The sequence below is a fragment of the Carcharhinus amblyrhynchos genome, chromosome 5 (assembly GCF_965287045.1).
Source record: "Carcharhinus amblyrhynchos chromosome 5, sCarAmb.v2.hapA, whole genome shotgun sequence".
Lineage (NCBI taxonomy): Eukaryota > Metazoa > Chordata > Chondrichthyes > Carcharhiniformes > Carcharhinidae > Carcharhinus > Carcharhinus amblyrhynchos.
In genome coordinates, this window is record NC_137328.1 from 96059654 (window position 1) to 96184944 (window position 125291).

Consider the following 125291-nt stretch of genomic DNA (forward strand, 5'->3'; position numbering starts at 1 on the left):
TTAAGGTGATGGGAAGCAAGTACAGAGGTGATGTTAGGGGTAAGTTTTTCACTCACAGGGTGGTGAGTGAATGGAATCGGCTGCCGTCAGTGGTGGTGGAGGTGAACTCGCTGGGGTCTTTTAAAAGACTTCTGGATGAGTATATGGGATCTAATGGGATTGGGGGTTATAGATAGGTCTATGGCTTAGTAGGTATAGAAGTGATCGGCGCAACTAGTGGGCCGAAGGGCCTGTTTGTGCTGTAGTGTTCTATGTGCTATGAATCAACCTAGTGAACCTTCTGTGAACTGCCTCCAGTAAAAAAGGAGTCCAAAGTTGTACACAGTAATCCAGATGTGGTCTCTTTAATGCCCAGTACAGTTCTTGCCTTCCTTCATTAATCTGTGTCAATGAGAGCCGGAAAACCCAGGCAGCCAATATTAAAGCTGGAAGAGAAATAAAATCTGAGGCTGCCATCGGTAGTGGTGGAGGCGAACTCGCTGGGGTCTTTTAAGAGATTTCTGGATGAGTATATGGGATCTAGAGATTTAAAGATCAACATGAATGTCCAGTCTCCTGTGATTGAGTTTAAACACACCTGATTCCCACCCTGTTCAGCCTCTGCCAAAACTAGAAGTGGATCATTTTGAGGAGAGTTTTGTTCAGATCTGAGAATTTTTATATTGAGACACCCCTCTGCTAATTCACCCACCCCCTGCAACCACTCCAACCCCCTGCCAAACTCTCCACCTCCCTGCCAACCACCGCACCCCCTGCCAAACTCTCCGTCTCCCTGCCAACCTCCACCTGCCTGCCAACACCCACCCGACCAACCCCTCCACCCCTTGCCAACACCCCCAACCCCCTGCCAACCCCCACCCCCTGCCAATTCCACACTCCCCTGCAAACCCCTCCAGTTCCCTGCCAATCCCCTCACCCCCGTCAATCCCTCCACGCCCTGTCAACCCCTCCGCCTTCCTGCAAACCCCTCACCACCCTGCCAACACCACTAATGCCCTGCCAACCATCCTCACCTACTGCCAACTGCCCCACCCTCTTCTAACCCCCCCCACTCTCCCTGCCAATCCTCCCTTACCCCCCTGCCAACCCACTAACCTGCCTGCCAACTCCCCTCACCCCTGCCAAATCCCCCATCCCACACCAACCCCCCACCCCCTCTAACCCCTCCTCACTGCCTGCTAACTTCCCAATGCCCCTCATTCCCTGCCAACCCCACAAGCCCTCTGCCAACCAGTTGGATGTTGCTTTGCATTTGACTTATTTGAAGTAAAATTGGGCAGAATATGGAACGTGCAGTCTGCCCACTGTCACCAGGTTACTGCCAGCCAGCGGTGAAGATGACAGATGTATGCCTTTGTGTTGATTCCTGATTTCACATGGTGGGGAAATGTCCCCCCAGTCCCTACCAACCCTACCACCCCTTGCCAACCTGCAAGTTGGAAGGTGGACTTCCCTATAAAGCAGCAACTGTAAAGCAATGAACATGGCAACACAAAGTGACGATAGATAACTAGATCATTTATTTTTGTGGGCAAAATCAGTACTTCCCCTTTAAACAAAGCACAGTTCCCTTTTAATTCCAGTATCCCACAAAAAGCAACTCCACCACTGCTCCACCATAGCCCTTCATTTTAAATGAGCAAACACAGCGTGCTGTTAATGTAATTAATAATTAGTTTTAGCGCTGATTTTAAGTGCACAGAAGAATGCAAGATGGAGCGCAAACAATTTGACACAGCCAGCTCGCCAATTCTGCCCAAGCTGCACCAACTACCTCTCATCTCGCTCCTTCCTCTGCTCCCCTCAGCGTAAGAACTGATTGTTTGACCTTTCTCAATTCAGGCCTTGCAGAATAGAAACAGGTTTAGAAGAAAAGAAGACATGTATTTCCACAGCAACTTGCAGAATCTCGGTGCATCTTAAAGGCTTCACATTCGAAGAAGCTCTTCTGAAATAGAAGCAAAGCTCTGAAGAAGAATTATATGGATTAGAAATGTTTCCTCTGGCAGGGATTCTCTGACCTCATCCACAGCTGGCATTCTCCATTCCCGCTGCTGTGAACGGGCATTTGGATGAGATCCAGATTCTCCGTCCTCCCTGGCAGTGGTGACAAGGCGTACGAGACTGGAGCATTCTGGTCTCAGTTTCTCTCTCCACAGATGCTGCCAGACCTGCCAGGTTTATCCTGCATTTTCCCTTTTTATTGAAGCACTTTTCAAAAGTGGGCTGGGATTTAATGTGGATGATGGATGGCACATCTAACCTACTGGTGGCAGAACTGGTTGGAACCTTGAGTCGCTTCCCTGATGGAGGCCTAATGTAATTGAATGCCTGTTGCCCATTAGGGATGGGCAATAAATGCTGGCCAGCCAGAGGCACCCATGTCCCACGATTGAATAAAAAAGCGGCATTTAGCTGGCCAGCATCGGGCCTCTGCTGGTATTCAAGACAGGGGGGGGGGGGGGGGGGGGGATGGTGGCAGGGTGGGGGGAGAGAGAAAGGGAACATTATTTAGTTTGATAGAGTGGGAAATGGAGGGAAGATTTCTATTTGTGAGGGGAACTCAAAACAAAAGGAAAACATGAATTTAAGGCAGGCACTGATAACTCCAATAGGGAATCTGGAGGGAGAGTGGTTAGAATGTGGAACTTGCTACTACAAAGAAAAGTTGAGATGATAACAAGTATGCATTTAAGGTTAAATTAGATAAGTACATGAGGAAAAAAGGAATAGAAAGGTATGCTGGTAGCTTGTGGATACCATTTGGTAGATCTTAATGAAGTCTTTGCAATCCTAGGCAGATTAGTGTGTGTATTTATTAACTAGAAGAAATAGATACATCAATACAGTAAAAACTTCAACCTAAGAGCTGCCTCCATGCTTGCTTGTGCACACAGTTCAGTCTAACACTAGAACAACCCCTATGTGAGGCTCATATATTCATATATATTAGCAGACAATAATATACTCAGTCCCACATTAACGCTATATGTGCCGGACATTTGTACTACAATAGGGTTAGTTGGAGAATGGAGAGAGGTGACTCATGCAGAGCATTAATGGGGCTATATTTCTAGATGTTGTGCTGTAGATTCAGTGTAACTCAGTGTATGAGATGCCAGGTTGGATTTTTCTCCAGAGTCGTCTCACAATTGGTGGAAAATCATGGCAACACTACTGCCTGAAGGACCCAATTGGATCCTGACTAATTTAGGAAAAACAGGTTGGATTAGTATTCTTATTTCCCAGTTTTACTGGTGTTCCGTTTTAAGGTATACATGACCAGGCCAGACCAGTATTCTCATTTCCCTTGTCTTGACTGTTTTTCCCAATGCTTTGAAGCTAATTATTCACACTTTGTGGGATCCCAGCGGTATATGACATTCTATGTAGGAACCCCCTCCCCCTTCCCGACCCCTCTCTACTAACAATGGATGTGATACCAATGCTGCAGCAGGGATGGGGGTGGGGGTGGGGCACTCTGAAGATGAAAGATCCAGTATTAAGTAGGCAAGTGTGCCCTAAAGACTTTACTTGACTTTAAATAAGGACAGCACTCAGGGCCTCCAACAACAGGCAAAAGGCAAGAAGAGAGGGAGGGGTGCCCAACATTTGGTACTTGGTATTCTCACTCCAACAGTGGCAATAGTTCACTTTCCAGTGCTACACCAGAATATCCCGCCAGCCTTTATTTAGTGGCCGCTGGAGTTGGTGAATAGTCGAGGTCAAAAGGCAATCGATTGTTCTATATTCCCATATTCCTGATCAAATACCAATCTTTAAATAGGGTGAGGCCACCTATCCTGACTCCATCCCCTGGCCCAGTCTCACTTTCCGCCCGGACACCACCCTCTGCCCACACCCCCAACATCAGTCCTGACCCCTCCCCCTGCCCTGATCCCACCCCCTGCTGACGCCCCCAACATCTACCCTTACCCCTCTCCCTGCCCAGACCCCACCCCCTGCTCACACCCCCAACATCTACCCTTACCCCTCTCCCTGCCCTGGCCCCACCCCCTGCTGACACCCCCAGCATCTACCCTTACCCCTCTCCCTGCCCAGACGCCACCCCCTGCTCACATCCCCAACATCTACCCTTACCCCTCTCCCTGCCCTGGCCCCACCCCCTGCTCACATCCCCAACATCTACCCTTACCCCTCCCCCTGCCCTGACCCCACCCCCTGCTGACAGCCCCAACATCTACCCTTACCCCTCCCCCTGCCCTGACCCCACCACCTGCTGATGCCCCCAACATCTACCCTTACCCCTCTCCTGCCCAGACTCCACCCCCTGCTGACAGCCCCAACATCTACCCTTACCCCTCTCCCTGCCCAGACGCCACCCCCTGCTGACACCCCCAACATCCACCCTTACCCCTCTCCCTGCCCTGACCCCACCCCCTGCTGACAGCCCCAACATCCACCCTTACCCCTCTCCCTGCCCTGACCCCACCCCCTGCTGACAGCCCCAACATCTACCCTTACCCCTCCCCCTGCCCTGACCCCACCACCTGCTGATGCCCCCAACATCTACCCTTACCCCTCTCCTGCCCAGACTCCACCCCCTGCTGACAGCCCCAACATCTACCCTTACCCCTCCCCCTGCCCTGACCCCACCCCCTGCTGACACCCCCAACATCTACCCTTACCCCTCTCCTGCCCAGACGCCACCCCCTGCTCACATCCCCAACATCTACCCTTACCCGTCTCCCTGCCCAGACTCCACCCCCTGCTGACACCCCCAACATCTGTCCTGACCCCTCCCCCTGCCCTGATCCCACCCCCTGCTGACACCCCCAACATCTGCCCTTACCCCTCTCTGTGCCCAGACCCCACCCCCTGCCGACATCCCGTAGGGATTAGGAGTATCTGGCTGGATTTGGTGCAGATTATGCAATAAATTTCTGCCAACTGTCCAGAAACTTCTCATCTGCAGCTGCATCTTTATTAATAATAAATGAGGAACTTTAGTGTTTGACAGTGTGCGCTTGTTACAATCCAAAGTGCTGAGATGGATGTTGTACAGTATTAATTTTAACTTCCTGAGCTCAGAATACTGAGGCCAGTTGTGGTGGCCCCACTGCCAATCAGGCTGGGTTCACTTCATCAGAGACTGGAAATTGAATCAAACTCCTTTTCTTTCCTCTTGCCCCGGAAATAATTGTGACGGGCAATCGGCTAAATTCCTAGATGCACAAGTTTTCCTTTTATTTGTTCATGGAATGAGGGCATCGCTGGCTGGGCCAAGATTTGTTGCCCAACCCTAATTGCCCTTGGACGGGCAGTTACGAGTCAATCACATTGCTGTGGCTCTGGAGTCACATGTAGGCCTGATGTAGGTAAGGATGGTTCTATAAAATCTAAAGGATTCAATGTTTTAGAGTAGGCTGATAACATTTATGAAGTATTATAAATAGGGCGTAGTCACATTGTGTTGGAACATATAGGTATAAAAATCTATTGTCCATTTTCTTCTGAAATAGCTTGTAAACAAAATTAGGTTATTAAGTATGCCAAATGGACAAAGATGGTTAGAAAGTAGTATAGCAACAAAGTTTAGAAGCTAGAAAATGGTTAAAGATCATGCAGAGTGTTTCAGCAGGCCAGGCTGAGCGAAGGCCAGTGTATGATTGAAATAGCAGATAGATACTTTTGTTAGAGCTGTCCTCCAAAGTTCACCTGATTGGTTGCCATTGGGCATAAGATCAGCAGAAACCATGCTTATAAAGGGGAGTCAGTGGTGTAGTGGTATTGTCACTGGACTAGTAATGCTCTGCAGGCCTGGGTTCAGATCCCACCATGGCAAATGGTGAATTTGAATTCAGTAAAAATCTGGATTTAAAAAGCCTAATGAAGGCCATGAAACCATTGTTGTAACAACCCATCTAGTTCACTAGCACCCTTTTGGGTAGGGAATCTGCCATCCTTACCTGGTCTGGCCTAAATGTGACTCCAGAGCCACAGCAATGTGATTGACATGTAACTGCCCCTTCAAGAGTAATTAGAGAGAGGCACCAAATGTTGACCCAGCCAGCAATGCCTCATCCCATGAACTGATAAAAGGAAAACTGATGCATCTAGAAACTTAGCCAATTTCCTCCCCCCCCCCAAGTTATTTCCAGGGCAAGAGGCAAGAAAGGGAGTTTGATGCAATTCCTAGCCTCTGATGAAGTGAACCCAGCCTGACTGGCAGTGGGAACACCATAATTGGCCTTGGTACTCTGAGCTCAGGAAGTTAAAATCGACCAGAATTCCCAATCTGATTACTATCCAGCAACACTTACTGAAAGTGCAGCTTGACATCAAAGGCAAGAGCTAATTCATTCCCCTGAGATGTCTCTGTGCTCAAATAGATGGCTGTTATCAAATGTCAAGGCCCAACTCTCAAACTTCACACTTGAATAATGGTTACTTGGATGAGATCCTGAAAGTTCCCCAGCATAGAGGAGAAAATAGGATTCTGCTGAACTGTCTAGTTTAAAATTGATTGAACTGTAAAAACTAAAGCATAAATGGAATTACCAGTAGGCTCAGAATGCGATTTATTCTACACAATAAATATGACACTTTGCTTTATGAGACTAAAGCTGGTCTTGGTCTTATTTCAGTTTGTCAATTGTCAGTTCACTGTGCATATTATAGCTAACCATATTTTTGGGGGTGATTTAAACTCTACTCTGGAAACTGGAGGTTGGCAATTAAAGCCACTTATTAATGACTTACCAATGAAATTACCTCACAACTAGTAGGCTTGACAGGAGCCCATCTTCATTGCGTTCTAGAAGTTTATCCAGATAGTGTTGGCACCAGCTAACTCTGGTGTAATCTGAGAGCTGTATTGTGCAGTTTGTTTTAACCTTTTCATTTAGTAGTCAGAGTGATATTTGAGGAAAGCCCCATAAGCTTAAATCCAAAGTAGTGGAAAGAGGATGGGTTTCTGTAGAAAATATTATCTCATGCACTGGAATGGCAACTAGATATGTTTCACATTGTCTTGTGAACAGTTGTATTTTGTGTTGGTAATGTCAGAAATGGGAGCTCAGCTGGCTGGAAAGATAGTATGTGAATCAGAATAATACCAAAATTGTGGATTTAATTCCTGCTCCAGGTGAGATGGACCTGGGGCCTGTCCCCAGTCTCTGGGAGTGCAGACAATCACAAACCACCACTGAAAAAAAACAGCTCTGGATGAAGCTGGTGGTGCGCAGAAGACTTGCCTTTTGACAGAACACCTATGAATGTCAGAATTAAGCCTGACCTTTGGAACAGGAGTAGGCCATTCAGCCCCTCAAGCAATTCCTGCTGTGGAATGAGATCAGTGTTGATATGTGTTCTAAATCCATCCATCAACCTTAGCTCTCTATCCCTTAGTATCCATTAATAAAAATCTGTCAACCTCAGGTTAAAAGTTATTAGCTGAGCTAGCACCTACTGCTTTTAATGCAAGAGGATTCCACACTTTTAGAACCCTGTGTTTGAATCATAGCATCATAGAATCCCTATGGTGCAGAAGGAGGCCATTCAGCCCATCGAGCTTGCACCGACAACAATCCAACCAGGCCCTATCCCCCTAACCCCACATATTTACCCTGATGCCAAGGGGCAATTCTACAGGACAAATCAACCTAACCCACACATCTTTGGACTGTGTTTCTAATTTCTCTCTCGAATGACCTGATTCAGATTTGAAGCTATATCCCCTTATCTTAAGACACCCGCATCAACAAAAAAAGTTATCAATCCTTCTAAAGACTTAAAAGCCTCCATCAACTAATCTTCTATATTCCAGTAAATGTCCTTTCTCTCCTCATAATTTAATCTTTGGAATCATGTTGTGAATGAACTCCAGGTATTAGCTTGACTGACCTGGCTGTACCTTTGCCTCTGAGTGTGGATTTAAGTACAATTTTGAAGACTTGAGCGCATTAAACAGATAGGCATCATGTACAACAGTGAGAAAGTGTTGCATATTGGGGTTCTGTTCTTTGAATGAGGTGTTAAACAGTCCGCTTATGTATGTGGAAATCTAGGCAGCCCAGTCTCAATCTCCCTCTCTGGCCATCATCTGAAGCTGAACCAGACTACTTATAATTTACCTATTTTACCCAAGTTGAGAGGTCACACAGCATCAGGTTGTAGTCCAACAGGTTTATTTGAAATCACAAGCTTTCAGACCGCTGCTCCTTCGTAAAGAAAAGCTGTGATTCAAATAAACCTGTTGGACTATGACCTGGTGTTGTGTGATCTCTCGTCTTGTCCACCCCAGGCGGCATCTCCACATCATGGCCTATTTCACCCAAACCTGAGCTCCTTAACCCAAACCTTCTCCATGTCACAGATTGCCTCCCTCCACCTCTATAATATCAGCCCTATGCATGATGAAGTTATTCAATGTGGTAGATATAGAGAAATTATTTCCCTGGGTGGGGGGTGGGGGGGATTCTGGATCAAGGAGGAGCTTCCCCATTTAGGAATGAAATCAGGAGGCCCTTTTCCACACAACATAGGAACAATATTTAACCCTTTCCCCAAAAGGCCTTGGGGAGTTAAATTCTTGTGATTGAGATTGACAGAATTTTGTTCTGTAAGATATCAAGGAATATAGAGCAAAGGCAGGTACATGGAATCAAGGTACAAGTCGACCATGATCTAACTGAATGCTGGGACATCCTCTGCCTGTTCAACAATGACATGCAACCTGTGATGCTGACCAATGAATTGACCACAGACCAATTCACATTGAGACAAGAGGTCAGACAAGGCTGTGTCATCGCCCCATTGCTCTTCGCGATCTCCCCTGCTAAAATGCTCCATCTCACACTCCCCACTGGAGTGGAGCTAAATTACAGAACAAACGGGAATCTGTTAAACGTCTGCCACCTGCAAGGTTGTCCTATTCTTTGTCATTGGTCTACAGATGATGCTTGCATTGTGCACACTTGGAGGCCAAGCTCCAAGCCAGTGTCAATATCCTCATTAAGGCACATGAGAGCTTTTGTCTTACATTAAATATCTGTAAGACAAATGTCCTCTACTAACCTTCCCCAGCACAGCACTGTGCCCTGGTTATCAGCCTTGGACAATGTGAACTATTTGCCATACCGTGAGCTTACTGTCAACAAGGACAGACATTGACAACAAGGTTCAGTACTGTCTTCAGTGTACCAGTGCAGCCACTAGTCACCTGAGGAAGAGAATGTTTGAAAACCACGACCAAGACCATGGTCCACAGAGCAATGATGATACCCACACTCTTATATTGCTCAGAGAAGTGGGCCATGTATAGCAGTACCTCAAAACCCCGGAGAATTACAACCAGTGTTGCCTCCACAAGGTCCTGCAAATCCATTCGCAGGATAGATGCACCATCATCAGTGTTCTTGCTCAGGCCAACATCTCCAGGATCGAAGCATTGACCACACTTGGTCAGTTCCAATGGGTGGGCCACTTCATCTGGGTGCCTGACACGACGCTCCCAAAACAAACACTCTATGCAGAGCCTCAACATGGCAAGTGAGTACTAAAAGGGCAGAGGAAATGTTTCAAGGACACCCTCAAAATTACAACAGCCCTTCCAACATCTGGAAATCCCTGGCCCAAGACAGCTGAAATGGAGCGAAAGCATCTTGGGAAGGAGCTGAACATTTCAAGTTTCGTCTCCGAGAGCAAGCTGAAACCAGGCTTCGACAGAGAAATGAGCGCGTGGCAATCTGGGCACATCACCCACCCACTCCTCCAACCTATGACAGAGATTGCAGGCCATGCATTGGACTCCTCAGTCACCTGACAACTCATTTTCTGTGTGGGAGCAAATCACCATCTACTCTGAGGGACTGCCTAAGAAGAAGAAACTAAATGGCCCACTCATATTCCTGTTTTCCTCTGTCCTAGAAAAAACATTTGAACTGGAAAAAATTGACTTTACTGAATTAAATCTGCACAATTGCTGCTCCTTTATTTTTCAGCATAGCACAGCACATTACTTTCTGCTTCGCAAGATATTCAGGAAAACATGATGCACCTTGTATACTTTTATTTGATGATCTATTATGTAACAGAATACATGTAACAATTAGGAATGTCGATCATAATTATTTTATTAATTATCTTGAAAACGTGCTGTTAGTCTTGCCAAAACTGAAAAAATGAGTGCAGAAAAAAGGGAGGGTACATTTTTGTGGCATTGAAATGCACATCAATTGTTGATGAAGACTTAATACAAGCAGTTGGTCAACACTACATGTATTCCATTTGGTCCTTTACTATATGCACTTTAAACTTTAGAATAACACTGGATAACAATGAGTTCCAATACATATAACCAGTATTTTTTTAAAGAATTTTATAAATAAGTGCATGATTAAATGACAGAGTATTGTACCCATATTTCATGAGCAAATGCTTCATATTTACATTTCTATCTAATCTTCCACACCCTTTTCTACCATTTCATTCATGGTTGCCTGCTTTTAATCATCTTTTTTATGTCAACAAATGTCAGCCTGATCTCTTACCCCAATGGACTCAATCAACAGATGTACTTTCATTCACGGAGACGTGCACACATTTTCCCCACCCCCTCCCTCATAAAATGGATCTCTTCAACATTATGAGGCCTGGCTAAAAAGCAACTAATTTTATTTCCTGTTGAAATGGCAGATTTCAAGCACAAGCCAGCACCGGAACTCAAATATTCAGCTATAACATGAGGCTGTCATTCCTAAGCATCTAAGTCAATCTTTACTCCAGGATGACTTGAATTATGTAGGAGTTTGAACAAGTAGTTCTCAAGTCTTCACAAGGACTAAATAAAAAGGCAAACCGCAAGACATTTGTGTATCTCAAGAAAGAGCATTCTTTTGTTCCTTTATCTTACATCAGATCAGACACAGATGACAAGCATATGAGATTTTCTATTCCATTGAAAACCCACGATTATTTTATTGTTACATATTTTCTCCATTTGTATTTGGTTTGTAATAGTTCCGGAATTGCCTCCTACTTCAGCAAGTGTATTTTATTACTTAAAAAAAACATTGCATGCATTGGATAAATACCAAAGAAGGTTTTCACTGGAGGACATAATTTAAAGTTAAACCTCAAATCTAAAAAATATACTTGAGAGTTACACCAAAATGTGACTGGCTAATATCTGATTAGTAATTACAATGACAAGTATATTTAAAAATAAGTACTTGAAATTATATCTGGAGAAATAGCAATAATAATCTGCACATTGAACAATGGACATACTTGCAGTGACTCTTATTGACAAGGCAAACAAAGTGCTCTCTTCATATCCCGCTCGTGACACAGACTAGATACAATCTGTCCAGAAATGTGCAGGGAATAGTCAGTTGTTGCATCAAGGTGCTGCTGTTAAACAGGTAAGAAGTGAGAATGGCATATTCTTCCTTGCGCTCAACAAGCGGACAGTTTGACTATTGATGATACACCAACATTTGCAGCTTTGTGTAGTTGCGAGGGCCTTATATAAACTGTCAGTTTCATTGGTTGCAATTTAACAGAAGGACAAGTTGTAGAGATGAGGCCCAATCAGGGAAGGTCCAAGCCAATAGGCTACATAATCTAAATAAATATTAACATTGTAAGCTAAAGCTACTGTGCAGCTCATTCTTATGATGTCGACTCAGTAATCCATATTCTGTTTACAGTACTCTCATTTCTTTCAGATTTTTAAATCAATATAGTGGTTACGTTTCACCATCCCCGAGTTGTTCACACTGGGCTAAATCTTCTGTCAAGGCAAAAGTCCTTGTAGCTTTCATTCATGTCAAAGAGATAGTGCATAGCAGCGGTGCTATGTTTGTCAGTTACAGTTCCATTCTGCAGAAATTTTCCAGGGGCCATCAAATCATCATCTTCTTCATTTATTACTCCCTCTTTGTCCTGCTCTTCATTGTCCAACTCTCTGAAGTCTTGAATCAGTCTTCCTGGTTTCTGGGATAGATCTTCTGGCATGTAGATTTTGTCTGCTCTGCAGTACACATCAGGGCTGTATTGTTCTATGGTATAGTAATTGTCTTCATCTTCTTCTTGACAAGAGCTCCCCTTGGCACTCTCCCCATCAGACTGGGATGACATTTTTATTCTGCTTTTTTGGGAAAGGTCAAAAGGCTCTTCCTGCTCAAAATTGCCCATGAGATCATTCTGTACAATTCCAATTCGCCCTCTCCGTCTGAAGCCTAAAGTTAGGTACATCAACATGATCATCATTCAAGACATCTCACAAGATGTTTTACATGGCTCTATTACATATGGTAGATAATAATTATATTCAAGTATTGCATTGCATGTTTGTCTTTCAGGTGTTTAAAATTAACGTTTCAGATTTTCATTTTAAAGTTTATTTATTAGTGTCACAAGTAGGCATACATTAACACTACAATGAAGTTACTGTAAAAATCTCCCAGTTGCCATACTCCGGCACCTGTTTGGGTACACTGAGGGAGAATTTAGCATGGCCAATGCACCTAACCTGCACGTCTTTCAGACTGTGGGAGGAAACCAGAGCACAGACACAGAGAGAATGTGGAGACACAACAGTGACCCAAGCTGGGAATCAAACCCGGATCCCTGACGCTGTGAGACAGCAGTGCTAACCACTGTGCCTCTGTGCCACCCATTTGGTAAAGTTTTAAAACACAAAAAATAATTACTGGACATAATGCACAATAATGAATTATTAGGACAATCTTCATTAGCTGAATTTTCTAAAACTCTTTATTTTAATTTCCCTCTTTGAAACTCTGAGATCATTGTTTTTGGGACAGGGCAGAGGGTGACATGATGGGGGGGAGGTATTGTAGAGATAGGGAGGCAGCCCACAGCGAGGAGACACAAGGCTGTCTTTTGAGGTCTCAGAGCACTTTTCTCCTCCTGGCCCATAGGACACCAGAGGTTAAAAAATAAAATGATTATGAGTTGATAAACCATGAACATAAAAACCTGAATTAAAAACACAACATTGTAATGTTAGATACCACCTCCTGACACATTGTAGAAATTAATCTGGTTTAGGTTTCTGTTTTCTGCTCATCATTCACCAAGTTGGGAAATGAAGCAGAGCGGTATGTCAAAAACAAATAGCAATACATTTAGCAGATTTTAATTGAACTTTAAAGGGTTTTTTATTTACACCCATTGTTTCAACATGTTTTTGCCCTTGTGACCTATTCTTTGATACAGGATTTGATTGTTTTATTTACCTATCTCAGGGTCACAGTAAGTACAAGTGTATTCATTCATAACTGGAACAAAAGGGAATAAAGGGCTATAAATAATGGAGCACATGAGCTCCAGTGTTTGATGTTAATCTCTTTTTGCCGTGACACTACAGGCCGGCTGGAAATAGTTTAACCTGTCAAATTATTTCATCTCCTCTGGACTATATTCTGATTAGAATGCAGGTTTGATTTATTTATTACTCTGACTTATTTATTTGGCCCAGATAGTTGTATTTTATAATGTTTTATTACAGAAAATGCCAACAGATTATTGATAGAAAAAGCAGCCAACTTAGTTCTGCTCAGGGTCAGTACATAGTTTATGCTGCCAGGGTCAATAATAGTTGTCATCACTTTCCAATGCACAGCATACGCAGTCAGTAGTCAGGAGGGTTAGAGAATAAGGAAGAAAAAGGAGGACTAGTCATAATATTTTATGTGTAAACATTAATTAATTAATTAACTAACTGACCAACTACACCTCAGGGACTGCATCAGTCCATGGTGGCACAGTGGTTAGCACTGCTGCTTCATAGCGCTAGGAACCTGGGTTCAATTTCCGGCTTGAGCCACTGCCTGTGCAGAGTCTGCAAGTTCGCTCTGTGTCTGCATTGGTTTCCTCTGTGTGCTCCGGTTTCATCCCATGGTCCAAAAGATATGCTGGTTAGGTGCATTGGCCGTGCTAAATTCTCCCTCTGTATTTGAATAGGTGTCTGAGTATGGCGACCAGGGGATTTTCACAGTAACTCCGTTGCAGTGTTAATCTAAGCCTACATGTGACACTACTAAAAAAAACTAAACTAAACAGCTCAAGCAGGCAGCTCACCACCTCCTTCTGAAGGGTAACAAGGGATGGGCAATAATGCTGGCCTAGCCAATGACGCCTGTAAAAAAACAACTGTTGATCAATATTAAACATTCACAGTTTAATTGTAAGGAGCAAATCTTATGAAGTTACTTACACAACATTTTTGTGGTGGATAAGTAACGGCAACCAATGTGTGTCACTGTTCTATATCTCCACGACCTGGCACCTTTCCTTTCTCTGTCTTCCCCTTTTTATGTAGTGCTTCATTCCTTCTTTTTGTTAAAACCTTAATAATGTGAACACGAAATCTGCTCTATGCTTTATTCTCTTCTGCAGGGTGGTTATATACCAACAGAACCGAATATTCAACCTCATACAATGGTCCGCTGTAACAGGGAAGGCAGGATGATGTAATCCACACAAGGAAGTAGGCCAGGATGAAGTGGCAAAGATGTGAGGATAGGTTTTCCAAGATAACCTTTGAGCATTTCCACATAAACTTCCTCGGGAGATAAATGGGTGGAATATAGTGCATCATAAGATAGGTTGTGTATGTGTTATCTAGCTTTCGCTGATCCCTTTTTCCATTCAGGTTCTTGCTTTGCTCCATCAGCCTTCAATCTGTTGTCAACTAACTGTGCTTTGTGTCATTTTCTAAAAATACCTTCTTTTGTGGGCATGGGTGTCAATGGAGAGGCCAGCATTTGTTGCCCATCACTAATTGCCCTTGATTTGAGGGGCTTGCTGGGCCATTTCAGAGGGCAGTTAAGAGTCAACTGCATTGCTGTAAATCTGGAACCACTTGTAGGCCAAACTGGGTAAGGATGACAGAATCTCCTCCCTAAAGGAAATTAATGAACTGGATGGGTTTTTATGACAATTGACAACAGTTTTTTTGATCCAGTGTGTAGACGAGCATAGTTCAGTCGGCGAAGTTTATGTGGATTTCAGCAAAGCCTTTGACAAGTCCCACATGGGAGATTTGTAAAGAAGGTAAATTCATGTGGGAGACAGGGTAATTTGATAAAGTGGATTCAAAGTTGACTCAGTTGTAGGAGACAGAGGGTGATGACTGAAGGGTGCTTTAGTGACTGGAAGCCAGTGTCCAATGGTGTACCACAGAGATCTGTGTTGGGCTTCCTGTAATTCGTAATTTATATAAATGACATTGATGATTATGTGGAGGGTATGTTTAATAAGTTTGTGGATGACACGATTGACTGGGTGGTTAACAGTGAGGCGAGTATCTTGGGCTACAAGAAGATATAGTCAAATGGGCAGATGAATAGCAGATGGAATTTAACCCTGAAAAGTGTGAGGTGATGCACTTTGGAAGGACTATTTTGACAAGAAAGTACTTAATGAATGGTAGGGCACTAGCAAGTTCTGTAGAACAAAAGGAACTGACGTATTTGTACACAAATCTCCGAAAGGGCATGTTAGTAGGGTGGTGAAAAAGGCATAGACTATAAAAGCAGGGAAGTCATGTTGGAGTTGTATAGGATTTTAGTGAGACCACAGAGAGTACTGTGTGCAGTTCTGGTCGAAACATTATTGGAAGGATGTGATTGCACTGGAGGGAGTGCAGAGGAGATTCACTAGGATGCTACCGGGGTTGGGACATTTACGTTATGAAAAGAGGTTGGATAGGCTTGGGTGGTTTACGTTGGAGCAGAGAAGTCTGAGGGGTGACCTGATCGAGGTGTACAAGATTATGAGAGACATGGACAGAGTGGATAAGGGGCAGCTGTTCCCCTCAGTTGAAGGACCAGTCACGAGGGGTTCAAGGTGAAGTGCAGGAGGTTTAGGGGGAAATATGAGGAAAAACCTTATTTATTCAGAGCATGATGACAGTCTGGAATGCGTTGCCTGGCAGGGTGGTGGAGGTGGGTTGCTTCACATCCTTTAAAATGTACCTGGATGAGAACTTGGCACATCATCACATTCAGGGCTATGGGCCAAGTGCTGGCAGATGGTATTAGGTGGGAGTTCAGGTGTTTCAAATGTGTCGGTGTGGACTCGATGGGCTGAAGGCCTCTTCCACTGTATGGTTCTATGAGTTTCATGGGGCGGAATTTTCCATTACCAGCCTAAGTCCCATGTTTGGGGAGAGACTCGAGTGCTCAGTGCCCAGGGCCTCCAGCAGAAGCTTAGCCTTCAATGCAGGAAATGATGCATGACCTCATCTGCTTCACCAGGGTAAGTGAACTTCTCACACCTAACTCACTGAATTGTAGAGGGGACATGGGTCTCTGTGGCAAGAGCACCAGCCATGCGATCCATGCTTAAAAGAGCTACTCAACGTGATAAAGTATGCCTCATAGACCCACTGCAGTCCATCTAGTCTGCAGCTGGAGAGGCCACTGTAGGTCCCAGGTCACAGTGCAGACACATGTCTGCAGCAGGAGGCAGGATCAGCCAAGCTCACTGACTGCAGGGGAAGAAGTATCTACAATATCCAATTTGGATGCAAGGCTCTTGGACGTGCCATCCATGCGAGGCAGCTGCAAGAGGCGGAGGAGGAAGATCAGGCAGGGGAGGGAAGGCCCGCAACAAAGTGGCATCTGAGGTGGAGGGGGAGGAGGAGCAGCAGCTCAAAGAGCAGGAGCAACATTAAACAATGTTGTGTTTAATTCGCAGAGAGAAACGCATCCTTGAACATTTCATTTCATAGAATCCTGACAGTGCAGGAGACGCCATTCAGCCCAGTGAGTCCGCACCAGCCACAGTCCCACCTAGGCCCTCTTCCCCTAACCCCTGCTATTTACCCTGTTAATCCCCCTGACACTAGGGGTTAATTTAGCCTGGCCATTCAACCTAATCTGCACATCTTTGGGCTGTGAGAGGAAACTGGAGCACCCGGAGGAAATCCACGCCAACACAGGGAGAACGTGCAGATTCTGCACACACAGTGGCCCAAGGACTGAATTGAACCCGGGTCCCTGGCACTGTGAGGCAGCACTGCTAACCACTGTGTAACCCCGATTTCAATCATCCCTTCCATCCCCAACAGATCACAAATCCATATTCCTCACTAATCCTGTTATCCTTGAAATCACTATCCTATTGCTCCCCTTTAGCTCAATCTTATGGAGCTCAGCTTCACTTAACAAATGAAAGCATCAACATTGATTTCAGAGAGAAAGCAAATACATCCCTATGTTTCAATTTCCGCTGTGTGGTTAATGGAAATTCTATGCTTTAGTGCATGTTTCTCATATTCATTTACCTAACCCAATGCTCCTCAAACCCATGCAACCTCAGATTCTGCATTTCTTCTGCAACCCAGTTATAGTGAGTTAAATAAAATCCCATTGTCAGTGGCATATAGAAAAATGATTTTTAAAAAATCCTTTTCAACTGCTTCTTTGGTGGAAGATCTTATTAGGTAGCATTGCCATTCTATTCACTGTGGAAGCTTCAGAGAGAAGAAGGGAAAAGTTGACGAGACAAAAAAAAAGAAACAGAGAGTGTGGTAAAGAGAGAGAGGGACGAGAGATAAAGCAGGAGAAAGAGGAAAGAGAGGGAAGGGAAAAGAGGGAAACAATGTGGACCAAGAAAGGAGAGAAAAGACAAAAGGGACGATACAATAACAGGAAAGATGGAGGAGACGGAGAACTTTCAAAGTATTCAATGCACTGTATCATTCCGGTCAAAACATTTTTCTATTATATGAGTTTACCACATTCTGAAAAGAAGTCTCTACATTTCATTAAAACCTGCATTCTTACTTTGTGAATCAGGCCCTCCATCCATGACTCCATGTTTAACCTTCATATGGCGGGTAAGATTTCCCTTCAGGGTGAATTTGCTGGGACAATACAAACATTTGAATGGTTTGCTGTCAGAGTGCAGGTGCATGTGTCCCATCAAGTTGTGCATCCGGTTAAACTCCTTTCCACACAGCTGGCAATAAAGATGAAAAATAATTTTCATTAGTAATGATCATTAATATCAAAGAAAACACTATTGAGATGTTAAACAAGACAAGGATAGTTCTAGGACTGGAGAAGGCCAAAAAGAAGTGTTGCTAAGGCTTAAGTCATAGAGGTTTACAGCATGGAAACAGGCCCTTTGGCTCAATTTGTCCACGCCGCCTTTTTTTTAAACCCCTAAGCTAGTCCCAGTTGCCTGCATTTGGCCCATATCCCCATCTTACTCATGTAACTATCTAAACGCTTTTTAAAACACAAAATTGTACCCGCCTCTACTACTACCTCTGGCAACTTGTTCCAGACACTCACCACCCTTTGTGCGAAAGAATTGCCCCTCTGTACCCTTTTGTATCTCTTCTCTCTCACCCTAAATCTACGCCCTCTAGTTTTAGACTCCCCTACCTTTGGGAAAAGATATTGACTATCTATCTGATCTATGCTCCTCATTATTTTGTAAACCTCTATAAGATCACCCCTCAGTCTCCTACGCTCCAGAGAAAAAAGTCCCAGTCTATTCAGCCTGTCTTTATAACCCAAACCATCAAGCCCCGATAGCATCCTAGTAAATCTTTTCTGCACTCTTTCTAGTTTAATAATATCCTTTCTACAATAAGGTGGCCAGAATTGCACACAGTATTCCAAGTGTGGCCTTACCAATGTCTTGTACAACTTCAACAAAGTGTCCCAATCCCTGTATTCAGTGTTCTGACCGATGAAACCAAGCATGTTGAATGCCTTCTTCGCCACTCTGTCCACCTCTGACTCCATTTTCAAGGAGCTATGAACATGTACCCCTAGATCTCTTTGTTGTGTAACTCTCCCCAGTGCCCTACCATTTACTGAGCAAGTCCTACCCTGGTTCAATCGACCAAAATGCATCACCTCGCATTTATCTAGATTAAACTCCATCTGCCATTCGTCAGCCCACTGGCCCAATTGATCAAGATTCTATTGCAATTGGAGATAACGTTCTTCACTGTATACTATGCCACCAATCCTGGTGTCATCTGCGAAGTTACTATCTATGCCTTCAATATTCTCATCTAAATCATTAATATAAATGACAAATAACAGTGGACCCAGCACCGATCCCTAAGGGACACCACTGATCACAGGTCACCAGTTTGAAAAACAACCCTCTACAACCACTCCCTGGCTTCTGTCAGCAAGTCAATTTTGCATTCAAGTTTAAGGCCTACAACAAAACTTCTGAGTTTTGTTGTCAGCAACAGGGCAACTGTTGATGGATGGGATTTCTGCCCCTGGTTTCCTTGACCCTGGGGAAGGTCTGTTGCTGTCCAGTTAAGTGCCTGGATGGCACATGATGCAGTGGGTCACCTCACAATGATGTGATATGGGGCTCTTGTTGGCTTTCCAACCAGTGTGAAACCCCTGTCACCTCCAGGAAATTTATCCCAATGTGACTCAGATCTGAAAAATGGTATAGAAACAGTATTTTCTGACCGTTCTTTAACACATGTTAAAACTCGTAGACATATCTACCTATTTATCAACATATCCAACAGGTTATCTATTTATATATCCTTATAATACCTAGCAATACATCTATTTTTTCTTGATACCTATCTCTCTCAATTATACTGAATTGCATCAGAAATGAAGAGAAATGTGGTGAGGAAATTTGCTGCCAAAAATCTTCACCCCTTCCTCCTTTCAGGAAGGGACTTGATCGTCCACTTGGCCATCCCTTGGATTTCAAAGACATTGATGGTGAGGCAGTGTTGGGGAGAGGGGGGGGAAATGGGGGGCATTGACCATTGGCAAAGTGGGTGGGCAGATCAGAAAATTATCCAATTTCCTTGCCTCTTGCCCCAAGTGCCTTCAATCTAAGGGGAAGAATCAATTGGTATCCTGGGATGGCAGCAGAAAGCCTGCTAACGGCACGTTCAGTGGGGAATGGGCCTAGCAGCACAGATTTATGCCTCTCTTCTACCCAACTGCTCTTTTGTTAAATTAAACTATAGTGGACACCTTCAGTAACCTTCTTCACCCCCTTAATTACCATTTGGGTGGCACAGTAGCACAGTGGTTAGCACTGCTGCTTCACAGCTCCAGGAACTTGGGTTCAATTCCCGGCTTGGGCAACTGTCTGTATGGAGTTTGCACATTCTCCTCATGTCTGCGTGGGTTTCCTCTGGGTGCTCTGGTTTCCTCCCACAGTCCAAAGATATATGGGTTAGGTTGACTGGCCATACTAAAATTGTCCCTTAGTGTCCTAAGATGCTTAGGTTAGAGGGATTAGCGGGTAATAATATGTAGGGATATGGGGGTAGGGCCTGTGTGGGATTGTGGTTGCTGCAGACTCGATGGGCCGAAGGGCTTCTTTCTGCACTGTAGGATTCCATGATTTGGGTTTTTCTTCTCCCCTTTATTGGGGAGTTGTGATTTCCATGACTGTCAATGGCAGCTTCTCTCTCTTCTTGCTAGAGATTGTATTGAGCTATTTGGTAAGCTGTGATCAAGGAGAATGGGCATAGCAAGCTGGGCTAAGAAATGGGGATTCTGACTACCCAGCCTCCAGCAGCAAACTTGCCCCGTAACGATGTTCAACCACATCTGAACCTGTGTGACCATACGACCATAAGATACAGGAACAGAATTAGGCCATCTAGTCTGCTCTGCCATTTGATCATAGCCGATATGTTTCTCAACCCATTCTCATTCTCCCGCCCTTCCCCTGTAACCTTTGAACCCCTTACCAATCAAGAGGATAGTAGATTGGGAAACTTGGGAAAATTAGCCGGAGGACCTCAAGTGAGATGGAAGTGACTCGCACGTGGTCTTGGGCTATGTTGTGAGTTTCATTGTCTCAGTTATTGTGTAATATGACAAAACCAAAGTTTTAGTCCCTGTTGTTTGAAACACAAGCTTGTTGACTGAAATATTACTAACTACCATGGTTGTTTTTATTTGCTGTTTCAACTTAGTACTTTACAATGACTGTAACTCAATGTCAATTTGCCAATCTTCAGAGAGAGACACTGGGTAGAAATCAGGAACTTTTTTCACAGGCCACAGATGAGTCACCCAATACTGCACTTAGAACATAGAACACTACAGCACAAACAGACCCTTCGGCCCACATTGCGCTGATCATATCCCTACTTACCAGGCCTATCTATAACCCTCAATCCCATTAAATCCCATTTACTCATCCAGAAGTCTCTTAAAAGATCCCAATGAGTTCGCCTCTACCACCACCGATGGCAGCCGATTCCACTCACTCACCACCCTCTGAGTGAAAAACTTACCCCTGACATCTCCTCTGTACCTGCTCCCCAGCAGCTTAAACCTGTGTCCTCTCGTAGTGACCATTTCAGCCCTGGGAAATAGCCTCCGAGAATCCACCCTATCTATACCTCTCAGCATCTTATAAACCTCTATCAGGTCACCTCTCAACCTTCGTCTCTCCAGGGAGAAAAGACCGAGCTCCATCAACCTATCCTCATGAGGCATGCCACCCAATCCAGGCAACATCCTTGTAAATCTCCTCTGCACCCTTTCAATAGCTTCCACATCCTTCTTGTAGTGAGGCGACCAGAACTGCACACAGTACGCCAAGTGGGGTCTGACAAGAGTCTTATAAAGTTGCAGCATTATCTCCTGACTCCTAAACTCAATCCCTCGATTAATGAAGCCTAGTACACCATACGCCTCTTGACCACATCCTCCACCTGCGAGGCCGATTTAAGAGTCCCATAGAACTGGACCCCAAGGTCCTTCTGATCCTCTACACTCTTAAGAGACCTACCCTTGATATTATACTCCTTCATCCCATTGGACCTGCCAAAATGGACCACTACACATTTATCCACGTTGAAGTCCATCTGCCACTTCTCCACCCAGTCTTGCATCCTATCTATGTCACGCTGCAACTTCTGACATCCCGCCAGACTATCCACAACACTACCAACCTTCGTGTCGATGGCAAACTTACCAACCCATCCCTCCACTTCCTCATCCAGGTTGTTTATGAAAATGACAAACAGCAAGGGTCCCAGAACAATTCCCTGGGGCACTCCACTTGACCAGCTTCTAGTGAATTACTTGCATTGACAAGGAGTTGCCCAGAAACTGCTACATCATGAGGTAAAGACTTCATACAAAGGAAGAAAGTATGATATATTACTGAGGAACTTCAACTTGAGGACCAGAAATCTCCGGCATTAGTAAGCCCTTGAACATTGCTTTGAAAATACCTCCTGAAACGGTGCAATTATCTGAATAAATGTATTAACAATAGTTTAAGTAGCAATTCCAATATCTGCAGTCAGTGATCCAATTTCAATTTATGTAATTTTTACAACCCACGTTAGGAGGCAATCATCAAACTTCTAAATTTAGTCCTAAATCTCAAAGTTTCAAACCTCTGGGAGTAGGAGGTTATGAAACAATGCTGCTTTCCACACCATGAATTCTTTTGGCGAGATTTCCGTGTTCTCAGAGAGAGAGGGAGCAAGTCTGTGCACTATCCAAAAGGACCGTGAGAAAACAGGAAGTTTTAAGGAGTACAAGAGAAAGCGAGATGAAATCTATTTGCAGAAAGTTCCCCGGGGACATGAAACTATTGTTAAGCAGGCAGTCAGTGCAGCGATATCCTTCCTTCTGCTGAAGAGGAGCTTCATGCCAAAAGGCATCTATCTGGTCACTGTTTTAACCCCTACCAGGGTCAGACACAAGCCTTAGCCTATCTTCATTCATTCTTTAATCAGCTGATAACATGTTTTAAAATCAAGTCCAAATTGATGTTCATTGTCAAACAGTTAGATATACATTAAGAATCCTCAGAATGTTGTTAACCATTCGCTTTTTTCTAACTTACAAAACACATTTTTTCTTGTACAGCACAATTTTTGTACTGATTTTCTAATGTTGAATAATTAATTGCAGCAATGGCAGATGAAATATGTGTTAACTGCAGTACCGATGTAAATAGCATCTCAATTTCTGTCAATATAAGGATTTTAAAGTATGGTATGTACTTGTTAGTCACCATTAGGTTAGCTAAAAAACAGTTCTTTTAATCTCTATGCAAGTCACAGATAAGCATTACCCTTATTTCCAGTCTTCTTTTCAAAGAAGAAAGGTACTTATATATACCCTCAAAACGGTTGAAAAGAATGCGACTCGGTCACAGCAACAAGTAAGGTTTTGGATCTTGTTCCCAATAAGTGACTTTCTCTTGCGGGGGGTTTGATAATCTTTACATGATCTGGCCTAAGGTGTTCTTTTAAATCCAGCGCTTTCTATGCTTGGAGCATAATAACACACATAACAGCTTGTCAAGACTGGAGTGAAATCGTTCTGTTGTATATTTGCATACTAATTTGGATTAACATGTTAAGATGATAATATTTGGCAGTGTGATTTCACCGCATTGGTTGGGTACTGGTCAGTTCTCTGCTTCTGGAAGTTATTGCTTTGCGTAATTGATAATTCGCTGATCATTAATAAGTTCCCAGTTTGTCTGTCTGTTTCTCCATTTTGTATCACAGTCTTTTATAATAGCCTGCAGACATTTATTGTTATTTTGCATAGATATTATCCTCTATTGTAAATGTTCATAATTAAATGAAGCTGTTCTTTTGTCAATAACATCTTTTTCACAAGGTGAGATTGTGATAACGATTTGTTTAGTTCATATATATTAAAAGGCAATTTCAGTTTCGTGTGCCATGTGATCCATTTGCATGCGAGAGGCAAAGACTTAGAATTATATCCAGGCTGGTTCGGAACTTTTTAAAGTATATGAAAAGCAGCTGTATGAAAGATTTGAGCAGAAGTTCAAAAAGCTATCAGTAGAAAATAGTAATTTTCTCAGTATGTAGTGAGTCCTCAGAAACTTGGCAAATACAAGTCCATACAACTTTTGATTTCAATCTTCATTTTAAAAGCTTCATGTCATCAGTATGTCCGGGTCACCAGATAATCTTTGCAGAATTCCCCCGTACAGAAAATAAATCTACTTTTAGAAAGAGTATTTAGAATCAGTTATGCATTTAGTTACTGAACGATACGTCGACACTTATTTGTGTCACTGTGCTTGGCTGAGTTTCAGTAAGGTTAATGTTGATAGCCTCAGGCACTATTCATTTTACCCTCATCACCTACCCATCGATAATTCTTATCAATCACAACTCATACTTAACATTCATAGAGTTGCCTTACTCTCACATTCTTAGTGCTACTGGGAATCTCACACTCATATCTCACAGCTTACAACCATACCAGCTATTCAACTATGACAGCTACATTACCCAAGCAGATTACATGGCACTCACTAACACTTCCCTCTCTTTTGCAGGAAATGCAAGCACACAACTGGAGAAAGCTGGAGCTAATCGGATATGGAGACGTGTGTTGTAAACTCCCATGGAGGAGATAGGAACATGGCAAATAGGAGTCCTTCAAGCCTGTGCCGCCATTCATTATGATAATGGCTGATCTTCCAACTCAATATCTTATCCCACGTTCCCCCCACCTTAATCCCACCCTCCACCAATGGCATTGGATGATGGTGCTGTCAGTTTTGGAAGCCTATTATCGAGGCTATGGCCAGTAGCAGGACTGAAAATATTGAAGATGGGAGTATTTTAATAATCCTCACTTATCCCTCATGAAAATGTACTGCAGCTGTACCTGGACCATCTCCTTTTATAGGTAGCCCATTGTTCAGAAAAGGCTTTTGCGGACAATCATTCGATTCCAATTTGCCAGGGTCAAGTCTGTTTTAACCCCATTGATGTTGGCCTTCCCATAATTAATGATTTTTACTCTGGATTCATCCTTGTCCTTTTCCATAGCTAACATAAATATTATGAATGCTATGGACACTGTTAACTAATTGGTATCCTATTGACTTACTTGACCCATCTTAGAACATCCTGGTTCCAACAATTCTGCCAAGTTAGTTGAAACCTTCCCAAAGAATGCAACAAATCACCTACAAAAACATTAGAACCAGCTCCACAGATCCTTAAAAGTGGTAGTAGAGGTGGAAAAGGTGAAGAAAGCATATAGCATGCTTGCCTACATCAGCTGAGGCATCGAGTATAAAAGTTGGCAAATTATGTTACAGTTATATAAGATGTTGGTTAGGCCACATTTGGAATACTGTGTCCAATTCTGGTCACCATACTACCAGAAGGACATGGTAGTTTTGGACAGAGGACAGGAAAGGTTTAGTAGGATGTTGCCTGGTATGGAGGGTATTAGCAATGAGGAGAGATTGAATAAACTGGGATTGTTCTCCCTGGAAAGACGAAGGCTGAGGGATGACCTGATAGAAATTTATAAAATCATGAGGGACATAAATAAGGTGAACAGTTGGAATTTTTTCCCAGAGCAGAAATGACAATTACAAAGGGTCACAAGTTCAAGTAAGGGGAGAGAGATTGAGTTGGAGGTGTGCGGGGCAAGTTTTTTACACAGAAGATGGTGGGGTCTTGGAATGCATAGCCAACTGAAGTGGTTGAGGCAGACACGTGACTAACATTTAAAATTCACCTGGATAGACACACAAACAGATGCGGAATAGAGAATAACAGGCGGTTGGCCTAGATTGGACAACGTGATTGGTGCAAGTTTGGTGGGCCGGAGGGCTTCTTCCTGTGCTGTACTGCTCTTTGTCCTTGTCCTTTGTCCAGCTCTTCCAGTGCAACCTGTCCAACCTGTACCATAGAATTCCTACAGTCCAAAAGGAGGTTATTTGCACCTTCTCTCTCTTCTACCCAGGCCCACCTCTACTATCTCTGTAGCCCTGCACATTTCCATTGGCATAATCCACCTAACTTACACTTCTTTGGAAACTAAGGGGCAGTTTAGCATGGCCAATCCATCTAATCTGCATCTTTGCACAGGGGAAGGAAACTGGAGCACCCAGAGGAAACCCTCTCAGCAGATACTGAGAGGACATACAAACTCTACACAGGCAGTCACCCAAGGCCAGAATTGAAGCCAGGTCCCTAGTGCTGTGAGGCAGCAGTGCCAACCACTGTGCCACTGTATCACCCAAATGTACAGGTTACTCTTCCTCCAGAATTGGTCCCAATGTCCCAGGAATCAAAAGTTCTTCTTCCTCCAGCGAATCTGGCAGCCATTTATTCAACTGCTTATCCTTCTATTCCTGTATTCACTTGTACATGGTGCGCAGATTAACCCAGAGATTACTACCTTTGAGGTACTGCTTGCCAGTTCTATTTTAGTTCTTAAACTTTACCCACAGGACCTCCTCCCTCCTCTAACAGCCTATTGCTGCATTCATATCTGGCAACAACTAGTTTGTGTCAAGTTTTGAAGTCAGTAAAAAGTATTTCAGGATCTGCCAACCCACTCCCTGGGGATGCCACCAGCTTGAATGAATGATGAAAAGTACTAACCAGATGTAAAATTGTATCAACAGCAGAAAATATAACAACCAACAACTAACGTGTAGATAGTTCATGATTCCTTTAAATAGTTCTGATGAGTGTGTGGGGCAGATGTGGGCCAGATGTGGGGGAAAGGATTTCTTCCAGTGTTTAATGTGTGTAAACATCTGAGATTAAGAGAGGGCTTTGGCTGGTGTGTTGCATTTCAAAATGGCAATGTCGGCATGCAGATTGAGGTTGTGATCTGCCTGCTTTGCTTACTTCCGGAAGACTAGTGATCTTACCAAGACATCGCCCAATGCAACTCATGGCGACATGCATTGGATGCCATTTTGATCCATAAATGGCCCTTCTAACACTCAAACCACAGGGCCCAAATTTGTGCCCATGCCATCTAGTTCTGGCATATGTCTCTGATTATAATCCATCCATCCATCCTCACTGAACTCTGTAACTCCACAGAATGGGGAATCAAACTTGGACAGCAGCATGCTGGGATATTTCAGATTAATGCCCCCCAAAAAAGCTTCCACCAGTCATCTTATTGCTTTCTTTACAAATTTCCCTCATTTATGACATATCTAAGTTTAACTGTTTAATTTCATGACCCTTCCCAATGTAACAAGTCACTTTGTATCAGATTGTGTAAATTATATGTGATAATAACATTCCATTTCTTTGGCCACCTTTAGTCTGTTCACTAGTCCGACTAAAATCTAATTGACATTTCTGTGCTATTGGATCTAGTGTAAAATGTTTGACATGGTTATTGCTGGCAATCAAATCTAATCATCAGAGTTGTGTTTGCAACTGGAAAATTGGATTAATGCTGTCAAATTACTGCCATGCCATCATAATAGTCAATGCATCATTTAGAAGGAACAGTCTGTTAGTCCGCACAATGAATTCAAACTAACCTTGCATTTGAAAGGTTTGATGTCAGAGTGGACAATCATGTGTGCTTTCAATGTTTGCTTCTGCACAAAGCTTTTGAAGCAAAGGTGACACTGGTAGGCACGGATGTTGGTGTGAATCAAGACATGACGCTTCATGTTTGCCAGCAATGTAAACTCACGTCCACAGATTCCACATTTATGCTCCTTCACACCCTGAAACAAGAAACAAAAAGGGGAAACAGTTTAGTGCAGGAACTCCCCTGATGGATCTCATTCTGTGCTTCACAAATACATGGATACCATGTAATTTTCCAATCTTGTTGACTCTGAAAAATTGATTTGAAATCAAAACCACAAAGAAGAAGTGAAAGCTAGAAAATACTTCTGTTTAGTTCTTGTTTTCCCCACTCCTATTCTAAAGGCACTGACAGATGAAGAAGTGCATACTGCTCCCAATAATTATTCTTCATGTGTGAGTCCAGACCCAAGGGTTTGACGTTCTGTCCTGACAGGCACTGCATCTCCAATATTACAGCCGGTACTGGTTACTGTGGAGCCTAGATTTGAACAAAGAAAAGTACAGCCCAGGAACAGATCTTTCCATCTCCAAGTATGTGCCGATCATGATGCCTTAGCTAAACTAAGAAAAAACCTTCTGCCCTTACTCGGTCCGTATCTGTCTATTCCCTACTTATTCATGTACCCATCCAGATGCTTCTTAAATGTTGCTAATGTGCCTGCTTCCACCGCCTCCTCTGGCAATGTGTCCCAGGCACCCTTCACTCTCTGAATGAAAAACTTCCCCCACACATCTCAGATAAAAGACTAAAGACTGTGGACTGTAGACAAGTGATTGGGAAATTCCAGTGGAAAGGATGGGAGGTGAGGAGGACAGATCCTTCCCTTGGTCCTTTATGTTAAAGGGGGGATGTACTGATGAGATACTCAGCTGATGTAAAATTCAGCCCAGTCTACAAACTGAAAGGCCCAAAAGACCCTTAGCTGCTGAGAGCGGGTGTAGTTTCCATTATCCATGTACTCTTAACTTCACTGCCAGCCATGGTATCAATCTCACTTCAGTCAGAAAGTCATCAGTTCAAGTCTGACTCCAAAAGCACGAATACATAATGCTGCCTAGTTGGCCACTGCAGTGCTGCACTGTGAAAGGTGTTGTCTTTCAGATGAGATGTTAAACAGAAGCTGCTCTCTCAGATTCAATGTCAAGGTGCATTGAAGTACCGCCCTGGCACATCCCAGCACCGTTGGATAGGAAATTCTCCTCTCCTGATTGGCCATTCATTCTGCTGCTCCACATCTGGTTGTGATAGTGGTAGTGACAGGAAGACACGACCTGAGGTCTGTCTGAGAGGCAGCGGGCAGGCAGGACCTGGTGCTGGGAGGTTTGGAGATGGTGGAGCTTGTCCAGGAGAGTGGCCTGGACCCTAGGCTATACTGGTTACTGCTACTTAGCCAGCTGTGGCTGGGAGCCAGACTCTAACACCTGCCATCTGTACCAGCTCTGGCGTCTGGTGCTCAGGTCAAACTGGCTTGCTGGCCTACTCCCTTCTGCAGACCCTGCAGATCCTCAGTGTGTCCAAGAAAAATCTCAGCTACCTACCTGAACATGCAGAGCCCCCTGGAGAAGCTGAGCAGCCTGAATGAGAGCGCCAACGTCCTGAGTCAGCTCCCCCCACTGCCTCAGACGCTGCCGCTGCCTCAACAGCCTCAACATGTCTATGAACCACTGCAAGCTCTGCCCAGGGACATTGTCTAGCCTCCCTCCTGAGCCCCATCACTGCCTCCAGTAACCTGGTCAAGGAGCTGGAGTCAGTCACCTGAGGATGGGCATCAGCTCAAAATACATAGCTTTTAATCACACTTCCACAGTGATTGAAATTATCCTTATACAAAATTATATACAATATTTAATAACCTTTATATCACATGGCAACCAAAACCTATCCTCTCAATGTGGTCCACAATGCTTTCTTAACGTTTAATAACTTTAATAATCTTTACATAGTTCATCGTCATATAAAATATTTAATAACATTTCTATAACATGGTAACTAAAACCGAATTCTCTCAATGTGGTCTCGCAGTGCTTTGTTAGAGTTCTTCATTCTTTCTTGGGATGTGGGCATTGGTAGCCAGGCCAACATTTATTCCAAAGAAGAGCCATATTGCATTCGAAACTCTCTCCACAGTTAATGCCAGACCTGCTGCGATTTTCCTGCATTTTCTATTTTTATTCCAGCACTGCTTGTCCTAATTACCCTTGTAAAGGTGGTGGTGGGCTGCCCACTTGGCATCTGAGTGTTGGGGTTAGGGTGAATGTCTTGCTTGCTTGTTTTCAAGTTAGTTAGTTAAAGTTAATTTATTAGTGTCATAAGTAGGCTTGCATTAACACTGCAATGAAGTTACTGTGAAAATCCCCTAGCCTCCACGCTCCTGATCGGGTACACTGAGGGAGAATTTAGCATGCTCAATGCATCGAACCAGCACGTCTTTCAGACTGTGGGAGAAAACTGGAGCAGCTGGAGGAAACTTACGCAGACACTGGGAGAACATGCAGACTCCGCACAGACGGTGACCCAAGCCAAGAGTCGAACCTGGGCTGTGATGTGCTGACGATGTGAAACGCAGTATAGTGTTTGTATTCCCTGCTGATCCTTTACATAGAATTAACAGCACAGTAACAGGACATCTGGCCCATCTCATCTGTGTTGGTATAAATGTTTCACACAACACTCCTCCCACACTATCAGGGTAACCTTCAGCTTCTTCCTCACGTATTTATCAACTTCTTTGAATGTATCTATGTTAGAATCATATAATCATTACAGCACAGAAGGAGGCCATTCAGCACATTGTCTTTGTGTCAGTTCTCTGCAATGGCAACTCAGCTAGCCCCTCTCCTTCACCTTTTCCTCAAAAGATCCTTTCTCTTCAGATAATTGTCCAGTTCCCTTTTGTAAACTGAACTTGAATATGTCTCCATCATACACCCAGGCAGTGCAGATCCAAACCAATTGTTGCATTAAGACGCTTTTCCTCATGTCCCCTCTGGTCTTTTTGTTAATCACTTTATGATTCTCTACTTCAGCCGATGGGAATAGTTTCTCTCCATTTAGGCTATCCAGGCCCATCATGATTTTGAATGTATCTAACAAATCTCCTCTCAACCTTCTCTGCACCAAGGAGAATAATCCCTGCTTTGCCAATCTATCCACATACTCTCATTCTCAGAACCATTCTTGCAAATCTTTTCTGTATGTTTTCTTAAGCCTTCACATTCTTCCCATTGAGGCTGAACCAGTGTTTTGTGAAAGTTCATAACTTACTTGCTTTTGCACTCTGTGCCCCTATTTATAAGACCCAGTATTCAGTATAATTTGTTAACTGATTTCTCAATCTTTCCTGAGACTTTCAATGATCTATGCACCCAGCTCTCTCTGCTCCTCAATTTCCATTTGAATTGTACCCTTTAGTTTATGTCATCGCTACTCGTTCTCCTGAGTAAAATGCAACAGTCTACACAACTCTCCACTAAATTAAATCTGCCACATGTCTGCCCATTCCACCAGCCTGTCTATATCCACTTGAAGTCTATCACCATCCTCCTCACAGCTCACAACACTTCCAAGGTTCCATTTTCAAATGTTGATACCTGGACACCCAGGTCTAGATTATTAAATGAAGAATATCAATATTCCCTCTTATTGTCATCCCCCAGTCAGAATTAGCAAAGCTTTCCACAATGTTTTCAATTGACGTAACCGAAATAATTAGAGCCGTATTCTCTGACCTTGTCTGTGGCTGGAATTCTTCACTTCCACTGCTGTAAATGGAAATTTGGTTGAGCATCAAATTCCCCATTCTTCCTGCAGTGGCTGTGGGACATGAATAACCAGAAAATTCTGGCCTTAAAGTTTTGCATTAAACTTTTTGATTCAAAATACCTCATGGACCTGAGGTTTTTGCTCATGTCCCGGTGGGTTTAGTGGCTGAGGGGAGTGTGAAATTGAATGGACGGGATTCCCTCTGGGATCCAACCTGCCCCAACCTAGACCTGGCTTTACAATGGGGCAACTTGGTGACCATTTAAGGGTTTTTTTTTGTATCCAGCCTCATTTCCACTCTGCTCCCTCCACAGCCTATCCATTGATACACCAATTGCATCCCTCGCAACCGCTACCATCTCCTGCCCTGGATGCCAGCCACCTACCTGGCCTCCATGTTCCAACACCTGGCCCCAGCCACATTGCTGGAGTGGCTCTTCCAGCATCGACAGAGCCTGGAGAACTGTCAACTAATCAGATTGGGCAGTGGCTTTCCAAGGGGGGACTCGGATCCAAGTGAGGACAGATGTCCCACCTGCAGTCAATTGACACTCATTAGAGTGTGGAATGGCACTTTACCTCTTGGAGTCAGTGGAATCTGTTCCCCACCGACTCTCCAGATTTTGACCCTAAAAATTCAGACCAGGGCTCAAAATAAAATGCTGACACTAATAGTTTTCACTTGAAAAGCATAGTTTTCTGACGTGTGGAGACTCAAATAATTAATACATAGGAAAACAATATGATTGGCAGATTTTGAAATGATATGCTCCACACCACACCTTCTTCAAGCTCTTGCACCTCAAAACCTGCCACCTCGCCCCAGTTGTAAAGATGCCTCTGGCATGATGCAAAAAAGAACAGGAGTGTTCTCCTGATCTCTTGGTTCACAATTAACACCAGCAAAGCAGATCGGAGGGTTATCCCTACTGTTGCTTGTTCGTGTGCTCTTGCTGTGCACAAATTGGCTTCCACATTTCCTTAACATACAACAGTGACTGCGCCTCAAAAATACTTAATTATCTGTTAAACGTTACAGGGAGTAATAAAAGATGCTATATAAATGCACATTCTTTAAAATATTTAAAGGAATCTATTCCTTTGAAAGATGGTACAGTTGTTCCTGTGGATTAATATTAATGCGTCTCTGATTGAAAGTACAACTGATTTCACGCATTCCAAAATGAGAGGAAACATTATTTCGAACAGCATTTGTTGAACAATCTAAAAAGGGCTCGAATGACTCCTTATAGATACTGGTGGCTAAGCCTCAGATCAGTCAGAAACTTGGGGGCGATTCTCCCAAAGAAATTCTAAGTGTCGAATTCACGTAAAAACTGGAGTAAATCACGTTGGTTTCTTCAGCAGGACTTTCAAAATGAATCTCCCGCACTCTGCGCATTGCCCTAGCGTGAATTAGTCCAAAAAGCTGGGGCAGAGCCTATTCCCGCTGGAGAGTCTGGCAGCATAGCACTGAGTGGGCCACTGTACATGTGGTGATCTGTCAGTGCCAAGATATGTGCATCGCAGCAGCCCCACACTTCCGGTCTCCCAATTGCTGGCGAGCTTGATCGCTGACAAGCCCTGTGACTTCGGCATTGCCAGCTGTGTGGTGACCACCACCCCTCCCCCCCTCATCAGGCCCTGTCCCCAGTGAGCTCCACCCCCTTGGCAACAGATCGGCAATACCAAGAGGCCCCCTAGGCATTGGCACTTTGCCCACTGGACAGTGTCAGGGGCCCAGGCTGGCACTGCCAATGAGGCAATGCCTTAGGGACACCCCACCCAGTGCCCAACCTACTAGGGGGCCTCGATTACCCTCCCTTCACTGCAGCAGGGTCAGGACACCAGGGCCCCACAAGTCTACAGTAAATCCCACTGGAATGAAATACGTTTGGCAGGAAGGAAGAGGTTAGCAGTCCCGGAGTCTTCAGTCCGGGACCTGCAAATGATATTCAAATTAATATTAAAATGAGGGTCTGCATATATTATGCAGCTCCGCATGGATTTCTGGCAGGGAGCTGATGGTGCCAGAAATCCAGCTACTGAAGACACATGGAAGCCATGGCCCACAGCAGAGAGCCTGGGAAACAGCCTCCAATAGAGTCTCTTGGCCTACTGCCGCTACAAGAACAACACAGCAGGATGGGAGAATTGCCCCCCCAGTGACTACGTTACTTACACATTGACTAAAACCAATCAGATGGGGCTGATGCTGATGATAATTCTAAACAGATCAAATCTTGAAGAATTTGAACATCACTCCCTTGCCAAACTGCTCTGCTGTTTTGGAGGGAAATGGATCCCTCCTGATCCACTCCTGATCTCTATCAGAGTGAGTATCACTCTGCCCCAAACATCCTAATAATCTTGGCCCTGCAATTTAGAACAGGGTTGTCACCAAAAGAACAGGGAACTGGAGGATCTTCAGCCAGCAATGGAGCAGACCTCTCAGAATCTCAATGGACACTAGGCTACAACTGAGTCTGATTTAATCATCACCTAGTTTTCAGTCCCTGTCTCACTGGATAGCAATTTAGAGCAATGACCCAGAATCACTGAATTGTTACGGTACAAAAGGACAACATTCACTCTATGACATCTGCACTGGATCTCCATTGGAGTAATTTACCTAGTGCCTCTATGCTATCCTCTGCCCATAACTTCCCAGTACTCCTGCAGCACTGCAACAAATGTCAAACTTGATAATTGTGCTCAACCCTTGGAGTGAAGCTTGAACCTGGAAAATTGCGACTTGGAGGTGAGAATGCCAGCAACTGAGCCATGGCTGACACTGCATTAAATTTTCCACTTCTGAGTTCACTATAATAGCATTATCAGCTAAGACTGTCTATGTGGCGTCTGCACATTCTCCTCATGTCTGTGTGGGTTTCCTTTGGGTTCTCTGGCTTCTTCCCACAGTCCAAAAGATGTGCTGGTTTGGTTCATTGCCATGATAAATTCTCCCTCTATACCCAGACAGGTGCCTGAGTGTGGCAACTAGGGGATTTTCACAGTAACTTCATTGCAGTCTTAATGTAAGCCTACTCGTGACTAATAAATAAACTTTAAAAAAACTTTAACACAGCAATGACTGGTGATTGAATTCAGGGCTCTTCTTGTTTGCATGTTCTGTCCTATTTGGTGATACATTATAATGCATGTTTAAAAGTATATAAGGAAACTGGGTGCTATAATTATCCTAAAAGTTGTTTCTAATATTGCTTTGCACAAATTCTTCTCAACTCTTTAACAGACTAGGAAGGGAAATATAACTACTAACAATGGAGGTTAAGTATTATTCTTTTGTCAAGGCTAAGGCTATTCTATCATGTGAAAGTGCTTAAACAAAATCCAATTCAATTTCCATGTGTCCTTGACCCACTTAAAGAATTCAAATATGATATACAATACAGTGATTCTGTAGGCCAATACCCAACTGTGTTCCCAATCGCTTCAATATAAAAATATTTCACGTATGGATTCGATTTGATTTGATTTATTATTGTCACATGTATTAGTATACTGTGAAAAGTATTGCTTCTTGCACACTATACACACAAAGCATACCATTCATAGAGAAGGAAAGGGGAGAGTGCAGAATGTAGTGTTACAGTCATAGCTAGGAAATAGAGAAAGATTGACTTAATGCGAGGTAGGTCCATTCAAAAGTCTGACAGCAGCAGGGAAGAAGAGATTGAATTAGAGCATTGTTAGAGAGTTTAAAAAGAGAGTAAAGTTTTAAAAGTATAGAATGAGAGTAAGAGATAGAATTAGAAGGTATGTGTTGGGCATAGCTCACAAGAAGTCACCACACTTTGGCACTATCTCTGCATGTTGCTGAACACTGGTATCATTTTAGTGTCATATCCTTAAAAAAATGATGATTGTGCATTGCAACAGTAATAAAATTGGTGGTAATTCTTTTCCCCCACTATTCTCTCCATATCTACATCTGGGCACTTTAGAAAGTAATAGAGTAATAAGGAATGTCAATACTTTTCAGCAATCTTGTATGTTTTCTCTTTATTTCTCCTTCCTTCAGCAGGAAGTAGTGCACTTGCTCTGTATGTTCAGTGTTGATGCAAAGCAGTTTCAGCCTCTGACCAGTGTTAAACCTGTGAAGTATAAACCACTGGCAGGATTTTACCACAAGTTTCAGGACTCCATCATTGAGATGAAATGAGAGTACCGAGCCTACCCTGACTGACAGAGGAACCAGCTCAGCAATTTACTGAGGGAGGTGATGGCCAAGTGGTATTATCGCTAAACTATTAAATCCTGAAACTCAGCTAACTCAGCTAACCTGGGTTCAAATCCCATTGTGGCAAATGATAGAATTTGAATCCAATAAAAAAAATCTGGAATTAAGAATCTACTGATGACCAAGAAAATATTGTCGATTGTCAGAAAAATTCTATCTGGTTACTAGTGGCACATTGATTAGCACTGCTGCTTCACAGTGCCAGGGACCTAGGTTCGATTCCTGGCTTGGGTCACTATCTGTGTGGAGATTGCATGTTCTCCCTGTGTCTGTGTGGGTTTCCTCTAGGTGCTCCAGTTTCCTCCCACAGACTGAAAGACATGCTGGTTAATGTGCATTGGCCGTGATGAATTCGCCTGGAGTGTGGCGACTAGGAGGTTTTCACAGTAATTTCATTGTAGCGTTAATGTAAGTTTACTTGTCACATTAATAAATAAACTTTTTAAAAATCTTTTAAAACTTTAATGTCCTTTGGGGAAAGAAATCTGCCGTCTTTACTTGGTCTGACCAACATGTAACTCCAGACCATGGCAACGTGGTTGACTCACAACTGTCCCTTGAAATGGCTGAGCAAACCGCTCAGTTCAAGGGAGACTAGGGATGGGCAATAAATGCTGACCAGCCTGCGATGCCCGTGTCCCACAATTGAATGAAGAAAAAGGTGGCCTCCTAATCAGTCACAACAATTTAGGGCAGGGTCTCAATTCTGCTGACTTAATTACACATTGAGGGGGATCACAAGAATGCCTCAACATGGAGGCACTCTCGGACAGGTAACTACAAAATTCAAAGTTAAGAACGGCTATGCAGATTTCCACTGGGGTCATGGATGTAGTCTTCCCTGTTTGTGGCCCACTCTTTGGGAACCGGAGTCTCTGATGGCCCCCTGTATGGCTGCAGTGTGACCATCTCGGTGATGTGGGGAGTGGGTGGATGCTCTGCCATCCTTTAAGAGGATTTTTAATTCTTTAAGCTGGCTACCCACTTCCACTGGGCGTGTCACTGGACTCACTGGAAGCCGTCCTGAATCTGTTCCCACTATTTTCCCATGCAGCCCCATGCCCTCACGCCCTTCCCTCTCCTGTCCTCTCCCCCTCCCTCAGCTTGGCATGCCAAAATTGCCCAAAGGAGGGAGGGAGGGCAGAAGGAGCGAGGGAGGGAGGAAGGGAGGGATGGGGGGATGGAAGGAGGGAAGGAGGAAAGGAAGGAGAGAGGGAGGGGGGATGAGGGAAGGGAATGGACAGGGGAGGGAGGGAAGGAAGGAGGAGGGAGGGTGTGGGAGGGACAACTGGGGACAGATGGAAGTGGCATTTTCTACGGTGCAAAATCTTGCTCAATGATCTCTCCCAATCCCTCCACTGTGTCTCAATTACCAAGATGGATAAGAGCAACAAAGATATAAGAGCAACAATGTCCCTACATTTCCCTCTGAGGCACACAATACCCTGAGTTGAATATATAATATCACTCCTACATTGTCGCTGGGTTAAAATCGAGAGACTCTCTATCCAAAGGCACCGTGGCAGCACCTTGGTTCATTCAATGAGTTCTACAATCCAGTTCTTTCTGCATGGTCCTTTTTCAAGTATATAGTCAATTCCCTTTTGGAAGTTAAGAGAGGAGATTATATCTGCACATGGTATTTGTAGTGATTTAGTGTGGTGTTCCATATTTACAGCAGAATTATTGAGCGATGTTAATTTAACCGATTCCATTAATTCAGTCTGTGTGGAATTCCACCCGAAATTTAAAAAAAATGCAAATAATGATGGAAACTGAAGCCTCTAAAGAATTTGTAATGAACAGCTAAAAGCAAAACAATTTTAAGACATCTCAGCACCAGCTGCTTTCCTCTTCCTGCTGTGGATTTACCAGAGGTGCAATGTTGGTTCTATCTAGCAAGCTAGCAGGCATGTTTATATCCTGTCCTCTTTCAGTCAACTTCCTCAACTTTTCTTTTGTCAGTTGCTGGTAGCTCTAACCCTCTGGAGGGAAAGCAGCATCAATCTCGAGGGGTTAGCTACAAGGGGCGGGGTCCCTTCCTGTTGTGTTCTTGTATGTTTAGTAGTAGGCTGAGATCTCTTTGAGCTGCGCTGTTCTGCTTTTTAAAGCGAGGAGGAAATGATGAATATAGCAGGTTATCAGTCAGGGGAGGGTGCATAAGGAAAGAACATTCTTTTTTTTACATATTTATTTTTCAAGTTAAAAAAAAGTAAGAATCTTAATATTAAAGATAACATTGTGTGATTTAGATCCATGAACTTATCTCTCTCTCTCCAAATATAAATATGGCTTTTAATGGGAAAAGCTTTGCAGACTCAGTAGTTGTTGAGGATGATGATTAAACTCTGTAAGTGCTGTTGGCATCCTTCCATCTGTTAGAGATGTTGGACACACAAGCAGTTCATTTGGATGGGGGGGTGGATTTCATTTTGAGCATCTTTGCTGATGATCTTTAAAGGCCAGTCCTTGAGAAGCAGGTTGTTTCACATACAAAGCTGCCACAAGACATTGTGGGTTGTTGTTTTTGGTGTTACCACTGATTGCCAAGCTGCTGTAGCCTCTGCATATCACAGTGGGGCATACCAACTCACATGAGATGTCACCATTACTTTCCTTTGCCAGATAGTGACTCCCAGGTGGTGATAGTTGATGTTTAAACCCCGCATGTCACACTCACAAGTATCGTTGAAACCTTTGGCATCCTACTGGTCATCTGCACCCAGCTACCTCAGTATACAGAGGGTCATCTTCCGTCCTGCAGACATATCCTCATCCAATGTAGCTGTTTAATCAGCACCAATGCACTTGGGAGCTCTGCCTTTGAGAGGCATGCCGCATTTGGAATTTTGTCCTATCAGAGTATACCCATAATATACCACAGACAGTGAGGGTCAACATTATTGAGCTTGTGGTGGTAAGTCTCCTATGTTTCATAACCATACAGATGATGCCGAGAACACTGGCCTTATAAACCGCCAGCTAGGTCCTAAGTATTGGATTGTTCCTATAGCCGAGTATGTTTTGCAAGTCACTGAAAGGTAGTATATATTTTCCCTATGCATGTGTCAAGTTCTGCATCAAAGGACAGATTTATTACAAAGGAGACAGATAAATATTTGGTAAGGACTGGTAATTGTAGAGTAAAGTATGGACTGAGCTCATCAATACTCCACAGGACAATGTGGACAAAGGTTGGGGTTTCCTTCTGAACAGTAAAGATCAGAGTTTAAATAACAGAGATCATTGGGATTGGTAAATATTATGGAATTTCTGTTCCCCAACGTTTTGGGATCAGGAAGGATTTATGCAGGTTTTTTCTTCAGCAGAGTAAATTGGTGAGCAAGTGTTAATGTTAAGGCAGGTTGTACCAGGGCGGTGTTTGAATAAAATTCAACGGTTGAATGTTTATTTCTCATCTTATGCCATCATGCAATGCCTTAATGTTAATGATTCTTTCAACCAGAACAACTGGCCAGATTGTCATTGATGTCTCTTGTATCCTCACTTCCAATAAGCTTTCACTGTTGACCAAACAAAAGCATCACAAGTCATTGGCCATGTAGATGCTCCACCTCAACCTATTGGTCTGTAGACAGTAGAATAGGTGCCATGGTATCCGGGTCAAGGCAGGGACCGCTTGCATGAATCTGATCAGTATGAGTGTATCTCGAGCACATACCACAGCTAAGAGGGTAGGAAATAGTCACTGAGGGGACCAGTGACTGGCCCTCTCCTAAAATGCTAAATAAGACATCCATTCTGCATAGGGAAATTAAGAATTACTGAAATCTTTTCAGGCAGGAATCATGCTCTCGTTCCAGTCTCATGCTGTGGCCAGGATTTCCCCGCACACACCCCTTGGAATGTTTTCTGGCAAAGTCCAGCAGGATCTTCCAGTCTAGCTAATGTAAATGGCCACTTGCATTGCTTGCAGGTTGTGCCACTGGGGAACCCACCATGTGGTGGTGATGGGGGCGGCTGGCTTCCGATTCTGCCAGAATCCAGCCTGTGTTCACGCTGATGTTGTACTTGCTACATAGTAAGGAAGCTGGGGCAGAGTATCCCAGGTACGGAAAAGCCATCCCATCAGCCCCAGTTCTTCTAATGTCAGCATAGGGTGATCTACCTTCCCCTGGACTCATGTGCGATTGATTCCTGGTGGCTCTGTGGCAGGATCCGGCATTCCCAGAATTTTCCCATCCAGTAGGCCTCAGTGCCTGATTTTCAATAAGGATTTACCATTGGGCCTGAGAATTCGCAACGAAGCCAGAGGCGAGCATAACCTAAAAAATGCTCCAAACAAGGCCAGACACTTCCATTTCCCTCTGCATTACAATCATTCTCTGAGAATGAGTCTTTTTGATTGGTATGGTTCTTTTTATGTTATTGCTCACAAAAGCCATTAAAATAAGCATTCTAGAAAAGCACGAACAAGCCATTCCACTGCCAGAGATGATAAAACAACAGAAGGCAAGACCAGATGGCTCAGAAAAATGTCACTTTGACAATTAAAAGAAACATTAATACAAGTTACAGAAGCTATCTGTGGCCCATTCACCATGTCCCATTATAGAAAATACTAAAAAAGCATAGTGATGTGTATAAATGTGTAAATACAGGGTTCTTAGAATAGAATCCTTACAGTGCAGAAGGAGGTCATTCAGCCTAAGACTGTACTGGTTCTCTGACAGAGTATCTTACCCAGGCCCTCTCCCTGCCCTGTCTGCGTAATCCCCCACATTTACCATGGCTAATCCATCTAAAGTAGATATCCTTGGACTCTAAAGATAATTCGGCATGGCCAATCCATCTAACCTCCACATCTTTGGAATGTGGGAGGAAACTGGAGCACAAAGTCATGGGGAGAACAGACAGACAGTCACCCAAGGCCAGAATTGAACTCATGTCCCTGGTGCTGTGAAGTAGCGGTGCTAACTATTGTGGCCACTGTACCACCCCTTATATGGCTAGTGTTTTACTTTCAAAATAAGAAATAAGGCTGAAGAATGATGCACAGTCCAGCACTGAGATACAGCTTGAATCTGAATATCAGTTAAACTTTGGTATTTGATCTTCTTTTGGATGATGACTTTCACTCGTCATGCTGTGGGAACGGAAAACTGATTTATTTTACTTCTCAAGTACACAACAACGTCGACTAACTAAACATCTGAATTCTGGACAGGCATATTCTGAACTGAGAAGAATTGCATAGACATGACATGACCAATGCAGGAAGGGGAATTGGATTTCGGAAAAAAGTATAGCAAAAAGCAAAGGGCCTCTTTCTGCACTGTAGGGTTCTATGATCTACGAAAATGTTTGAAAAAGACCTACAACCTCAGTAAATGCAAACTATTACCAACAGCTATCAGAAGTCTCACAACACCAGGTTGTTGTGAGACTTCTTATTATGCCCAACCCAGTCCAACACCAGCATCGCTACATCATGACTAATAACTATCACAAAGCTTCCTATATTTGACATACTAATTCTTCTAAAACCTTTAAATTAAATACAGATTTCATAGAAATTGAAGTTTTGTTTGCTCAGAGAGAACAGATTTGAATTGACAATTTTGCTGAAATTCATAATAATATCACTGTTGTCCACACTAAACCATCAGTAAGTGATCTTGTATACCCTGTCACTGCTGTCAGCAAGAATGGAGAAAAACTCCATTCATTGCAGCGGGACTGGAGAATCCCAGCTGTAGGCGAGGCTGGAGAATTACAGCCAAAAAAGGGAATAACGGATTGCATTCCGAGAGAAAGGGCAAAAAAAGGAAGTAAAAGTATGACTTTTTATAACAAATTGAAGTTTTTATAATCTTCTAAAACAATTCATAACTTCAAACAAATGACACTCCATACACTTAATTATATACTTTCAAGGCAACAGAGGTTGATTGGAATTATTAACTTAATTGCCATTAAATGGTTATTGAGTTATTAGACTTAAAGGCTGGAATTGTATTGACCCCCCCCCCTCCAAGGCCTCCGCCATGGAAATCGGAGCGGGTGAGGGGAGGACCATGGAAAGGTCCATTGACCTTGGGGGGGGCGGGGTGGGGTGATTTTATTGTTTTGGGACGAGCAAGGTTATAAAATCCTGCCCAACATTTTGATCTGAGGTTAAAGAATAATTGAAGAATTTCAAAAAAGAATTGTAAGCTGAGGTGTTGTTTTTCCCGACGCCAGCGATGAAGTGAATCAACTTGTGATGATTCACCATTCACAGGCATCTTTTCCTCTCTGCAAATTGCTAACTGATTTCTGCATTAATAATGGGCAGGCAGCATTCGGATGCTGTTATTTTTCAGCTAAATCTGGTCTATTGTGTTCAAACTTAATATTGCAATTGGGTAGTGTGACTTGCAGCCATTAAAGCTTTTCTATTGTTATCTTTTATATGGGAATTTGGATTCAGTTGCTAGGAGAAAGAACAATGCAGTTCAAGTGAGACAATTCACATACTTTACGTAGCCGAAATCTAATTGTATTCAGTAAATACCAGGGTCATTCTTACTGTGTAAAGTTACATATTTATGGCCATGCCCTAGATATATTCATGGGTGCTTATGACTTCCCTAAGTGGTCTGAAAATCTTATGAGATGATTACAATAAATTTCTGATTCTAGTAACATTAATGGGCATGGGGGATGGTGGAGAAAAATGATGTAGTGGTAAGTGATCAGCCATGAACTGTTTGAATGGCAGAGCATGTTTGATGGGCCGAATGGCCTAGTTCTGTTCCTATGATAAAACTCATTGGGCAGGATTTTACGGCCTTGCTTATCTCGAAACTGTAAAATCCTGGCCGAGTTCAATGGACCTTGCCGTGGTCCGCTGCTCACCCACTCTGATTCTCGTGGTGGGTGGGATGGTAAAATTCCAGCCATCATTTCACAATGAGTGAGCATGCGAGGTGACGGTTATGCTTAGATTCATTTAGTTTAATCAGTCCACCTTGCCTTTGCATTATAATACAAAATAAAGGCCATAAATTTCCCATCTTGCCTTCCATGGGAATCATGGTGAGCGGGACAAAAATATTCGATAGACCATTGAAAGGTTCGTTGACCTCAGGCAGGAATTTCTGGTTTTGGGGCAGGCCTGGCCAGACAATCCCAACCAATAAATACTTCCCATATCTGCACTTCAGCAAAATTACTTCTAATGTTTCTACTCATGATAAACCTTTATCACGAAAGCTATCCTTCAAAGAGGCAATGACAAACCACTGCAGTACATTGCCAAATATAACCATGGACCAATGGAAGTCTATGGTCACCAAAACCCTCTTAGGGCATGGCACCTAAAGAAGGACGAGGATCCTTCAAAGAGTTTTGTCTAAAGTCTGATTGACTTTACAGGGTTTTCCAGGTTGGTCCTCACTGTCTATGGCTCAGGGCTGGATTTGACGGAGGGGACGGAGGTCTCGCCCACTGACTGGAGAGGCTGTGAGTACATCATGTTGCCTCTTTTAGAAAATGGCCAGGTGAACTGAGTTTTATTAATTGGACAGCAACGGGCCTTCCACAGGATCAAGCATCCTTCCCATGGTGAACTCTTGGCCAATTGGAGGCCAGCAGATCTATTAAACGGCAGTGCCACCGAGGAGGCTGCCCGCACAACACCCACTGAAAGTCTAGTATCGTCTCTAGATACTCGGCCACAGGTAAGTGATGGTGGAAAGGATCTATGGTACAGGGTTGGCAGCAAGAACAGACGAGTAGCTCCCAGTGGGCAGCCACTACCCTGATGCCAGTTCCTTGATCAGTCACTCAGTGCCAGGCAGCCCCTCCGCCAGGAGTCACAAGTAACCTGGACGTGTACCTCCCTAAGCAATTCCCTCACCCACCGCTGGGTTAATATGGACAACAACAGGATGAGGGATAATGCCCTTAAGACAGTCTCTCCAGTGCAGCGCTTTCTCCTGATTAAATGTCCACCACCAAACTTGCCACAGGTGAGAGCATTAAATTCTGTTCTCCCTTCTGTTCTTAGCTCAAAATCCATTAACTTCAAAACAAAACAAAATCAGGCCATGTGTGAAAGGGGCTGAGTATTATTGCTCAAGATCAATATCCTCTGAGCCCTCATTCCTTCAATATCCTTCTCCATTTGTCTATTTTTTTTTAAAAATCCATTCAATTGTAAATATGACCAAGATCATTAAAAGATATTTAGCGTAAGATAGTGTACCCTGCTGTAGATTTCTTTCTTCTTAGCTTTTCTGTCATAATCTTTGAGCGGTTTTAATGAAATATCCCCTTTTTGATTTCACACAAAATTCCTACCTTGTGAGTCAGGGAGTGCTGCTTGAGGTGGTGGGGCTGAATGAATTCCATCCCACATTCAGTGCAGATATATGGACGGATATCTTTGTGTTTCATCATGTGATTCTGCAGCTGACTGGGATATTGGAAAGTCTTGTCGCATTCATCACAATGATACAATGTTGGACCGCGATGAGATGTCAGATGTCTCTTTAACTGGGCTAGTGTGGGAAAGTCAAGTCCACACTCCACACAAATGTTGTCTCGGCCATTTTCGTGCTTGGTTTCATGTGCTTTGAGCTCACTTGGATAAGCAAAGCCCCTACCGCAAATTCCGCAGTTATATGGCTTCACATCGCTGTGTTGCATCATATGCCGTTTGAGGTGGCTGGTTTGGGTGAATGCTTTGTGGCAAACATGGCATTTGTGAGGCCTGGTTCCCTGGTGTGTGAGCATATGAGTGTGCAGGTGGCTCAGTTGCTTGAAGAGTTTTCCACACTGAGAACAAGCATGGGGTTTGATACCACTGTGCCCTAAAATATGCGTCACCAGGTTGTACTTGGAAGTGTAGGACTTCTCACACATTCGGCACTGCCAGCGTTTCTGGTTCCCGCCGACATCAACATAATAACTGTCATCAATTTGAATGTTGACATCGACTCGCTCAACTGTGTTTCTCTTTTCTTCTCTAATAGGCATACTGCTACTAAGATGTCCGAGAGGACCATTGTGATGGAAAGGATATCTAAAATGCAAATTTGGTGGTGCCATAACGAATGGGAACATAAAGTCTGGTGGGACATTGGCAAAATACGGTCGAGGAGGATGCATCATCAGAGGACTGGTAGGCCACATTAAATTCTGTTTAATGGCCTCATGTTTCAAGCCTCTGGTACCAAGGTGATCAAAGGTTCTGAATAACTGAAACCCTACATCACTTAAGTCTATCATTTGAGCCATGGGTTTTGGTGATGGTAATTCTACTTTGATGTCTTCAGCTTCATCCATATCATTTGACAAGCCTTCTGACTGAACAGCATGGATTACTTTAGTGGGAGTACTTTTCCTCTTTCGTGATCCTCCTTCGGAGTTCGCACTGAATTTTTCTATCGTTGCTGTAGATAGGTCATTCGCAGAATACGTAATTGCTGATTCATAATCTCCAAAGCTTGTAAATTTGTTTGGTTTAATAGTCAGTGGGAGAGGTTGCATTCTGAAGTGTGGAGAAGCCGGTATTGCTTTCAGATCCCGGGAAATGTGAATGTCGTCGCCATATGAACTAGGAGCCTTGTTCTCCATTGATATCGACTCAGCTTCTTTCCTTAAAGTAAAGAAAACAACATCAAAGATAAAATCTTGACGGTGAAATGGGTCTCGGGCGAGAGTGCAAAAGAGGCAATTGGAAATACAACAGCCCGTTTACAGATTTCTTTTTTCACAGGATTTCTTACCCTGAGTGGGTAATCTTCCTCCTCCAAAATACATCACATTTCAAGGCATTCCAAACAGGAAACCCATTGCTGACATAATGGAGCTGGAAGAAGAAAACAACAGTAGACTTATTACCAGAAAGACTTATGAAAGTCCAAGTAACAACAGCAAAGAAAAAAAGAGTCCAGGAAGAACTGTTCATTTAATTTTCTGATTGTGCCCCTTTATACAGATTTCTCCCTGTGGCTTATCCCAACCATGGATACTCATTATATGTGAATATGTGTACACCTGGCACCAAAAGAATGTAAAAGCTGGAAAAAGCTACCAAGAGCATCGTGAACCACCTCTATGTCTTTTGAATATTATTATAAAGTTCATTTCCGCAGAAGGAATGGGACATCATGTGTAACTGTGATGAAGACCAGACAGTGTTCATTATTACAATGCTCCTTGAGTTGGTACACACTGGGAATAATTAGGCACACAAAGTTCTACTGTACCAAACTTTGAAATGGTGCTTTGAGGATTAGAAATAGCTGAGGTATTAGCTTGCTGACCAGCTGTGAAGGATAAATTGTGAGCCCTAACTTTCAGAAACAAATGAAATTCATATCAGGAAACTTACAATGAAATGACCTGACTATTTATAGCTCAGGGTACATCAAAGGAGTGATCTGTATCCATTCCATACTTTAGGGTTAGTCAACGCAAGAGACATTTGCATGTAATCCATTAGCCTTTCTTTCAAAATTAGACTTGAACCATCTGAAATTCGAGGTGGCACAATTCCAAATTTAATGTTTGAATAATTACGAGTATTTAATACAGTAAGTAATTTTATTAAGTCCTCTATTATTATATTTATTGAGGAATATTTAATATTTTGTGACATTCTTCCTTTAAAACAGAGCTGGAGAGCATATTAGCATCATGAAAAGTTTAAAAGTAGAGAGGTGGAATAAATGTCAACTCAAGCAGGAGAAACAAAGTGTAGCCCACCAGCTCGACTGATGGCTTTTCCATTTCCATTTTGAGACCCCATTCTCGCGACGCTTTAAACTTTTCAATTTAAAAATACCCTCAGTAGCTGAGCCCCCATTAATCTACACATAGACTAGCAAAATCAGTTGGGCCAAGGTAGCCTGGATGAGGAATTCATAGTATGTTTTCAGGGTAGTTTCTTAGAACAGTGCCTTCTGGAGCCAAATGGGAATCTGGCTGCACTCAACCTGGTATTGAGCAACAAGATAGGATTAATTAATAACCCAGAGTGAAGGTTTGCAGAAGAGAAGAGTGGGTCAGGACTAATATTTTAAATGTAAATGGGGCAATTATATGGGCATGAAAGTGGAGCTATAGAAAGTGAACTGGCAATTTAGGTTAAGGGACAGATGAATAGCAATACATTGACAGACATTTAAGGAGATATTTAAGAATACACAGAATAGACACATTCCAGCAAAAAAAAATTCCCAGCATCAGTGGTTAACTGAAAAAGTTAAAGATGGAATCAAACTTTTAAAAGAAGCATATAATTGTGCAAAGAGTGGCAGATCAGCAGATTGGGCAAAGATCTAGCAAATGGGATATAAGAAAGCGTGAAATTGTCTGTTTTAGCAGGAGAAGTAAAAAAGAAGCATATTACCTGAATAATGAGGGACCACAGAGCTCTGAGATTTTGGGTATCATACTGCATGAATCATAAAACTTAGCTACAGCAGATAATTAACAAAAGTAATACAATGTCATTGTTTATGACAAGGGGAATTGAATCCAAGAGTAGAAAGGTTATGCTACAGTTATGAAGCATATTAACCTGGTGTTGTGAGATTTCTTACGGTTATGAAGGACATTAGCGAGGTCACATCTTGAGAATGTGTTCGATATTGTTTGCCTTATTTAAGAATGAATGTAAATGCGTTGGAAGCAGTTCAGAGGAGGTTTACTAGACTGATACCTGAAATGGATGGGTTCTCTTATGAGGAAAGATTGGACAGGTCAGTCTTGTTTCTGCTGGGGTTTAGAAGAGTAAGAGGCAACTTGATTGAAGCATATTGGAACTTGAGGGGACTTGACAGGGTGGATGTGGAAAGGATGTTTCCTCTTTTGGGGGAATCTAAAACTAGGGGTCATTGTTTAAAAATAAGGTGTTGCCCATTCAAGACAGAGATGAGGAAATTATTTTTCTCTCCAAGGGTTGTGAGTCTTTCGAGCTCTTCCTTAATAGGCAGTAGAGGCTGCGTCTTTGAATACTTTTAAGGCAGAGGTAGATAGGTTTTTGATAAGCAAGAGGGTGAAAGGTTATCAGAGGTAGGCAGGAATATGGAGTTGAGGCTAAAATCAGATCAGCCATGATCTTATTGATTTGCCGACAAGGCTTGAGGGGCTGAGTGGCCTAATCCTGCTCTATATTCTTGTATTCATATGACTTGGGAAATAATCATACTGAACCATTAAGGTTTCATTTGTGTATATTTATCAGTGTCTTAGTAAATTATTTCTCTTTGATACGTGAAATATTTTAAAATATGCTTATCAGTGCTTCTATATTTAAGAATATTGAAGACAGCACAATGAGAGAGCAATCCTAACCAGCATAATCAGTGCAATCTCATCTTTTTGAACTGGGGTCTGGCCAAATTTTGGGCATGGCTTGATTTAAGTGAATTGATTCTTAAAACAGCAGAAAAGATCATGGAAAACCCAGGCAAGTAGTGGTTTTGACCATAGTTTACTTTGGTTTAAAATCCCCAATCTTAAAAGTAAAGTTTATTTATTAGTCACAAGCAAGGCTTACATTAACACTGCAATGAAGTTACTGTGAAATTCCCCTAATCGCCACATTCTGGCACCTGTTCGCATCAATGCACCTAACCATTAACCTAATTTTGCCAGGATGGTGATGGCATACCATTTGCACACCAGAGTACTGTGTCATGTCTTTTATGAATAATTTTGGAGCCTACCTCTTGTTCCTGGAATGTGCTTGCCTAATCAGTGCCAGGAAATCAAGTCCTCTTTCTAAAACATGTCTATAGATTTTCTGGAGAGATATCCAGATGAAAAAGAAATGGATAAACACAGCTGTTGATTTACTCAGACTGGAGAACTTTGACAATGAAAATGAAGGAATAAACTTGCATTTATATAACATCTTATGTGACCTCAAAATGCCCGAAAGTGCTTTGCAGCCAATGATGTACTTTTGAAGTATGGTCACTGTTGTAATTGTAGTATTAGCATTTCATAGATATGGCATAGCAAAGGTTAGTGTGGGACTGGGGAACAGTACTGTCTTCAGCGTGATGTAAACAGACACATGAGCTGGAATTTTACTGCCTAACACACTACGGGAATTTGAGTGGGAGAGGGGCAGACAATGGGAAGGTCTGTTGACTTTGGGTGGGATTTTATGGTTTCGGGATGAGCAAGGCCATTAAATTTGCTCATAGTGACCGGAAACTAGGGTCAATTGTGGACTGGACAGAGACCTGTGTCAAAGCAAGCATGGAGTTATCTCATAGCTTGGACTGTATATACGTACATAGTTATGTGTCATCAATACACACTTATGTTCAACCATAACAGAATAGAAACTGCTCGTGAGACCTACTGAAATTACAGCAGTGATATTGCAGATAATCTATTCACAGCAAATTCCCCATCAGCAGTAATGAAATAAATGACAAAGTTATCTAGTTATGGTGATGATGCTAATAGATTAATACTGGCCAATTTGCCAGAAAATCTTCCCTGCTCTCCACAAGGAATCTTTTTTACACACACCTAAAAGGCAGATGGGGCCTCGGCCAGATGTTATACACCTCGCCACCACTGCCAGCGAGAATGTAGAATTTGGCATTCAGCCAAATCCCCATTCACCGCAGCGGGAAGGAGAATTCCAGCTGCTGATGAGGTCAGAGAATCCTGGCCCTCATCAGAAATATGGCACCACTGAAAGTGCAGACATCCCTCAGTACTGTAACAGAGTGCCATCTTAAGTCATGTGTTCATGTCTTTGGAGTGTGACTTGATAGCAAGATGTCAGCCTCAGCAGATCAAGCTCCACTCAACAACCAAGCTTGAATCTTGCGGCTTTACAAGCACAGCACAGAACTGGAAGGCCTTAGCATAAGGTGAAAACAACAGAATAGTCTACGCTTTGTTGTTGTTTCTCTTGCTGCACCTAGTGGTGCACGAGGTCGATTTTCACCTGTTCCCACAGTGAGGTGTTTGGGGAATAAATCGCTAGTCTGTCACTGGAGGCTTATAACTTGAGGTAGGCACTCCATTTCAAGCATGCCTGACCAGGAGTCTCTCCCACTCTCACTGCCTGTTATTGGCGAGTATTAGAGGGACTTTGTTGGTTGATTCAGAGATAGGGACAGAACCCACTGCAGCACAAGATCTCCAGCCTACTCCTTACTGATATTTAAAAATCTTCTATAAATAAGTACTAAAATGTGGATATTTAAGGTGGCATGGTGCACAGTAGTTAGCACTACTGCTTCATAGTGCCAGGGACTTGGGCTTGGGTGACTGTCTGTGTGGAGTTTGTACATTCTCCCCATGTCTATGTGGGTTTCTTCTGGGTGCTCTGGTTTCCTCCCACAGTTCAAAGATGTGCAGATTAGCTTGGTTGGCCAAGCTGAATTGCCCCTTTGAGTCCAGTGATGTGCAGGTTAAGTGGATTAGCTATTGTAAATGTATGGGGTTACTGGGAAAGGTTTGCGTGGGATGCTGTTTTGGAGAGTCGGTGCAGACTCGACGGGCTGAATAGCCTCTCCTGCACTGTAGGGATTCTATGGTTCTTTACATGTTTCTTAAACATGCTTGAATAGAAAATTGCTTTTCCCCACTTCAAGAGTTGGGTGTCATTCCAGCATCCACTGTTCCTGTAGAGTAGGCACCCTTGTTACACCACAACAGGTGAGAGTACCATCTCTGATTCTTTAAATAACCTTCTTGCTGGAACTTGGAGCAGGATCATCAACAAATGAATCTGCAGCTAGAATTTCAAGACTTCATCCATGGTGGAGGGTGATCCTGGATAAGATGCTTTCAGAGAGTAGGTGCAGGCCTGATGGACTGAAGGGCCTCCTCTGCACTATAGGGATTCTATGGATCTAAGAGTCTATTGACTTCTATCTTAAAAACATTTGAAGACTCTGCTTCCACTATCTCTTGGGGAAAAGAGTTCCAAAGGCTCACAATCCCCTGAGAGAATAGATTTTCTCCTCGCCTCCACCTTAAATGAGCGACTCCTTTCTTAAATAGTGACCCCTACTGAGTTCTAGATTGTCCCACAAAGGGAAACATCCTTTCTTCATCCACCCTGTCAAGACCCCTCAGGATCTTATATGTTACAATCAAGTTTCAATTATCAGCATTTTGGATGATATAAGTATTCAAGGTTATAAAAGGTAAGTTGAAAAGTAATCGGCTGTTTCCAATTTTTGATGAGTCAGCAACAAAAGGGCACAAAGCCAGAAACAATTTGAAGGGAAGAATTGGAAAAAAATGATCTTCACCCTGAAACAATGGGTCAGATTCTCCGACCTCGCCTGCAGCTGGGATTCTCCGGTCCCACTGCAGCGAATGGAGATTTGGTTGAGTGCCACATTCCCCATTCTCGCTGGCTGCAGTGTTGGGGTGTGACCACCCAGAGAATTCTGTTCTATGTAAAAACAGAATAAGACGTCAGTTATCGAACTGTAGGAAGAAAAGTAAGATTTCAGAGATCATACAAAGCAAATTCATCATATATTGCTTTGTATTAGTGACACATATGTGTCTGGTCATAATCCCAAAGGCATCTTTGTCCATTAGACAGACACATTTTGGTTACTCATATCTTGAGGCTACCATTCTGTAAACCTGGGGGCAAGGCCTCCATGAACTACCATAGCCAGCACAGAGATTGACCCTCTACTCTTCGCATCATTTTGCATCACACTTTAGCCATCTAGTTATCTTAGTTAACCAGCCCCTTTATGAGTGAGATACAAATATTGGAAAAGACTTGAAAATCTGGGGTAGAATTTTAAGGATGGTGAACATTGGGGATGGATTAGGGGTGGGGGGGGGAACATGGATCTCCAACATCCCAAGACAGGAGGGTACCCCAAATCTGAGGAGGCCTTCACAACAAGTGCCATACCCCCGTTGCTGCCCGAAATGGGGAAAGGTGGAAATGTCACTCCCACCAGCTGGGCAGGGTATGGCTCTTAAGTGGTCATTAAGTGTTGAATGGGTGGTTTCTCGCCTGAGGTCCTGCCCGCCCAAGCATGAAATTGCGTCTGGGATTGGGTGGGCAGATTCCAGAGGGAATCCTGTCCACTCAATTTTGCTTTGAGGGAAGCATAAAATTCTATCTGTGGTTTTTATTAGTAGGACACCAAAGTGTGGCCTAGGTTACAGCTCTGTTCCTAGAGATGAAAGGATAATGATCATTGCACCATGCCTTGTGATCCTCATACAATGCGAATGGGATGCTGGCCTTCATAGCGAGGGGGATTGAATATAAAAGTAGGGAGGTCTTGCTGCAGCTGTATAGGGCATTGGTGAGGCCGCAGCTGGAGTACTGTGTGCAGTTTTGGGCGCCGCACCTGCGCAAGGATATTTTGGCCCTGGAGGGAGTGCAGAGGAGGTTTACTAGGCTGATACCGGAGTTGAGGGGATTGAGCTATGAGGAGAGGCTGAATAAACTAGGCTTGTACTCGTTAGAGTTTAGAAGAATGAGGGGATATCTCATTGAGACGTATAAGATGATGAATGGGATGGATAGGATAGAGGTGGAGAGACTCTTCCCGCTCAAAAAAGACAGTAGGACTAGGGGGCACAGCCTCAAGATAAAGGGGAGGCGGTTTAGAACGGAGTTGAGGAGGAACTTCTTCACTCAAAGGGTGGTGAATCTCTGGAATTCTCTGCCCGTTGAAGTGGTGGAGGCTGCCTCGCTAAATATTTTTAAGAAGCGGGTTGATGGGTTTTTGATAAGAGAGGGGATTAAGGGTTATGGGGAGAGGGCGGGAAAGTGGAACTGAGCCACAACAGATCAGCCAGAATCTTATTGAATGGCGGGGCAGGCTCGAAGGGCTAGATGGCCTACTCCTGCTCCTATTTCTTATGTTCTTATGTTCTTATTTGAATTCTGAAGCAGGTAACAACAAAATCCAGGGAAGTTGAAAAGTAATTGGCTGTTTCCAATTTTGGATTTTTTTCATTCATTCATAGGACATGGACATCGCTGGCTGGCCAGCATTTATTGCCCATCCCTAGTTGCCCTTGTTCAGAGGGCAGTTGAGAGTCAACCACATGGCTGTGGCTCTGGAGTCACATGTAGGCCAGATCAGGTAAGGACAGCAGATTTCCTTCCCTAAAGAACATTGGTGAACCAGATGATTTTTTTCCCCCACAATCAACAAAGGTTTCATGGTCAACAGATTCTTAATTCCAGATATTTTTTATTGAATTCAAATTTCACCATCTGCTGCGGCAGGATTCGAACCTGGGTCCCCAGAACATTGCTGAGTTTCTGGATTAATAATCTAGCAATAATACCACTAAGCCATAGTTACCTGTTATGAAGCACATCTGGAATTCAACTAATGTGGAATGTGGAATGCATTGACTGTGAGATTCCTTGGGGTTTGCAACTTTTTCCAGCTGCAACTCTAATAACCATAGAGTCATAGACTCATATAGTGCAGAAGAAGCCCTTTTGATGGACTGGCCATGCTAAATTGTCCCTTAGTATCCCAAGATGTGTAGGTTAAATGGATGAGCCAAGGTAAATGTGTGGGGTTATAGGGATAAGGCAGAGCAGAGGGCCTGGGTAAGATACTCTGTCAGGGTCGGTGCAGATTTGATGGGCCAAATGGCCTCTTAGAAACTATAGGAAATTACAGCTCAGAAACAGGCCTTCAGGCCCTTCTTGTCTGTGCCGAACAATTTTTTACCTAGTCCCACTGACCTGCACTCGGACCATATCCCTCCACACTCCTCTCATCCATGAATCCATCCAAGTTTTTGTTAAATGTTAAAAGTGACCCCGCATTTACCACTTTATCCGGCAGTTCGTTCCACACTCCCACCACTCTCTGTGTAAAAAAGCCCCCCCCGCAATATTCCCTTTAAACTTTTCTCCTTTCACCCTTAACCCATGTCCTCTGATTTTTTTCTCCTCTAGCCTCAGTGGAAAAAGCCTGCTTGCATTCACTCTATCTATACCCATCAAAATCTTATACACCTCTATCAAATCTCCCCTCATTCTTCTACACTCCAGTGAATACAGTCCTAACCTATTCAATCTGTCTCTGCAACTCAGCTTCTCAAGTCCCGGCAACATCCTTGTGAAGCTTCTCTGCGCTCTTTCAACCTTATTTACATCCTTCCTGTAACTAGGTGACCAAAACTGTACACAATACTCTAAATTCGGCCTCACCAATGCCTTATACAACCTTACCATAACAGTCCAACTTTTATACTCGATACTCCGATTTATAAAGGCCAATGTACCAAAAGCACTTTTTACGACCCTATCCACCTGTGACGCCACTTTTAGGGAATTCTGTACCTGTATTCCCAGATCCCTCTGTTCAACTGCACTCTTCAGAGTCCTACCATTTACCCTGAACGTTCTACTTTGGTTTGTCCTTCCAAAGTGCAAGACCTTACGCTTGTCTGCATTAAATTCCATTTGTCATTTTTCAGCCCATTTTTCTAGTTGGTCCAAATCCCTCTGCAAGCTTTGAAAACCTTCCTCACTGTCCACTACACCTCCAATTTTTGTATCATCAGCAAATTTGCTGATCCAATTTACCACATTATCATCCAGATCATTGATATAGATGACAAACGACAATATAGATGACAAATTGATATAGACGGCAAATTGTGCAGAGGATGTGGAGAGTCTGCAGAAGGATCTAGATAGGCTGGGCGAATGGGCCAGGAAGTGGCAAATGGAATTTAATGTTGGCAAGTGTGAGGTGGTCCACTTTGGTAGGAAGAATGGTAGGAAGGACTATTACTTACGGGGCGAAAAACTGCAGCAGGCGACGGTGCAGAGGGACCTCGGGGTCCTTGTGCATGAGTCGCAAAAACCCAGCTTGCAGGTGCAGCAGGTGGTCAGGAAGGCGAATGGGATGCTGGCCTTCATAGCGAAGGGGATTGAATATAAAAGTAGGGAGGTCTTGCTGCAGCTGTATAGGGCATTGGTGAGGCCGCAGCTGGAGTACTGTGTGCAGTTTTGGGCGCCGCACCTGCGCAAGGATATTTTGGCCTTGGAGGGAGTGCAGAGGAGGTTTACTAGGCTGATACCGGAGTTGAGGGGGTTGAGCTATGAGGAGAGGCTGAATAAACTAGGCTTGTACTCGTTAGAGTTTAGAAGAATGAGGGGAGATCTCATTGAGACGTATAAGATGATGAATGGGATGGATAGGATAGAGGTGGAGAGACTCTTCCCGCTCAAAAAAGACAGTAGGACTAGGGAGCACAGCCTCAAGATAAAGGGGGGGCGTTTTAGAACGGAGTTGAGGAGGAACTTCTTCACTCAAAGGGTGGTGAATCTCTGGAATTCTCTACCCGTTGAAGTGGTGGAGGCTGCCTCGCTAAATATTTTCAAGAAGCGGGTTGATGGGTTTTTGATAAGAGAGGGGATTAAGGGTTATGGGGAGAAAGCGGGAAAGTGGAACTGAGCAGCGACAGATCAGCCATGATCTTATTGAATGGCGGGGCAGGCTCGAAGGGCTAGATGGCCTACTCCTGCTCCTATTTCTTATGTTCTTATGTTCTTATGTTCAAACAACAACGGACCCAACACCGATCCCTGCGGCATACCACTAGTCACAGAGAAGCAATCCTCCACAACCACTCTCTGGCTTCTTCCACTGAGCCAGTGTCTAATCCAATTTACTACCTCTCCATGCATACCTAGCGACTGAACCTTCCTAACTAACCTGCCATGAGGGACCTTGTCAAAGGCCTTGCTGAAATCCAGGTAGACAATATCCACCACCTTCCCTTCATCCACTTTCCTGGTAACCTCCCCGAAAAACTCTAATAGGTTGGTCAAACATGACCTACCACGCACAAAGCCATGTTGACTCTCCCTAATAAGTCCCTGTCTATCCAAATATTTGTAGATCCGATCCCTTATCACACCTTCCAATAACTTGCCCACCACCGACATCAAACTTACTGGCCTATAATTTCCCGGATTTCTTTTGGAACCTTTTTAAACAATGGAACAACATGAGCCACCCTCCAATCATCGCGCCTCCCCCGTGAATACTGACATTTTAAATATGTCTGCCAGGGCCCCTGCAAGTTCAGCACTAGCCTCCCTCAAGGTCCATGGGAATATCATGTCTGGTCCTGGGGATTTATCCACTCTGATTTGCCTCAAGACAGCCAGCACCTCCTCCCCTGTGATCTGTAAAGGTTCCATGACCTCCCTACCTCTGTGCCCTATTTCTGTAGACTCCATGCCCATTTCCTCAGTAAATATGGATGCAAAAAACCCATTTAATATCTCCCCTATTTCTTTTGGTTCCATATACAGTCTACCACTCTGATCTTCAAGAGGACCAATTTTATCCCTCAATATCCTTTTGCTCCTAACAAACCTATAGAGGCTCTTTGGATTTTCCTTCACTCTGTCTGCCAAAGCAACTTCATGTCTTCTTTTAGCCCTCCTGATTTCCCTCTTAAGTAGCTTCTTGCACTTTTTATATTCCTCGAGCATTTGATCTGTTCCTTGCTGCCTGTACATTTCATACAACTCTCTCTTCCTCTTAATCAGTGTTACAATCTCCCTCGAGAACCAAGGTTCCTTATTCCTATTTACTTTGCCTTTTATCCTGGCAGGAACATACAAACTCTGCACTCTCAAAATTTCTCCTTTGAAGGCCTCCCACTTTCCATTTATATCCTTACCAGAGAACAGCCTGTGCCAATTCACACTTCCCAGATTCCCTCTCATTTCATCAAATTTGGTCTTTTTCTAGTTCAGAACTTCAACTCGAGGGCCAGATCTATCCTTATCCAAGATCAGGTTGAAACTAATGGCATTACGATCACTGGATTCAAAGTGTTCTCTCACACTCACATCCATCACCTGCCCTAACTCATCTCCTAATAAGAGATCCAATATTGCATCCTTTCTAGTTGGCACCTCTATATACTGATGTAGAAAATTCTCCTGAACACATTTTACAAACTCTACCCTATCTAAACCTTTAACAGTATGCGAGACCCAATCTATATGTGGAAAATTAAAATCCCCTACTATCACAACTTTGTGTTTCTTGCAGTTGTCAGCTATCTCTCTGCTGATTTGCTCCTCCAATTATCACTGACTATTGGGTGATCTATAATACAACCCCATTAATGTGGTCATACCCTTCCTGTTCCTCTGCTCCACCCATAAGGCCTCTGTAAACAAGCTCCCTAATCTATCCTGCCTGAGTACTGCTGTAACATTTTCCCTGACCAACAATGCCACCCCCCACCACCTTTTATCCCTCTGTCTCTATCACGCCTGAAACATTGGGACCCTGGAACATTGAGCTGCCAGTCTTGCCCATCCTGTAGCCAAGTTTCACTATTGGCTATAATGTCATATTTCCATGTGTCAATCCACACTTTCAGCTCATCTGCTTTCCCCACAATACTCCTGGCATTGAAGTTGACACACCTCAAAAGATTATTTCCACCACACTCAATCTTTCCATTTGTGATTTTGCTTGAACTAACCTATCTTTTTACCCCTGCTCCACTATCTGCTCTGGCACTCTGGTTCCCATCCCCCTGCAAATCTTGTTTAAATGCTCCCCAATAACACTAGCAAATATTCTGCATTATAGATGTTCTATTTAATGATTTCAATTTTGTATAATATGATCATCGCAAAGGAAATAATTGCGTTCTCAGCCAGGGCCTACAAAAGCTAACATCAGCTAACTTGTCCTGCCTGCTTCTACCTGCCTGTTACAGATTGCACCACGTCACTGATCAGAAAATGATCATCTTCTGTCTTTGTGCTGCTGCTGGGGGGGGCCTCAGCATTGCTCTATCAGAAATTCCCGTTAGTGTAATACATGCTTTTCTGATCATTAATTTAAAGGATTTGAAATATTTACATTGTGCGCTTCCACTAGGCAAGTCTGCACAATGAGCACACATGTCAAAACATTACTTACAACTGTAGTTGTAGATAATCTAGCCCTTACATCTGAATGAGAATGTAGACGGTAAACAGGCTGGAGGAACATGACAGAGTAAAAAACCAAATACTTTGGGAAAGGGGTTTTCCATATGGTTGATATTAATAAATTAATAAATATTAATAAATTCCATAATAAAGGTTCTTTCCATCCTTGACTGTGATGAGTTTAACCCAATTCTTTTATGTTGAGCTAGATGAAAGAATTCACAAGATAGGGAAAATTGGATAGGGGGTCCAAAAGCTCTGACTGGATATTGCACATATCCTAGCTCCTCACTATGTTTGTCTGTTACTTTTAACCATTGACATGACATTAGCAGCATATTTGTAAAAAATAGTAAGGAAAAATGGCAAGCTTTAGTTCCCTAAGAAGAAATGTAACATAACTACTTGTTGTTTTGATTGACTGCACAATATTTATTGCTAAGAATTGACGGAAAGAACGCAATATTACAAGGCTTTTAACACCTGATTTACCCACTGATGTAAATTCAGAGTGATAATCTCAACCTAAACCAGCTTTATTGTCCTGCACTTTATCTCAGGTGGATAGTGTGATACAATGACAGTACTGTGCTGGCTCTGTATAACAACTGGAGCTGGCACCTTCACCCAGAATCAGTGCAACCCATGGTGTTTCAATGTTATGAACAACACTTAGTCAACCCTGTCTAATTACCCAACCATGTATGCACATTCTTCACCCCAGGCTGCTAGACTTGTTGTGGGAAATTGATCCAGATATGTGAATGAAAAAATTGTGTATAATAACTTGGCCAATTTAGTTTTGTAAGAAAATTGGAGCATCGTTTCAAAACTTGGAGCTCTATTGCTGAAAGCGAGAGAAATGCTGAGCACTGGAGAATATAATCCTGTCACTGCAGCCAACATCTTGTAAAATTCCAACCGTGTAAAAAGTGGCGGTAGGAATGCTGAAGGCTTACCTGGACACATGCCCACACCAAACGGTGTTCAACCCATGGACCTGATATTCTACCTACGTGCCTTTATTTAAGGCTCTCTCAAACCAATTGTCATCTCATTAATTTGTGCTCAATCTTCATTGTCTTGCGAAGTGTCAAAACTGTCATGCCTTGCAGCTAAGTCTGCAACAGCAATGTGCCTCTCACCTTCACTGGTGTTCATAGCCAACAAATTACTTTTGACACACTGTTGTAATATATGGAAATATGACAACTAATTTGCCCATGACATGGCAAGCTCTCACAAATATCAAGATCATTAAACCACTTTTTTTTAAGCGATATTGGCTCCAAGATAAAAGTTGGCCAGTACATCAGCTCTCTTTTGAATAGTACCACTGCAATCCTTCACATTCATCTGAGAGGTGCGACCTCACTTTAATTTTTCATCCAAAGGGCAGCACCATGATTGACATGGTTGATTCACTGCAATGGGTATTGAACCCACAACCTTCTGAGTGTTCTCGCTGAGCTAACACTGAAAATTAAATGGAGCCTGAAATACAAACAGAAATACTCAACTTATACATAAGAATACAATAAACTACGTGAAGAATTAGGTTATAAGACTCCATACCCAAAATATTAACCTATCTTTTCTCATTGTTGTGTACTTCATCCTTCATGACCTGCTAATTTGACCATTACAACACATTCATAACCAACTGTACTTGAGCTTATTCAAGTATCATCACCCTGATACTTGCTGACCCAAATTTGCTCCCAAATAGTGCCTCTATTTTAACATTCTTAGCCTTGTCCCTTCCTACCTCTGCAATGTCTCTTAACTGTCCGGCTACTTCACGAATGATCTTCCTTCCCTCCCATCATAAGGTCAGAAGTGGGAATGTTTGCTGATGTCTGCACAATGTTCATTATAATTCACAACTGTTCAGATACTGAAGCAATCCATATCCAAATGCAACAAGAACTGGAAAATATCCAGGTTTAGGCTGACAAGTGGCAAATAATGTTCACAGCATCCAAGCACCAGGCAATCTCCAACAAGAAAGAATCTAACCATCATCTCTCGATATTCAATAGCATTACCATCACTGAATTCCCCATTACACATTCTGGGAGTTACCGTTGATCAGAAATTGAACCGGACAATGCATATAAATATGGTGACTACAAGAGGAAATCCGAGGCCAGAAATCCTGCAGTGAGTAACTCATCTCCTGACTCCCCAAAGCCTGTCTCCCATCTACAAGGCACAAGTCAGGAGTGTGATGAAATATCCTCCACTTGTCTCGATAAGAGCAGCTCCAACAGCACTCAATAAGCTTGGAACCATCCAAGACAAAGCAACCCATTTTATTGCTAGCCCTCTCACAAATATTCAATCCTTCCACCACCAACAAACAGTGTCAGCTGTGTCTTCAATCTACAAGATACAGTGCAGGAACTCACCAAGGTTCCTTGGGCAATGTCTTCCAAACCATGACTACTACCATCTTGAAGGACAACAGTAGCAGACACTTGGGAACAAATCACCTGGAGATTCCCCTCCAATTCACCCACCATCCTGACTTGGAACTGTATCACCGTTCCTTTACTGTCGCTAAGTCAAAATCCTGGAACTCCATCTCTAACAGCACTGTGGATGTACCTAAACCATGGGTTCTACAGAGGTTCAAAACTGCAGCTCACCACTGCCTTCTCAAGGGGCAATTAGTGATAGGCAATAAATGCTGGTATAACCAGAAACACCCACATTGCATAAATTAATTTAAAAAAATATTCACTATAAACACATTCAACAGTTTCCCTCCCATAGAGAAACTAAACTTTCTCCCAGTCTGAGCTAACTTTGAATTCCAGTTCCAGAGCTAAAAGGGTAACCTGCTATTCCATTCGTCCCAACACAGTTCTTTTACAATATATAATTCTGTCATTATTTTATTTAAGTGCTATATTAGACTGATCTAATTGTGGCCTTAACTCCTCTTTTCAGTTATCACCAGCGCAAAAGTTACAAAGGAAAATAAAGAACTTGCGTTGATAGACCACCTGATCGTGTCTGAGAAAATCATCCAAAGTATGGAATGATTGTGGAGTTAGAGTTGTTTAAAGTAATACAATTGTGTAAATGTGTTCATTCAATTAGAAATCATTGTCCTTCTCAGAATGCTTTTCTATTCAGATTCTTGACTGAAGCTGAGTGACTGAACACTACCTACTTAGATTTATTGAGGAAAATCCTATTAACATTTGTATTTTGGCATCGAACACAGTCTCCTGTGGAAATGTATAGACTAATGCCTCAAAATGTTGGAATTATAGACAGTGGGTATGGCAGTGGAAATCTGTGAACAGTATAGATTGCTGAAATAGAGAAGTGAAAACAAGTTGGCTTCTTTGCTGGTTCAGACATGATACTCTTCACTGGCATAGGGGCAGGACTGTGTTTTTGTTGTTGCAATTTCTTTTCATTTCTCCCTGGGAATTTACCTTTTTGTGCTGATGGAGGGATTAACAGTTCCTGTTTTTTATACTTTTAGTTTCAGTTTGTCCTTCTGCATTTGAAGCATGATTATCCCACAGACTCTGTTGTGAGTCTTATGTGTGTGTATGTATGTGTATGTCTGTGTGTCTGTCTGTTTCTGTGTGTGTGTGTCTGTTTCTGTGAGTGTGTCTGTCTGCTGCTGTGTGTGTGTCTGTGTGTGTGTTTGTATATCTGTGTGTGACAACAATACCAGATTTGACTTTGTAGCCTGTTATATGACAGAAGTCGTCAAATTATTTTCTGATTATTTTTGAATTTTGATTTTAAAATTGCTAAACTATTAGAAGTAAAAAAAGACAGCCTTTTGAAAAGCGAGTTGTTAAAACTGTTCAAAAATGTGTTTTTCTCTCGAGCTTAACCATTGATGTATTATTATTATTTCTAGGTGTGATGTATTTGCACAGTATAATGCGCAAATTTCACTCTGATTTCATATTTGCCATTTATCATGTTGTATCAGTGTTGTGTGACTGTAATTGATGCCATTGACACTTGTGTAGCACAGTGTCAGTTGCAGGAGAATCAGGTGATTCCAAATCTTCTAGCAATATTTTTCAAGTTGAATATTATTCTATTAAAACTATAATGGAGCAAACACCTACAAGTATGTTTCCATAGACACTATTCTGATGACGCCGTTAAACTTTCAAATTAAGTAACACATCAGTAAATTCTGAACACATATCAGCATTTTGGGAGAATATGTTTTACATTTTGAGTCACCCACAGATTATTCGGGTGACTGAACATAACCACCGGCACTGTTTCATTTCTAAACGTTCTTCTTTTGAAGAACTAACTTAAAGCTCTGAGACTGAATGGGAAGGGACACTCTGCTGAAAGTTTGATCATTTGTACTTTTTGATCTCAAACTTTTTCAGAATAATAATAAACATATACAATTGGTTGAACATTAGAATATCTACCACTGGTCATCCAGCTCTTGTATTCATAACATTGATCTATTTCTTTATCTTTAAGAAAACTTGGTAATCTTATAACCATAGAATTACAAGTGATGAAACTAACAGTAAACAGCTTAGAGACTTTGTATGTATCCTATGAGATTTTAGATATCTAAAACTAATTGCACTCATGCAAATTTTGCATTATCTGAGATTAAAAATCATAAGGATATTATCTTTTAGTCAATTTACATGTCAAAAGCTCAAATCCACATTTTACAGTGCAACTTACCAGCGAGTTTCCTTAATGCCTACAGAGCATACAACTGTCTACCTGCTTCTCACAGCCGCCACGCATAGATTTGATTAAAAGAAGGAACTTATTTTGTCGGTGTTTGAAGCTACCCAAGAAGGAGAACAGGAACAGAATTACTTCGTTCTTTTTTTTGTTACAGATGAGTACCTTCGGAAAAAAAAAGGAAGGAAGGGAGGGGAGAGGAAGCCAACAGCCCTTTGACTTCCTGCAGAAAAATAAGGAAACTCCAGATAGTCATCTTTCTCTGAGAGAAAAAAAAAGATTCATATGGAAACAACAAAAAAGGAAATTAGATAGAAGTTTGAACCTTCATTCCCAGCCTAGATTGGGGCACTGCTTGCTTACAGGGGTGTATTATTTTAATAAAAAGATAAGTATTCAAGCACAACCTACCAGATATCAGTGAATAGAAAACATGTTGTATTGCTTTTCATACTCATGTCATTAATTGTACACATTCATCACAAACTCAATTTTATATCGGCAGCATAAATCTCTCATTCCAGATGAATAATATAGTTTGATTTGAATAATATGCAACAGGAATGTTGCTGCAAAATGGCAGAAATATATCCATGTAAAAGTAATGACAAATCTGTAAGAACATGAAAAAACGTAAGAAATAGCAGCAGGCAGAGGCCATTCAGCCACTTGGCTGTTCTAACTGGGGTCTGAACTCCACTTTCCTGCCTGTTCACCATAAACATTGTAGATCAAAAATCTGTCTAACTCAGCCTTGAATGTACCTAATGACTCAGCCTCCACTGCTGTCTGGGGAGAGAATTCCAAAGACACATGACTCTCTGAGAGAAGAAATCCCTCTTCATCCCCACTTAAATGGGATAATCCTCACCCTAAAACTGTGTCCCCCACCAGTTCTAGGCTCCCATATGAGGGGTACTATCTTCTCATTATCAACCCTATATTTTATATATCAGCCCAGAATTTTATATATTTCAATAAGTCACTTCTCATTCTTCCAAACTCCAATGAATATAGACCTCAAGACAACCCCTTCATTCCAAGAAAAAACCTAGTGAACATTCTCTGAGCTACTTCCTGTCTCCTCTTAAATAATGAGACCAAAGTGATATGCACTTTTGGATGTGATCTCACCAAAGACCTGCACAGTTATAGCAAGAACTTCCTCTTTTTATACCCCCTCACAGTAAAGGCCAACGTTAAATTTGTAGCAAAAATCTAGTTCACTGTTTGAAGATTTCAGGATATAACTTTTAGTTTTAGACATAACTTTTAGGTTGGAGGTTAAAGTATTAAATTTAAAATACGTGGACACATGGTTGGGAAACTGGTAAAAGCAACTCTGATGTAAGTGCACCTCAAACAAGCCTTGGTTTATTACACTTAAAAGGTAGCCTGCATTTATCTTGCAACATCAGAGTTGATGGTGAATACTTTAAGTTAAAAAAATCCTTATTAAAAGCTAAAATGGAACTAGGGAGTCTAGAGGGAAGGTCATAAAATGATATTAACAATAGAAATTATTGCTGAATCTAAGAGTTGTATTGAGGTAAACTTCTCTTGCAATTCTGTTTAAACTATTCCAAAGTGCTAGGAGTAGGCCATTCAGCCCCTCAAGCCAGCTCTGCATTTCAAAAAGATTATGGCTAATCTAATTGAGTCCCCAACTCAACTTTCCTGTCTGTCCTCCATAACCCTTCACTCCCTTGTCGATCAAAAATCTGACAGTTTTGAATCTATTTAATGACTCAGCCTCCACTGCTCTCTGCAGAGGAGCGTTCTATAGACTAACAACCCTTTGAGAGAAAAACTTTCTCATCTCAGCTTTAAATGGGAGATCCCTCATTTTTAAATAGTGTCTCACAAAAGGAAACATCCACTCATCACCCATCCTGTCACGTCTCCTCAGGAACACAAGAACACAAGAAATAGAAGCAGGAGTAGGTCATCTGGCCCTTCAGGACTGTCCTGCTATTCAGTATGATCACAGCTGATACATGCCGGCTTCAACTGCTTTCCTGCACCATTTCCCCACAGCCCTCTGTTCCTCAGCCTATCAAATATTTATCCATTTCCACTTTAAATACTCCTAATGATGCAGCCTCCACCATCCTTTGGGGCAGAGAATTCCAGAGATTCACCACTCCCTGTGAGAAGAAATTTATACGCGCTACAGTTTTAAATGACCGACCCTTTATTTTGTAGTTATGTCCCCTTATTCAAGACTCTCCCACTCTCCCAGCCTCTTGAGTAGCAACTTGTCAAATGTCTTTTGGAAATCTAAATCCACTATATCTACAGGTTCCCCTCTATCTACTCTCCCAGTTATATCCTCAAAAAACTCGAGCAAATTTTCAAACATGATTTACCTTTCATAATACCATGTTGACTAAGTACTATCATATTCAGTTTTCCTAATTGATTAGCTATTTCCTCTTTGATTATTTACTTTAGTGTCTTGCCAATAATAGATGTTAAACTAACTTATTTATAGTCCCCTGCCATCTGCCTTTCACTTTTTATGAACAAGGGCGTCACATTGGCTGTTTTCCAATCCTTAAACTTAGTGAGGTATGAAAAATTTCAACCAATAGATCCACTATCTCCACGGCCACTTCCAGTAAAACCCTAGTGTGCAGTTCTTCGGGTCCTGGTGACTTGCCTGCCTTTAGCCTCTTGAGTTTCTCTCATACTCCAACCCTTGTGATTGGGATTTTTGTAAGTTCTAGACATTACTTGAGATCAGCCCATCTGCTATCTTAGGAATATTTGCAATGTCTTCCATGGTAAAGACTGATGCATATCTGTCATTTCTTTGTTTGCTGTTATCAATTCACTTTCCTCATCCAGTAGAGGTCCCACATTTAATTTAGCGACCTGCTTCCTATTTATTTATTCATAGAAATGCTACTGTTTGTTTTTATGCTGCATGCAAGTTTTCTCTCAAAATTCATTTTTTCCCTTCTAATGAGCTTTTTACTGTTCTGTTGCTGGATCCTAAGAACTCCCCAGTCCTCTGGTCTACTGCTATCCCATGCCACTTTGTATATCCTGCTTTTCAATTTAACATTATCCTTGACCTCTTTTGTTAACTATGGCTTTTGCCTCTTTCTAGTAGAATTCCTCTTGTTGATTGGAATAAACTCCTGCTGAGCATTTTAGACCAGCTGTGTGAATATCTGCCACTGCTCATCAGTGGCTGTGTCAAGATCTGTATCTTGGCTTGTTTACCCAGTTCACCTGAGACAATTCTTCCCTCATACCATTATAATTGCCTTTATTTAAACTGAAGATACTAGTTATGGATCTATGGAGCTCACCCTCAAACTGTATCTGGAATTCTATCATATTATGATCGCTATCTCTTAGGGGATATTTAACCACAAGACCAAATCTAAAACAGTCCATTTCCGAGTGAGTTCCACAATGTACTGTGCTGAAAAGCAATCCCTGATGCAGTCCAGCATTCTTCTTCCATGTTCATAGAATCCTACAGTGTGGAAAGAGGCCCTTCAGCCCATCGAGTCTGCATCGAACACAATCCCACCCATGCCCTACCCCCATATCCCTACATATTATACCCACTAATCCCTCTAACCTATGCATTCCTGTACACTAAGGGGCAATTTCTTAGCATGGTCAATCAACCTAACCCGCACATCTTTGGACTGTGGGAGGAAACTGGAGTACCCGGAGGAAACCCACGCAGACATAAGGAGAATGTGCAAACTCCACACAGACAGTGACCCGAGCTGGGAATCGAACCCAGGGCCCTGGAGCTGTGAAGTAGCAGTGGTAACCACTGTGCTACCGTGTCCTGCAATGTTACCCTTGCCAGTTTGGTTTGTCCAATCAATGTGCAGATTAAAATCTCCCATGATAATTGTAGTTCCCTTTGAACATGCCTTTGATATTTCCTCATTAATGCTCTGAGGTCAAATTTTGAGAGCCTGTGGACTACTTCCACCCTTGTGTTCCCTCCTCTGCTATTCATGATTTCAACCCAACTGATTCTACATCACTATCCACTGCCTCTATATTATGAATCTGCACTGCTCTGAAACCTTCCTTCATTAACAGTGCTACCCCACCTACTTTCCCCTTTGGTCTGTCCTTTTGGAACATTGATACCCTGGAATGTTGAGCACCCAGTCCTGGTCACCTTGTAACCACTTTTCTGTAATAGTAAATACATCATACTCATTTGTTTCAATCTGTGCTATCAACTCACCTTGTTGCAAATGTTTCTTGCATTCAGATAAAGTACACTTTGATTTTTTACAGTTGTTTACAACTCTGGATTTGCTCTGTGTTGCATATTTTTGTTTACATTTCCTTAATCTTATATGTTTCAATAAGGTTACCTCCCATTCTTCTAAACTTGAATGGGTTTAAACCCAACCCATTCATCCTTCCCTCATAAGCTGATCCCTTTACCTGAGGAATCAGCTGAGTGAACTGCTTTTAATGCAATTATATCCATTCTTAAATCAGGAGACCAAATTGTACAGAATACTCTAGAATATGCAATCTCCCTAAGCCGCTGTACAGCTGTAACAATATTTCCTTGTTTTTATATTCCATTCCCCTTGCAATAAATGCCAGCATTCCATTTGCCTTCCTACTCACGTGTTATACCTGCATACTAGCTTTTTTGTAAATCACGTACCTGGACACCCAGATCCCTCTGTACCACAGACTAGACTCTCTTCATTTGAATAACATGCTGCATTTCTATTCCACTTGCTTAAAGGACATTTTCACATTTTTCCACATTATACTCTGTTGGTCTAAGTTTTGCCCATTCACTTAATCCATCTGGATCATTTTTAGACTCTTTGGCTGGGATTTGGCATCTGTGTTTGCCACAGGTGCAAATGGCAATGTGGGCAAAATGGCAAAATCCATGAAAGCACATAAACGAGATTTTTGCCAGCGAGATCTCACGCCGGTGGTCCCCTCCCCCCGCCATTGACATAATCAGGTTCATGCTGAAGAAGGCCGGGAATCTCATTTAAATACACTTCAATCTCATCAGTGGGATGCTCCGGTGCAGTGTCGCCGCCACCCGCTTCCACCCTCCCCCCCCCCCGCCCCAGTTGGGATTTCCCCTTCACTGATGTGACATCATGTCGGTGAGGGTTACAACTGGTGTGGAGCAATGTGAACCAGGCAAATAGAAGCCGCCAGGAGCATGCAGGTAAGTACACAGGGAAGAGGGATATGTCCTGGCAGTACCCTGGCACTGCCCCCTGGCACTGCCCCCTGGCACTGCCCTCTGGCACTGCCCCTGGCACTGCCCCCTGGCACTGCTACCATACATAAATGTTATCCCTTCATCCAAATCATTGATATAGATTATAAACAATTGAGGTCTCAGCACTGATCCCTGTGCCACTCCACTAGTTACAGGTTCCCAGCCAAAAATGATTCATTTATTCCCATTTTCTGTTTCTTTTATCCATGTTCATATGTTATACCCTAGATAGAGATAGTCTCTGATAGCCTCTTGAAGCAAGGAGGATGTAAGAGGGCACCATAGAGTACATTGGGAGAGCACTATGGTTAGCACTGCTGCCTCAGAGCACTAGGGTCCTGGGTTCAATTCCCGGCTTGGGCCACTGTCTGTGTTTGCACGTTCTCCTGTGGCTGCCTGGGTTTCCTCCCACAGTCCGAAAGACATGCTGGTTAGGTGGATTGACCATGCTTAAAAAAAAATCTCTCTCAGTGTATCCAAACAGGTGTTGGAATGTGGTGACTAGAGGCTTTCCACACTAACTTCATTGTGTTAATGTAAGCCTACTTGTGACATTAATAAATAAACTTTAAAACATCCCATGGCAAGAACCTAAATGTGGAGTCATTTAATGTGGGGAGACTGTTATGCTGCAGGTACCACATGGTTCAGGCTGACCAAGAGACTATCTCACTCTTTCTTACATATCCCTTCAAATATCCCTTCAGCATATTTGTATCATCCCCCACATTGGGATTTCAATGTGCCATCACATTGGCGAGGTCTACAACAGATCTGGAGCAACATGAACCAGACAGGAGCTGCCAGAGACAGTGATCGAAGGACCTTGATAAGAGGTTCTATGGTTTCATTGATCTATCTATGTTTGTTGATAGAAGCAGAAAATTCGCTTCATGAAAGAAAAGCAACTGTAAGATAGTGGTCCTCACAGAGCCTCATGTCAGAAAGCAGTCAGCAGAGTGACTTTGGAAAGCTGTGGGAAGACAGATTGATTTGATTTGATGGATTTGATTGGATTGGATTGGGGTGGCATGGTGGCACAGTGGTTAGCACTGATGTCTCACAGTGCAGGGACCCGAGTTCAATTCCAGCTTTGGGTAACTGTCTGTGTGGAGTTTGCACATTCTCCCCATGTCTGTGTGGGTTCCCTCCTGGTGCTTCTGTTTCCTCCCACACTCCAAACATATGTGGACATGTTGATTGGCCAGGCTAAATTGCTCCTTAGTGTCAGGGAAATACGTAGGGTATCGAGGATAGGGCCTGGGTGGGATTGTTGTCGATGGAGACTCAATGGGCTGAATCACTTTGTTCTGCTTTGTAGGGATTCTATGATTTAATCTGATTTGATTTATTATTATCACATGTATTGGGATACAGTGAAAAGTATTGTTTCTCGCATGCTATACAGACTAAACATACCGTTCATAGAGTGCAGAGGGGAGAAGGAAAGGAGAGGGCGCAGTTGATTTGATTTGATTGGATTGTTTGATTTGATTGGGCGCAGTGTTGCAGTTACAGTTATAAGGTGTAAAGAAAGATCAGCTTAATATATGGTAGGTCCATTCAAAAGTCTGATGGCAGCAGGGAAGAAACTGTTCTTAAGTCGGTTGGTATGTGATCTGAGATTTTTGTATCTTTTTCCCTATGGAAGAAGGTGGAAGAGGTAATGCCTGGAGTGCTTGGGGTCCTTAATTATGCTGGCTGCATTTCTGAGGACAGAGTCAATGGATGGCATGTGTATCTGCCAACAAGCCAAACAAATAGTTGAGGCATGTACAACGGGGTGGTCTGTTAAGAAAAGGTGGAGGGTTAAGTAGGTGAAAAGCCAATGGAAGGCATTAATTGTTCATTTCAGGTTCAATTAATGGCATCATTAAAGTTATCATAGGATAGAATCCCAACAATGCAGAAGATGCCATTCGGCCCATTGAGTCTGTATTGACTCTCTGACAGAGTATCTTACCCAGAATACAGAATCCTTAATGGGAAAGGCTGCCCCAAAATCAGCCAATTAATTGGCTGTTGTTGATGAGATCCACCCCTGGGTCTTTCAGATTGCCCAACTGGGATCACCACCCCTTTTTGAACCTGTCAAATGGATCCAATTCTTGACAGAATAACAAAATCCAGCTCAGTGCCAAGTATGTGTATACTGATGTTATGAATGTGAGGGATGCGCATCTTCTGGTTCAATTTACAGCACAAAGAACTGACATTTTTTACTGATCCACCTATCTTTTGTAAGAATCAACAAAATAAGAGCAGAGATAGGCCACTTGGCCACTCAAGCCTGCTCTGCCACTCAGTTAGTTCATCACTGGTCTTCTATCCTCAATGCTGTGCTATCCCCCTATCCCCTGACATATTTAATATCTACCGGTCTCTATCTTGAACAAGCTCAATGATTGAGTTTCCACAGCACTCTGGGGCAAAGAATTCCAGAGCTTCACTACCCTCCGAGTGAAGAAGCTCCTCCTCAGCTCATTCTAAAACTGCCTACCTGTTATTCTGAGACTGTGGGGGAAATTTTCCCATCCAGCCCATCATGGGGAATCAGCAGAGTGCGGGAGGTATGGGATGGACCATCCAAAGATCCATTGACCTTGAGTGGGATTTTCCGGTTTTGAGGCGAGCGTGGCTGGAAAATCCCAGCCAGGAGAAACAAATGTGGAAAATCAACAAAGAGATGACTTTAGTAATCCTAAATTTCTTATTTTTTGTATATATATATATATTACTTGTCTGTGCGCAGAATAGAGGGAAAATTTCAAGTAGAAATTGCTGTTAATGATCATGGGCTATAGTGGGTCAGATATTACTTGCCAAATAATTCCCGCTTGTACTAATAATATGACTTCATTCAGTTCCGATGATCCACAGGCAACTGATTGAATGTTGAAGTGATTGTCTTTGATGTTGGACAGCCAGGAAGTACTTTCCCAGTTAGTGGGAGTGACTATCAAAGGCAATTTGAACTCGATTGGTCTATCCTGGATTTAAAAACAGCCTCTGTTTTATTTTCTTCCTCTCTTAAATGTTGTGAGATTCGACAAGCCAAGGAAACTCACATTGTGTTTTTTTTGTGAAGTAGGGTGGTGATTTTGAAGACCGTTGTATTGCACGCCTCCCCAAGGGTAAAATACTGAGTGGCTGTTAGTTCTATACAGGGCAAGCCACCCCCTAGCAGCAGTGGGGAAAGGCAGATTTCGCATCAATACAACTCTGCACTGAGGAGAATTCACGAGGAGGCTGATATTGAAACACCTGGCTGGTACATTTGATTTGTTTATATTTGTCTTCACTGTGGAACCAAGGGGTACAGTCGTGCTGCTCCCACCTCCATATTAAATCCATGGGTCCCTGTTAGTCAAAGCTCGTCCTCATCTAGATTGCCTCCAACCCATCCCTGGATTCACCTAGTGATCAAGGCTGGTCCCTAAGATATTTGATGCTGCTCCCTTGTCCCACCAGAATTGGTGAGCTGCCTTTGGGACCCACTCCACTTTCAGGAGAGAATGTTTGCACCCACCCCCTTAAGACATTTCTACATTTCTCCAATTTCTTTGAAAAGTTGATTGATTTAATCCCAGTAGGAAGTTTGGATAGGAAACCTCCTCCTTTGCAGTTCTCTGACTGACTGGGAAGTATGTGAGATGGCCTATGATGATTCAGCTTTTATATTCTCTCTTGCACTTGGGGAAGTCCACAGCTTGGCAATGTTCTTGATGTCCTGCCAAAATCTGGAAATTGGGTTGGGAAACTTGCCCAAAAATCTGAGTAATTTTGTTTTAGTGTGCTGAGTTGGTGAACAAAGCTTCAATGCCACTTTGTGGCATGTTTATATCTGTGGCAACTGGTGATAGCACAAAATTTATGTTTAAGAACACAATCTTGTAATTATTTTCTGCCTTGTGCTGTGTGCGATTCCCTTTGCAAGTGAAGGTGTGAATCTAGCTGGTGTGTGGGAATGTCTTTATAATGATGCGCGCTGTGATATTCCTTCACCCTGTGAGATAATGGATTGGGAACACATTTGCCATTGTAGTGGGCTTTGCCAGGGGCTCATTAACCATCACAGGATATTCCGCTTCCATGTTTTCCAGTCCATCACAAAGGGCAGTTGGGATGATGGAAGAATAAATTTTCTAAAAATAGAGTATTGATCAAAGGAAGGATTTCTGATCAAAGGGACCCCAGCTGGTATCAAAATGAGTGAGTCATACATTAATTCCTGTGACTTCAACAATCACAGGGATGGAAAGGAGAGCTGAGAAAGCTGACCCCTTCGTCTCAGACACTTACCGGGAGGTCCAACAGCAGGATCTGATAAACTGAAGTCAGATGTAGTTTGCCAAAGGCGAAAGAAAAAGGCTAATCTCTCAAACCAAGTTTGGATGGAAGTAACTGAGGAATTGGGAAGCAGAAGTGAACCTTAAACCTGGAAACAGTGTCTCAAGAGGGTTAAGGACCTCAGGGAGGTCAGAATGGTGAATGATATAACACTTTCAGGTGCCAAGCCCTGCAATTTGACTTTCTCAGCATTCTCCTGCACAACATTCCTCACAACAACCTTGCAGGTCCATTCAATCCCCTTTCTCCAGGCCCCTCCTTACATCCTGTTCTGAACAGCCAACACATCGTGATCTTTGTACTTTCCCACACCCATGGCTTATAATCAACCTTCTTAAATACTGTCCTTTCCTCCTCTCCATGTAATGTATTTCTCACACATGCACAACTCTCTGCTTTCTCTCCTTGCATGAGAAAATCAAAAAGAGGGGGAGATGGTATTGTGTCAGAGGATACTCACGTGTGGAACTGCCAGGTTCTCCACCCCCATCTTCTCCTGCCTCCAGTAGCTGACTTCCTCTCCTTCTGCAAGTGGTAAGGCCTGGGCCTCCTCTGCCCACATTTCATCCTCCTGCTCCTCCTCCTTAGCTCCAGCAGCAACCAAAAGATCAGCAAGATCAATGGGTTGCATCGCAAAAGCCATCTCATCAATCTGAAGGTGGTGGGGCGGGGAAATTTGGGGAAGGGGAGAGACAAATGGAGAGGTTAAAGAACTTTGCTCACCCCCAGCCCAGCACACTCACCATATCTCCCTCACAAGACCCAAGAAATACAGTCCTCCATTCCTCCCCACAATCCCCCAGCAACACAGCCCTGCCATTCCATCCACAGCAACCCCCCCATTCCTCCCCACAGACCCCCAGCATCACAGCCTCCATTCCCCACCCATAGCCCCCCTGGCAACACAGCCCCCCATTTCTCCCCCCAACTAACACACACTCAGAACCCATGCAGTGGTGACCACAGACAGTGCTGCTTGACCAGTACTGAGGTTGCCACTTCAGAAAGTTTCAAACACATCCCCCACCTGCAACAGTGCTTCCTGCTTCCTGCTGTAGGACCCAGAAGCATCCTTTAGACTGGAGATCAGCGCTCAGCCCTGGGTCTGTGCTGAGAGTCTGAGGTTGAACATTGTGATCAATAACAGCTCCACCCCCCCAACACACACATTCGCAGGCCTCCCCCCACCCCCACAATCCAAAACCCAACATTTCTGCCACAAAACAACCCCCTTTGAGCAGCACAAACAGTTTGAACGCAGAGACTTACCTCCTCACTCACCTTCACTGATCATGCGCCAGAATCTGACTTTTATCGATGAGGTGTTTTTCAGACCGATCCAGCTGCAGTGAGCGAGGTCATAAAGGCAGGTGAGTTAGGATGATTGAGCGTGAAGCTCACTGATGACATTAGGATGAACACAAAAGTATGTTGATTGATATCTCGCCCGTTTTGGGTGAGCTCTTGATCATGCCAATTTTTTTTCTGTGATAAAATAGGGATGGGCGCAAAAACAGGCATCAATCCCACTAGCCACTTTATGCCCGATGTTACAAAACTTTCCCACTGCAAAAACGGCACAATGAGCTCACAAAATTCCACCCATTGTCTGTGCTGACAACACTAGGAGCTCCTGGAATTTTGGGAGATGAGAAACTTGCTGCTTCTTGTTGAGTGCATGTGAAATCTTGTTTAATAAATTCAACTTGATTCAAAATAGTAGTCACTTGTACCTTGTAGGAGGCTACCTCGTTGAATATATTTGTCACGGGTAGATAGGTTTCTGATAGACAGGGGAGAAAGCGGGAAAGTGGAACTGATTCACTTCAGATCAGCCATGATCTTATTAAATGGCGGGGCAGGCTCGAAGGGCTAGATAGCCTACTGCTGCTCCTATTTCTTATGTTCTTATGTTAGAAGAATTTTATAATTCAAAACCCTAAATCTTGCAGATATTTAAAAATTAGAAATGTGCGTCGGATATATACAGATAATACTTGGTTTAAAATAAGGTAAAGAGATTAGCTTGATGCTGTAAGTCCTGTTTTACTAGAAACTAGGGGAAGGCATATTTTGGAATGAAACATTTACCTCAAGTGCAAAGGAAGGAAAAAAAACCCAGGAGACTGTGCATGGCCAGACAGTGCTCCTGAAATAGATAGAAAAGTAACAGGAAACATATCTAAACAAACAACTAAGTCAGGAAGATGTGTTAGAGTCATCTTTTTATGTTCTTCCACAAAATTACTTGCTAAAATGCCTGTCAAACCAGTGTTGTGTATGAAAACAAAATGTGTTTTTGTAAATGTGAATGATTGAATGGTAAACTAATTTGATAAAGAAGTAGAACTGTCAGACTGGATGGCTGGCCTGTGAGCAGCTCAAAGCATAAATAACTGATAACAGATAGAAATGAACAATGGGGCTGTAAGTTTGAAGACATTTGTGTCCCTTAAGGACTGTGAAACTGACCAGGAAAACAGCACAGATCATGGGAAAATATTCCGTCGCATACTCTAAGGGTGACGTCAAGGGGCTAAGACTTCAGTCTATATTTTTATAAAATCTACATATATCATCCTGACTAGTTTTAAAAAATTTAAAATACAAGACAAAGATTTCAAAATGAATGAAACTATGGCTGGCTATGACTCGAACCAAAGGAACCTTCTGGGCATTCAGAGAAGCTGCCATCTCATTATCTCTAAAGAGATGCTAATGTCCCAGTGAGCTGCAGAAGACCAACCCCTAAGAGAATTATACGAAGGCCATTTACATTTACACTAAACAAGGCCAAGTCAATGCACTCTGCTAGTCTGCAAAAACAATGGACCCTGAAACAACCTTTGAAATTCTTAATGGTTCAAACATTACAATCCCAAAATTCACATGGCTCTCGCAGGCTGACAGAAGACAGGGAGTATGCCTAAATGGGTATTTGTCTGATTGGTGGGATATGATAAGTGGAGGTAGATGGGGATGTGGACCTCAAACCATAAGCAGATCAGCCATGATCTTTCCAACAAGACTAATTTGCTATTATATGTCCACCTCATCATGGAAGTCATCTTTACTGGAAAAGTGAGTAATCCAGCATCAGTTTTCAGCCTGCTGACCTCTGTAAAGGAGAAGAGTCAGTGAGTCATAGAGGTTTACAGCATGGAAACAGACCCTTCGGCCCAACTTGTCCATGCCGCCCTTTTTCTTGAAACCCCTAAGCTAATCCCAACTGCCTGGACCTGGCCTATATCTCTCCAACCCATTGTACCCATGTAACTATCTAAAGGCTTTTTAAAAGACAAAATTGTACCCACCTCTACTACTACTTCTGGCAGCTTGTTCCAGACACTCACCACCCTCTGTGTGAAATAATTGCCCGTCTGGACACTTTCGTATTTCTCCCCTCTCACCTTAAACCTATGCCTTCTAGTTTTAGACTCCTCTATCCTTTTGGGAAAAAAACTTTATAAGTGCTCCTTATAAAGGAGCCTGTACCAATCATGATGCCCTAACTAAACTAAAAAAAAACTTCTGCCTTTACTCAGACCATATCCCTCTATTCCCTCCCTATTCATGGTCCCCATCAGATGCCTCTTAAATGTTGTTAATGTGCCTGCTTCCGCCACCTCATCTGACAGCATTGTCCTCCAGAGCTTGATGATGTCCAACAGTAAATCATGTGAAACAATCATTCATAATTCATCTGTGGTCCTTAATGCTGTATTTCTTCTTGCCTTTATCCCTCTTGGATTACACTGAAACTGTAAAGGTCGGGAAAATAGGTCATCACTTATAAAGGGGGAATAAATATCAAAAATACCTTTCTGCTCACAGATGGGTGGTGAGGGGAGAAATCAGGGATGTTTATATTAAACCTCCCTAATGTCCATACACAATATGATTAGGCCAGGCTTCTTTCCACGGATCGAACAAAGAAATTAATTTACTGTTGGACATCATCAAGCTCTGGAGGACAATGCTGTCAGATGAGGTGGCGGAAGCAGGCACATTAACAACATTTAAGAGGCATCTGATGGGGACCATGAATAGGGAGGGAATAGAGGGAATAAGGGCTGAAGGTTTTTTGTTTATTTAATTAGGACATCATGATTGATACATGCTTGGAGGGTCAAAGGGCCTGTTCCTGTGCTGTACTTTGTGGTCCTGTTAACAATGTACCCGAGGTCCACCTCAAAAAAGGGACAAAAAAGATAAGGATTCCAGTTCAATGGAGGATGAAGAAATTGACTCTGCAGAGAGGATCCATGCTGACTACAGCCTTGTATTCTTGAGTAGTTTGAATCATCTTGAGGAAGAAAAGAGAAAAAAAGAAGAGTTGTTCGTGCATGCCAGCCATTTTGCCTGACTTGGATCAGAACCGGCCTCATGTCATGACTATATGTTTTTTGCTGAATAACTAATGTGTTATATCTTCTACTCCGATGACAATCAACATACCCATTACATTGGCTGCAGTCAATCCTGTCATTTGAAGGGTTGAAAAGATAGTGGGGATTCACCGTTCTCCTGAAAATCCTCCTACCTGCACCAAGCCCACCTTCCCTTGGCAGTTACAATTCTACTACTCAGATGTGCGCGTTTACCGTATCTGACTAACACAGCACTGTTTTCAATTGGGTCCACAGTATAAAATTGATGAATACAAAGGCAGTAATGGATTATTGCAGTGAAAAAGCCTCTGAATCCACTGAGAAACAGGTGACACAATTCACAGAATTGTTACTGTGCAGAAGGTGGCCATTTGGCCCATCATGTCTGCACAGTCTCTCCAAACAAGAATCATGACTGAGTGCTGCTCTCCTGCCTTTTCTTTTCCCCATACCCCAGCACATTGTTTCTATTCAAATAATCATCTCAAACCCCCTTGAATGCTTTGATTGAACCTGCCTCCACCAGAGTTCCAGGCAGAGCATTCCAGGCCCAGAAGTTTTTTTCTCACATCACATTTGTTTATTTTGCAAATCACTTCAAACGTAGCTTTTATGATGGGGGACAATTTCTCCCTCACTACTCTGTGCAACCCCTTCACGAGTTTGACCATCCCTATCAAATCTCCTCTTATCCTTATTCCTTCCAAGGAGAACAGTCCCTACCTCTCCAATCTAACCTCATCACAGCAGTTCCTCATCTCTGGAACCATTCCTATAAACCTCTTCTGCAGTCTCTCCAATACTCACACCCTTCCTTTGGTGTGACACTTTGACCTGTATACAATACTTAAGCTAAGGCCTAACTAGTGCCTTGTATAAGTTCAGCATAACCTTCTTGCTCTTGTACTCTATATCCCTACTAATAAAGTCTAGAATATGATATGCTTTGTTAACTGCTCTCTCCACCTGCCCTAACATCTTTAAGGACTAATGCATATGTGCACTCAGGTCCCTCTGCTGCTGTACCCATTTAAGAATTTTACCCCTTATTTTACAATGGTCAGGATTCTCTGACCTCGGTGGCAGCTAGGATTCTCCGTTCCCAGTGCTGTGAATGGAGATTTGTCTGAGTGCCAAACTCTCCATTCTCACTGGCAGTGGTGGCGGGGCATGCGGCATTGAAGGAGTCTGGCCTATATCTCTCTGTGTCCTTCCTACCAAAATGCATCACATCACACTTCTCCACACAGAACTTCATCTGCTGATGGCACAGGGTTTTGGAAGATTGAGAATATTGTTTTGATTGGACATGTGCATACGATAGGTCAGCGCATCAATCTCCCCTTCCCTGATTTTTATTTCATACATGCCATTTGGTTTAACAACAGATTTAAGTAGCTGGAAGATGTCTCAAAATTCACACGTGGTAAATGCTTGGAGAATAGAAAGCTTTGTGGGCAAACTAAAAGCTCTAAATGAAGAAACTGCTTGCAACACATAAATTTGTCTGTTGAGCGAAAGAGCAGGCCAAATATTGCTGAAAAATGAAAGCTAAGCAAAGTTCAATAAAGGCAGTAAAAAAGGAAGTGGGGAAAGAAAAATAAACAAATTAGTCCAGCATAGACAGGAAGTTAAGCAGATTCTCTCATCCCGCTGCGCTAATTCTGCAGAGCGCCAGCACAACCTCACGGTGGCTGATGTCTGGGATCCGCGCATGTGTTCCTGTCCTAATAGTGTCTCCCAGCGCCGGGTTACCGGTGGCATCAGCTCTGCACCAGAAATCAGTGGGGTGGGGGGCACCAAAACCATTTAAATAAACATTTAAGTGTATTTAAAATGTCGTTAGCAGGCACGGGGCTGAAGTCTCCCGGCTAGCATCTGCCTGCCGCCACACCCCCCCCCCCCCGCCAGAGTGGTTCACTCCAGCAGGGAATCAGGACCCCACGAAAGATTGGGCAGTGATGGGGGTCCTGATTCCCTGGTCTGTCCCTTGGCAGTGCCAGCCCTTTCCCCTAGCACTGCCCAAGGGGCAAAGTACCAATACCCAGGAGGCACTTTCGATGGCAGTGCCAAGGGGATGGGGCCTCTGAGGACGGGACCCGGTAGGGCAATCAGTGGGTGGGTCCTGCTCCACTCTGCAGACAGGATCAGTGGGGGAAGGTGGGAGGCCAACTATCAGAATGGGCTGATGGGTGGGGTCAGCCTGCTGGGGGTGTCAGGACTGCACGGGGGGTGGGGCAGGACTGCAGGGGGGATGCTGGCTCTGCAGTAGGAGCGGGTGTTCTGCACTGTTGGCAGGATGGGGGTGTGAAATTGGGGCAGGCCAGGTGGACGGGATCCGGGCCCGGGAATGGTCAGGGGGCCAGCGATCGGGCCATGGGGGGTGAGTGCTGGCATTGCAGGGGTGCAGGGCTGGCCAGCGGTTGAGCTGCCCAGCAATCAGGAGACTGGCAGTGTGAGGCCACTGCGCATGTGCCGATCTTGTTACTGATAGATTGGCACATGCGCAGTGGGTAACTCAGCATGCCAATTTCATCTTCTCCAGTGGGAATAGGCTCCGCTCCCAATTTTTAATTATATTCATGACCTCTGCCGTGCACAGAGTATGGGAGATTCTTCACTGAACCCCCACTGTAAAAACCAGCATGAATTTCATGCAAATTCAACACTTAGAACTTCTTAGGTAGAATTCCAGCTGTAATCTCTTTCAGAAGCAAAGATTATTAGATGATACAAACCATTATCCAATCCAGAAAGAAGCATTAGTGAAATGAAAGACATAAAGAAACAAAAGAACACAGATAACGAAAGCTGTAGAGGCCCACCCAGGGATCTTCAGCATTTAAAAGATTCCACTTTTTAGCAGCAGGCACCAGAAATCCGAAAGATCAGTGCTTGTTCACAAATGCCTGTGGCAGAAAGATTCCCTTAGCCCACTGGATGCTCCCACTATCCAATTCAGCAACATATTCAACAACTTTGTGGTGAAGTTGCTCCAATCTGAAATGGAAGGGAATATCATCCATCATCCCATACAGATCAGAAATGGGAACATGCTCTGTAGAATTCTCCCTGATCAGGACATAAAACTCATGTAATGACATTAACTTTGAGAGAATGCCATTGGTAGGCTGATTACTTGTATTTTTTTGCTGTTTTTTTTGATTGGGTGATTTTTATTAAATCGATATTGGTAAGGATATTGACATTCTGCACATACAATACTTGTGGAAGAATGTGGAAATACAATAGGTTTGTCAGCATATTGTCCATATTTCAGTCATATTACTAACTTACAGATATAGGGAATAGAAGTTCATCCTGGGCAAATGTGCAAAATAGGTTTTGGATGACTGTCCATAGGATGGCACTGTGGCACAATGGTTAGCACTGCTGCCTCACAGTGCCAGGGACCTGGGTTTGATTACCAGCTTGGGTCACTGTTTGTACGCAGTCTGCATGTTCTCCCTGTGTCTGCATGGGTTTCCTCTGAGTGCACCAGTTTTCTCCCACAGTCTGAATGACGTGCTGGTTAGAATCATAGAATCCCTGCAGTGCAGAAGAAGGCCATTCGGCACATTGAGTCTGCAATAACCACAATCCCACCCAAGTCCTATCCCTGTAACTCTTCTAATCTCCTGATGCTAAGGGGCAATTTAGCATGGCCAATCTACCCAGCCTGCACATCTTTGGACTGTGGTAGGAAACCAGAGTGCCAGCAGGAAACCTACTCAGGGAGAATGTGCAAACTCTACACCGGCAGCCACCTGAGGCCAGAATTGAACACGGGTCCCTGGCGTTGTGAGGCAGCAGTGCTAACCACTATGCCACCATGCTGCCCCTGATTATTGCATTGGCCAAGCTAAAATTCTCACTCAGTGCACCCAAACAGGCGACTAGAGGATTTTCACAGTAACTTCATTGCAGTGTTGATGTAAGCTGACTTATGACACTAATAAATTTTTTAAAACTTTAAACTTTAATTGGTAGCAGCTGATATTTACTTCCATTGACTGCAATGGAACTGTCTAACAGGCACTGTATATAACAGATGGCCAACTCAAGCATTATCTTTGCTTGGCTAAATTAGCAGACTCAATCACTTTTGTATGCTGGCCCTTGACATATTGTCTGCTAATATCTCACCCTGAGCTGTTGTCTTGGCAATTTTCTGTCAGTGTGGTTTGCTATTGCCTTCCATTCTCAGGAGCAGGGCGAAGAGGAAGGTCACAAGTGTCCCTCAGCCAGAACAGGAATAAATTACATGGCAGTATTATCATAATCCACACATTGGCCATCTAACCCATTGACTTAACAGACATCAATTTCAGCAGACTATCATTTCCCCATTTCTGGAGATGCACAATGGAAGGGCATCTGAGGAAGTGTGATCATAATATCATACAATTTAGATTAGTTATAGAGAAGGACAAACAACAGAAAATCTTACCTGGAAGAGTATTAATTACAGCAAACTGAAGAGGGACTTGTCCTGGGTAAATCTGAGTCAATCAGCAGGTGGAAGTGTAATGAAACATGGGCTGGCTTTATAAAGGGGCGATGGTTCAGGTACAGCCTAGATATAGTTCTACAAGGGGAAAGGGAGGAGAACTAAAACCAGTGCTCCCTGGATGACAACAGAATTAGAGAATGAGCAAGAGGGGGCTTAATGTGGCAGATATTGCGATGAGCAATCAGGCTTTATATTAAAATGTGTAGAGGAAAAGTTAAAACTAAAATAAGAAGGCCAAAGAGAAGCATTGGTGGCAAACATAAAAGAGAACCCAAGGATTTTCTAGAAAAAGGGCGCAGAATTATTTTGCTTCTGAGGGCAGAATGTTGTGAAGTTCCCGGGAGTGGGAAGCCTGGTGGATGCAGGCACTTAATTGTGCAGGAGGTGAAATGTCAGCTTCCGAATAGTGGGGTGAAAGGTTAAAGTATGCCCATGATTCCTGACGACAATTTTTATAGAATTAGCATGTCATTCATACTCTCATACTCATTAAAACACATGGAGAGGAGGAGATTTTGCCCTCCTGTTTTTGGAGGAAGGATTGTTGGCAGAAATGGAAAATCCCACAGGAGTCCCAAAATGTGTTTCATGTTAGTGGGATTTCCTGTTCTGGTTGTCCCTGTCAATCGTTAAAGGAGTCCTGACTTTGAATGTTGGGATCCAAATTTGAATACATTTAAATATAATTATCAGGCCTTTACACCTGATAGCTCCCCTCTCCTTTAAATTGCCCTTTAAAAAAGTGCCCTGATCTTTTAAAAACGAAGTTGCTGGTGAGAAGGGGACTCAATCAGATGTCGCCCCATTAGCATGAGATTATAGGAGCAGCCTCTTCACTTGTTTGAAGCCACATATTGAACAATTCAGTGGGGAAAGCTGCCTTTGGGGCTGACATCTTCCTTTCTGTTTTTCCCACCCGCTGCACCACGCTGCCTATTTCGGAGAAAGTTGTGTCTATTGTCGGCAGGTTAAATTACATGTTTGTGATTTTGCGAAAACGATTGTTAAACTCTTGTGACACGTTATAGAACAAGAAGGCATAATGGTAGATCCTCAAAAACCAAAAGCCATCAGCAACTTTCCAAAACCAAAGTGGGTTATGATGTCCAGAGATTCTTCGGAATGGTCAGTCAGGTTGGGAAGTTCATTCAGAACTTACCTCTCATCCCTGAACTTTTGAGTGACCTTTCACAAAAAGGCCAGCAATGGGTTTGGAGTATTGAGCAAACAAATGCATTTTACAAAATAAAGCAGTTTGCTGACATTTTGACAGATTATAATCCCAGACTGCCCACAGTAATGGCTGCCAATACATCCTCAATAGGCTTTGGAGTCATATACACTCAGGTGTAGGAGGACGATAAAAGAAATCCAGTCTACTTTGTTTCCAGGGTATTAACTGAAGACCATACGCCATTAGACATAGGAGCAGAATTAGGCCACACAGCCCATGTCTACTCCACCATATGATCATGGCTGATTTTTTTTTCTCATCTTGATTAATAAGGGGATTATCGACTGAAATAACTATGTGGCTATAGAGAAAGAGAGGTGGGTGGTATCTTGGGCACCGGAGAGATTTTATTGCCCAATTTTTTGCTTCTCTCACAATCTTTTCAGCTCACTCCACCCATTGACCGGTGGGACGAGAAGGTAAGATCATTCCCAGTGAGTTTCAATGAAATGGCAACCGTTAAGGGTGGCACAGTAGCACAGTGGTTAACATGCGCTGTGGGACCTGGGTTCGATTCCCAGCTTGGGTCACTGTCTGTGTGCATTTTGCACATTCTCCTCATGTCTGTGTGGGTTTCCTCCAGGTGCTCTGGTTTCCTCCCACAGTCCAAAGATGTGCAGGTTAGGTTGATTGGCTATGCTAAAATTGCCCTTAGTGTCCTGAGATTCATAGGTTAGAGGGATTAGTAGGTAAACAAGTAGGGATATGAGGAAAGGGCCTATGTGGGATTGTGGTCAATGCAGACTCGATGGGCCAAATGGCCTCTTTCAGTGCTGTAGCGATACTCTGAAAGAGTTCTTCTATAATAGTTAAAAGATCCAACAACATGACCAAAGTACTCAAAACAATGTACTTACACATAAACTAATATTGTCTTAAAATGATTGGACACACATTCTACCCATTGTGACATTAAAAGGCTTTTACCACTAAGCCTTTATGCAACCTCGATATCTGCAGCTGAGGTGGAGGCAGCCTGCTACGTGTTATGCCCTGATGCCTTGTTGACCTTGGCAGCCATCTGTTGATGGCCCGACGTCTTGAGGGTCTTCTGTACGGGTGCAGGTGTACTCTTGTTTGCCTCAATTTCTGGATGCACTGGGGTCACTGACAGAGGGGAACAGGAGGGGCAACTTACCCTTTGAGTGAACAAAGATGCTGCCCCTGAGATGGGTTGCATGATAGTACCTCCCTGACTCCAGGAGGAGAAGGGGCACTTGGAGGGAGGTCAAACTGCCTCTTCCTTCTCTTGCCTAGCCAGTGGTCTATAGAGTCTATGGCCAGAGTGATGGAATGTAAGTCTGAGCTCATAGCTGGCAGTGACTGAGTGTTTTGCTAGACCTTGCTCTGCATGGCGATTGTTGGTCTTTCCATGGAGACTCATAATAGAGCTCATGACTAGGATGGATTCCTCCATCAATCATTCAAGGCTCTGCCTGACCTCTAGCATCTCTGCCAGATGCTCCCCTGTTCATGTATTCCATTGGCCTAGAACACAAGCACCAAACTAGCATCCTCGCACATTCATACATTTACAGGAGTGTCCTTTTGTAATGACTATACAATGCCAATTATCATGCTGGTATTGGACCTAGTTTCAGTTGTGACTCTCGCAGCAACTAACCTCTGCTGCAATCTCTGTTCATGCTTCCTCGATGTGGGTATGCCGGCGTTGGACTGGCATAAACACAGTAAAAAGTCTGACAACACCAGGTTTTAGTCCAACCGATTTATTTGATAATAGACTCACAAGCTTTCGAGGTTTCCCTCTTCGTCAGGTGAATGGAGAGTTCTGGCCTCAGACAGAGCATATAAAGCACAGACAGTTTAGAGATTACTGATTAGAATGCGAATCCTTACACCTAACCTGCTGTTCAAGACCTGAAGTGGCTCACATTGTCAGCCACTTCAGGTCTTGAACAGCAGGTTAGGTGCCAGAACTCTCCATTCACCTGACGAAGAGGGAAACCTCGAAAGCTTGTGAGTCTATTATCAAATAAATCGGTTGGACTAAAACCTGGTGTTGTCAGACTTTTTACTATGCTTCCTCGGCCAGGCGGGAGGGTGTCCAGCTGGAAACAGGACACCCCACAGCTTGCAAACAGTTAGGAGGAGAACCTGTCGGGGGGGCATTGCTAAACTGTGGGCCCATGTCTTTGAGTAAGTTGGCAGCAGATGATCAGAATCCATAGGTGGACCATCGATACTAGTAACTTTAGGGATTCGAATGGCATGTGAAGTATCGTATATTAGGCTTGTCAGCAAAATTGAAACGCATGAGATAAAAGGGGCAAGAACAGCACGAATACAAAACTGGGAAAGGGATGGTGAAAAGATATGGTGAATAGCTGTTTTACAGAAGAGATTGGGGCAACATTCAATATCTGAACGCTGCTGCTTTTTATATAGATTATAATTTGAATGTTCCTATATAAGGCACAATTTTAATATCTGCAGGTGACAAAAGCTTGGAAATGTAGTGAGGAAGAAAGAGGCTGCTGGAATGGTTGGACACATGGCTGATAAAATTCAATGTGAGGTGGTGCATTCAGAGAGGAAAAATGAGTGGAGATCTTTGAAAGTGGCAGGCCAGATTAACAAAGCATATGGATCAGTGGGTTTAGACATACAGACACAGACTACAGAAGCCACAACGTTTTGCTGACGTTCCAAACCAGATGCAGACTTCTACCCAGTCAGGGGCATTTCAGTTTAGGAAGAACACAAAGGTTGGAATTTTACCATCCCACCCACCACGGGAGTCATAGCAGGTGAGGGTTGGATCATGGAAAGGTCTGTTGATCTTCGGCAGGGTTTTCCAGTTTCAGGGTGAGCGAGGCTGTAAAATCCCGTCCATAGTTTTTGAAAAGGGAAGAGAAGAAATTCATTAGAATATTTCCAGAGATGAGGGATTTCAGTTAAGTGGATAGACTGGAGAAAACTGGAGCTGGTTGCCTTAGAACTGAGACAGCAAAGAGGAGATGTGATAAAGAAAAGGGTTTTGCCCTCAAACTTAGGTGACGCTGTGGACAAACTCAATTGACGCCACAGACAAAGATACTGAAACTCTCAAATTATTGTACAACGATTATTCTTTACTGTTCTTTACCAAGTTATTACAAACTTACATCAGGCATCAAACTTCATTATACACAAAGTATTTAAACTTTGATTTACTTTGTTACATGCAAAGTGACGAACCTCTGACCTACTCCATTATACACACAAGTATTCAAAATTTCACATAATATCCAAACTCACAACTTGGTCTTAGAGATACTACCCATGGTGAGGCGAACTTATCAGATTCCCTCTTGATGGGCTTTGTTCCAATGTCTCCGAGTCCCAGACTCAGGGTCTTACCGCTTCTCCTACAGTGGTTAATCCCAGATTACTGCTGCCAATGTCTCTTTATCTCTTCTTCCTATAGCGATCCTGCTGGCATGGATCATGCTTCAAGTCATGTACTCTAAGGATAGGTGCTAATCAATCACTGTCTTTTTGGTCAAGAATACTGAGAGTCGTGCCTCCTTCTGGGAGTTGTAATTCTCTCAGGAACATGACACATAGAGATCTCTGTTCAATCACTGTCTGCTCAAGGCATAGCAACAGCCACTGAACAATCACTACCCTCACTTGTCCCATAGCTGCACATCCTGTCCTGTGCTGCTCCCACAGTCCTTAGCCAGATACAGAGTTAGCCCTTTTAATAATTCACTTTGCTAATGTCTTTATGAGTACCCATCAGACTAGAAGGGGAAAATAATTTTTTATACTAATGGTTAGAATTTGGAATGCACAGCTTGAATGGGTGATGGATGCAAGTTCATTAGTAGCTTTTAAAAGGGAATTGGATAAATATTTAAATGTGAAAAAGGGGTAGCGGGAAGAGAAGAGGAGCTGGCCTGATTGGATTGCTCTTTGAAAGATTTGACACAGATTTGATGGGTCGACTGTCCACCTTCTATATTGTGTGGTTCTATGATTGCAGTTCAGCCTCTAGTTTGGAGCTGTAACTTTGACTAATTTGAGGTTTAAGGTTGTTAACATATCAGTTGTTTTCATCCCCACAACTTCCTTTATGAGGATTTACTAACTGCGAATCCACTGCTACAAAGGCTATGCCAATCTTCCCAATTCTCAATTGCTTATTGAACTACTGTTCATTGACTGCTGCTGACATTAAAAACAAACATTGAATTGGGCTCATTTGAAATGTGGCTCCTCTGGATTGTCACACAACAAATTAGGTGGAAGTTATTCAGAGCCCAGTTGAATGAATGTTGAAAAAGACAATTGTATGGTGAGAAAGTATATCAATTCTGGTTACGTGTCTTCAGGATAAACCTTACTGGGAGAAAATAGAGAACTGGATTGAGTCTTGAAGTTCAGACAACCAGATGGTGAAGGATAAAGCCAGAGGCTGGACCCTAAGTTTTAATTTACAGTAACACAAATGCACCTCCAAACCCAACCCAGTTCAGTGTCCTCTATAGAAAGGAGCCGGAGTTTTCTTTCTATTCATTCATGGAATGCGAGCATTCCTATCTTTCTAGGCTATAAGCAAGGGTATTAAGTGACTCTGGTTACTGCCCAGCACCCTGAATACAACTGAACATCCAGTGAATATACAATTAACATTTGAGTATCTAAGAAAGAGTAGAATATTCTGCATATCCAAGATTTGCTGTACTGCAGAAGTTTCCAGAGAGTTAAAGACAGAATTCCCTAATTTCCTGGATTCAAGGAGTGGAAAAGAAGATTTCCAATTCAAGGAGGCCAAAATTTTCAGCAGCATCTAGATCCACTCTGGCCTATTAAAGTAGACTCCAAGTGCATCTGATTTGAATATTAGAAATGACAAACATCACAAAAGCTTTATGCCAAATATACTATCTGTCATGTCTGTGCAGATTATCACAAACTGATGAAGTAAAAACAGTTTGCCAATTTGCTTTGAATGTCAAATCCTCAGGAATAGATCTGAACCCTGTAGACATTTTGATAGGAACTGTAAAAAGTTATGAAGTTTCTAGTAATGAACTGCAGACAAATCTGGTAAATCTGCTCTGGATCATTCGATTCCCATGGAGAGCAATGTTATGGAGGGCAAGTATTTCAGGTTATGAGCCTTCCTTCTTCAGAATAAACCTCACGGGGAGAAAATGTTTTTTTGCCTCATTGGCTATTGTATTGAAAATGGTCCATATTTTGTTTTTATTTACCAAGCTTCCTCATCATTACAAATTCAAAATCCGGTGAAATAGTCAGGAAGTGAGCAAATGGAAACAAATCACATCCCACAAGGAAAGGAAAAATTGTCATGCATGTCACCTCCTTTTGATCTACAAGTTATTTTTGGGGAGGGAGATCTGAAAAATAAAGAAAATAACATTCAACCATGGAACACCAAATGATTTAAACCCAAATAATTTAAACAGTTTTTACTTCAATAGTTTTAACATCCAAATTTGAAAATAGTGCTGTAGATAGGATGCATAGGATGTGCTACGGTAGCACAGTGATTAGAACTATTGCCTCACAGCACCAGGGACTCAGGTTCGATTCCCGGCTGGGTCACTGTCTGAGTGGAGTTTGCACATTCTCCCTGTGTCTGTGTGAGTTTCCTCCAGGTGCTCCAGTTTCCTCCCACAGTCCAAAGATGTGCAGGTTAGGTGGATTGACCATGCTAAATTTTCCCTCAGTGTACCCAAACAGGCTCTGCAGTGTGGCAACTGGGGGATTTTCACAGTAACTTCATTGCAGTGTGAATGTATGCCTACTTGTGACTAATAAATAAAATTTAACTTAGTTAGCCCTACTGCCTTTTAGAACTAGATACCATATTCATGGCGTGGGGCACTATCTATCCAGAGTCCGCACTTTCTTTCCATGTCTGCGTGTGTTTCCCCTGGGTGCTCTGGTTTCCTCTCATAGTCTGAAAGACATGTTGGTCAGGTGCATTGTCCATGCTAAATTCTCCCTCAGTGTACCTGAACAGGTGCTGGAGTGTGACAACTAGGGGGTTTTCACAGTAACCTCATTGCAGTGTGAATGCAAACCTACTTGTGACACTAATAAATAAGCTTAAACTTAGCACTATTGTTAATTCAGTTGTTTTATCGAGGTTAAGAATCTGTATAAATCCCATCAGAATAGTGAATTACGAGTAGGTTTCATAGTTTCTGGGTCAGTTATTTTCATAATTAATAATTTCAGGTACAGATTTGAGCAGGCAAGAATAGCACACTAATAGTGGGAGGAAAACATTGAGTTGAAGTGAGACTTAAAGGGATGGAGAAAGACTTCAAAAGCATTTTAACTTATTTGTAGACTTTTGAGTAAATCATTGGGAAAAATTAAGGGAAAGGAAACTTCATCTAGAGCAATGAAACTCTATATAACATAATGAACAGCCATGGCCTCATCTCCTGAAATAAAAAGGCAGTCTCATCCTGCACCGTTCCTTCGTATCTTTCTGTAGAATCCACCTTGCATGTGCCTTCATTGTTGCCTTTACTGAGGTTCAGGACCCCAGTCTCAGAATCAACTACCTCACTATCCATCTTGACAAAGAATTCTACCATATTGGCCACCCATCCCCACGGATTGTCTCACAACCAGATTGCCAACTAAACCTTTCTCATTGCACAAAATATCCAGTCCTGGCCTGTTCTCTTATTGGTTCCTCAACATACTGATTTAGAAAACCATTCTGTATACACTCAAGAAATTCCACTTGGATTGTACTGTGACTAATTTGATTCTGCCAATCTATATGCAGATTAAAGCCACCCATAATTATAGATTTTTCTTTACCCCATGCATCTCTATTCCCATCATTACCACTAATATTTCTTTTCCCCTTGTTGTTTCTTAACATGACTCATACAGATTTCACTTCATCTGTGCTAATATCTTACCTCAATATTGTTTCAACGTCTTCTTTGATCAACAGTGTAACTACACCACTTTTTTCCTTTCTTTCTGTCCTTCCTAAACACCAGATAGCCCTCAGTGTTTAGTTCCCAACCTGGGCAGATGGTTCTGAGAGCCATGTGCGGCATGTAATGGAACCTTGCCCAGCTGTGACAAGATGGTAAGTTGCTGCCCTCCACAGACTCCTAAAGCTCATCCTGAAAGATACCATATCCTGGAAATTGCAGGTGCAGTCACCATGGATACATTGCTTTCCTTCTCACCCTCACTTCCCTCATCTTCACCCTCCTCTCATCCTTGTAGTAAAAAACTGCCAAATGCTCAGCCTCACACGGATGGGTGAGAGGAGGAAATGAGCTCTGAGGAAAAAACAGCATCACTCAACCTAACGCTCAGCCACCACCTCAGATACTTGCACTGTGGGAACATTAAAGCTGGTGTATACTGATAATCTGCATGTGTTCAGAAAGTAAGCACAAAAGGGTTTCAATCCAGGCCAGGATGTAGAACAGCTCAGCTGAGGCAAAAGTGCCCTCTCAATTTCCAGCCCTTTGGGCCACCACCATCTTAACAAGATCCAGCCTACGAGTACTTTTGTCACCTCCCAGATGCTATTGCTGATGGTGAGCTGCAACATGTTGTTAATGTCATCAGTTGCTCCCTGGAAGGAACATGAGTGTAAAGATGAAAGTGCGATGGCGATATTGGTACCGGGAGGCTCAGCCGCACTCTGGTTTGAAGCTCAAGGACTTCAGGAAGGAGGTGATACAACTCTAGCACTACCTCCTTAGTGAAGTGAAGCCTCCAGAGGCACCGTTCCTGGCTCAGCCCAAAATAGGAGTGGTGCTCCAGGAAGACACTCTATGTTTAGGTCATTCTAAGGAGAGCCCATCTTTTTCTCCTTCCTCATGGAGATATCCATTTCTGCTTCCTCCTCTGCTGGTGCTGCTCATGTTGCACAGCAAGCCTCACTGTATTTACTGTGCTCATACATATCGAAGGCTATAACTTTCTCAACCTGTCTGTGGTCACAGATATCCTAAGAGATCCCTCAGCAATTCCTAGTATGGAGCTTCCACTAACTTAGCCTCAGCAGATGTAAATTGAAAGGTCTCAGCTGCAACTTGTATGGGCCTTTAAATAGTCCTTGTGCAGGACCAGGCAGCATGGTGACATATTGGTTAGCATTGCTGCAGGGACCTGCGTTCAATTCCTGGCTTGGTCACTGTCTGTATGGAGTCTGCCCATTTTCCCTCTGTCTGCATGGGTTTCCTCCAGGTGCTCTGGTTTCCTCCCACAATCCGCAAGATGTGCTGGTTAGGTGAATTGGCCATGCTAAATTCTCCCTCACTGTACCTGAACAGGCTCCAGAGTGTGGCAACTGGGGGATTTTCACAGTAAGTTTGAACATAGAACATAGAACATTACAGCACAGTACAGGCCCTTCGGCCCTCAATGTTGTGCTGAGCTATGTCCAATCCCAAGATCAAGCTATCCCCTCCCTATAATTCTGGAGTGCTCCATGTGCCTATCCAATAACCGCTTGAACGTTCCTAAAGTGTCCGACTCCACTATCACAGCAGGCAGACTATTCCACACCCCAACCACTCTCTGAGTAAAGAATCTACCTCGGACATCCCTCCTATATCTCCCACCATGAACCTTATAGTTATGCCCCCTAGTAACAGCTACATCCACCCGAGGAAATAGTCTCCGCACATCCACGCTATCAATCTCTCTCATCATCTTATAAACATCTACTAAGTCGCCTCTCATCCTCCTCCGCTCCAAAGAGAAAAGTCCCAGTTCCCTCAATCTTTCCTCGTAACACCTATCCTCCAAACCAAGCAGCATCCTGGTAAATCTCCTCTGCACTCTCTCCAATGCTTCCACATCCTTCTTATAATGAGGTGACCAGGACTGAACACAGTATTCCAAATGTGGTCTCGCCAACGTCCGGTATAATTGCAGCATAACCCCACGGCTCTTAAACTCAAACCCCCTGTTAATAAACGCTAACACACTATAGGCTTTTTTCACAGCTCTATCCACTTGAGTGGCAACCTTCAGAGATCTGTGGATATGAACCCCAAGATCTCTCTGTTCCTCCACATTCCTTAGAACCCTGCCGTTGACCCTGTAATCTGCATTCAAGTTTGTCCAACCAAAATGAATCACCTCACACTTATCAGGGTTAAACTCCATCTGCCACTTTTCGGCCCATCTCTGCATCCTATCAATGTCTCTTTGCAGCCTGCAAGAGCCCTCCACCTCATCCACTACTCCACCAATCTTGGCGTCGTCAGCAAATTTACTAACCCACCCTTCAGCCCCTTCTTCCAAGTCATTGATAAAAATATCAAAAAGCAGAAGACCCAGCACTGACCCCTGTGGTACACTGCTGGTAACTGGCCTCCAGTCTGAAAATTTTCCCTCCACCACCACCCTCTGTCTTCTATGATACACAGTAAAAAGTCTGACAACACCAGGTTTTAGTCCAACCGATTTATTTGATAATATACTCACAAGCTTTCGAGGGGACTGCCTCTTTGTCACCTGACGAAGAGGCAGTCCCCTCGAAAGCTTGTGAGTATATTATCAAATAAATCGGTTGGACTAAAACCTGGTGTTGTCAGACTTTTTACTGTGTTTACGCCAGTCCAACGCCGGCATACCCACATCATGACTTCTATGATACAGCCAGTTACTTATCCAATTGGCCAAATTTTCTTCTATCCCACACCTCCTTATCTTCTTAGGACATAGAACATAGAACACTACAGCACAAAAAGGCCCTTTGGCCCACAAGTTGTGCCGGTCATATCCATACCTACCAGGTCATAGAATTATCTATAACTTCCAATCCCATTAAATCCCATGTACTCATCCAGAAGTCTTCTAAAAGACCTCAGTGAGTTCGCCTCTACCACCACCGATGGCAGCCGATTCCACTCACGCACCACCCTCTGAGTGAAAAACTTACCCCTGACATCTCCTCTGTACCTGCTCCCCAGCACCTTAAACCTGCGTCGTCTCGTAGTGACCATTTCAGCCCAGTGAAATAACATCCGAGAATCCACCCTATCTATCCCTCTCAACATTTTATAAATCTCTATCAGGTCACCTCTCAACTTTCGTCTCTCCAGGGAGAAGACACCTAGCTCCCTCAACCTATCTTCATAAGGCATGCCTCCCAATCCAGGCAACATCCTGTGAATCTCCTCTGCACCCTCTCTATAGCTTCCACATCTTTCCTGTAGTGAGGTGACCAGAACTGCACACAGTACTCCAAGTAGGGTCTGACAAGGGTCTTATAAAGTTGCAGCATTACCTCCCAACTCCTAAACTCAATCCCTCGATTAATGAAGGCTAGCACACCATACGCCTTCTTGACCACATCCTCCACCTGCGAGGCCGATTTAAGAGTCCTATGGACCTGGACCCCAAGGTCCTTCTGCTCCTCAACACTGCTAAGAGTCCTACCTTTGATATTGTACTCCTTCATCCATTCTTCTTTTTATTCTTCTTTTAGTTTGTGTAAACTAATATAATAAAATAAAATTTTACCCTTCTTCCTAGTGCTTGTTGTTTAGGAGTGAAATAGCACAGTGCTCCCTGTACTTTTATTTCTAATTTAATTATTTGTGCATTGCATTAGCCTGGTGATGTCATGATGTCACTCCTTCAGCCTCTTTGGACAGATGCAAATAATGCACGTGTGTGTGTGTGTATGTGTGTGTGCATGTGTGTGTGTGTGACCAAAAACCTCTGTGTGTGTTTGAGTGTGTGTGTGTGACCAAAAACCTCTGTGTGTGTTTGAGTGTGTGCGTGTGTGTGTTTGTGTGTGTGTGATACCAGAAACCTCAGGGTGCAGGCCACACATTGCAGAATATCCTCTACAGGTATAGGCACTGCCAACTATATATATATGAACCGGGTTCATGTCACACTATCTGTAACCCCCCAGACTAGCTTGGACTTCCAAAATCTCACTAACTGTCCTGTCTGGACACAATACATATCCTTTTAACCTGTGCTGAATGTTCTCTCCACTCTCCTTGTCTGTACCTTTAAAACTTGATTAGCTGTAAAGATTTGCATTCCAATCATTATTCTGTAAATTGAGTTTGTGTCTTTATATGCCCTGTTTGTGAACAGAATGCCCACTCACCTGATGAAGGAGCAGCGCTCCGAAAGCTAGTTGCGTTTGCTACCAATAAACCTGTTGGACTTTGACCTGGTGTTGTGAGACTTCTTACTCTGTTTACCCCAGTCCAACGCTGGCATCTCCACATCATTGCTTTGTATCAACAGCAAATTTGGATAAGTTACACCTGGGATGGGATTTTCTGGTCCAGCCCTACTCAGAACTGGACATCTCCCATGAATCCTTATTATGTTTAGCAATCTCTCATGTGATAACTTATCAAATGCCTTTTGAAAATCCAAATATATTGCATCTACTGGGTCCTCTTCATCTATCCTGCCAGTTACAGCATCAAAAAACCCTACTCATCATTTATCAAATGAGACATAATAATTCCAATCAATGTACTAAGCAGTGGAAGCTAGAAACTAAGCCATGTTCACCAGAGTTCAAGGTGAAGGATTAAATCCAGCACATTCTGATTTAAGCTAGGGCAATCAGATAAATTTTCATTCTCTCTTGCAGTTCCAACATTACCCTCTGCTGAAGCTGTACATATTCAGTTGTAACTGGCCTACAATTGACCTTACATTACTCATAATATATTCAAGACATATGTTAAATGACAAAAAAAGACTTTGTTCCAGGCGTACATTTGGATGAATTCCTACTCATTACCTGAGGCTTTAATGAATCTCTAAATTACACAATGCAGAAACATTATTTTTTGGTGTTTCAGAAATAACCCTTTGAAGTTCTGAGAATCTTCACCATTTCTTGGGGAAGTTAATGCAGGGGTGTTGTGATTTAATATTGTCATTAGAAAAAGAAGGAAAAATAAATGGAGATTTAATAAAAACCAGGCCTAATTGGATTCATATCAAGATATTATGAGGATACGAGGACTAACAAAGTCAGCCATGGCATTGTCATTAATTTGAATGATTTGTTGGAATTGGGAAGTGTAATATAAAAGATTAACAGGTGTGATAGGCTAATGAATGACGTAGATGGTTATGTACCACTGACACTAGGCAATTACTTGTTAGATGAAAGAGTGAGAGGGAGAGAAAGATTGGAATCAGGTCGTTGCAGGGTTCTCTGGAGGCTAAGTATTGCCAAACACTTCAGCAATACAATGACTCATGAAAGCCAGTGTCCTGGTTAAAGACATATCTTTATTTGATCAATGAATGATAGGAGAATAAGCATTGGGCAGTCCAATGCCTCTCTAGAAGAGAAGGCCTTGAAGTATTCCAATACCACTTTAAGATTACAATGCGTCAGACAGATCAATTGTACATTTCTCAACTTTACTTTCTCCTGCCTTCCTTTCGCTATAAACCAGTCATTTTCAATACAAATCATTAATTGTTAATACCTATCATTCACTTCAGCCAATTGCATTTTACCCTCTGATATCATGGGATTTCATTGGTTCATAACCTGAATGCTTCCTCCCCCTATTGCTGATGCTTCTTCCTCTATTGCTTAGCAACCCTGATGCTTAGCTACAAAGGTCAAAGTTAATCTTCGCACCAACTCTTGCTTATGTTAATGGCCGAACCATACAGATGTACATTCTCATGTCTGAGAAGACCTGCCCTATCTGGACAATGTGAACAACCCTATTTATAAATAGGCTGTGAGAACTTTACTGCTGGTAGCTTTTGCTGATAAGAACTTGCACGTTCTGTGGTTTTCTTGTTCCAAAGAATGTGGTTCTTTCTGCTAAGGCTTCATCCCATCATCCCTCACAGCAGCCTGTCTTTGGCTAATGTGTCCAGTTACTTTTAAAAATACAGCTAATACATTTTAAAATAACAAAATACATATTTAAATCAAGAATATTTGTTCAAATCTCATACTTAGTTAAATATCTTACTGTGTTCATACTGTTTTCATGCAGACAGGTCCTCTGTTAGACCGTGGCTGGAATTCTCCAAACCTGCATGCCGCTGCAATTGTAGCGGGGCAGGTCACAGACAATGTGAAGGCCCATTAACAGTTGGGTGGGAATTTCCAGCTTTTAGATCTGCGCGGCTGGAGAATTTTATTAGCGTAGTGCTAGTATTTTATTAGTGACTTAAATCCCTGATTATTTGAAATTTCTCCAACCTACTATGAATTTCTCCAATAAAGCCTAAGAGCTATGTACCTACTCTATAACCTGTTTAGACCTAGTATTAATTAACAAGTATTAAACAGTTACCAGAGTGTGCCTACATCCTAAGCCTGGAGTCCAAGACAAAAGAACCCAATCTCAAAACATGGTGGATGTGATGGATGCTCAATGTAAAAGACACATTGGTGTTATCGAAGGAACCATGGAGTGATTAAACCTTTGAAAGCAACTCAAGAAATTTTGGTGACAGAAGGAGGCACACTGGAGTGAGGTAATGATAACCATACCTGGTGAGCAGTCCATGCCCTGGCTTTGCCCATCTGACTGCCTCAAGGGCCTACTGTGATGAAACTGTGACTTTAAGAAATGTACTTGAGCCATGTTCTTGTGCAGGATCTGTTGTAGCAGTTATATGCTCTCAGAGCTGTCCTGTATACCGACATCCTGTATTGTTGCTGCAGCATAATTGCTTCTAATGGCTGGAATGTTGGTTTTAATCTGAACTAATGTTGTTCTGCTGTTTCCCCCTCGGATTTTGCAGAGTGGGGCTTGATTAGGGTGATTGGCAGATATGGTCATGTGATGGTGGAAGCCAGGTTTATACTAAATATTCAAGCTTAGGTGCTACTTTTGGAGTAGAGAGAAAGAATGTGTCTCTTTTCTCTCTTTGAAGTTGAAGACTGGAATCTGCCAGAAGATAAGTTTCTTTCTTGGACATTCTGCTATATGAGAATGGGTCTTTCTTTGGGAACTGCAGAGAGAGAGAGGTATCCTTTTTTGTTTCTGGGGTCTGGAGACTGGAAGCTGCTGGAGGCTGAGTTTGTTTCTCTGAGATTTCGCTGTTTTGAGGATATATCCTTCTCTGAAGATTTCTGTTGGGATCTCTGTGCAGAAGTGTTGAGCAGCTGAGGGTCTAGCATTGTGTGGGCACCTTTGTTTTCTGTGCTGACTGGTTCTACAGAAGGGATTTATGTCTATGTGGTATTGCTTTAAATTGGAACAACAGAAATAGCCAGCTGTTAAGGATTGTATTTTGCCATGTCTAAGTATTCTAATTAGTAAAAATTATGCTAATTCTTTTTGTTATATTCTAAACATGCTCTTAAATAAAGTTGTTTTGATAAAAGCTTCCTAATGGATCACTTGAATCTTACCTGGAGTGAAACGTCTTATGCTCATCCTAATGCCAAAATCAAATGCAAAAGTTGAGGTCTATGCTAACTGCATAATATAACTTGGAGATTCTGGTCTGGCTCTTAACACCACAGAAAGGCCAGCTATGGGAGTTATGGAAACACCATGTTCTCTAGTATCAAGCAGAAACAGGGTTGCACCAAAAAAAGCCAAAGCTCCTAAATGCAGTAGGTCAAGTAGCAAATGACATCCTTCTAAGGCAGGGTATGCAGGAGTCCACCATGGATTTTGGTTCCATTATTAAAACCTTTGATTTTTTTTTAATCCTCTACACAACCCCATCATTGAGTACAATGTGGCCCCAATTCCGAGCGCCAACTGGGCTATAATTCAGGACAGTTCTGAGGCTTCACCTGACTAAGTTAATTGGGTAGGCCCAATGGCAATGACCCCCAACAACAAGAAACTCTGTCATACTGCACAAAAGGCCGGGAAAACTTGTGGCGCAAGAAGCAAACATAGATGCCAAGACTGCCCAGTAAGGAGTGTAGAATGCTTCCATTGTGTCAAAATTGGAGATTTAAAGTGTTTTTGCAAATCCAGTCATTTCAGTCAAAGTGGTAGACTAGCAAGTATTTATGAAGTACATTCTTCCCAAGAAATGGAAAATCCAGAAACAGCAAACACACAGAGTTCCTAAGGGAAGCAGACAGTTTTAATCCAAACAATTGGTCAGTTACAGTACAAGTTCAAGACTTTGATACTTCTTTTAAAATTGACACTGGAGTGACTGTTAACATATTAGCAAATCACCCTCACCGACTTCAGCCAATGATCCTTCATCCTTCACATTACTAGGTCCCAGCGACACAAACTTTTCAGTCCAGTGTAGGATTATTGTTGCTTTCAGCTACAGGGATCAATGATTCTCTCCACATTCTTCACAATAAGCATACATCCTTTTTGAGTGCCAATGTTGGGAAACTTCTAGAAATCATAGAAAAAAACATAAGGACATAAGAAATAGAAGCAGGAGTAGGTCATTTAGCCCTTTGAGCCTGCCCCGCCATTCAATAAGATCATGGCTGATCTGAAGTGGATCAGTTCCACTTCCCCGTTTTCTCCCCATAACCCTTAATTCCCCTGTCTATCAGAAATCTATCTACCCATGACTTAAATATATTCAGCGAGGTAGCCTCCACCACTTCAATGGGCAGAGAATTCCAGAGATTCACCACCCTTTGAGTGAAGAAGTTCCTCCTCAACTCCGTTCTAAACTGCACCCCCCCTCCTTATTTTGAGGCTGTCCCCTCTAGTTTTGTTTTTCTTTCTAAGCGGGAAGAATCTCTCTACCTCTACCCTATCTAGCCCCTTCATTATCTTGTAAGTCTCTATAAGATCCCCCCGCAGCCTTCTAAACTCTAACGAGTACAGACCCAGTCTATGTAAATGATTCACTGTCATTCATGCATCAATATTTGGAACTAGTTGTCATTCAGCTTGTAGAAGTAGAAGAAGTTTACATACTCAGCAGTAAGTTCCTTTCTTTCAGACAGACACTATTCACTGGGTTCAGTCATTGGGTATGTTCAAGACTGTGATTGATAGATTTCTATATATTAAAAACATCAGCGATATGGGGATACTGCAGGAAAATGGTGTAGAAGTAAAGGATCAGCCATGATCTCATTGAATGGCAGAGTGAGTTCAAAGGGCTGAATAGCCTACACCTGCTCCTATGTCTTATGTTCTTATGATATCCTACCAGATGCGGAATAAAGCCCTCATGTCTCCAAAGTATCTCCCGTAAGGGCCAAGAATACTCTCTTGATGTAGGAGCAGATTTCCAAATGCTCGTGACTCCAAATAAACCTGTTGGACTTTAACCTGGTGTTGTGAGACTTCTCACAGTGCCCACCCCAGTCCAACGTCAGCATCTCTACATCAAGAACACTGTGGATGATTGAATCACCAAGGGCTGTGACTTAGAGAGGGGGAGAGTGGGTGTTGAAGCTAAGTAAAAACAATAATTTTAAAAATTGAGTTACAAATGGTGTAATGCAAATTGGTTGAAGACAAAGGCTGGGACTCTCCAGCCTTGCTGTGGCAGGTTCCCTTGCAGTGGATGCAGTGAGTTATTCAAATGTCTGTTGACTTTGATGGCTCCAGAAGATCTGGCCATAATTTCATGTTGTGATTAAAACATAAGATAGCATTCTCTGGGGGTAGGTGTAGTATAATGGGCTAACTGATTGGATACGTTTATAAAAAATGTGGGTGATGATGTACCACTGATGCTAGTTAATCATGCTAGGCTCTCAAGAGGGGGAGGTTGCAATTATGCCTCAGAGTTGCGTGTCTAACGTGTTTAAATGTAGTATTAATAAACATGTGCTAAGCAAATATCAGAGCATGTCTCCAGTTTGTCTAACAGCCAAGTCCCACACCAAGAGTCCAAAACAGATCTCAAAACAAGAGTATTGCATAAGCAGAAGAAAGCCACTTATATATCAGTCAATGGAACTAAATAACAGACTGAAAAACTACAGGCCAGTAATTCTAGCATCCGTGAGTAAAGTATTAGAAGCCATCCTGAAGAAGGAGGCAAGGAAACACCTAGATGGACACCTTCTGGCAAGGAGGGAGTTAACATGGATTAATGGGAGGCTTGCCAAACAAATTTGCTGGTATTCTTCAAGTAAATAGGCCCTTAGGAATTTACAGGGCAGAAGGAAACCATTTCGTCCTTTGTCTCTGTTTTATTTTTGCCAGAGTAATTCCTAATGCACCATACGTTCTCTCCATGTAGCCTTGTATCTTTCTCTGCACCATGTGATTATTTAGTCTTCTCTTAAAAGATGTAATGATCTCGGGATCATTTTTCAATGTGGCAAAAGATATTTCAAAATATTTCATCATGAAGAAATTTCTTCTGGTCTCTTTCATCACTCTTAGTGATGATTTAAATCCATTCGCTTATCATGGCTGCCTCACCAAGAGGAAATAGTTATTCTGCATTGACTAATTGTCAATTAGTCCACAATTTAGGAAAACACAACATAGGAGTAAAACTCCTCGGATCAATTGAAAATTGACTGAAGCAGAGAAAACAAAGAGTGGTTATGCAACAACTATATCAGTATGTCAAGAGACACAAAGGAATATCACAGGGATAAGTGCTGGGGTCACTGCTTTTTACGAGAGCATGAGGACTGGAACAAGACTAATAGAGGGTGATGTCAAATTAGGGAGGATTCAAATAAGGACAAAGCAACCAAGCACAAGGAGATTGGGACAGGTTGAAAAGATCAGTGGGAAATGGCATAGTTAATGGGGATAAATGCAAGTTAACTAGATTGAGGAAGAAAAATAATCAATGGGAATATAAAATGAATGGCTATGAGTTACAGGGCACAATTGAAGAGAGTGGTTTCTTCAGGCAATTTGTTTATAATTTAACCTGTTTATTTTAGCTTGATATAGATTGCTGGTGAAAGCACTTTTAGAATATGTGTCCAATTCTAGGCCACTTTCAAAGGAACATTAAAGCACTGGCCAGACTTAAGGGAGAACAGCCAGGGCAGCAAAGAATGCTTTAGGGAATTGAATTATGAAGAATTGAACTCGCTTTCATGGAAAAATAATTGAGTGACTGTTGATCTTTCAAATGATGAGAAGTGTAAATAATGTAGGTATTATTTAACTAAGATTGTGGACATAAATACAAAATTAACTTTAACAGTAGCAAGGTGTTTATTAATAACATAATGTATCACTGCTGTAATACATCTATACTATGAGAATGAAGAATACTATCCTGATGGATAGCTTGCAAAGAGCTACTTGTTTTGTATGCATAAATCAGAGCAAAGATGGACAGTGGTTTGGATTGGAAGTCAAAGAGAGACCCCTAGTGTTGGCTAATATTCGTTTGCACAGTTTTATAACTTCCCCTTTCCCCTTGGCAAGCAAGAATTCAATTTTATGCACTGTCTTTTAGGACTTTGGGATGTTCCAAAGTGTTACATTGCCCATGAATATCTCTGAATCACAAGAGTAATGTTGATAATCAACAGCCAATTTACACAGCAAGGTCCCACTAAATAAATGATCAAATAATTTATTTTATTTAGTAATTTTGTTGGGGGATTAATGTTGAACAAGTCACCAAGGAGATTCTCCTGCTTGATATTTTAAGCCTTTGTGAGAAGGTGAGTGGAACTTTGTGTTGGCCTTTATCGCGAGGGGGATGGAATATAAAAGCAGGGAGGTCTTGCTGCAATTGTATAAGGTACTGGTGAGGCTGCAACTAGAGTACTGTGAGCAATTTTGGTCCCCTTATTTGCAAAAGGATATATTGGCCTTGGAGGGAGTACAGAGAAGGTTCACCAGGTTGATACCGGAGATGAGGGGGTTAGCTTATGAAGAGAGAGTGAGTAGATTGGGCCTGTATACATTGGGAGTTTAGAAAGCTGAGGGGTGATCTTATAGAGACATATAAGATAATGAAGGGGCTGAGAGGGTAGAGGCAGAGAGATTCTTTCCACTTAGAAAGGAAACAAGAACTAGGGGACACAGCCTCAAAATAAGGGTGGGGGGGGAATGCAGTTTAGAACAGAGTTGAGGAGGAACTTCTTCTCTCAGAGGGTAATGAATCTCTGGAATTCTGTGCCCATTGAAGCGGTGGAAGCTACCTCATTGAACATGTTTAAGTCACTGCTAGATAGATTTCTGATCAATAAGGGAATTAAGGTATATGGGGAGCAGGGGGGTAAGTGGAACTGAACCACTTTCGGATCAGCCATGATTGTATTGATTGGCAGGGCAGGCTCGAAGGGCTAGATGGTCTATTCCTGCTCCTATTTCTTATGTTCTTAGCCTTTTATCTGAAAGACAGTGCAGTCAGCCTAGATAATGAGTTAGATTTTAATAGTCCGTGGGGAAGGGCTGGGAGACAGGGGGCTGAATTTTTCCACCTCATCCGCCATGGGAATCATGAAGAGCAGGGTACAGACCATGCAAAGGCCTACTGACCTTGGGCAGGATTTTGTGGCATTGGGGTGAGTGTGGCTGGAAAATCCCACCCAGGGGGCCAGGAGAGATGTTAATCCAAGGTTTTTGAATTGAGGTTACTGCTGAAAAGAAGGAAACACAGTAGCTAATTTGTGCAACAAGATTCCATAACAATTTAACTATTAAAATTGAGCGATTAAATATTGGCAAGGCATCTGGGGATAACATCCTTGTTCTTTATCTTTTACAACTACCTGGGAGAGCAGAGGGCCTTGGATTAACATCTCTCCTAAAAGGAGGGGCCTCCACGTGTCGTGCCTCTTCAGCACTGCACTGTGGATGTTTAATAGCATATTGCAAGGTGTTTGGGAATAAGCTCAGTTAGCCAAATCTGGAATATTCAGAGAATAGAATCATACAATCACTGCAGTACAGAAGGAGGCCATTTGGCCCATTAAACTTGCATCAACAACAATCCCATCCAGGCCCTATCCCTGTAACCCCATGTATTTATCTTACTAATCCCCTGACACTATGGGCAATTTAGCAGGCCAAACAACCTAACCCCACACCTTTGGACTGTGGGAGGAAACTGCAGCATTTGGAGGAAACCCATGCAGACATGGGGAGAATGTGCAAACTCCACACAGATGGTGATCCAAGGCCGGAATTGAACCCAGGTGCTGTGAAGCAGCAGGGAACTGATGCGTAATTCATGCAAATCTCCCACCCACCTGGACAGCTCGTTAATGAAATAATCACAATTGAGGGGGCATAGCTTTGAATTAAGGGGGGGTAGTTATAGGACGGATGTCAGGGGTAGGTTCTTTACCCAGAGGGTGGTGAGGGATTGGAATGCCCTGCCTGCTGCGGTTGTAAATGTGCCTAGTTTGGGGGCGTTTAAGAGATCCGTGGATAGGTTTATGGACGAAAAGGGATTGGTTTAGGTTAGTGGGTCATTGTTTTTTAACTGGTCGGCGCAACATCGTGGGCCGAAGAGCCTGTTCTGCGCTGTAACGTTCTATGTTCTATGTTTAGCATTTGATTATTTTGATAGCCATTCAAATGGTTGCTGGGGGAGCAGGGAAGAAATGTATGCAAAAATTCCACCCATTTGACTAAAATTGATTCTTCCATTAGTTTAGTCAGTTACATCATCAGGAAGAAGGAACAATCAGCTAGGCCACCACATTTAAACCACGTGATTATTATACTTTCTTCCATATCATCAACAAAATGATAGAGGTTTGACAAGTTCGACCTAATCACTAACAACCCCTTTTAGGGGAAAGGATTGAATTTGAAAATGTAAATCTTTGTGAAAATTCTCACAAGGAAAATGACAACCCTTGAGATAAAACCTTTTATATATTATTGAAATTGTAAAGGTTAAGATTCAGAACGAGGGAGGTATTCCCCCTGATCAACAATGACTGAGCTTTGCTGGAAAACAGTTGGAGGGTGGATGTGCACTCTGGTTACAACATCCAGAAGGAGTCAACTTTGTACCTAGTATGGAGACTTGTTGATTTAGCAAAGAAGAGGAAGAAATCTTACACCACACCAAAGAAAAAAAAACACGCGAGGAAGAAGGTCAAGTTTGCTGCCTTTAAATATTATAACATCAATGAATATTAAAAAATCCAACATCTATGGTGTGAATGTCCTTCAGAGGAGTGTGGTGCTGATGTGTTCATGGCCAGTCACTTCAACAGACCATGTGAAGTGCATGCTGCTTCAATAATGCATAATTAAATAGAATATCATAAACTATGATAGAAAATGGGGAAAAAAAACTCTCAGTTCATGCTCTGGATGAGTGTCCAAACCTTTAACATAGTAAAACATCCCAAGTTGTTTTACAAGAGCACAACCAAACAAAATTCACTTCAGAAGCACATAACCAAGAAGTAAGTTCCAAGGGCTGTCTTAAAGAAGGAAAGTGAATTATAAAGACAGAAAATTTCAGGAATGGAATTCCATTCCTTGGCCAACGGATGGCATAGGCATCAATGATAGAACGATTAAAGTCAGGGATGTTCAAGAGATCAGAATTGGATGATGGAGCTTTTTGGAGGGTTTGATATTGAAAGACAAACCTATACTGAAGGAACTTGAACAAAGAATTGTAAGTTATTAGTAACTCAACAGCTTTAAAATTACTTCAAAAGAGAATTTTGTCAAAAAATACAGTATAAAACATCCTAGTCAAGAGAATAAACTTTGAGCCACTAAATTTCTTGAATGAAAACAATGGAATTGCCATCTGGGACAGCTGCATAGTGCAATTTCTGAAAATCATGCATCATATAGAAAATTGGACAACATACTATTGGAGAACAGATAGTAGGGTTATTACATCTTCATTATAGTAAATGAAGTAAGTATATTCACAGCCTTAAACAAATAAATCAAATAAAACTTACATGTTTTGAGAATGCCAGAAAGCTAATTTATCTGACCTTAACTGAGTAGGAGATAGAATTTCAAATATTTCTGTGAAACTGATCCCAATTCTGGTAGTCTCAGCATTAGATCTAGTTGGAAGAAACAACCTCTGCTAATATCTACAGTATTTATATTCAGTCTACACAGAACCTGTTTTATTAAAGCATCTCTACAGGAACTTAACGAAGATGAAAAATACATAGAGATATTTATCTGGCATTTTATTTAATATTTGAAGGAATCTATTTCTCAGAGTCATTGCCATGGCTCTTAGACTGATCATTGGAACTGTAGATGTGTCAATTGTCTCAGTAATACTTCACATTTGGATTAGAGGAAGTAAGGTAAACCATGATTTTATAAAAGTTCATTAGCGTGGATTTTTTGTGCAGTGCAATTCAAATCGAAAAATAATTGACTTCACTGCTAAAAGCCTATTTGTCTTTAGGTTATTTAGTCAACTAGGTATCAACTATATGCTATTCAAAGCAGAGGATGGTATGTTTGGAGCTATGGATATTGGCAATTTCACGCGAACATTTTAAAAGGAATTCAATGAATAGATTGGAAGTGATGGATTTTTCAAACGCAGCCTTAATGTAAAAGTAGTGTTAAAGCCCATTATAGAAACCACGCAATGGTCACTGGTTTTGACACAGGGCAACTGAACTGCAAATGGTACCTTACACCCAGACAGCAGATTGATCATCTACTCTTAGATCTAAATTATCAGTTACAATACAACAGCTAAATTCAGATTATTAAACAGATACATAATTGAGTCCATGATATGATTAACAAACTAAATTAGGCAGAAAAACCTACAGCTAAGTGTGAATTGTGTTTTTAGGGAATGCTTGGCCTTGAATTAAGTAATTGCTTAGAAAATGAAGCAAAAAACTACTGGGAGTGGATCTTACAGTGGTGGATGGGTAGAGTGATGGATGGAGCGTGGGGGCGGTGGCATGGTGATGGTTGATTGGAAAGGATTATCCCTTTCCCCACCAACCTAAAAGCAAGTTGGCAGCTTGCTGACTAGAAATATTACTTTGACAAGGTTCCACATGGGAGACTTGTAAAGAAAGTAAATTCACATGGGATACAGCATTATTTGGTAAAGTGGATTCAGTTTTAGGAGACAGAGGGTAATGACAGAAGGCTGCTTTAGTGACTGGAAGCCAGTGTCCAGTGGCATAACACAGGGATGTGTGTTGGGCCCCCCTATTATTTGTCATTTACATAAATGTCATTGATGACTATGTGGGGGGTAGGATTAGTAAGTTTGCATTGACACAAAGATTGGATGGGTGGTTAACAGTGAGGCAGAATGTCTTGGGCTACAAGAAGATACAGGCAGAATGATTAAATGGGCAGATAAGTGACAGATGGAATTTAACTCTGAAAAGGGTGAGGTGATACACTTTGCTTGGAGTAATTTGACAAGAAAGTGTTCAATGAATGGTAGAACACTAGGAAGTTCTGTGGAACAAAGGGACCTGGGTGTGTTTGTCCACAGATCTCTGAATGTGGAAGGACATGTTAGTAGGGTGGTAGCATATGGGATACTTGCCTTTATCAATCAAGGCATAGATTACAAAAGCAAGAAAGTCATGTTGGAGTTGTATAGAACTTTGGTGAGGCCACAGCTAGAGTATTGTGTGCAGTTCTGGTCGCCACATTAATGGAAGGATGTGATTGCACTGGAGGGGGTGCAGAGGAGATTCACCAGGATGCTGCCTGGGATGGAACATTTTAAGTTATGAAGAGAGGTTGCGTAGGCTTGGGGTGTTTTTGTTGGAGAAAAGAAAACTGAGGGGGTGACTTGATCAAGGTGTACAAAATTATCAGAGACATGGGCTGGATGGATAAGGAGCTGCTGTTCCCTTAGATGAAGGGCCAGTCATGAGGGGATATAGGTTCAAGGTGACAGGCAAGAAGTTTAGGGGGATGTAAGGAAAAACCTTTTTACCAGAGGGTGGTAAGGTCTGGAATGCACTGCAAGGGAGGGTGGTGAAGGTGGGTTGCCTCACATCCTTTAAAAAGTATCTGGATGAGCACTTGGCACATCATAACATTCAGGGCTTTGGGCCAAATGCTGGTAAATAGGATTTGGTGTGAGTTTAGGAGTTTCTAATGTGTCAGTGCAGACTTGATGGACCGAAGGGCCTTTTCTGTACCGTATGAATAAGAACATAAGAACATAAGAAATAGGAGCAGGAGTAGGCCATCTGGCCCTTCGAGCCTGCCCCGCCATTCAATAAGATCATGGCTGATCTGTCGTGGCTCAGTTCCACTTTCCCGCCCTCTCCCCATAACCCTTAATCCCCTCTCTTATCAAAAACCCATCAACCCGCTTCTTAAAAATATTTAGCGAGGCAGCCTCCACCACTTCAACGGGCAGAGAATTCCAGAGATTCACCACCCTTTGAGTGAAGAAGTTCCTCCTCAACTCCGTTCTGAACTGCCCCCCCTTTATCTTGAGGCTGTGCCCCCTAGTCCTACTGTCTTTTTTGAGCGGGAAGAGTCTTTCCACCTCTATCCTATCCATCCCATTCATCATCTTATACGTCTCAATGAGATCTCCCCTCATTCTTCTAAACTCTAACGAGTACAAGCCTAGTTTATTCAGCCTCTCCTCATAGCTCAACCCCCTCAACTCCGGTATCAGCCTAGTAAACCTCCTCTGCACTCCCTCCAAGGCCAAAATATCCTTGCGCAGGTGCGGCGCCCAAAACTGCACACAGTACTCCAGCTGCGGCCTCACCAATGCCCTATACAGCTGCAGCAAGACCTCCCTACTTTTATATTCAATCCCCCTCGCTATGAAGGCCAGCATCCCATTCGCCTTCCTGACCACCTGCTGCACCTGCAGGCTGGGTTTTTGCGACTCATGCACAAGGACCCCGAGGTCCCTCTGCACCGTCGCCTGCTGCAGTTTTTCGCCACGTAAGTAATAGTCCTTCCTACCATTCTTCCTACCATATTGGGGGGTGTGTGTGTGTGGCCTTAATTAGTTGATAGTAAGATTTCCTCCCATCCATTAGGAGTCCTCGAGAGCTGCTGACCTGAAGACAGTACTGGCCATTGCTGGGACTACTGGCATTCCCCACAAAGAACTGAAGATGGACTTCAGATAAGTCTGGGGATTTTGGGAATTTGGATGAGCACAGTTGCAAGACCCCCAATTAGGGCAGGAGGAACGACAGTGGGGGTTGTGTTAGAGAAGCCAGAGGGTGAGGCATAAAGGTGGCAGTTTCCATGAATGGCACGACAGGGGCCCCGTCAAAAGAGATGCCCCTGCCTTTCCTGCCTGACATCAGGCCATAAAATTGTGGCAGAGACAAAATAAGACCCTTAAGCAGCAGACAACTGTCAACTTAGGGGCCTTCATAGTCATAAGGGCAGACAGCTGCCTAATGCCTTACCCACCCAATGAAAAATGGGGGAGAATTTGGAAGTAGGCAAGAAGGTGCATATGTTTCAGGGGAAACTCTCATCATTTCTGACTGATCTTTGAGAGGTTATAAACTTAAGTACAACAGATAATGAAAACCAATCGGAAACCTTTATTGAAGCAAATGTGAAAGCAGCATCCAGAAAAGTGAATAATTCAGATTCTGCATTAATTCCAACGTAGTGCCACATTAAGCAGTATTAATTCAGCACTACACCCATTGTAGAGTGCAATTACGCACCATACACAAGAGAAGTCCAATCAGTTTAGAATAAGTGATGCTTAAAATAAGAATAATGGGGAAAGAATTGCACTGATTACCATGTGTGGCAACCTGATAAATACACTTACGAAGATTTCTCAAGTCATTATTTCCAGGAATATCACAAATGTGTCCAGAAAAGGCTTTCATTTGTTTTTCCATTGTATCCTATTATTATTCAACTTTCAGTAAGAATTCTTAGATTAGAATGTAAGGATTAAATCATTTAACTTTACTGGCAAACTTATTTTAATTCAAATAAATAACAGATTTCGTACTTGGCAGGCTCAGCATAAAATTTGGGTACAAATAATGATTTATTAAAAGCCATTAATGATGTGGACCTTCAAAGTTATGGGCTGAGTTATAGTGTTGTGCTAAGAGGCAGAATGCAAACATAATGAATAAAAATGGCCTCCTTCTGCACCATAGCAAATGTCTGATTCTGTGATGTCTGGTAAGAAAATAGGGGAAGGGATCAGGACGGGACTCTTATGTCTTCCCACCTGTCCATCACCATGGCATATTACCAGAGGCTGCAACGTCAGTGATCTAGTTAATTAAGCTACCTAAAGGTCCAATAATGGGCCTCCACCTATCCATCAGCATTTTGTCCACATGGGGAGGTCCTGCTGTTGTGTGGGGAGATTGCTGGGTGAAAACTGGCAACCTCACATCTTGGTCCTTGGAGAAATCTTTTGATGGCAATGACCACACAGCTACAGTGCTGTTGTTTGAAGGCGATCCCCCACTATTATCAATCACCAGCCGCTCCCCCCCCCCACCCAATCAGCACAGCCTGCCAGTCCAATCCCAGCTCTTTGAAACAAACAATTAATTTTTGAGGGTGCCTTGGCATTGAGATGCTGCAGAAACTATAAGCACTTCTTTATCGTATGTAAAGCAATATTTAGCCATTGAAAAAAATAGAATACAAAAAGGCTGTGAATCAGGAAATCTCCTACCTTGGGTACAGCTCTTTCAATGGACCAATGGAACTCTAGGCTCCCAGCCAAGCCTCATGATGTATTCCTGGCTGAGAGCGCAAACTCCTATTAGTTAATTGAAACAGCTGCACACAAGGAAAATAACTCCCATTTCTTAGGCAAATAATTAAGTGTTTATTCACATAAGCTAAAGAGGTGGCCTGTGCTTATTGTTTCTGATATCTGAAACTTTAAAGGTCTGGTCTAGTTGATTGACATTTTTAATAGTAATTCAATAGTACATTTTCAATTTGTGGTAACAGCAGTTTTTTTAAAGAAAGTTATAAATGGCTGTTTTTTAAGCTATTTTACACATCATTGTTACCAGAAGGTTCATTGGTTCTGTATAGAGTGTACACTGGATGAATGGGCATGGAAACACAACAAATTGGCATAGAAGGTATGAGGAACGATTGGGATGGGTGGAGACTTGAGGGTATAGGTAGGACCATTTGAAATTATCTTTCAAATGGTTTCTTAATCCAGAGTATGGTTCATGACACCTCTGAGCCTTTGAGATGCTGGGCCAATGCCACAAAAATTGCAAGGGGTCTAAGAGATGCCTAACCTTGCAATGGAGTTGGCCAGGTCAGGCAAGCAGGATGCAGGTTTGCTCCCTGCACACTTCTCCTGCTTTACCAGCAATAGGATGTGCTGGGAATGGGGACAGGCAGCCCAAAGTCAGATTGCCATCCACCATTTTGAAAGGTTCATGGAGATTCCCCAACTCTGCAAGAACCCAGGCCATAGTTAGTGAGCGATCAGTCAACATGAACTATTTGTATGGCCACATTTCTGGCTAAGCAACATAAACTTACCAAATGGTCTAAACCTGTGAGCTGAAAGGCTTTAACTAGTTAAACTCCAGCAGCATCCTTCTGCAAGTTGGAGTCCTTGGAATCCTCAGCTCTTGCCAACCTATGCCTGCAGGTAAGTAAGGAGATATATCCTATAGTGAGCTTAAGTGTATACCATACCAAGTAAAGAGAAGCATTACTTTTTGGATTGGTTGAGGATTTTGTCAGTGGGTTTCTCAGATGTACTAAACATCCAGCTAACTAAAGAAAATATGGTGATACCCATGAATTCTTATTAAAAACCTCACAGTGCCAGGGACCATGTCCATGATCCATGCCTCACAGTGCCAGGGACCTAGGTTTGATTCCAGCCTTAGGTGATTATCTGTGTGGAGTTTGCACATTCTTCCTATGTCTGCATGGGTTTCCTCTGGGTGCTCTGGTTTTCTCCTACATTCCAACTATGTGCAGTTTAGGTGGATTGGCCATGCTAAATTCCCCCTTAGTGTCAGGGGGATTAGTAGGGTAAGTATGTGAGGTTACAGGAATAGGGCCTGGGTGGGAGTGTTGTCGGTGCAGCCTTGATGGGCTGAATGGCCTCCTTCCGCACTGTAGGGATTCAATCATTCTATGAATCTTTAGCTTGCCAATTTGCCTATCCCTTCTTTGTTTATCATTTCTATTTCCGTGCCTGTTCATTTCTGTTTATCACTCGCATAATTCTTCAGTTTGTTCTTGCATCCGTCAGGCTGTGAGATAAAAAGGAATTTATAAACCAAGACGTCGAATCTGACATTTAAGAAACTGTTAGATTACTTAATGACAGTCTGCTAACTTAATATTACAGAGTCATCTTTTCCATTGCTATTTCATTTGAATGCAAGAAATGGAGTTAGGTTTAGCTGCTAAATGCTTTTGCACAGATGTTCCTGACATTGCTAGGTGAGAGGCTGCTGCTCACAGTGCTACTTCTCGAGAAGTGTTTTCAGTGCTTCGCAAGTGATTAGAGGATACTTCACCTCTAAGTAGAGGTTACTTAGAGGATACTTCACCTGCCTTCACTCATCCTCACCACAATCCCCTGGTCATCACAATATGGAAGCAGCTCTATTTACCAGCTCTGGGGAAGGGCAGCAAAAGCAGCAGCCTCACCAGCTGTTCCTCCTCAGCCACATACTACTCCATAGGGCAGGAAGGATGGACTCAGAGAACCAGTTGGAAGGAGGTGAGACCAGCAACACAGAATCTATAGGCAGAGGACCAACTCTTTTGTACGTCTGAGCATCAGCGCCTCAAGGAGCTTAGGTTTTCACAGCAGAGACTACCAACATCTGTAACCTCCTGGAACAAGATCTCTCAGTGCCAGTGGGCCAGGTTGAGCATGCACTGACAAAGGCCCAACCTGTCCCTGTTACTGTCCCATTAGTAGTCTCTGCCTCTCCCCCAGGTTCTGTTCTCTCTTCTCCGGCAAGTCGAGGAGACATAGACTTATGAGTGTTAGTAATGTGGAGAGGAGGAAAGGACAATATTTATTGATACGGGTGCAAGAGGGCAATAGTGAGTGCGAGCGTTGGCTGTTTAGATGGGGATGTGAAATGCATAAAGAGAGAAGAATGAATGGAGTGGCAAAGTATGTTGTTCTGAAGAATGTCCTGCAGGAGAATCCTGGCAAAGTCAGAGTGTGGGATGTGGCAGCTGGAAATGTTTTGCCAATCACTCTCCAGAAATCCTATTCATCTTGAAGCGCTGTCTCTCAAAGCTGCAGGGATCACTCTTCTGCTGACTGCCTCTTACTCAGAGAGGTTATCCTTTTCCTTCTCTTTTGTGTGAGACATAAATGCTGCCTCTCAATTCCCAAAGCAGGACTTGCAGGTCACTTTCCCAGGTTTCCCCCCCATTCCTCTGGTTGCTTAAACCTCAAAAATCCAAGTCTAGCTGATCCATTGTAACCCATACTGTGATCCCTCTAATTAGAAATCTTTCCTTCAACAATTCCTGCATGTCACTCTCTGTGATTAGTCAGGAACATGGTGGTGGGATGTTAATGTCAAGGCTCGGTTAAAGAGCCATGGTAAAACCTGCTGAAGAGTTTGCTGGTTTCTTAGTCCACTAATGATCCCACTGACTGTGAGGAAATTCCATCCATCGAAACTGAGTTTACAGAAACAAATGGATATTTCCACTTGGATTGCAGCCAGCGAATTAATGAAGCGCAACTTCTAGGTAATAGGCGAGTGATATGCATAAGTCGCACTTTAAAGAATTCCTGTAACAAAAGAGAAAGTAATGCAAATCTCAATTTTATGTTCAACATTTTAACAGACTGCTCAGAAGTGTTACAGAACAGATGGAAAATTGGAACATTAAATTCCTTCTCAAATACACCATGTTTATCATTATGTAAAGCTTAATTGTCAGCTTTCAATTGCAGTTTAAAGATGACATGAAGAAGGATCAAATATAACGATAAACAGAGCTACTAAAAAAGCCAGTAAAATAAGTGGAAATATTAAATATGCTGCAGAGCATTGTGAAGGGATTGAATTGTTAACTCTATAATGGTAAAATGATTCCCATTAAAACTTCCATTTGCACTCAGGCTCAGTGTGTAAAGGTTTTAAAGAACTTGGATTTTATGTTCACATTCATCATGATTGATCAGAGTACACTATCCCTAAAACAGTACATGTAATAAAGAAAACTAAATTATGTATATAGGTCTCATTTTCTGTAATATTGCAGGTGTGCAGAATGTGAATTGTATCCTGCCACATTACAGCTCACTCATTAGCAGCAATTATTTAGCTTTTCTGAAAGGCTGCAGCAATACTAGGGGGAGCACTTCAGACACATGTACGATGCAGTCAGTGATATGTCATAGTCAGCAGCAAGGGTCCAGTTCACAGCAGAAGAGAAGATCACAGCAGCACAGGTCCCTGCTCACTGGATACAAATCTAGGAAAAGGGACAGACCTGCAATCCATAGAAACAACATTAAAAATTCCATGCAATAAAAATAGAACACAATATACTATGCCACTATGTAAACCTATAGCTCTGCTCCTAGCTCAATATTCTGTTGCAGTGGTCAATCTTGAAATTCTTCCACCACCTTGATCATTTGCCTGTCTCCTTTGTGCTTCAGGAGAGGTTGGGACTGTTTCCCTCAGAGAAGAGAAAGTTGAGAGGAAATTTGACAGAATTATTCAAAATCACAAGGGATCTGGACAGAATAGATAGGGAAAAGCTGTTCCCACTGGGAAAGGATCAAAAACAGGAGGGCACAGATTTAAGGTAATTGACAAAAGAAGGAATGGAGCCATGAGGAAAACATCTTCATGCTGTGTGTTGTTAAGATCCAGAATGCACTGCTCAAGAATGTGATGGAGGTAAGTTTAATTGAGACATTTAAGACGGAATTGGATTATTATTTAAAGAGGAAGAACATGCAGGGCGAGGGGTAAAAAAGAGGGGGGTTTGGGGGAAGAGGTAGTGGTGGGTGGGATGTGGTGATGGCACTAGGTAAATTGTTCCTTCAGCCAGCGTAGACATGATGGACCAAATGGCCTCGTTCTGTGCTGTAATCATCCTGTGATTCTGTAATATCCTCCACGCTGAATTGGAGTAAGTGGAGATTTTGTAACATTCAAGCTGCAATTTGACCAAGGCGTTGTGGTTTCAGCATGATGTCCCCTAAGTTATTCTGGACTGTTTAATTGGCTGGGATTTTCCACTCTGGAAAATCCAGTGAGCAGGGACCTGTGCTGCTGTGATCTTCTCTTCTGCTGTGAACTGGACCCTTGCTGCTGATGATGACATATCACTGACTGCATCGTACATGTGCCTGGTTTTTCTCGGGTAGGTGGGGTGGTAGGAGTGGAAAATCTCACAAGAGACTGTAATAGCATTTCACACTGATGTAAAAGCATGGCATGATTGTCCCCAGCCCCTTCAAAAGATGTAACGGGATTCCTAATGTTCAATGTCAAGAACATCAGGCAGAATTTTCCCGAATATTAGCAAAGGCCGATGGCAGGTAGAAAAAGTGGTATTGAAGCTACCGGCACTAATGGTGGCCTTTTCTGCCATATCATCCCAGATCTAATTTTTAAAAAAATCAAGGGATGGGTCCCACAAAACCACTTAGTTTTCTGAAGATCAGGGCGTCATCTTTATAGGCTGTGGTTTGCACCTGGGGAGGGTGATTCATCGATAACTTTGTACAGGGCAATCTGTAAAAATGGTGGCCCGATCTTCACAAAGCTAAGTAGCGCCTATCCTGACAGTGTGATGCTTGGGATACACAGATCTTTGGAGTTTCAGGGAATCAAGGGAGCAGGTGGGAAAGCAGAGTTGAGCTAAAAGGTCAGCAATGATTGGAATGGACAATGGAGCAGACTTGAGGGGCTGAATGGCCTACTCCTGCTCCTAGCTCCTACGTTCACCCACTTTGGACCCAAAAATAAATGTTTGTGTGTTTCCTAACAGCAAGAAACTATTGACTGCAAAGGAATAAAATGGTTTAACTGATTCTATCCAATCAATGCAGAGATATAGATCAGTCGGTAAAGAAAAGCTGGAATGAAGGATTGGTCTATCAGTTGGTCTGCGGGCTCGCTCAGTAGGTCCTCGTAATGAAAAGGATTGCTTCTTTACAGAAGCAGGAGCAGCTCAGTTACCAGAGACAACAGGGAAAATTCCTCATTTGATTCTAGAATGGTACCGCTATCCCTTCCCAACTGGCCGCTTACACTGTACCATGGGGCCTCTTTTGGTGGATGTATCCCCCAGAAATTCTAATGGCATTTTGCAACTCTGACATTGATCCTATGTATTTAGATGGAGTCAATGGTGGTGCCTACTGTTGTATTTGCCTTTAAGCAAATAGCAGCGTGCCATTGTTGTATAAGGATATTCGGCAGAGCAAAGGTTAATGTGAGACTGGAGAACAGTACCACCCACAGAATGATGTAAAGAGTCACATGAGAGTAGACTGGCAGGAACCAGCATAGAGACAGTACCCATGTATGGCAGTACCTGGGATATGGGTTAACAATAGATGGTTTATGTTTAAACACTCAAGGCTCCAGACCTATTAGGGATACAGCAAACAACCTTTTCACCTTAATATTTTCAGGACGTTGCTGCCAGCAATCACTGACTGGCATTTATAAAGCATGAAACACATGATGTGAAATTATTGAGAAACTAATTGAGAACACTTTACTGCATTTACAAAAAAGAAATAATTAATAGAAAATTAGATACAAAAGGAATTGCATGCATTCTGCCTGACTCAAAATTAACTTAATTATATTCAGCCTTTATGTCAGTGTTAGCTCAAAAAGCTGGGCAACACCACCCCCACATACCCTACTGAAATTGCAACGTTTTCCATTTCTAATCACATTGAGCCTGCCAATATTTTCTTTGGATTTAGAAGAAGAACGTGCAGTTTAGTGTTGTAGTGCTGCATCCACTAGAAACTTAATCAACACTACCTAAAGTTCAAATATGCAAGGTTTTTAGTAACCCACATATAGACAGGTCCAAGAAGTTAAAGGGCCACATTCTAACATTTTACATTCCCTTCACCCAAATCATTTCATTAGATTTTGAAATTGAAGTTGTATTTTGTACCATCAGTGTTGTACTACAATATACAACACAATCTCTTGCAATGTGTTTTATCACTAAAAGCAACCATGACCAGACAGCAACCCCCTTTGCGGTATACAGAGAATGTTTATTGAATTCCGGATCCTTATGCAGCACTTTTCATTGGTTCTTGGAGCAGCATTTATCATCTAGTGTGTTTGACCTGATCTTCAGCCAAGTCTCAGATCATGTTCCCTCTGCGTACTGGCAGCAATCACTGACGGGCATTTGTAAAGCATGAACACACAGAATGAAATAAGCAGCACTTATTGAGAACTGTCTGCTGCAATTATAAACAAACAATTACATTAACACTTTATACAAAAGGAATTGTGTGCACTTTTCACACTGTTCAGCATTTAGATTAAAATGGGGTGAAGGATATTTTGTTACATCTGGATAGAATTGCTGCCTCAGCACTCAGCCTATCAGTAAATCCAATACTGAACATGAACTCTTTTGACAAAGGATGTTTTCTTTTCCCAGTGCACAATAAGTGCATGAATCACCAGCGACAGCAAGGAAACAGGACATTTTCTTTTCCTCAACGGAGAAAAATATATCACACATTGGGGCTACTTTTCCTCTAGGTGAAAGCAAAATACCGCAGATGCTGGAATCTGAAACAAAAATAGAAAACACTGGAAAATCTCAGCAGATCTGACAACATCTGTGGAGAGAGAATAGAACCAACGTTTCGAGTCTAGATGACCCTTAGTCAGAGCTGACAGCAAAGAGAATCAGCAGAGATTTATAACATACTTTGTCCCATTCCATCGCACCTCCCACTCTCATAGTATAAATCTCAGCTGATTCTCTTTGCTGTCTGCTCTGACGAAGGGTCATCTAGGCTCAAAACATTGGTTCTATTCTCTCCCCATAGTTGCTGTCTGACCTGCTGAGATTTTCCAGCATTTTCTGTTTTTGCTACTTTTCGTCGGGTTTCCTGGGGATTGTCTTCTAGGAGCAGGAGAAGAAATAGGACAGCCTATCAGTAACATGTGTGGAGCTCTGTGATAGCAACTTCCATCAGATTGCCTACAAATGTATCTTCATCTGAGAAGGTCCTCACAGTTCTGTGCCTGAAGGAGGGTCAGAATTCAAATCAATCACTTCTGTGGCATTCATTATCTGTTTTGTTGTACCTGTGCCAGTGAATGCATTGGTATTGCATTTTACCTTAAAATAAGAGATTATCTTGAAGTCAGGCTGCGCAATTATATAGAAAGTCTACTGGACCTCTTCAGTTTTAGTGATACAAAGAGCCTAGGACTATGGTAGCTGTTCTTTAATATTAATTTAACTGCCATTTGGATAACAGTGGACAGGGCTCTATGCCTGAGGGAAAGACAGATGCACACAGCTTTGCTTCCCTGCTGGGAAAATGATACAAAGCAGCAGTATAACTCTGCACTGCTGTGCCACATCACTCTAAGAAGGTAATGGTGTCAAACCAGTGTCGGCAGTTTAACAGTAATGAAAGTAAATGAGACTGCATTTCCAAAGTGCACTTTGTCACTTCCAATATGTCCCAGTGGCGTACACCAGACATAACTGTTTAAAATATTTTTTGTGAGATGTGCTCTAACACTTCAAATTACATCCATGCTAGGACACAGAAGCATTTAGGTCTTGGAGTTGAAGATCATTTGTTTTTCCATGGAAATATTAGTACCATCAAAATCAAGGAAAGGACCCATGTCAAGTGGCAGCATTGCTGGGGAAAGGAATATTTTGTTGATTACTGTGCTAGTGGTGTCAAGCATTTTAAACAAGACTCGGCAGTATTTAGCTTGAATGTACCTTAACTTATTGCTAAAGGAGCTATGTGACACAATTTCCAGATTTTAATGGAATGGCTGCAAATGCAACCAAGGCCCAGATATGCCCACCCAGTGTTAACAATTACTCAAATCACAGCCTCTTAATCAGCAGGATCAGCCACTGGTAGACCCAATAAGAAGTGAAGAGCAAATGTGGGCTCCACCTGGATTGTGTGTGTTGAGATCATGGTCTAGATCCAGGAAAAGATATGAAGTTAAAGAAAAACCTTTTAATTAAATGCACCTCCTCACAAAGAGGGCTGTGTGCAGGGCACAGCTACACTGGGTAGAGTTTTATGTACCTATGTGGTGGGTAGGAGGGCCAATCCAGTAGTCAGTAGATCATTAACTCATGCCCCCACCTTTAAAATACATGTAGCAGCCAATTAACAATCGGCCAGCGGAAAGTTGGCCAATAGTATTAGGGTTGGTCCAATGCCAGCATATCCACATAATAGCATTGGCACATAATGGCAGTATGCTCAATCAACAACTGTAAGCGAGATGTGCGGGGACAAACAGGCAGGGCATGACCTGAAAGTTGGTGAAAGCCATCCATTTAAAGGGACCCCTAGGCCTATATCGCGTCCCTACAGCAGAAGACAGTGATTGGATGCTGAAGATGTTGAGGTCCTGTGCACTGTTGCAGTAGGTAAGAGCTTAGGTAGGAGAATCACAGCCGCAGGCAAGGTCAGGGGTTCTTCAGTGCTTGATTATAAATGTATACGAATAATCATCCAGTTTGGAAATGTTCTGACCTTTGTCAAGGAACAATGAACCTCAGAGCAGATATAGAAATTAGGAACAAGAATAGGCCACTCGGCCCCTTGTTCCACCGATCTGATTGTAACTTCAACTCCACATTCCCATCTTCTTCTGATATCCTTTCACCCCTTGTTTATCAAGAATCTTTCTACCTCTGCCTTAAAAATATTCAAAGACTCTGCCTCCACTGCCTATTCAGGAGGAGAGTTCCAAACACCAAAGACTTACAACCTTCAGAGAAACAACATTTTCATCTCTGTCTTAAATGGGTGACCGCTTATTTTTAAATAATGACCCCTAGTTCTAGATTCTCCCACAAGAGGACAGATCCTCTCTACAATCACCCTGTCAAGACCCCTCAGGATCTTATATGTTTCAATCAATTCTCCTCTTACTCTTCTAAACATCAGCAGGTATAAGCCTAGCCTGTCCATCCATCCCTCATAAGACAACCCACCCACCCCAATTCTGATGTTATGGTCGAGCACTAGAAAAGTTCAAGATAATCAGGCAGAGTCAACATCTGAAATTGTGAAGAGGACACAAGGAGGCTACAGATATAAATAGTATAGATAGGTTAATTAAGTAGGTAAAGATCTAACAAATGAAGTATAATGTGGGCAAATGTGAAATTGTCCATTTTGTAGGAAGAATTAAAAAAGCATATTATTTAAATGGTGAGAAATTGCCGAACTGTGATATGGAGGGATCACAAATGTGATCAGGTACAGCAAGTCATTAAGAAAGCTAATAAAATTATAGAACATAGAACATAGAACACTACAGCACAAACAGGCCCTTCGGCCCACGAGTTGCGTCGATCACATCAACACCTATCTATAACCCCCAATCCCATAAAACCCCATATGCTCATCCAGAAGTCTTTTAAAAGACCCCAGCGAATTCGCCTCCACCACCACTGACGGCAGCCGATTCCATTCACTCACCACCCTCTGAGTGAAAAACTTACCCCTAACATCACTTTTGTACTTTCCTCCCTGCACCTTAAACCTGTGTCCTCTCGTAGCGACCATTTCAACCCGGGGAAATAGCCTCTGAGAATCCACCCTATCTATTCCTCTCAACATTTTATAAACCTCTATCAGGTCGCCTCTCAACCTACGTCTCTCCAGGGAAAAGAGACCCAGTTCCCTCAGCCTAACTTCATAAGGCATGCCTCCCAGTCCAGGCAACATCCTTGTAAATGTCCTCTGTACCCTTTCAATAGCTTCTACGTCTTTCCTATAGTGAGGCAACCAGAACTGCGCACAGTACTCCAAATGAGGCCTGACAAGGGTCTTATAAAGGGTCATATATATTATATCATTTATTGCAAGGGGAACTGAATATAAAAGTAGTTATACGAGGTACTGTTGAGATCATATCTGGAGTATTGTGTACAGCATTTTTTTTTAAGGGAGATTCTAATTTTATTTGGAGGAGGTTCACTAGATAAATCCATCAGGAAATTACAAAAGGTAGTTTTATTTTAGTCATTTTCTTTGAACATTTTTCTTTACCAAATATAAAATATATTTAAAATGGGGGGAAAAGGCTGTTTAGTTGACAGTCAGGCATGTCTCAATTGGGTTATGAGTCTTCTGGCTTTCCAATTGGTATAGGACATCAATACATCACAATGCTGGCTGTGTCAGCTGACTAATGGCTGGAGTGTGGAGAAAATCATGTGATGAAACCTTCAAGAATACATTTATTCATAGCTGGCAACCTTATCAGCATATATTCCACAACAAAGCAGATTTGATCTGAGAATATATTTGTCCTCTCAGCCAACATGTTCCAATTTTAGCTTGCATTATACATCTGTCAAATAAACCTAACTCTACTACTTTTGAAAGTGAATGATCATTGATACACATAAACTGTCTGCTTGCATTTTCTGCCAGATGATCATATTAGCAACAGTTAATGTGTTATCAAATTACACAAAAAGGTCCCTATAATCAAACAAACTGTGACCGTGGTTACAGATACTAGAACAAATAACAGCAGTAAACTATTCAATATCTAAATTAAACACAATCTGATGATTCTCCAATCTGTCAGTGACAAGTTTTGCCATTTTAGAACCGAAGAAAGCATTAATTTTACATTTAGATACAACATTATATAATTCAGTAATTTATGCAGAGCCAGCAAGACAGAACTGTCCCATGACTCATGAAATGCAAGCCAATAAATTCATACTGCAAATTCTTTTTTAAATTAATTCTTCACAGCATTTTTTTTCTTATTCAATGTTTATTTGGAAGCTAAACAATCAGTGAACTAGAAACATAAGGACTCATTTTCATCCACACTCCCAACTTCCACTGAAGTCGGGTCAGAAAAATAGAACATAGAGCATAGAACATTACAGCGCAGTACAGGCCCTTCAGCCCTTAATGTTGCACCGACCAGTGGAACAAACATAATGACCCTCTAACCTAAACTATTCCAATGTTATCCATATGCCTATCCAATGACCATTTGAACGCCCTTAAAGTTGGCGAGTCCATAACTGCAGGCAGGGCATTCCACGCCCTTACTACCCTCTGAGTAAAGAACCTACCTCTGACATCTGTTCTATAATTATCACCCCTCAATTTAAAGCTATGTCCCCTCATGTTAGCCATCACCATCCGAGGAAAAAGGCTCTCACTGTCCACCCTATCTAATCCTCTGATCATCTTGCATGCCTCAATTAGGTCACCTCTTAACTTTCTTCTCTCTAACAAAAACAACCTCAAGTCCCTCAGCCTTTCCTCATACGACCTTCCCACCATACCAGGCAACATTCTGGTAAACCTCCTCTGCACCCTTTCCAAGGCTTCCATATCTTTCTTATAATGCGGCGACCAGAACTGTACGCAATACTCCAAATGCGGCCGCACCAGAGTTTTGTACAACTTTGGCTGGCATAGTAGTTTTGAGATACCTTATCCAACACAGTAATATTCACGAAGGAGGGGAGAGTGAGGGGACAAGGAGTTGAGAGATTGTAATAGCTCGTTAAGAGCTTGTTTGATGGAGAGGTTTGAATTCTGAAAATCAACCCCTTATCTTTGCCCACATGAAATCAAAAAGCCCTTCACAACTAATTAATTATTTCTTGAGATGCATCACGACTGTCATGCAAGTAACCACAGCAGCCAGATTGTGGATAGCAAACTCCTACCAAAATAGCAAATGAAATGACATCATCATGTACAGGAGAGGCTTGTGTTAGGTCGGATGGGATTCAAAGCTACCTGCAAGTTTAGAAATTTCCTTGGGTTATTTAAAAAGAGAAAAAAAATTGTTATAAATGCAAGAAACCTGAAATGCAAGCAAAAGATATTGGAAACTTAAAGTAGGTCAGCCAATAAAAGTAAGGAAGATATATTTTTAAACCATACCAGAGCTAAATTCTAATTGGGGCTTGGCTGGTGATGGCAAGCCAGTACTCCAGCTCTCAGATGTCTCTGTACCTGCCTCATGGGGAAGAGTGAAAATCTTGCCCTAATCTGTGTCAGTGGAATGTATAATGAGCAGCAAATCTAGTCAAATAGGGTGGAGGTAGCAGACATAAATCACAGTAACACACGGACGAGCCCTGGATAATGCAGTGGGAAATGAACACCAACCCACTACCCTCTCTAAGATGCTGATGCGCTCAACATAGAACCACAGTATTGCCTGCTGTGAAAAAAATGCAATAGCTAAGGTCAGAAGTTGGAAATGTCAGTGCTCAGTTGAAAGAAATTGGAGTACCTGGCAGAAAGATGTGACATTGAGATAAATGATATCATACTCCAACTCAGCAAAGGGATTGCCTGAATCAGGAAGCTATCAGGAGGTCAAGATCACACTTGTGGACAGAAGGAGAAATTCACCAAGGTTCCTTAGGCAGTACCTTCCAAACCCACAACCGCTACAATCTAAAAAGGTCAGGGCAGCAGATACCTGGGAACACTACCACCTGGAGATTCCCCTCCAAGCCACACACCAGCCTGGATTGGAAATATTTCATTGTTCCTTCATTATTTCTGCGTCAAAATCATGGAATTCCCTCCCTAACAACACTGTGGGTGTACCTACACCTTAGGCATTGCAGCAATTCAAGAAGGCTGCTCACCACCCACCTTCTCGAGGACAATTAGGGATGGGCAATAAGTGTCACATCTTTACATAAATTAATTTTTTAAAATGTCGGCACTCTGGAGACTGGATTTTGGGCTTTGGGTTGGAACGCTGGTATCAGGGTCAAATGGAGCTCATAACCAACACTGAGTGGGAAAGAATCATCCCACAGTGAATTTTCCTGAATTGGCCAATTAGTGGCCAGAAGGCTGATTCAATTGTCATCCAATTAAAGTATTGGGTGAGCTCTCGAAGCTGGAGGACCTAATGGAGGTTTTCCCACTTGAAAGCAGCAGAAGCTTGCAATTTTGTTAAGAGTGAGAGAAGGTGCCACCATTCTGAGGCACTACCTCTCCAATCTTCTTGACAATTAAATTAAAAAATGGAGTCACCACCAGGGGCACCATTAACATAGAAACATAGAAATTAGGAGCACAAAGAGGCTTTTGGCTCTTTGAGCCTGCTCCACCATTCATTCTGATCACGGCCGATCATCAAATTCAATATCTTGATCCTGTCCTCCCCCCATGCCTTGTGATCCTCTTCACCTCATCAGGAACATTATGGAGTGACTCACTAGATGGCCCTGGGCCACAACTCTGGCTAGTAAGTTGGGTGGGACATCAAAGCTTACCTGGAGTATTGGCCATTGGGATCCCACCTCCATGTAGCTAGCATTGTTCCTAAAACCTTGTTCAAGGCACAGAACAAGTGGAAAATTCCAAGCAACCTCTGATAACAGATCTTAATAGGTCTTTAACCCTCATTCATTGACACCATTTACGAGTGATAACCCTACCAAATCCCATCCCCACCTCCAACAAAATAGCTTGGGGCTTGGCTGGTGATGGCAAGCCAATACTCCAGCCAGTGACACTATTTTCCGCACTCATGCCTCTGGACCTGCCCCATTGGGGACAGTGAAAATCTTGCCCTAATCTGTGTCGATGGAATGTATAATGAGCAGCAAATCTAGTCAAATAGGGTGGAGGTAGCAGACGTAAATCATAGTGACACATGGACGAGCCCTGGATAATGCAGTGGGAAATGAAACCTCAGGTCCCTGGCAGTAAGGGTGGTGTTGAACCCATGGATGGTAGGAATCTTGTGCAGCATGGTATCAGTTTCACTACTAAAGTAACTAATTGCAAATATTTACTCGCAGCTCTTCAGCTCATGTAAAGCATTTCAAATTTATCAGTCCCAACAACCTCTGGATCTGTAAAGCATTAGGTAGATAGAATGGGATTCCTAAATGTGTGATGATGCATGAGAATGGTATATGTTTGTGTGTGCGTGTTTGTGTGACAATGATTGAATGGGAGCATCAGTGTGTCTATAAGTGCATGTGAGCCACTTCTATTGAGAATTGTCACACAGTGTTTATGAGGAGAGGAGGGAGTGAGGGTGCCAAATATAATCAACTTGGATTGGACTTGAGAAGATCTCCACTGGGAATGGAAATTTAATTAAACAGAATCTGTAATTATATTCAGAATGTATAATTGTAAATGTACAGAGATGAGGAGGAATTTCTTCTCTCAGAGGGTCTTTGGTCTGTGGAAATCTCTTCCCCAGAAAGCAGTGGAGACTGGGTCATTAAATATATTCAAGGCTGATTTTTGATTGACAAGGGAATCAACGGTTATGGGGGAAAGGCAGGAAAATGAAATTAAGGCCTCAATCAGATCTGCCATGATCTTATTTAATGATAGAGCAGGCTCAAGGGGCTGAATGGCCTATTTCTATTGTTCTTACAACGCTATAGGAGTGCATCTAAAGGAATGCAATATAGGCCTGGACACATATGCATCTACATCAGGAGTTCCCATGGCTCTGACCTAGGAACAGATCAGAGCAGGATAAATATGGATGTGTGCAATAAAAACTTCACCCAAGCAAGCATGTCCCACCTGAAGAAGTGTACGGAATCTTCCGGTAACAGGTTGCTGATGGTGGGACTGTAAGTGCGTGACATTTCCTCTCATAGGCAAGACAGCTAGTCACATGGTGGCTAGCAAATTCAGTCTACATACACATGTAGTGTATGCATGGCAAATGCCACAAATCATGAGGCAGATGGACAAGGTATCCACACCCTCACTGCTACTTCACAAATTCGAAAGTTTCGGTGCCATTTGCAATGGGCACCAGGACAAGCATTAATTCCCTGCATGCCAGAAGCATTATTCTCACTGTCTGAGAGATTTTGGGAACTGCAACTATTGCCAGCCACTCCCCACCCTCGCCACCCAGATCCTTGGAACTGGAAGTCAATTGCCTTCAACCCTCATTACTTGCTGTTCAGTGACCTTCAGCCTATTCCCATCACCCTTGAGTTGTTATCATTGGCCTTCAAACAGCCCCGTGATACAAAGGAACTGACATCCCCACTTTTGACCTTGACCTAACATCCATTATCCTTGGCCTTCCTGTCTCCCCTTTAACCTGCCCTCCTCAAATCTGAAGATCTCACCATTGACATATAACCCTTGATCTCCCCATAACCATGTTTAACTCTGGACATTGCCTTTTCCTAATGTGCAATTTTCTCCCTTTTTTGGACTTTGTAGGTTTCCCACTCTCCCTTTGTCAGCCATGTCCTGTTCCCCTTTGACTTCTGCAAGACCATCTCAATAGTCACTGCATCCCCTCTAGTTGTTGAACAAAGCTTCCCATACAAGAAAAAGCAGCTCCTACTCACTCCAAATCCAGTAGCAAGACAACCTCACCTGCTGCACGCAACATTTAAGCCATCAAGAATCTGAAGACAAATGCTTCCTCAAGGATTCATTGCTTAATTGGAAAGGTACTTTCAACTCTGATAAGGTTTCTATTTAATGAGTATGCATGGCCTGCAAATCCACCATCAACCCACCAGCAACTTAATTCCATAGTTTCATCCTGCCACCGGGAAGCTCGGTATTACACAATTAAATGTCCCTGGCCATCGTGTTTCACGCTCCCAGGGACATCACAAGATTTCACCCAGTAAGCGAATATTATTTGAATGTGACTCAATGTCACATTCTGACAAATTTATTGGAATTCTATGAGGATGTGTCTAGTGCGGTGGATAGAGGGGAACCGGTGGATGTGGTGTTTCTTGATTTTCAGAAGGCATTTGATAAGGTGCCGCACAAAAGGTTGTTACAGAAGGTTGGGGGCATGGAGTTGGGGGTAAGGTGTTAGCGTGGATAGGGGATTGGCTGTCAAATAGGAGGCAGAGAGTGGGTGTCAATGGGTGCTATTCCGATTGGCGGTTGGTGACTAGTGGAGTGCCCCAGGGATCGGTGCTGGGGCCTCAGCTATTTACCATTTATATAGATGATCTGGAGGAGGGAGCCGAGTGTAAGGTGTTGAAATTTGCTGATGACACAAAGATAAGTGGAACAGCAAATTGTGCAGAGGGTATGGAAAGTCTGCAGAGGGATCTAGATAGGCTGAGCGAGTGGGTGAGGACCTGGCAGATGGAATACAATGTTGGCAAGTGTGAGGTTATCCACTTTGGTAGGAATAATAGTAGGAAGGACTACTACTTACAGGGCGAAAAGCTGCAGCATGCTATGGTGCAGAGGGACCTGGGGGTCCTTGTGCATGAGTCGCAAAAACCCAGCCTACAGGTGCAGCAGGTGGTCAGGAAGGCAAATGCTGGCCTTCATAGCGAAGGGGATTGAATATAAAAGTAGGGAGGTCTTGCTGCAACTGTACAGGGCACTGGTGAGGCCGCAGCTGGAGTACTGTGTGCAGTTTTGGTCGCCGCACTTGCGCAAGGATATTTTGGCCTTGGAGGGAGTGCAGAGGAGGTTCACTAGGCTGATACCGGAGTTGAGGGGGTTGAGGTATG

The 125291-nt window shown here is 42.7% G+C and overlaps 1 protein-coding gene across 2 annotated transcripts; it reads right to left on the reverse strand.

The window, feature by feature from the left end:
• Window positions 1-10008: 10008 nt before the first annotated feature.
• On the reverse strand, window positions 10009-62141 carry znf366 (zinc finger protein 366). Of its 2 annotated transcripts, XM_080189240.1 has the most exons (6): window positions 62021-62141; window positions 45120-45202; window positions 43690-44989; window positions 27298-27489; window positions 17787-17961; window positions 10009-12206 (listed from the first exon to the last, which is right to left on the reverse strand). In XM_080189240.1, exons 3-6 carry the CDS (start codon window positions 44965-44967, stop codon window positions 11740-11742), a joined length of 2112 nt encoding a protein of 703 aa, XP_080045366.1. In that variant the 5' UTR covers window positions 44968-44989; window positions 45120-45202; window positions 62021-62141; the 3' UTR covers window positions 10009-11739. The 2 variants fall into 2 exon arrangements, with proteins under 2 accessions (XP_080045366.1, XP_080045367.1); XM_080189241.1 differs by lacking the exon at window positions 45120-45202.
• Between the last annotated feature and the right edge of the window lie 63150 nt (window positions 62142-125291).

Bases quoted from the DNA above. Each gene is read 5' to 3' on its own strand.
- znf366 (XM_080189241.1), bottom strand. From the start codon at position 44,967: ATGGAGAACAAGGCTCCTAGTTCATATGGCGACGACATTCACATTTCC. The intron at 17,962-27,297 runs GTTAGTTTGAAT...CTTTATTGCCAG, and splicing joins TCAAACCTTTCAAATGCAAG to CTGTGTGGAAAGGAGTTTAA. The intron at 12,207-17,786 runs GTAAGAATGCAG...ACCTAACTTTAG, and splicing joins TGGAGGGCCTGATTCACAAA to GCTTCAGACGGAGAGGGCGA.